This window comes from Schistocerca cancellata, chromosome 1, assembly GCF_023864275.1.
Source record: "Schistocerca cancellata isolate TAMUIC-IGC-003103 chromosome 1, iqSchCanc2.1, whole genome shotgun sequence".
In the NCBI taxonomy this organism is placed as follows: domain Eukaryota; kingdom Metazoa; phylum Arthropoda; class Insecta; order Orthoptera; family Acrididae; genus Schistocerca; species Schistocerca cancellata.
In genome coordinates this window covers 1,017,241,402-1,017,371,204 of record NC_064626.1, presented here as the reverse complement: position 1 = coordinate 1,017,371,204, position 129,803 = coordinate 1,017,241,402, and the positions used below count along the sequence as shown (strand labels likewise).

Below are 129,803 nucleotides of genomic sequence, written 5' to 3'. Positions count from 1 at the left end.
CAGGCCTCAGCAACAAGATTTTTGAGGGCAGTGAAAGAGTCAGTCGTAGCAGGGGTCCATGGAATGGGCCGTGATCCAAAAGTGTTGGTGCCTGCCAAGGCATCTGTCAGTGGAGCCTGGATCTCCACAGCGATAATATTTAACCGTCCCCAGAAAGCGCCAGAGCTCTTTGAATGACGAAGGTCTGGGTAGGTTTAGTATTGTTTGTACTTTCTCAGGAGGCGGTGAAATGCTGTTGGCAGAGACCCGAAAATCAAGAAAAGTGAAAGCAGGTTGATGTAGCTGCAATTTGTCCTGGTTGGTCTTGATGCCTGCTGCTGTGAGAGTGTTCATAACAGTTTGCACATGTCAAATGTTGTCCTTGATGGAGGAGCTGAACACAAGAATATCATAAAGATATGCAAAGCAGAATTTTAGGTCGAATAGCACTTTGTTGATCAAGTTGCGTTTGTTAGACTGAAGGGCATGAATCGAAACTGAAATAACCTGATCGGGGTGGCGATTGCTGTCTTCTTGATGTCTTCAGGTGCCATGGGGATCTGGTGGTAGGGCCGTTTGCAATCAATGACAGAGAACGTGGTCGCACCTGCGAGGGAACTGGTAAAGTCGGCAATGTTGGGTATGGGGTAGGTGTCCATAATTGTTCATGCATTTAGTCGACGGTAGTCTCAGCACATGCACCAGGACCTGTCTTTCTTGGGTGTCATATGTATGGGCATAGACCAGCTACTGGCAGAGGATTCAATGACGCCGGAGCTTAGTAGTTCAGAAATCTGATTTTTAAGGTCGGAGATGCGCTCGGGACTAAGTCAATGTGGTTTACTGGAGATCAGGGGACCTGTCGTGAGGCGAAGCTTGTCATCCATGCCGTTGGTGATGACGGAAATGTTGTCGGCGGCACGGGAGGCGGTTTGTTTACAATGTACGGCGGGCGGGGCAGGTGAGGCATGGTCGTGGTGTTTGGAGCCACTCGGCAGATCCGACAGGAGCCGAGGCGGCAAAGTGTCCCAGGAGTCAACATGACAAGATGGCCGCCGGCCAGAAGCATTGGCACTGTGGTCGGGTGAGCTTGGTAGAGCCCGTAAGCCATTAGTGAGTCCATTGTCTGAGGGTGCGGCCTGTGGCAGCACGGTCACGCGTGAAACGATTGGCGCGAGTGCACTGTTTCTGTTGTCAGTGGTGGCAGCGCGCAGTAGCCGAAGTTGCATAGTTTGAGGTGCTGTCCACGCAGGGCGGGGTAGGAGCCGTCAGTTCTGGAACATGTGATGCTTGTCATGCATGCGCACTTGTGTCCGGCCGAGTGTCAAACGTTGCCATGTTAGGAGGGTGTGGCCCTGCGGAACTATCAGTACACGTTATGGCAGTCTTGATAGCACAATTGCGAGGGGTAGTGGGAGGTAAACACACGGAGGCTCGATTGCTGGGATTGCAAGCAGATTCAGCGCAATTACTGACCTTGCTTTGTCCTTGCTGTAGTGTCTCTAATTCCTTTGCTGCTTCGGAGAGCTGGAGCTGGAGGGAGAGCTCAAAGTTTTCCTTGCGTAGGCGAGTGACATGTTCAAGCTCGACAAGGCACTTGTGCATGGTTTCTTGTAACGTCGTTGACAGAGACGAGCATGTATGGATAAGATGAGCCCGGACCAATGTGTCATGTGGGGGGTTGCTTGACGGAGCACAGGGGAAGTGAGTCTTGGACGGATGATGAAACACGGTGGTTCGCACTAGGTCCGGTGAAAGTTTGTGGTGTTGCAAGAAGTCAATGTGTAGTATAGGTTCATCAATTTCTGACACTAAAAAAGTTCACTCGAGTTTGTAGTTTGTGGAGAGTGAGACGACGTGGAAAGTTGAACCCGAGCATTGTAGTTCAGTTGAATTCACGGCTTGCAGTGAAGTATGATGAGGGCAGATGTTCGATGACGCTAAGGACGTAGGCAGCAGCAAAACATTGGCGCCTGTGTCCACTAGGTAAAGGTAACCCGACGAAATGTCTTTAATGTAAAGTCGTCCGCAATTATCCAGTCATTCCCAGACAGAAAGGAGCAGGGGGGGGGGGGGGGGGGAGAGGGGGCTGCCTGTCATGTTGTGCACAGGAGGCGACACCCGGACCTACCTGCGATTGGCGTTTGGAAAGTAGCAGGGTGGTCTGCAGTTCCGTGCCGCCTCACCAAACCATGTGTGGAAGTAACAGTATGGGGCTGCAGATTCCTCGACTTGCACCGTAGGGTGGTGGGGTTTCGGGTTCCGCTGGATGGGTCAGGAGTCCACTACACCCAGCAGTCGGCTACACGGGTAGCAGGGGTTGTGTGGCGTGGACTGGGCGGTTTTTTTTGGTTAGATGGCCTCGGGCAAGTACAGAAAGGGCAACAGCCTCAAAGGGTGCGAAGCAAAGTCAGGACATGTGGGGACCAAGCAGCAATCGGTACTGTAATTGTAAACTGTCAAAGTTGTGTTGGTAAAGTTCCAGAACTTCAAGTGCTGATAGATAGCATGAAGGCTGAAATCGTTATAGGTACGGAAAGCTGGTTGAAGCCAGGGCTGAATTCTGCTGAAATTTTTACAAAGGCACAGGCAGTGTTTAGTAAGTATAGATTGCATGCAACCGGTGGTCGCATGTTTGTCGCTGTTAGTAGTAGTTTATCCTGTAGTGAAATAGAAGTGGATAGTTCCTGTGAATTATTATGGGTGGAGGTTACACTCAACAACCAAGCTAGGTTAATAATAGGCTCCTTTTACCGACCTCCCGACTCAGCAGCATTAGTGGCAGAACAACTGAGAGAAAATCTGGGATACATTTCACATAATTCCCTCAGCATATTATAGTCTTAGGTGGAGATTTCAGTTTACCGGATATAGACTGGGACACTCAGATGTTTAGGACAGGTGGTAGGGACAGAGCATCGAGTGACATTATACTGAGTGCACTATCTGAAAATTACCTCGAGCAATTAAACAGAGAACCGACTCATGGAGATAACATGTTGGACCTACTGATAACAGACAGACCCAAACTTTTCGACTGTGTAAGCGCAGAACAGGGAATCAGTGATCATAAGGCCGTTGCAGCATCCCTGAATATGGAAGTAAATAGGAATATAAAAAAAGGGAGGAAGGTTTATCTGTTTAGCAAGAGTAATAGGAGGCAAATTTCAGACTACCTAACAGATCAAAACGAAAATTTCTGTTCCAACACTGACAATGTTGAGCGTTTATGGAAAAAGTTCAAGGCAATCATAAAATGCGTTTTAGACAGGTATGTGCCAAGTAAAACTGTGGGGGATGGGTAAAACCCACCGTGGTTCAACAACAAAGTTAGGAAACTACTGCAAAAGCAAAGAGAGCTTCACTGCAAGTTTAAACGCAGCCAAAACCTCTCAGACAAACAGAAGCTAAACGATGTCAAAGTTAGCATAAGGAGGGCTAGGCGTGAAGCGTTCAGTGAATTCGAAAGTAAAATTCTATGTACTGACTTGACAGAAAATCCTAGGAAGTTCTGGTCTTACATTAAATCAGTAAGTGGATCGCAACAGCATATCAAGGCACTCTGGGATAATAATGGCATTGAAACAGAGGATGACACGCGTAAAGCTGAAATACTAAACACCTTTTTCCTAAGCTGTTTCACAGAGGAAGAGCACACTGCAGTTCCTTCTCTAAATCCTCGCATGGACGAAAAAATGGCTGACATTGAAATAAGTGTCCAAGGAATAGAAAAGCAACTGAAATCACTCGACAGAGGAAAGTCCACTGGACCTGACGGGATACCAATTCGATTCTACACAGAGTACGCAAAAGAACTTGCCCCCCTCCTAACAGCCATGTACCGCAAGTCTCTAGAGGAACGGAAGGTTCCAAATGATTGGAAAAGAGCACAGGTAGTCCCAGTTTTCAAGAAGGGTCGTCAAGCAGATGCGCAAAACTATAGGCCTATGTCCCTGACATCGATCTGTTGTAGAATTTTAGAACATGATTTTTGCTCGCGTATCATGTCATTTCTGGAAACCCAGAATCTACTCTGTAGGAATCAACATGGATTCCGGAAACAGCAATCGTGTGAGACCCAACTCGCTTTATTTGTTCATGAGACCCAGAAAATATTAGATACAGGCTCCCAGGTAGATGCCATTTTCATTGACTTCCGGAAGGTGTTTGATACAGTTCCACACTGTTGCCTTATAAACAAAGTAAGAGCCTACGGAATATCAGACCAGCTGTGTGGCTGGATTGAAGAGTTTTTAGCAAACAGAACACAGCATGTTGATCTCAATGGAGAGACGTCTACAGACGTTAAAGTAACCTCCCCACGGGGGAGTGTTATGGGACCATTGCTTTTTATATAAATGACCTAGTAGATAGTGTTGGAAGTTCCATGTGGCTTTTGGCGGATGATGCTGTAGTATACAGAGAAGATGCAGCGTTCGAAAATTGCAGCGAAATGCAGGAAGATCTGCAGATGATAAGCACTCGGAGCAGGGAGTGGCAACTGACCCTTAACATAGACAAATGTAATGTATTGCGAATAGACAAATGTAATGTATTGCGAATACATAGAAAGAAGGATCCTTTATTGTATGATTATATGATAGCGGAACAAACACTGATAGCAGTTACTTCTGTAAAATATCTGGGAGTATAAGTACGGAATGAATTGTTGGTAAGGCGGATGCCAGGTTGAGATTCATTGGGAGAGTCCTTAGCAAATGTAGTCCGTCAACAAAGGAGGAGGCTTACAAAACACTTGTTTGGCCTATACTTGAGTATTGCTCATTAGTGTGGGATCCATACCAGGTTGGGATGACAGAGGAGATAGAGAAGATCCAAATAAGAGCGGCACGTTTCGTCACAGGGTTACTTGAAAGCGTGATAGCATTACGGAGATGTTTAGCAAACTCAAGTGGCAGACACTTCAAGAGAGGCGCTCTGCATCGCGGTGTAGCTTGCTGTCCAGGTTTCGAGAGGGTGCGTTTCTGGATGAGGTATCAAATATATTGCTACCTGCCAACCATACGTGAGTGGTACAGGAAAGGGAGGTAATGACAGTGGCCTGTAAAGTGCCCTCTGCCACACCCCATTGGGAGTATAATTGTAGATGTAGATGTAGATGTAGTGCGGTTGCATTTTCTGCGGAAAGTTCATTGCCAGGGGCGGTGGCTGAGGTTCGGTGCCCGCAGAAGTTTCGGTTGCAGGAGGGGGCGTGATCATGGGCGGAGCCGGTGACGTCCCAGTTGCTTGTTTACAGCGTCCCGGAGCGAGCTGAACGGTTGGCACAGTATGGCCCCGGCCGCAGGGTGATGAGCCTGAACCTTAGACTTGTCAGGTACGCAACGGCTGGCGAAATAGAGCAGTGATGCATCATGCAGCTTGTCAGCAATTATCATTCTTTGCTCGACAGGTTCAGGAGACCTTTTAGCCAGAGCAAAGCGGATGTAAGGAGATAGTTTACCTGACCAGATGGCGAGGAGAGCTGTGTCAGAGAATAGATCGGCACTGACCAGGGCACATAGCCGTCTCCAGAGCTGGGAAGGTTTGTCGTTGCCTGGTTGCTCGATGTGGAGCACTTACCGTATTGCTGCCTCAGTTGAGCATGCAAGCCGACGTAGAACTGTCTTTTTGGCTAGAGTGTACTGGGTAGATGAGTCCGGGGCATCGACCAGGTCAGCAGTCAAGTCCTCCTGGTCATGTGGTCATGCAAGTGCGTGATGAGGCACAGAAATGTGGTTGACTCGTCGAGTTTGTAATGGTCAAACACTTCATCCACAATTTTGAACAACGTTGTTGCTCTGTCGGGATTAAACGGCGGCAGAGTTGGTAAGCATTGTAGAATGTTCGGAAGAACAGGTTGAGTTGAGTTCATCGAGGCACTGCCTGAATTGACCTGTTATTGCTGTAGTATTCCAGGAGATTGTGTCGATTGTGGTTTCGGAAGCTCAACATATTGCAGGTGTGTTCGGATTGACGCGTTGCGGAAGACCAACACGGATGAGACACCGAGATGTGCCGAGAATGGTAGCAGAAGCTCGAGTGGAGCCAGCGCGGGTACGACAGGTGAGAAAAAGTTCAAAGTTTGAGAATGCGTGTTAGTCCATGGAAAGCTCGATGTATGATCAGAGCCGGGGCCACCTGTGTTGCAGGGAGGCTGCGGAGGTGCAGGCTGTCCAGAAGCTCAGTGTGGGAAATGATGTCGAACGTGGGACGGAATGTGTGAATGTTCACTGTTCATAGTCACTCCACTCAAAACGGTGTGCAGATAAGGTGAATGTCGTGGCACAAAACACTGAGGCATAGCAGTGAGACGGACGCGGGGGTCAGGCACAGATAACAAGTATTGTTCCTGTTGCAGGCCGAGGCATCAAAATAGGAAGGCATGTGCTGATGCTGAACCGAGGCAGGTGTGGGCGTGGTCGAATGCTGAGGAGGTTGACCTGTGAATGAAGCAGTTCCAGCCACATGGCAGGTATCCGCGTGGTACTGCACGGATTGCGGAGTGGCAAATCATTGTCGTGGCGGTAGTAGGTTGTCCGATGAAGCATTTGCAGAAATCAGCATTGGTCCCGCACTGCACGGAGATCTGTAAGAGGTAACGGCACAATCGATGAGGGAGGGCACATGTGGCGGGAACAAAGGCATTTGATAGCCGGAGTCATGCGCACTCCTAACCTCACTTATTGTTTTAGGCTCGAAAACGTCCGCCGAAATCAGCAGAATCATCGAGTGAGAGGCATCGTATTGCAGTCCTGTCGGGTCTACATCACCCGCAACAAGATGCATGTCGATCACAAAATCCGGCGTTAGGTGCTGGGCCGAAGTCATTGTTCAAATGCTTGTCGATATAATACACGCGAAAATAACCAATGCGGAGGTCGCGGACACAATAAAACGGTGAAAACGGAAGACGTTACAACTCGGGGTCACCAGTGAGTGGTGTGTTTGGGTTGGTTTCACCAAAAATCACACCCCTTTAGCAGTAGTTCATTTATTAGCCTTAACACATACAAGGATCACAAAGAACTGAACTGAACATGGCAGAATAGCCAAAGATAATACTTAGAGTTCAAAGATGAATGCATATCGATGTTGGTGTCGATTTCATCGGTGCCACAAACACTAATAACTTCACTAACAGCCATGTAAGATTGTAAGTTAGTTATTAGCAAAATATTCAACTGAGCCACAATATAAATTATTATGAGATTATTTCAGAGTAGTGGAATAAAGTCCAAGCTGCACTTAGATGAATAATACTCATTTCTATAATCAAAGTTCAGTACAGGTTGTGGACACCCCAAGTTCGCTGTACACTGGACACAGAGTAAACAGCTGCAGTATTGTGGAGTCCACAGTACAGGTGAGTCAGATAACAGGATCTGAGGAGAAGACCGCCACCATGTAGCATTGTATTTGCCCACTGGGAAAGCTTGTGTCAGTGGCCTGCGATATCGGCTAAGTTCCCACACCAGGTGCCCTTGCTGGACATGAGCAATGTTAGACATGATGATATGTCCTTATCACCCATTTTCACATCTGGCAGGATAACTAAAAACACTTCCTTCATAGAGGAATTCTGTGAAATAAACACATTTCATCAGCTCCAAGAAGCTCAAATATAATGCTGCAACAAAAACTGTAAATTTTTTGCTCTATCTTAGGAAAAATTCAGGAAATGCTACTGAATGGCCAAGGGACTTGTTATGAAGCAAGCTGGGATCTTTTTACTTCCTCTCGTTTTGTCATCTGTCTCCATAAATTCATTTTGTTTTCATTTTTGCCTAATTACCTTTAACATGCATGAATATAATCTGTATTTCCATAAAAAGAAAAGTTTGCCCCTCAGTCTTAAGAAATATAGCACCAGATTTAATTTTGTGCTTTGTTTTGTGTATGTAATTAATTTCCTATTTTATTTTGACTACTCCTAGTTAATATTTTTTGCTACAGATCATTATAGTGTGAAATCAGTAAGTGTTTTGTGATGTAGATTCAATTGTTGACTTATAAACAAATATAAATTGTGTACCAATTATAAACATTGGGAAGAAGAACTACTCGGGTTCTTTAAGTATTTATTTGGCTCTATTCGAAAACATGTTAACAAAGCCAGCCCTTAATTAATTCCAAAATAATTATAAGGTTTGTCAAAAGCATCGTTTGTATAACTATATCTGTTAATTTCATTATTTAAACAAATAATTCGGCCTAGCCTTTGTGGTAGAAGAAACTGTTAAAAAGGAAGAATTTTTCCATGTATTCAGTTAATTGAATGAGGTATGTTTTAATTGTAATTTCTGTACTTAAACACTAAACAGGGTATAGTTTCAGTGCTTATTATTGTGAAGATATATAAAGGCCCTATTTTTGGACCCAATACAGTCAGTCGACGGCCGATTTTCAGACAGGAAGTCTGTATAAGTTATAGTAATGCATCAACTGAACAGTGGAATTAGTCTGACATAAATAGGCTGTGTGTTAAAACAATGACAGTGTGTGTTCAATTTATTTGAGAAGTAGTGAACTTTGTGGTTAGGTATTTACTGCTCATAGATGGTCAACAGCAAACTGTTGTAACAGTATGCTGATGTTCGCCTGCAAATTATTAATGAGGCTTTTCAAAAGTGAACTGGCCATATAACTGTGTAATATTTGGGGTTGTGAACTGAAAGTAAAGAGCTGTGAAACGCAACTGTGCAACTATCGGCTACAGCATTTACAGCAGTCAGTGTTGAACTTCCACCCCCCCCCCCCCCTCCCTTTTTCAGCCAGTATAACAATGCAGTACATCAACACCAAGGACTATCGGACTATCAACAAAGAAACAAAGCAGGTGAACATCACAGGCTCCTCTCCCACTCTTGCTTTTTGCCAAACTTATAACCCAGGTACTTAAGCCAAGAATTTTGATCTATGTTAGATACAAAGTTCCATCATCGCAATCGATGGGAGCTGCTGAAGAAGGTCTTGTGGCTTCACTTAGTTCCAGTTTAGGTAGTGAGGTTTAGCCAAGACCAAAACAAGCCAATGACAGGTGATACCCCTCAGGTGCTTTCCAGTTAACACCACTTAGGAGACACATGTAGTTTATGGAACACTATGGATTCATCAAGGTTTATCTCTCAAATAATATGAACAAACAAATGGTGTAGCACTGGTGTCTTCAGTCACATCAACAGAAGAAAAGTTCTTCATAGAATCATTCTACAAATTCACATTTCATCTGGTCACAGAGAGTAAAACAACTCTGTAACCTTCAAAGATACCTCTTTTATGAACATAGAAAAACTGAAATGCTCATTTATATAGTACTGCAGATACTAAACCTGGACACAGAGTCTGATAGTTGCATGCCATATCCAAGCACCACACAAAATAAAATCTGCACTACATTAACTGATCACAATAGCTCAATTGATACCATACTGCTGGGAACTTGAAGACAGACCTGCCAGTGGTAAAAACTCATTCCAGTGAGAGGAACACACACCAATTTCTGACAGCTTGGAATAATATTGCAAGAGTTCAAGAAATTGAGTAGTTGTATGTCGGTCTTCTGTACAAAGGATCATCATAAAGTTTTAATTATCAACTTAAAAAAATGAAGTTACATAATTAATTTTCTTTTGTTTGAAATGTAGGACTATTAGACTGCACTCATTTTTTGCAAAACTGGCAGTAACGCCATCTTTCATGTGTATGTCTAAAATCGACTAGTTGACACGAGCCATGATAACAATTATAACCTACTCCTTAGCTCGCTATTGGCAATAAATGGCCAGTGGAATGACAGCACTTGCAAACTGCCTTATTAGGTGTGATGGTTAAAAGTGTGGTAGTCACTCAAAAGTTACAGAAAGCAAACACCTCTCAGATACAATTTGGTATGCCTAAGTGTGGTTAAGTTGTAGCTGTGGTTTAACAATTACAATAAATTTAAATCAATGAAGTTCTTGAACTCTTTCCTCATTAGTCAGATCATCTGATTAGCATGCAGCATTTTTTGTGTCTATCATGTGAGAATAGCAGATACTAAGCTAAATGTCACATTCTTAAAGGAATTTTACTGAATATAAAAATTGAGATTCATTACAATTTTCATCATTTCATTCTGCCTTATTTTCAGTTGGACCTCAAAATCAGAAACTAATTATTAGGAAAATAAAATACATTTTTTGTAATTCTTCCCATATTCATACTTTTTTTACATCCCGAGAAAATATTTATGTATTATAAGATTTAGTAACAGTTGTTGGAATTAGATGACAGTCATTGAAAAAGAAGTTACTTTTTCATTAGAAAGTGAAGCAGTCTATGCATTTTTTAAATGAGGAACTTATACCCACTCTTTTACTAACAAATCATTGTTTATTTTAACCACAATGACATCAGAGTTGACTGTACAGTACATCAATAAACAAACATGAAAGAACACAAGTTTTACGGAATTAATATATTCACAAACAGTTCACTGACTGCAGTCATAATTAAGTGACAAAGGTCAAGAATGACTGTTGACTAACCTTTAGTATGTTTACCAGGTAATTAATGTCATCAAGTGAAGTTATACACTCCTGGAAATTGAAATAAGAACACCGTGAATTCATTGTCCCAGGAAGGGGAAACTTTATTGACACATTCCTGGGGTCAGATACATCACATTGGGCGCTAATGACCATAGAAGTTTTGCGCCCTAAAACCACAAACCAAAAAAAAAAAAAAAAAAAGATACATCACATGATCACACTGACAGAACCACAGGCACATAGACACAGGCAACAGAGCATGCACAATGTCGGCACTAATACAGTGTATATCCACCTTTCGCAGCAATGCAGGCTGCTATTCTCCCATGGAGACGATCGTAGAGATGCTGGATGTAGTCCTATGGAACGGCTTGCCATGCCATTTCCACCTGGCGCCTCAGTTGGACCAGCGTTCGTGCTGGACGTGCAGACCGCGTGAGACGACGCTTCATCCAGTCCCAAACATGCTCAATGGGGAACAGATCCGGAGATCTTGCTGGCCAGGGTAGTTGACTTACACCTTCTAGAGCACGTTGGGTGGCACGGGATACATGCGGATGTGCATTGTCCTGTTGGAACAGCAAGTTCCCTTGCCGGTCTAGGAATGGTAGAACGATGGGTTCGATGACAGTTTGGATGTACCGTGCACTATTCAGTGTCCCCTCGACGATCACCAGTGGTGTACGGCCAGTGTAGGAGATCGCTCCCCACACCATGATGCCGGGTGTTGGTCCTGTGTGCCTTGGTCGTATGCAGTCCTGATTGTGGCGCTCACCTGCACGGCGCCAAACACGCATACAACCATCATTGGCACCAAGGCAGAAGCGACTCTCATCGCTGAAGACGACACGTCTCCATTCGTCCCTCCATTCACGCCTGTCGCGTCACCACTGGAGGCGGGCTGCACGATGTTGGGGCGTGAGCGGAAGACAGCCTAACGGTGTGCGGGACCATAGCCCAGCTTCATGGAGACGGTTGCGAATGGTCCTCGCCGATACCCCAGGAGCAACAGTGTCCCTAATTTGTTGGGAAGTGGCGGTGCGGTCCCCTACGGCACTGCGTAGGATCCTACGGTCTTGGCGTGCATCCGTGCGTCGCTGCGGTCCGGTCCCAGGTCGATGGGCACGTGCACCTTCCGCCGACCACTGGCGACAACATCGATGTACTGTGGAGATCTCACGCCCCACGTGTTGAGCAATTCGGCGGTACGTCCACCCGGCCTCCCGCATGTCCACTATACGCCCTCGCTCAAAGTCCGTCAACTGCACATACGGTTCACGTCCACACTGTCGCGGCATGCTACCAGTGTTAAAGACTGCGATGGAGCTCCGTATACCACGGCAAACTGGCTGACACTGACGGCGGCGGTGCACAAATGCTGCGCAGCTAGCGCCATTCGACGGCCAACACCGCGGTTCCTGGTGTGTTCGCTGTGCCGTGCGTGTGATCATTGCTTGTACAGCCCTCTCGCAGTGTCCGGAGCAAGTATGGTGGGTCTGACACACCGGTGTCAATGTGTTCTTTTTTCCATTTCCAGGAGTGTATATGCACAGGTATTTTTTAGTTAAATACAAATAGTTTTAAGACATTTACAAATTGATGATAATCATTACATAATTAACATTTGAGTATATCTCATTACGCATCTAGACAATTAAGCATGAATAAATACACCATCTCTTCCATTATGTAACTGCATATTGATTACAGAAGTACACACACTTTCTTCCAATTTCACGTTATATTATGGTAAATTTACATGTTTCATATATGAACAAGCATATTATGATCACACATGTGATTTGAATGATGATGATTACACACATGATTTGAACAAGTACACAAATATGATATTCTTATTTCCTAGTAATTAAGCATTTTTCCTTGTTATACATGTCTTTCATGTTACTTTGAAGATGTTCTTCCACTGAATAACATGCCTTATTTTTAAACCATACCTCTATTACAACATTAAATTTACTTAGAATTAGGATTTTTACAGCAGGGGGCAGTTTATTATACATCTTCAGACTCAGTTTCTTGTGGCTGTTATGTATCACTGACTGTATTGAAAATTGTACAACTAGCATGCAGTTTTTTCTGGTACTGTGTGAATGTACATTCATTCTTGGGGTAAATTTTTGTATATTTCCTTTGACATATATTAAGGAATTGTACATGTAATAACAGTTATAGAGACTCGAGAGTATCATTACACTGAGTCGACTAAAATGCTTCTTACAGTATTCTCTCAGACACAGTCACTGAATACATCTGGTTACTTTTTCTGCCATCTGAAAATACATTTTGTGTCTAGTGAACTTCCATGATAACAGTACTCAATACTGCAGCAGTGACTGAAAGAATGGTAGTAATAAAGAACCAGTAAATTTCTGTCAATAGAATATCATTGTTTATGTAGTAGAAAAATCATAAATGGAAGTTTACCAGTCAAATATTTTATAAGCTTACTCCATTAGTTGCTAGATTAGATTAGATTAGTACTTGTTCCATAGATCATGAATACAACCCTTTGTAATGATGTGGAACATGTCAGGTTAATAAAAGGTGTCTATACAACATATTACATTACACAAAATATTATATGACACTTATTTTTTTTTTTTTTTTTTGAGGTTGGGGAAATTACCCACTTACTATATCCAAAAAGTCATCTAATGAGTAGGAGGAGTTGCCATTAAGAAATTCCTTTAATTTCCTTTTAAATGCTATATGGCTATCTGTCAGACTTTTGATGTTATTAGGTAAGTGACCAAAGACTTTTGTGGCAGCATAATTTACCCCCTTCTGAGCCAAAGTTAGATTTAACCTTGAGTAGTGAAGACAATCCTTTCTCCTAGTGTTGTAGCCATGTACACTGCTATTACTTTTGATTCGGATTGTTAATAACAAATTTCATAAGTGAATAAATATATTGTGAGGCTACAACGAATATCTCTAGCTCTTTAAATAAGTGTCTGCAGGATGATCTTGGTCTGTTACGAGGCCCAACATTTTGACACTTTGATTCTCTTCTTTTGATGTCTTTAGGTTAAAATAAACATCCCTTTTTATGTTTTTTATACATAACTAGTTAGCTTTACATCATTGGCTACTTTTTTCAAATAGTTTCTTATATCTGTCCATTCACTACCTGCATATTCTCACTGGATGAAATCATCTTCACATCATCAGCATATAGAATATTTTTGCAGCCATATAGTTTGAGAAGTCGTGAACATAGACAATATAGAGGAATGGTCCTGTCAAAGGATGTAACAACAACAACTGCCACACAGCGACAAATTACCAGCCCCAAGATATCAATCTCTCGAGAGACAAGTTTTTCCTAAAACATGTCACTACCGGCACAGTACACAAGGCAATTATGAGAATCTATTCCAAGGCAGTAGGAAATGATGGAGTGAGCATTGGCATGATTAAGAACGTCATAAACACTATTACTCCAGTTATCACAGACATCTTCAACCTGCCTCTTGTCAGTACATATCCTACTGAGTGGAAGCAAAGTTTAATTCAACCTATACCCAAGACTGACAACCCTAAGTCACCAGGTGACTACAGGCCGATCAGCATACTACCTGCAATATCTAAAGCCCTAGAATACATCGTCCATGAACAGCTGACGGATTACGTCAAAACTCATAACATCCTGTAACCTCCCCCTCACTTACCGACCTTAATGACAGTGAAAGATGAAACCGCGTGTACCTAATGGGAGTTTTGGAAAAGCAATCGTCACCGAAGTTAAGCTGTCGGTAAAGAGGGAGGAAAGGGTTACATCTAAATGAAAGGAAATGTGCTAATGAAACTGGTGGAAATTAATTTTGAAAAGGGGTAAAGTTAATAAAGAAAGTAAATGTGCAGCCGTTACGTTAACAATTAACCAGCGGTAATTAGGTATTTGAGATTTGGGGGAAATCACAGTCGCCAGTCCTAAGGACAATTACTATAGTAACTGAAAAAGAAAGGTTATTACACATATAATTAGCACTAGAAGCGTGGCAACTGAAGGTTGACACGTGTAGTGTGAAAACTGAAAGTTTGTCAGAAGTAATAAATTTCGCTACACCCTGACTTAATTTAGCAAAGAATTAATAAAACCGGAAAATCGAAAGTTAATTTAGTGACTGAAGTTAATAGTGAGCTTTCTTTCTGAAGCACATCGAAATTCAGTAAAACACGGTTAGTCTTGGACTACCTCAACAATCATTTCAAAAACTACTTGAATCTACGCAATTTAGAAATAAGAGATTTAACTTTGAACTTGAATTAAATGATTCTGAACAATTAACAATAGTAAAATTTAGTACGTACCAAGCTGAGCTGCAGTCACAGGTAAGCTAAAATATGGTAACAAAACTCGCACTCTTAATTTGTGCTTGTGTAATCTGAATATTGTAGCCAGCTAACTGAACTTTGAAATTAAAGCAGCGAAAACGAGTTAGCTATATTACTTTAATGCTGGTGTTTGAATTTCAACGACACTCGGGTTCATTTCGGAAAAGGAAGGGACTCTGCTTGGTAATGCAATTGGGACAATGAGCAACAAAAGTTCATGCTAAGTTGCTGTAGTTATATTGACGAAAATGGAACAGTTTGAAAAGCTGAGGTCTGCCATACAGTTCTAAAACTTTACTTGCTTCCAGTCTTCCTTGTTGGTTGATTGAAGGTTTGCAGCCGTCGATCGAGGAGGTGGCGACAGTCACTCATTGTCGGCCGTCGCTGTTGCAGAAGCTGGATGTTGGCGCGCCTTCTTCTCGACACGGTCACCAGACGAAACGGGCTCTTGATGTGCGCTAGTTAATGTTTCCCGTCCGCGACACCATGTCAGAAACTATCATCGCAAGTCGAGCGCAATTACATGCTGCCAAACCCCGAAAGCGCGGCAACTCGCGGGAGCGTCACACAACACACCTGCTCCACTCGCTACTCCCGCCACACTCCTTCTGCTCAGCCCGCACTCCACGCGGCAGAGTTCACACACAGGCGTCTAAAGCTAGCGAAATGAGGGATGCTCAACTACCGGACCTACCGATAGATGGCTCTAGCGCGTGCCGGTCAAGAGATCATCGTATCATTGAGTGTCCGCCATATTTGAATTTGACAAATAGCGAAGTGTCAAAACACGGATGAAAATGTTTTTCGTTCTGCGCCCTCATAAGTATTTTATATTGGATGTTCTAGATATCTACACATCAACATAATGAAGTGTTTCTAATCCAGCGAGAAAAAACAGTGACAGTTCTGCTATGAAATTGCTAAATTCGAGTGTGTTTTGAAAGTTTGACAAGCTGACCTATAAATTGTTTACTATTAATTTTACGAGTGCTTTACTTATTTGCGCGTTTTAAAACACTGTTTAAGATTCAATGGAGGTCAACAAATTACCTTACTTGCCAAAGCTTTTAACTACAGGTATAATTCGGAAAGTCAAGTGTGGAAAACAGTGACGACGTCTCTTGAAAAAAAGTTGACATCGTTTGCTTAGGGGTATCTTTACTGACAACAGAAATTACAACTGAACTATTAAAGTATTACTTACGTATAAACGAAAAAAAATAATTTTTTTCTTTATCTGAAGTGATGCATTACCGATCTGCATATATGCTGACACTGTAATTGCAACATGCACTTACGAATTTGGCTCTCTCTTTGATCAGAAATTTAAATGCCATGATTTTATTAACGCCTGTACATGACACGGTGTATTTTAACTGACTGATAAGGTAGAAGCACCAGTTTTTAACAGTGCTTCAGTCTTTGATACGAGACAAGAAATACATTTAAATGAGAGAAACACAAAGGCCAACGTTAAGGCTCCTCTTAAATGCATGACTCGTATCATTTGGAAGTTAAGTCTAGTAATAATATATTGGACTGATCCATGATGTAGGAAGTGAAGGAACTTGTTGAAAATAACCTCGATCACAGCTGTTAATTTTAAGGCTGGGGTGTCTTAAAACTGTAATTTTCCAGTCTGACATCCAAACAAGGACTGGTACCATGGTTTTATTTTAAAATTGAATACAAAACATGTCAGTGAGCAAAATTAATTACACTTTGAATTACAACCATGGAATTTTATTTCTGTGAATGTTGGTTCCAGTCTTTGACATGTTGTCAATCACTGGAATGACTGGTTGTCAGTACGGCCCAAGCAAAAAACCAACCTGGAAGTGAAAGCTGCAGAAGCTGGCCAGACAGACACCCCAATGGCTGCTACAATCTGTGTGAGACAAGGGTGACATTATATTGCAAATTTAGTGTAAAAAGTTCCATATTGTCTGAATTTGTCCTATACTGACAGGACATTCTAGTCCAGTCGATTTTCTTATCTGCAAAAGTACACTAGCCAATACCAGTGGCACAAAGGTAGTGCCACATTACAAACTATTCGGTAACAACAGAATTATTGGTGAACAGTGTACAGTAAATAATATGTAATAATCTGAGAAATTCAAAATTGGTTTGAAGAAATAGAACAGTATTTGGAAAGAGAGTAACATTTTGAAAATAACAAATGACACAAGTAGAGTTTTCAGTTTTTGTGAAAGCTCGCTTAATTTTTTTTTCTCCCCCTCTCTCTCCTCCATTATCAAGGGAAAAATGTGATAACATAAAAGTGCAAGAAAGTTGTGTACAATGTTGGAAATGATGAAAAAGAAAATCTCACTATGCTTCCTCCTCCATGTGAAGAGTATTCCTGTAATAATAGCTAATAGCATACCAAGAACATGAGGGTGTCACAGTGGAGATTTGTTTTCTGGCACAGACATCTGATACAACTATTCCACAGCAAAATATACTTTCAATAGGTGTGGTACTAGTGCACTCCCATAGGATAACAGCATATTATGTCCTCCAGGAATCACATTGGGTACACCACATACAGCATAAACTGTACAGCAACTACAATGCTTTGTGAGCAAGTAATAACAGTCAGTATCTTTAATTTTAACGTAACTCTTAACTCCCATACTTACCTGCTTATAGGTGTGCTTGTACTACAGGTTATTGGTAAAGCAAATACTAATTGAATAGGTCTTCACACTTTTAATACTTAGCAGAAATTCTGAAAAAAGTAAATTGTTTTATTACTTTATCACCTCTATGGCAAATGAAGAGGTACTGACTGGTTCTTTGAACATTTAATAGAAGCCTTCGTTTTACCTGCAATTGATAAAGAGCCATTCCAAGTTCTGTACAGAACAATCTCTCCCATTTTTCATGAGGTTTGTTATTCTGTATACTAATATTTCTTCTTCTAAATGGTAAATAATGCATTCAGACAGTGTTGGTATTAAAGGTAATTCATGAAATGAATTATATTTAAAACAGAAAATTAAAGGTTCCACATGCCACATGAAAAGTACCATGCTACACACATGTATGTACAGATTCCAAAATGTCTGTGAATTTGAGTTACAAACTTTTTTAAATAGAAATATGAAGATCACAATACTTTGGGTCTGCAATAACACAAACGTAAAATACTTTAGTTCCCTATGGGAAGCTTTGTTCTTTACGTGACTCGTGCAACTGCTTTCACTCTTAATGGAAAACTAAATGGTTTATTTTAAAGTTAACTAGCAAAAAGTGTAACCATTTTTGCACAATTTCTGTGAAGTAAGATTCCTTAATGTTATTTCCTTCCTTTGTCATCATAACTTGATAATTTCAGTTTTGTATGGGACATATGAACTAACAAAATGAAATGCTTTTATTACTATGAGCAAACAAAATCTTTTTAACTTGTATGCAGTTCAAATCAGCAAAAAGTGTAACTGTATAATTAAGGTAAATGTTTATGAAAATTAGGCATGTAACATGAATACTGAAATTTCCTAGATTTCAAAGTGTACCTGTAATCACTGTATTTTGTACTTTGTAGTGCTAGAAAGATATTTGCATTCCCCCCTCCCTTCCTCAACACAGCAAAATATAATAGAAAGACATCCTAGCAGAATAAAGACAAAATTCAGAAAATTAGGTTCTAAAGTAATAAGAATGCTCACGATCAATTGGAACATTGTGTTCGTTCTAGGAAGTATTAAAACAAGAATTAACAGAGTAACAATTTTATTGCTCTTATGTTGCAGAGTATCCACAAACATTACTGTTTGAAACATAGGGCCACTGCATACTCCATTAGATTACACCCATCCTGTGATTAAACTGTTTTCTTAAAGTGAAAAATTCAAATTGACATAGCTATTGAGGGAAACATTTTGTCACACTTAAAGCCATCTGTCAAATAAGTCTCAGAACATTTTTTTTTTCATTAATTTCACACAAATCACCTGTTTTTAATGCAAGTGCATATTTTGTAACACCAAACATCTTAATATAAGCTTGTATAATAAACAATTATAATTTTGTTACAATATCTACACAGGACATAGAGTTAATTTTACTTCAATGTGATTCATCTTTTGAAGTTCATCATTACACAACAACAAATCTATGGACAAAATAGTTCTAAAAAATCTGTCAAAATGTCACACCCATCTGCATGGAATGTCCCATTACATATTATTTTCCAATTTTAGCACTATACATGATTAAACAATATGAGTTTATTTAAATTCTGCCTTATACTTGATTTGTTGTTTAAAATTTTCTCAGCTGCTTTTTTTTCCATATGTTTTTAAGCGTATGCAGGAGTGTAGGGATGCAATCTTACAAACAAGTTGAGTCTGATGTAAGTCCTCAATCCGAATTTCATAATGGTAATCACGACGAAGAGCAGGAAATGGGTAATCTACAAATTTATTTTTAACACAATGCAGAATCTTGGCCTGTACATATTTCTGTCGCATATCCCCAGCAATCAGAAACATCTGAAACAGTTTGAGTATTCTACAACAGAGTACACACAGTCACTTGTTTTAACCAGTTTTCCCCGGTTAACAAAATTTACAAATGCATTTTTATTCGCCATATTGGGAAAAGCATAGAGAGAATCACATTCTAATGCAGATTTAACTACTGGTGGCTTCAGTATGTGAAGACAGTCTTTGCATGTGATCTCCCTTGAAAGGTGCAATGACACATACCCTGCAATATAATACAGTATGTTTTGCTTGTAAAATGAGAACTTAATCATCAACTTATCATCAAGAAGTGCACACCACTTCTCTACTTCATTTTCTGCAGCACTTTCATCACTTTATACTACATGCTTTCTTGCATGAAAATCATAAACAGGTGGCAAACAACACACATTAAAATTTGAGCAATTCCCATTCATTGCAGTGACACTGTTACCCAAGAGCAACTTTCTCATGGCACATTTGAACTGGTATGCATTTGTATTGTTCCAAACACCTCTGGACCGAATGCAGGAAAAAAAAGCTCTATGTGGTCTTGTGACAGTTTATATGTTAGAAAATACTTCAGAGGAGATTCAACACAAAGCATACTTGCCAGAGCTATGTGCCTGACTGATTGCATATTGAAAATTATCCCAAAAGCAAAAGTATTTCTTGCATGGAGCAGCAACGGATCACCAATGGTTTTTAAGCTTTTGACATAATTTTCAGTGTGTGTGAAAATAGCAAGCCTATAAGATTTGTTGTCATCCCTCAGGGGGTTCTTATACCCTTTACCTAATGGATTTCTGGAGTTCAGAAATCAAAAATCCTATCAATATTATACAAGAATTCCACTGTTGCTTCACTTCCTTTAAAATTTGGATCACCAACCCTCCTCAAAAACTTTATACTATCTGCCACACTAGAACTCAAAGTCTGTGGAGCTAATGAACCAGTCATTTTTCTATTTACATAACTTATATGTTGTCCTGATAGTTTGTTGGCAAATGTCATACCTTCATCTTGTTGTACCAGGTTCAATTGCTGAATGAAATGCCATCTAATAATGCCAGTTGGAGAGTCAATAGCAGATACTTCTGCTAGAGCATTTCTGACAAACTTAATCATATGACACATGTCCAAGATATAGTAAACATTGTATTTTTCCACAGGATGAGGAAAGTAGCTTTTAAAATCACCCTTGGAAAAATTTAAAGTACAGCCAAGTGAACGTAAAGTGCTTATATTTACCTTGCAGCCATCACATGTAACACACCAAACCCTAATGCCAGAACTACGCAGCCTCTCTAAAGCAGATTTTATCAATGTGGCCTGATTATTTGCCTGTACACTGTTGATAAAGAAATATGCAATTGGGCATTTAAATTTGCCTTTAATAGAGACAAGCATGAAAACCAGAGCCTAAGATGCCTCTATTACTTCCTTTGACTGAGGCACTTCCCTACCAAAGTCTAAAAAACCTGTGTATTGCTTAGTTCCTTGGTCCCAAAGTACTTGCTTCCTAATTGCCATACTGTCTACAATTAGACATGAATCGCTGAACTGATCCCTTACAATTGGGTTCAAATCAATGTACTTAAAAACATCTTTTAAGAAGCCAGGTTCACAGTCTACACTTGCCACCCATTTGGAAATTAATGATTTATGGGGCAGAGGCATTAATTTTTGCAGGTATTCATATGCTTCTGGTGAATAAAAGTACACAGTCATCGGAAACATTTTCACATTTGTTGTGTATCTATTAGCCTTTGACGAGAGAGAGTTGTTCACTAAATTGCACACTAATTCCACTTGTGTTCCTTTCTGATGATTGAGGAAGTTACGTAACTTCTCAGGAAGATGCCCCTTCTCCTTCAATGAACTTATGTCATCTTTGGAAAACACTTTCTTCTCTCTTCTTCGAAGTTTTTCACGGGCGCACTTCAGTTTACGTTTTAATTCGTGCACAATGTCTGAGAAAAAATTGCAAATTTCGGTCGCCTTGTCTTCCATTTCTACTTTCGACTGTATACCACAATCAATTACTTAAGAACCAACTGCACTCTGAAATAAACAAATAATTTCGTTATATATGATTGAAATAACTCAAGGCTTGATGAAAAAATATTATAAGAAAACTTTGGGGATGTGAAAACATCCTTATACTAACGTTTTCGACACAATTCGCAGCTTCTGCATTGGATAAATGGGACATGCTTTCCACAGAAGAATTCTCATTGACAACATTCTCCACGCAATCAGTAGCTTCTGCAGTGGGCAAATCGAGCACGGATTCCAGGACAGAACGCTAGAAACAAAAATATGGACCTGTATTACAACACTGTTTAGACCTATGTAGCCCATTTGTGTCCGTACGAAATAAATTCACAAAAGTCAAAAAGCACACACATAGCAAGGAAATTCATTAGCTACCTCAAATGGAGAAGCATCGTTGTCACTCAAAATCCTAACATGTCGTCGTGGCTGTTTATTTGGTGGCATCAAATGTGCCGGAAAGTCAAAAACTGATGGCACTGCTTCGAGTCTGAAACGTTTCTTCCATGTTCCAGGGCTCACTACGTAATCATCTTGCCGGAAAAGGTTTCTGCAAAGAAAACTGCAAGACGTAGGATTAAAATCTTTCCACTTCACGGAAGTAATCCACTTCTTTAGCGGCTCTGGGTGCTTAAGAGGAAACCTGTTCAAATACATCGAATTAGCAAACGCACTAGGTCTGTATTGTTATCGTATTGTATCGGTAGTCCTATTACATATGAAATGGTAAGTCACTTTCCTAACTCCATCGCTTCGTACAATTGAAAGCGGAACAAGAAATCACCATTTCGATAATCCTTAATTCCTTATACACCGTACAGACCGAGAGAAACTTCTTGACAAATTCGAATATGGCGGGCAATACAGACGACAGTAATCAGCTGGTAGAGCCATCTATCGGTAGGTCCGGTAGTTGAGCATCCCTCATTTCGCTAGCTTTAGACGCCTGTAGTTCACACTACCAAAGATCCTACACACTTTGATTCTTCACACGATCTATCGACGTAATCGTTCGATAGCAGTTTTCCCTAGGCAAGACCCAGCGTAAAAATACAAATAATATTTACGAAACAAACCAATTATACATCGACATAAATGTATAAATCTATATATACAAACAGTAAAACAATTACAATATATAAAGAGACAGAAATGTCATATCTTGAGGTAACAAAACAAGGAAAAAATTACAGTACAATAGATGGAAATAGGAGGATATGCATTTCCGGCGTTACAATCCACGACAAATATCAGTCAGGCTTTCGAAAGCACCATAGTACAGCAACTGCATTAATCAAAGTAACTGATGACATTAAACATGCTATGGACAGACGTGAAGCTACCATCCTAACACTGCTTGACTTTAGCAAGGCTTTTGATACAGTTGACTTTGATATATTACTAATTAAAATGAAGCAGCTGAATTTCTCAAACAGCGCAATACACTGGTTCGACAGCTACCTCAAAAACAGAAGTCAACAAGTCATTTGTGGGTTGGAAAAGTCCTCATGGAAAAACGTGCACTCTGGAGTTCCCCAAGGCTCCGTCCTTGGTCCATTACTCTTCTCACTGTACATTAATGATATTTCTTCAGTGATTCACTCCTGCAACTACCATCTATATGCCGACGACATCCAACTGTACATAAGTGCAAGCCCCAAGAACATTGCTGACGCAGTAGCGAGTATGAACGCAGATCTTTGCTCTGTTTCTTGATGGGCACAGAACCTAGGTCTGAAACTAAACCCCAAGAAATCCCAGGTCATACTTATATCTCATCCAAAGTTAATCAGTCGGTACTTTCGCGAAACAGTCCCTCAAATACTCCTCAATGGTACCCAACTACCATACCAAAAAACAGTAAAAGACCTTGGAATAATCTTGGATGAACACCTAAACTGGGAAGAACAAACAGTCACAGCTTGCTGGAAATCGCTCTCCTCCCTATATGCAATTCAAAAATTTAGAAAAATATTTCCAACCCATGTTAAACAAAAATTAGTCCAAACACTAGTCTTGCCTAATCTTTACTACTGTGATGTAGTTCAACACGGCACAAATAGTGAAAATTCGAGATGCCTCGAGCTAGTGATGAATGCTTTCGTTAGATACGTATCCAATATACGGTTGTATGATCATATCAGTCCTTCATACTCCCAGCTAGGTTGGATACGCCCACATAAGGCACGTGATCTCCACACGATGTGCTTACTTCATCGATTTCTTAGCCACTGGTGCCCCCAATACTTATCTTCTCACATTAAACACCTATCATAATTCCACAACTGCAATACCAGATCGGATACGTCTAGCATCTTGGCTGTACCTTTACATAACACAAAATCTTTCTCCGTGTCATTCTCCATCTCAGCCATACGACTATGGAACGCGCTCCCCTGTGATCTGAGTCTTATCCAGAACCACTCAACATTCAAGATGGAACTCAAGACTTACATATTAGGGACGGTATAGCCACCATTGTTGTGCCCCTCTCGTCTTTTTCTTTCTCCTCTCCATCATAGCTTCGAATTTTACCATTCTATTTCTCTTCCTCTAACCTATCTACCTCTTCTATATCTCTTTCACCCCATTCTATCATCTTATGTCTCTGCTTGATGAGAATAACTCACAAGCTGCAAGAATATAACGAGAAAATTCCCAACTAGCAATAGGACTGACATTCATAAAAGAAAAATATGTTTACTTTCATATACATAGTCATTATTATTATTATTATTGTTATTATTATTATTCTTGATTGTTATAATTATCATTGTACTACTTTTATAATCTCTATTTTTTTTTCTTTAACATTAATACTGTATAACATGTTATATGTCCTTAATGTTCTGTAGATACTGAAAGTTGTTGAATCTGAGTATGCCTGGTTAGGTGTAAGAGAGGGCCTGAAGGCCCTAATCTTGCCAGGTAAAATAAATGCATAAATAAATAAATAAATAAAAATTTTATTTACAACACAGAGCAGGGGCATTCTGATTTTCTTAATTATACATTTTACAAAATAGTTACTGAAACCATAGTACTCAAGTGTTCAAGAGTTGTTCAGCTTGTATACAGATTTAGTAATGTTTGTGGCAATAATTCTTCTCCAAGTGAATCTTTCATTTCTTTTACTCCATAATTGCAAAGGGAAGGGCTCAAGCATCAGATGTATCGTTACTTTGTGATACAAGGGAATGTGCAGAGTTTACAAAATATTTGTTGAGAGTGTTAACTGGGAGAGTGATTTCTTCCTTTCCCACACTTATTTTACTTTTTGCTACATTCCTGGCTGCTTTACAGTTTTTTTTAGTATTTAAAATGTTTACATACATGATTCACTTAAAAATGCTGATGATTTTACTTTGAATGTGTCACTCAGTGCAGTGACTGATGGGGCCGACCATAAAGGCATTTCCCATTTACAATTGCTTCCATCAGACGCCACGGTAAATGTCAACTTAGTTTGTGCAGATATTACATGATTTCTGTGCAAGTATCAGTGATCTGGCCTCGTAACATCAACCAAAATGGACTTGATGTGCTGGTACTGCAGATGGCAGAAAGCAAGGGGAAACTACAACCGTAATTTTTCCCAAGGGCATGCAGCTCTACTGTGTGATTAAATGATGATGGCTTCCTTCTGGGAAAAATACTCCTGAGGTAAAATAGTCCCCCAGGCCGGGACTACATAGGAGGATGTCATCATCAGGAGAAACGAAACTGACATTCTACAGGTAAGTTAGAAAATTTAAAAAGGGACATGGGTAGATTGAAGATAGATATAGTGGGAATTAGTGAAGTTTGGTGGCAGGAGGAACAGGACTTCTGGTCAGGTGGATACAAGGTTATACATACAACATCAAATAGGGGCAATGCAGGAGTAGATTTAATAATGAATAAGAAAATGAGAATGCAGGTAAGCTACTATGAACAGCATAGTAAACAAATTACTGCAGCCCAGACAAAAATGAAGCCCACACCCACCACAATAGTTCAAATCTATACCAACTAATTCCATATATGATGAAGAGACTGAAGAACTGTATGTTGAGATAAAAAAAAAATATTAAGTTGTTTAAAAGAGATGAAAATTTAATTCTGATGGGGGACTGGAATTCAATAGCAGGAAAAGGAAGAGAAGGAAATATAGTAGGTGAATATGGAATGGGGAAAGGAATGAAAGAGGAAGCCACCTGGTAGAAGTTTATACAGGGCGTAATTTAATCATCGTTATAACTTGGTTTAAGAATCCTGAAAGAAGGATGTGTACGTGGAAGGGATCTGCAGACACTGGAAGGATTCGTATTGATTATGTAATGATTAGACAGAGGTTCAGAACTAGATTTTAAACTGAAGGACATTTCTAGGGACAGATGTCAGCTCTAACCAGAATTTTTTGGTTATGAGCTGTAGAGTAAAATTGAAGAAGATGCAAAAAGGTAGAAATTCGAGGAGCTGGGACATGGATAAGTTGAAAGAATGAGAGGTTGTTGAGAGTTTCAGAGAAAGCATTAGGCAACGATTGACTAGATCAGGGTAAAGGAATACAGTAGAAGATGAATGGGTAGACTTGTGACAGGAAATAGTGAAGGCAGTGGAGGATCAAATACGTAAATGGACATAGCCTAGTAGGGATTCTTGGATATCAGAGGAGATACTGAATTTAATTAATGAAGGGAGAAACTATAAGAATGCAGCATACGAATCGGGTGAAATGGAATATAAACAAACAAAAAAAATTAGACTTACAGGAAGTGGAAAAAGGCCAAGCAGGAAAGGGTAGAGAACAAATGTAAGAATTTAGAAGAGTATTTTACTACAGGGAAAGATTGATCCTGCCTACAAGAAAATTGAATAGGCCCTGGGAGAAAAGAGAAGCAGCTGTATGAATATCAAGAGCTGAGATGCAAAAACCAATATGAAGCAAAGAAGAAAAAACTGAAAGGTGGAAGGAGTATATAGAGAGTATGTGGAAGGGAGCTGAACTTATACACAATGTAATGGAAAGGGAAGAGGGCACAGTTGAAGGTAAGACAGGAGATATGATGCTGTGAGAAGAATCTGATAGAGAAATGAAAGATCTACATCAAAACAAGACCCCTGGAGTAGACGACATTCCATCAGAACTAATGGCAGCCTTGAGAGAGCCAGCCATAACATACCTATTTCATCAGGTGTGCAAGATGTACGAGACAGGTGAAATACCCTCAGACTTCAAGAAAAATGTAATAATTCCAATTCCAAAGAAAACAGATGCTGACAGATTCCCAAAATAACATTAATAAGTCATGGATGCAAAATACTAAAACGAATACTTCACAGAAGAATGGAAAACTGGTAGAGGCCAACCTCAGGGAAGATCAGTTTGGATTCCAAAGAAATGTAGGAACAAGTGCGGAAGTATTTACCCTCTGGCTTCTTTTGGAAGATAGGTTAGGGAAAGGCAAAAACTATATTTACAGCATCTGTAGACTTGGAGAAAGTTTTTGAGAATGTTCACTGGAATATTCTCTTTGAAAGTCTGAAGATAGCAGGGATAAAATACAGGGAGCAAAAGGCTATTTACACCCTGTACAAAAACCATATGGCAGTTATAATAGTCAAGAGGCATGAAAGGGAAGCAGTAGTTGAGAAAGGAAGATAAGGCTGTAACCTATTCCCGATGTTATTCAATCTGTACCCTGAGCAAGTAGTAAAGGAAACAAAAGAAAAATTTGGAGTAGGAATTAAAGTTCATGGAGAAGAAATAAAATCTGTGAGGTTTTCAAATGACATTGTAATACTGTTAGACAAAACAAAGACTTGGAAGAGCAGTTGAACAGAATAGCCAGTGTCTTGAAAGAAAGATATAAGATGAATGTCAACAAAAGCAAAACAAGGATAATGTAATGTAGTTGAATTAAATCAGGAGACTCTAAGGGAATCAGATGAGGAAATGAGATGCTTAAAGTAGTAGATGAGTTTTGCTATTTGGGCAACAAAATAACTGATGATGCCCAAAGCAGAGAGGATATAAAATGTAGACTGTCAATAGCAAGAAAGGTGTGTGTGGAACAGAGAAAGTTGTTAACACTGAATATACATTTAAGTGTTAGAAAGTCTTTTCTGAAATTATTTTTCCAAAGGGTTTAGACAAAAAGACAAAAGAAGTTTTTGAATTATGATACTACAGAAGAATGCTGAAGATTAGATGGGTAGATCGCATAACTGATGAGGAGGTACTGAATAAAATTGGAGAGACAAGAAATTTGTGACAGAATGTGACTAAAGGAAGGATCCGTTGATAGAAAACATTCAAAGACATAAAGGTATCACCAATTTAGTACTGGAGGGAGGTTTGGGGAGTACAAATCATAGAGAGAGATCAAGAGATGAATACAGTAAGCACCTTCAGAATGATGTAGATTGCAGTAGTTATTCGTAGATGTAGACACTTGTACAGGGTAGAGTAGCTTGGAGAACTGCATCAAACCAGTCTTCTGACTGAAGGCAACAACAACAACAACAACACACAACAACATTGATTATTTATTTCAGTCACAGCTGTGCCTCATTAATATCTGAAGTACCTCTGGAAGACAATACTGCCTTTCCTTGTAAAATTAGGATAATTAGGTAAACCTTTCACTCAAGCAGATCAAGTGGAAAGAAAGGATGACACATTAATGAAAATGATTTAGAAAAAATAGAGTAGTTGATGAATTAGCTTTGGGACTTACAGACAAGTGATTATGCATAACCTTAACAAAATAAGGTACATACAGTTTTTGACACTCAACTCCTTTTACAGAGCGAGGTGGCGCAGTGGTTAGCGCACTGGACCCGCATTTGGGAGGAAGACGGTTCAAACTCATCTCCTGCTATTCTGATTTACATTTTCCGTGATTTCCCTAAACCATTTCATGGAAATGGTGGGATGGTTCCTTTGAAATGGCATGGTCGATTTCCTTCCCCATCCTTCCCTAAAACGAACTTGTGCTCCATCTCTAATGACCTCGTTGTCAACAGGATGTTAAGCACCAATCTCCCCCCACTCAACCCCTTTAAAAGTGAAATTTTACTGCCCAAGGTGGTCAGATAATCAGTTAAATGGTACATTTTAAATTCTCAGAATTGAAGACAGAAGAAAATCTTTCCTGAAAATATCACTTTCACCATAACGCGCAGAAACCAAATGGTTACTGTGTGTACTACAAGAATAATCTCCATTGTCTCTGATACTGATACATGAAATCTGGTGTACTTTACATACTTTCACTCTGTTACCAGTGTATCCTGTGGCTTTTGGGACAGTTCTGTGCATTCACAAAGAATTCTCTTAGTACAGAAAAGTGCAGTTTGGAAGATATGCAAACAATTGTTCAAGAATGTGGATGCTAGCTCTGCTACCCCTGTACACATACTTCCTCAGGGGGCTCACAGTTAATAAAATGGTCATATTCTAAAGAGACTGCATGCAGTAAACACTAGGTAGAAAAATAATTTCCAATTGGATAATACTTCTTGAACCACTGAACAGAATAGTATCCACTATTTTGCACATTCTGTTTCCAATAAGCAGAACTGAGAAATTTAGTAATCGACCTTAAATTAATGAAATTTAAGTTGTTAGTCTTCCTTGTGGCACACCACTTTTGTTCTTTTACAGGAGTTCCTCACAGTAGTTTAAAGCCTGATGCAGAACAGGTTATTTATTGTATGCAGTATAACTAATCTTTTCCCAATTTTTAAATTATTTTTATACTCTTCTGTCCTGGTTTTTAAATTTTCTTATCAGTTTTATTGAATTACAGTGTGATTTCGTCCTTACCAAGTAGCTTTGGTTCAGATGTTCCGATGTAATCTTACATAAAAAATAAGATAAAAAAGAAAGTACAATGATGATAAACAAAAGTATAAGAATGCTGCCTGGAAGGCAGGTCAGGCCAAGGTGGAGGAGGAGTGATGAAAGTGTAGCACACCTTGGTCAGGCCAGCCCAACCACTAGTACCTCGTAAAGGTCTCTTGACAGCATCACAGAGTGGAAGCAGAAGGTCTCTGTTATGCTTGCTACACAGAAAAACCTCATTCTGGATGAAGACAGAAGTGCCTCCAGCAGTCATAGTTGCCAAAATTAAGAAGATTGCTATGGCAACTGTGATGTTACCCCGGCTTGTGGTGGGGTTGACTTTAATCAACACACATGTAATTCGGTATGCAACAAAAAAACATCACTATCTTTCCCCAGTAAACTCGGTTTTCCGCTAAAAATATTGCAATGAATTTCCCCGAGGTAAATTAATTTCCCATTCAAAACTTCAGGTGGTTATTGCTCTGGTGGATGTATTAGACACAAAGATAATACTATTTAGGGTAGGCTATAACAGGATGGCTGGGTGTGGGCAATAGTTCTCTGTCAAGAATGGATGCATGTGTAGTAGTAGATGATCCTGGTGAGGTTACATTAACATCCTAAATGCTGTCTGTTTACAATCGAGGGACTTCGAAAATGAAAGTGATGATAGCAAACAAGGTAAATACTCCATCACAACATCCCGTAATACAATGGCCTCTGGTTGGTGACTGTTTGTCCTGCAGCTGCTGCTGCTGCTGCTGCTCCTGTGTTGTAAGGAGCTTGTATCCTCTTGTCAAAATACTACAGCTGTGGTGGCGGCTGTGAGAAGATCTGGCTGTGTCATGGTTTAGTGTCCCAGAGTGCAGAAGTCCTCTGTTGATGCCTTGGTGAAGGCAGGGATGACTGGGCCCTTGTGTCATCCTCCCGAGATGGAGTCAAAGTGTTGAGTTGCCCAAGTACCCAGGCGACAGGCAGGTATTCAAGGCCCAGTGGCAGTAGATCCAGCTGTGTAATCAAAACAGCTCTGTTCATCACAGACTAGGCATCACATGACAGCCCCAGCTGTTCGATGATGATGATGATGATGTGTTGGTTTTGTCTGGTTTAAATGCTGCAGCCTGCAGCTGAATTTGTGGTAGCGGGTGCATATGCGTGACACACCAATCTGGGACACAGACAATGATGGCCGTCATACCTGGCAGAGGGTCAGGCTGAAGCACTGCCTGGAGACTTGAATTGTCCTGGCAGTGGTACATGTGGTATGACAACACAGGGGTGATCACTTCCACTGAGCAGTTCAGTGACCAGTGCTGGCTGGCTTTAGCTGTGGCCTGATTACTGTTCTGGCTCCATCTTCTGCTCCAAGTCTACTATGCTTTTAGTCCCTTACCATTCCTCCTTTCAACCCAGATGGGTCCAGATTTCCATTCAAAATTTTGCAGTAACATAGGCACTAACTTACTTACAAGTATGTACAATTTACATTTTTATTTCACTGAAAGTGACCCTTGCTTCTTTTTCACTATTTATACGTCTTTCGACAACACTAGCAATTGGCTTGCACACACAATGTTCATTCACAATTAATTCTATCTTTTGTCAGTCTGTCTCTCACTGGTGAGCAGCTTTTGGCTCTACTATGTGGGAGGGAGCAGGTACCAGGATGGCTTCCTTGTACAGCAATATGATTTGCTCTTATCCACTTTTCTCTATATCATTGTCTGCAAGTTTACACTACACTACCTGTTGCTAAAGAGTAGCAAGGAGAATACATATACTGTGGGCTAAACCCTTCCTTAATCTATGGACAATAAGACTGACTATGGTAGCAGAATGTTATGTGCACTGTCCTACTGTTTGGCAATACAACACTATGTGAACCCTCTGATTTTCAAGATAGTTGGTCGTGGTGTCAAGACACTGAGACTGGGGAATCTATCCAAACTCCTATATTGTAATTACTCATTTCAGTCTTTTTTAATTCTTTAATAATTCCCGTGACTCTGTGAGATTTATCCAGTGATAACACTGACCCACCTATGGACACTATATCAGCCCACCTGTGCTGCACAATAACCCTACCATTTTCCCGGCTACAGGCACTGCCTGAAGTTCTTTTCTGACTACAGGTGCTATATCGGCCTCATCTGTGTCATATGTAACAAAAATCCCTTTAACCCGCGTGGTATCAGATCTGGAAAAACATATCGTATGTCTGGGGTCTTTTGACCCCGAAGTGATTCATGCAACTTTATGGCGATACAATTTCAAATTTGTCCACAAACGGAATTATAATTGATTGAGAAACATATGCACAATGTTTATATTACAACTCCATAGTTTCTTAACATAATTAAGTTACATGTAAGTTTTAACTGTTTACTACATTTGTTTAAAAGATGAAAACAAATTTTGTTTAGTTTGCTTAGTTCCAAAAATTATTTTAACACAAAATATTAATAACCCACACACTATGTAACAATACTGTAATTGATTATTAATGTTATGTGTAATATCACTTACATGGAATTTTATTAGAAATGCACTCCTACTTGCTCTCCTTGTCATATGATCAACAATCATTACACAACACACTTATCCTAGCGTGTTCTTTACAGGCAAACTTGTGACACCAGTCACATTGTTGATTCACTTTCCTGTCCTTTGACCTTGGGCAGGACTCACACCGTTTTCTTTTCAGGTTTGGAACATCAGATTCCTGGTTATGGAGTTATTTTTCCTTCCGAAGATCTTTGAAGTCTGCAGATATTATTGCTGAACGAATGGGTTGTGTTCTGAACTGGGATGACAGGATTCGTCATTCAATTTAAGGTTTGAGTAGTTCTTTTCCTAGTTCTGAGAAGAATTCTCTTATTGAATTTTTACTTTTCATATCACGTAAAAATTTACAATACAGAACATAAGCATTGAGACAAGCTAAATCTAGTATATCAAAAAATACAGCAAGCGGCCACCTTTTTGTTCCACATTTCACTGAATACTGTCTAGCCATCTTATCAACTGTATCAACTCCTGACTTTGTTGAGTTGTAGAATATTATTATGTCAGGTTTTTTGTGCTCATGCTCACTTCATCAAATGTTTGGTGTAGAGTAGGCAACGAAGTGGCTGATTTATTTTGTGTAGGAACATACAAAGCTAAAGCAGTATTCTGTGCATACCCAAAAGTGGTCGATAATGGACGCCTCTGTTTTGACAGCAACATTTCTTTTGGTATCTCTTTTCAGTTGGCCCAAAGAGTTCCCATAAGTGTCAATTTATGAGCAAGAAGTTCTTGTCCCAAATCAAAACTTGTAAAAAAAGTTATCAGTGGTAATGTTTCTACCCCTTCCCTTCAGGTGATCAACTAAATCATGTAACATTTGTTTTTTTTTTTTATTTTATTTATTTCCCTTCATTCAGCAAATTTCCCTATCTAAACTTGTGCATTTATAACATATTGGTCTCACAATCTACAGCAGTCCACACTTTTATCCCATACTTTCCAGGTTTCGAAGAAATGTACATCTTGAATGGACACCGTCCCCTGAAAGTACACAGATACTCATCAACTGTAGTACAAGGTCCAGGGACATAAGATGAAATGCATGCATCAATGAACATTTCAAACACAGCCCTTATTGGTGCAGCTTTTGATCCAGAAGCAGCTTTTCTTTCTTCCCTTGTAAATTTATCATCGAAACAGAGGCACATCAAAATATCACGAACCTTGAAAAGTTCTTTGTGGCTAAAGAAATAGGTAAGCCATACTCTTCTGACCAAAATTCACTCAAAAGCTTCCCATGTCCCTTATGCAAGCCAGCTCTTATTAGCAGATCAAAGAATGCCTGCAGCTCTGTAGAATCAAGTTCAATTCAGTGTTCAAGAGTTAGATACAAAATTTTATTACCTTTTGCATGATTATTGGTATGTGTTACTATTCCTCTCTGCATGTGATTGGTGATAAAAAATCTAATGCAATCTGCCCTTGTCTGTAATTGTGGGGTAAGGTGATGTGGAATATAAGCAGTTTCATATATTATGTTGCTTGGAACCTACTTCCGCACATAGGATGGTACTGTATTATATGTTATTTGTCCACTTCTAGACATAAAAGTAGATGCACTTGTTACCTGAATACCATTGTTACCTTCTTCACAGTCACTCATATCTACTTCATCTTAAACTTGTTTATCTTCCTCTATCATATCTCCATCAGCATCACTGTCCTCTTCCTTTCTAAAAATTGACTCATTCTCACTGTCACTCTTTTGTAAATCTGCCAAAGCATGCTCAAGACTGTAACCCCTTGCAAAACGTATATCACCATCCTTGACAAAGAAGCTATAACACCATGTCTTCCTCCCACAAAACTCAATTCCAAACTGTGAATTTGTCATAACAATGCATGTGAAAGTATTTTCTATTAACTGTTTGCAACAATGTACAAATGAATGTCTGTTTATAAGTGTGTTGTTGCCAAGACTTATTTTCGTAACAACACTGAAAAGCACATATTATATACCTTGGGTATTTTCTGACCCACTGCAAAAATTTTAAATTGTTGTACTACAGACTGTGATATAATAATAAATATTTTACCCAGTTACAATAAAATCTCTGTGAATAGCGTACCTGGAGGATGAGTAGTCTACACCCACATTAAAATGTTTATTTGTAGTTAAACAAGCCTTGGGCGTCTAAAAAGACCCCACATATTACACAAGGGTTAGTTCCTTTACTTTCACATGTTTTCCAACATCTAACTGATTTTCCTGCTATGTCACTACCTGTCTTAGCAAACTAAGTAGTATCTTCCTTGGGGGTCACATTATAGCAGATTATATCTCCTGATATTCTACACTCAGGCTTTACCTTACATCCTACATGATGCCTATCTTTAATTACTGATATACGTTTTATGCCTACCCTATCATCCTTAACTCATCCTAAAAAAGCTACTCTGTAGAATTCATTTATACAGTGAAAACATTATGCCTATTCTGGCTTATTCTTAAGAAATTATTGAAGTTTTTGGGGTCCTCAGGGTTTCCCATGCCCGAGCCAAGCATCCACTCGGCATTGGCTGGTATAATGCCCTTTCCATTGACATACCCAATAAACTACAGGAAGTGACTCAGTGCATGCACTGAAATACCCAGTTAACTGCACTGCACGCATGTTGCAGGAGTTTATGGTTTGGCCCTCAGTGTATTGCTGAACAATACAGTGGTATCCCACCCCGACATTATAGGAGAAGTAGAAGAAGGTCAAACTGAAGGGTGAAGGGAACCCCATGAGTGAATATTAAAGTCCTGGTTGCTACTTGCATACCTTGCTTGCTCCAGACGATTCTTCAGGACTCTGCCTTCCATCCACTCACTCCCCTTTCAGAAAAGTGCTGCAATGGAACCAGGGAACTGGCTACTGACTTCTGGTTGTCCACTTTCATCTTCAGGAGCCCTTCTGACACCAATTATAGTAGGAGGCTGGGATGGCTGTGCCCTTGAGTCATACACCCAAGACAGTGGCAAAGAGCTGAGTTGCCCATGTGTCTAGATGCTCAGGTGACAGGCAGGGATTCGAGGCACGGCAGCACAAGCATCCCACTTCTGACACCAATTATAATGGGATGACAGGAAAGCTGGGTGTGGGCAATGGTTCTCTGACAACATGGATGCAGGTGCAGCAGTAGAAGGTCCTTGTGAGGTTACAATAACTTCTTTGACTTCTTTATTGCTGTTTGAGCACAATCATGGGACTTGGAAACTGTAAGTGGTGATGGTTAGTGAGGTGAATACTCCATCACAATGTCTCCCAGTACGATGGACTCTGGTGGATTATCCTGTGCCTCTTTGCCACTGTGTTACGAGAAGCTCGTTTCCCCTGGTCAAAGCATGGGCAACCTGGTAGCAGTGGCTGAATGTAAATGTGGCTGCATCACACTGCAATTTTCAAGGGTGCAAAGATCCTCAGTTGATGCCTCGGCTAAGACAGGTAGGGCAGGGTCCTTGCTTTGTACGCCCAAGGTAGTACCAAAGTCCTGAGTTGCCCAAGCATCAGTGTGCTCAGGTGACAGGCAGCAATTTGAGGCCCAGTGGTGGTAGATATGGATGCATCATAGGTGTGGCACTGTCTGTCACAGATTAAGCATGACATAACTGCCCCAGATGCTCAATGGCAATGCACTGGTTCAGCTGGGATTAAATGCTGCAGCTCCCTGGTGACACCATGGAAGTCATTGTGTATGTATGTCACACTGAATGATCTGGAACACAGGCAATACACAGGTGTCATAACTGGCAGCAGATTGGGCTGTAGTACTTCCAGGAGATTTAGCCTTGCAGTGGTGCTTGTGGTCTGACAATACAGGTGTAGTTGCTTCCACTGATCAGGCAGTTCAACTCCCTGTGCCGGATGACTCTGGCTGTGGCCTGATTACCCTATTGGCTCTATCTTCTGCTCCAAGTTCTGCTACACTTTATAGTCCCTTATAGGGCATAAAGACTGTTATAACACTAAAACAGTGTGAAACTAGAACACTGAAAGATACAACTGGTTAGAGATTTATATTTCAGGAATTTGTAAGACATAACTACCAGAATAAGGATATTTTTTGAATAGGAACTGTAATATCATCCATACTGGGTCTGTAAATAGTAGAACAGGAGTGGAAATAACAGTGAACGTAAAAATAAGCAAGACTGTAAAGGGTTATCTGCAGCATAAAGAAAGAACATTGATGCTAAAACAGAACAGCTACCTAACATAAAGTATGACATATTTTGTGCAGTTGGTGTTCCTCAGATTGTAAGTACTTGAAAAGAAGACCAGCCACTGAGAAACTGCAATATGATTTTCAACAATGAAAAACCCAGGATGGAGCGTAACAATATAATGAAAGAGAAAGTTGCTACTCACCATATAGCGGAGGATGTAATGTGAGAAAAGTGTGAACTGGGTTTCACAGTATCGATGTTTTCAGAATCGTCATTCTGTTCCAGATACTTCACTGGGTTTGAGCTCAGAATATGTTCTAAGGTTCTACAATAAGTTGATTGTCAAGATATTCAAAGTACTTTTGTGGATCAGTTCTATGACCCGTACTTTCTTCCTATTATTAAGCAAAGTTTTTTGTGTGAGGGATCTATGATGGATTATAGTGAACAGAGGGGCTATCTCAGCTATGAATTGGGTATGGAGTCAGACAGGGATTCCAGCAGGCACTGATGCTGAGTTCAGTTTTAATGATTCAGCTGTTTCTCAGCACCACCAACACGAATATCTATTTCACTCATATTTTCATTGGTGGAAGAATTAAGTTGCACCAGTAACTCACTCCTGGGTTTTCCTTTGTAAAGGAATATTTTAAAACAGAGTTAAACATTTCTGGCTTTGCTTTGATGCTCTCAACTTCAGTTTCAGTCTCACACATGAATCACTGGACACTAACATTTGTGCCGCTATCAGCCTTTACCAGAATTTCTTTGGGTTTTGTGAAAGATCGTTTGACAGTATTCTGCTACAGTAGTCATTGAAGGCTTCATGCATTGCTCTTTTGGCTGCCAAACTTGTTTCATTCAGCATCTCTATAACTACAGCCCTGTGCTTTGTTTTATACCTATTATGCAGTAGTCTCTGTTTAAACTGTACTTTGTCTTAAACTAAGCTCTTAATGACTGCTGGAAACCTGTTGAAATATGCGTTGCCAAATATTGGACCTTTTGGACCAAAGTAAGTGATTTTAAGTCTGTATGTAAATTGTTTTTATTCTTAGTATTGATGTTATGCACTGAGCTGTTGGTTGGAAAAAAGACATACAAAATTCATTAAGGAATACAGATAGTGAGAATCCATAGTCAGTACAGCTACTTCTTTGAACAGGTTTCAGCATGCTGTTCTTGAATTTACACCATACGAGTCTTATTACATGCTACTGCTCTCTAAAAACTTTCTCTCGGCTAGTGGAGTTACCACAGAATGCGATACCGTATGACATAATAGAGTAAAAGTAAAATAAGTATGGCAGTTTTTATTTTATTTTATATCTTCATTGTCAAACATTTCAAGAAAACCTGATGGACTTGAGCAGTCAGGTTTGAAAAAGGACGGATGTGGTGAGATTTATGGCAGAGTGTGAGAGGTAAGTTGGAGAAGGGAAGGGGACAAAAAGTTAACATGATATTTGGTCTCATATTACAAAATTACAGAAAAGTAAAGGAGATTTATAAAAGGGCAATGCTTAATGCCAAGACAAAAGTATATGCTCTGGATTCAGTTGATACTTTTGGTTTCTAGTACCTGTTTTAAACAAAGAAACCAGATGACATGACTATTCATGCCAGGTAGATTTGTTAAGCAGTTGCATTGGGAAGTGTGATTGCAGTCAACATCACCAACTCCATTACCTGACAGGATAAACATTCAGTTTTTCTTTTTCTATCAGTCTTAGTGTGCTTCAGTGCATCTCCTGTTACACAAAGGCTACTTCCATGCTGAAACAGAGACTAGAAAAGATTCTGTTTACTTCATAGTCAGAATCAAAACAGCAACTTAGAAGGCTCCTTTTCTGCAAATTAAGTGTTACGTTAAGTGTAGATGGTTACGGTAGGCCTACTAGAAAAAATATTTCTTAGCTTGATAATGTTTAAACTGCAGTATAATTAACTGAAATTAATGAGGCAAAATTCATCCCACTCATTTCTCACTAGAAAGTATCTCATTATTTTTAGTGTGTTTTTAACAACACTCTGCTGGCCGCTTGACAGAAGAAACGATATTTCACATGTGTGGTGCTACAACTGTAACAGGCTGGTATGTTCAACATATGGATGTTGACAGGTGATCGTATATTTTAATTCTGTTGAATCTGTGTCATTGTAGGGGCAGAAAGCAAAAAAATAGCTGGACGTAGGGACCGGCTCTCTAGTAGACTTTAAAATTATTCTGCTTCCACCACATAACAACACTGATCTTCGAACTAGGCCTACCTTTGTTTTAAGGACTGCCAAGAAACGTTAGTATCCAATAGTAGAAACACAATCGGCTGTAATCATGTGTGTTTTAAGGCAGTGCATATATTTCTGTGTGTTTGTACACATTTTGTGTTTAACAGCTGTATCTGATACCGAAAATGATGTAGGACAAATCAAGTAAACATGTACTATCCAAATGCTACTATTAATCGAACAGTGAAGCAAACGTTATGGTTACAAATGATAATTAAACAAAAGCAGAATTATGCTCGAAGTTACTACTAATTTCGTGCAAAATACACTTTTGGAATAGCAATCAGCTAAAAATGAAACAGGGCGCGGGTGACTAGCAGTTGTGCAACCATCGAAGTATTTGGCCTTATATTAAATACGTAACACCATTTATCGTTCATGACGCGCACTTTCCCAAAGGCCTCCCAGCTTTCGTCAGTGATATTTTATGATTATGAATCTTTACAGACTAGTTGACATATGCGTGACAAGGCACTTTCACACTTTGGTATCTTTGCCCTCAGGAATATCTTTGACTGAATATGTAAACATAACGCTTAGTGTCAAATATAGAATTAAATAATCAATGTAGCTGCTCTTAAAAAGAAACCAATACCTAAATTCATAACATTTTAATTTGTTTTCTATTTTTTTATGAAATACAGTCCAATTATAAATAAACAAGTTCCCGTTTCTGTTTTGCACGTTACTCCACTGACTACGTAGTCATACTTGGGTTTATATACACGCGGGCGGGAATAGTGTTTATATTATCGTGGGGCTGCCCGGTTCGAGAGGAGCAAGCTACAGCCAACACTAAGCGAAATGTCGCGCGATCCCGCAACAGACCAACTGGTGAACTACAAGAAGGGCATCAAGGTTTGTCATCTTGCATCCATTTGGAAATGAGATTCACTACTTTCGTGAAACCGTTGATTTTAGTTTGGGTCTGTAAAATATATTGATGCTTTTTTGTGTTATAGGACACCTATTAAAGTATAAGCTAATAACAGTAGCTCGTAAGGCATAGCAGTTATCATTGGTCTATAGAATTTAAGTTTGGTGTACTCGTATACGTAATAAATCAAAGAAGACTTGCGGCATTTCGCACCCGCTGCCTTTCCGGAAGTGCACAACTGCGTTTTGAATGTGTTTGGGTGGTCATTGCGATCAAGAGCACATTCATTTTCGGCTTCAGAACTGGATTCCGCATAAAAATTTATTTTGCGGAGCTACTTTACTAGCAATTTATTCTTTCTTTTTTCTGAACATCGGAGACACTGCTAATTTGTAGCAATTTTTTGTTATACGAATTACCTTTGTCTTCTGCGTCAACTATTTTTTTATTTTTTATTGAAAACAGCTTCTGACAATGGCATTGGTGCAGAGAATTTATTTCCTAATTTTAATTGTATCCCATAAAAGTAAATCTGAAACTGTGTTGGCAATGAACTCTACAGCAGACAGAGACGCTAAAGCATCTGGACTACTGCGTCTACCCCGTTCTTGTCGAGTCTGAGTTTATGAAATATTATTCTGTTGCACAAACATATGATTTAACACTTCTAATTTTCGTAGACGTAATAATGTTGTAGTGTTGTCCTCAGTAAAATTATATATACGGCTCTAAGCACTATAGGACTTAACATCTGAGGTCATCAGTTCCCTACTCTTAGAACTACTTAAACCTAATTAACCAAAGGACATCACACACATCCATGCCCGAGGCAGCATTCGAACCTGCAACCTTAGCAGCAGCGCGGTTCCGGACCTTAAGCGCCTAGAACCGCTCGGTCACAACAGCCGGCTCAGTAGTCTTGATGAATTTTCAGCCTAGGGCAAAGAATGAGAGTTAACTCAAAACTCAGAGAAATGTAAAGTTGGGACGTCATTAAAAGTAAAATGTACATGACATTTAGTTATAGACAAAGCGGTAGCTGGGGGGAAACATGCTGTACAAATTCCCGCGAATAACGATATGTTGATAAATTACAGTGGTACTGTGGACAGATTTCTACCAAGAATAAAGGAAGTAGCCAACTTCGGTTCATTGGAAGGATACGGCGAAGGTTATTTAAACAGTTCTTATGTGTTTCATTTCAACTCGAGTACTTGCAGCCCATCAACTTACCCCCACAGCGAATGTCAAGCGTTACAATATGTCAGCGGTATACATAATTTCACTCGGAAGAGTGTCGCAGTTATGGTGCAGTGTCAGAGCTGACACCTCAATAGGAAGACTGGAATATCTGGTGGAAAATTTACGTAGAAATTTTGAAGTACTACAAACGCCAGCCTTTCTAGTTTATAGTGAAACAGAGGAATAGGTGAAAAGTGGAAATGAAAACTTCATATTTTGATTGCACCAGTTTTGAGTCGTTAGCAGAACTAAATAATTATTGTGCCCGAAGTGATATTAGTTTAATGTCGTGGTCGTTAGGGTATGACGACGAAGGGAATCTCACCACCAGCGTTAAACAACTTTCGAACGCTACCCGAGATCTACATCCAAAATCACAAAATATCAATGGAGGGTATTCAAATATCGCCCCTGCTGCTGGCTTCACGAGCTATATAAATGTCTTATTTCTCTGCGTTTCATACAGAATTATAGCGTTCCAAAAGTGGAAATCTACTTCAGTAAAATATTTAACTCTTTTCGTTAAATTCAAAAACATATCTGCCACTCAGTGTTCTTCCATAATGGAATTAAACATGACTGGAAGTGCTTTTATTCTCATATGGGACGTTCCCTCCACTCTTTGGGAGACATTATGAAGTCGAGCCATTTCTCGGTGACGTTTCCTCTACGCACAAAAAGACATCTTGTAAAGGAAACGCCTGTGAATTAAATTTAAAAAGAAAATAACTTGATAAATTGAACTCTTCCTCAGAGTGGAAATATAGAGCTTAAGTTAGCTAATTATCATGATTTAATTAGTGAATATTTAAAGGCGATACAGCGTATTTGTCTTCTCGTCGTGATCACTGAATTAAATGTAACAGATACAGAACTTTTATCAGTAATAAAGAGCAAAATCTTGCTTTATCATATTAAAGTCATTTCAATACATTATTCCCATAAGCGCAGTATTATTTGAAAGCTTGTATATAGCGATCTGTGCTGCAGTGTAGACACACTGATTTGGCACGGCCATTACAAAACGCGCGCTACTTTTGAATTTCGTCAGCTGTGAAGATATCGGCTTAGTCGTTCTGAGGGCAATTGTTACCAAAAGGGAGATTTCCTCCTTTTCCTGGACGAAGACCCTCCTGCCGACAGCAACGGGAAGGTACAAGTGTCGGAAGGTAAGTTAGATGTTAACATCTATTTAAGAGGTAAATAACTACGGTTAAATTGACAATTTTACTTAATTTGCTGAAGTCCCACGTAACTGGGTTCACTCGTGCCAGCACGGTAAATGACTGTTTGTACGGCTCGCAGAAATATCAGAAAAGCCTGTGTTCTAAATCAGAGGGCGTACTATTTTCTTGGAGATTGATATCACATTGGATTTTCCTAAGAGCAGATTCATAATACTTTAAAGCCAAGAAAAATACGCCGAACACTCTAATCCAAGCAGCAATTATCTATAGTTCAAAGGTTCCACGGAGTGACTGGAAGGACAAACAATTACGTAACGTATGATCGTTCTCTTAGGAGAGTTGGTAAATTGGAAAATTACGAAAATGTTTCTCTTCACAAATGAGATGTAAAGTCATCAGCTTCCTAAGTAATGCATGAAAAGTTAGCGTTTATTTAAATCCATACTAGAATTGTTATTTATCTGTTCTCTATCAAGGTGCCATGATTTTCTGTGAATAAACCTCTATGTAATTTTAATGGAATAAAATAAATTATCGTTTAATAAAAGTCCAGATCAGTGGAAAACTTATTTAAAACATTTCTGTATGTATGCCACCCTTTAGGAGACTACGGTTAGTAAGAGAAGATCGAAGTGTATGAAACGTAGTTGTGTGAAAATGTGATGGACGCGGCAACGTATGCTTTAGAGTGCATGACTGAATGGCTTTACTATTGACGATGCTGAGAACAGATATTTGTAGTATGCAGCTACTTAATAACGTATAATATAGGAATTTTGCCAACGGTAGGCAAAACCAAAGTGATAAGATTATAAATACCTGCTCTGTACAATTCCCTCGATAATTATTTTTTTTATGAAAGGCAGGGAACGTTATTACTGCATGGACAACGTAATGTACCTTGGCAGAAAAACATTTTCCTAATAAATGGTGAGAATAAACCGTAGTAGTGCGGTACCTATTCTACGATAAAACATAACTATTGTTGATACACTTGTTTTTATAATATAGTTCCACAGCCATAGGCTCTGATCATATGTGTGAATGATGTATGTGAAGAGCGTCAAACATTTTTTTCGTATGAAGCTGCAGCGTCTATACGTACTGGGCGTGTGGCCTTGAGATTTTAGTCGAAAGCATCCCTATAACTCCCGTGAAAAAATGTCCCGCAATCTTATAGTTATTGAAATCCTTAACACTGCCACGACTTAGACGTTGACCACGGCGCTAGAATCGTATAGAAGTCGATAAAGCCTCCGCGCAAGCGTAAAATACCTATGAACTTACAGGGAAATCGATAGAAGAAATAGGACATTGATCTCGCAAAACGTCCAGTGAAAGTGGAGAACCGGCACAAGCACAACTTCATGCCTTCGTACGGACCGTGAGATAAGAACACGCTTCTTCACGTACCGTACAGCAATTTTCGTTGAATAAACATAGGTGTATTACACATCTTGTGTAAAAGAGTGCTCGTTCATAACGTAGACATGCTTGATAGGCTCACTGCTCGTACTCGATACACTACAGTGAGGAACGACAAGAAGACTTTCAATATTCTTATAAACCGCCGCACTAAAACTATCACAAAGATAGTCCCTCCCCTGGAAACTTAAGCAATTGTCACTGTGGTTCTTGGTTTAGACCTGCATTCGGTCATTTGGAAATAATTTACATCATCGTACTGAGAAGACGCCCTGCTTAGAACAGATATTGCCAACAGCATGACAACAGAACGTGTACGGACAACACTCGACGATATGTGAATAAAAATGCTTCGGTTTTTTCGACAGTTTTGATCTGGTTTCCAATTCATTGCGATGTTAGATAACTTGGAATTATTATTATTATTATTATTAGGACTGCAACCTTTGCAGCAGGCTTGATACACTAACTATACCCTTTTTACCTGACCTGTTGAAAACCCTGATTTTTGTATGGCGGTAATTTGTTCTACAGAATTCATCTTGGATGGTACGAGTGGTCTGTAAGTATGGACCACTGTGAACGTAGCAAGAAACATTGCAGATATGTCTGAGCTGCGAACGTTGCTGCTATTTGAAGACGTGACGTAGTGTTGAGTGCACACATCCCAATAGCTCTTAATGATAAAGCACACACGCAGCTCTCCAACTTAAACAGAAAGCATTCCATACATCAGGTCATGGAAAAGGGAGAGCAATTTGTTGAAAGTGCACCGAGGAGAAAGTCATGTAACATGTTGGCGGTACAAATAGATTTTTGGCGTGAAACTATTTATCTACCACCTCTTCCGCTACCACCATCACCACCGCTCTTATAATTAAGAACATGAACTGTATCCTTCTGGCGATCAAAACTGTGTAGGTTACAATGACACAAAGTAGACGATATTTAAAAGGTAATACTCTCTTCTCTACAATATAAACACAGGGTGGCGCAGAAAAGACAGCCTTTGAAATATTTAATAAAAATAGAAAAAACAAAACATTTTGTTGATGGCTATTGAACCACTACAGCTTGCCTTTTGAAAGACAGTAATGAAAATTATCAATGTTTGAAAATTACATCCTGTACCTGCCGATCTCCTGTACGTACGCATTCTTACAAACTGCTGTTTAGGTTCCCCACCGTGCAGCAACATCTCAGCTGGGATACCACGAATTTCGTATTTAATTCTTTCAGTTCACCCCGTGTTCTTAGGCGAGTCGTGCAGTAACAATAATTCTGGTTATTTACGTAACCTGCGAGATGAAAATGGACATCATCTAACATCCACAGCTTGTCCAGAAATCCACTGTTCTCGTTTGGCTGTCATTATTAGCCGACAGAATTCTGCTCACAGCTGGCAATCTTTCTGCTTCATGCACTATCTGTAGCTTGTACGGATGAAAGTTTAAATCAAAATGGAGAATTCGGCGAACACTCTGTCGGGAATCAGTGCCCGCAGAGGATTGCTTACAAAATGAACTCCGTGGGGTTCGTTAAGACTGAAACGCGTACGTCTTCCGTATTCTGTGGAATACGAGCATTTCTCAGTCGTAGAGTCGGTTCATTAAAAAAAAAAAAAAAAAAAAAATCGAGTATCTTCCAAATTTTAAAGTTTTTGGCGCGTTTTGAGTGAACACGACCATGACGATCAAATTTGAAGAAAGCTCGGAACTCCCTCTGCAGTTTCCAAACTCATTGTTTTTGCAAAACAGTTTTATGGTATAAAAAAAAAACTGAGTTTCACTGTTCCATGATTACTATATGACGAGATTGTTACAGCTCAGTGCTCCTGCTCCCCAGTGCCGCCCACTGTATATGGCTGCTCTGTGTCACCCTGTATAATGACCATCGATAATACGACGACGCTGGACCTACCGGGAAAAACTTGACACCAGTTTCGAGCGCTGTTGGTCTCCCGTTTGTGTGTATGGCTTTTCACTTTCGAATCTAGAAGTATATGATATTAGCTACCCGTGTGAAGATTAGCCTGATAATTTCTGTTGTAGGGGAAAACATTGATTGCGTGTTTTTGCATTTTAGGTAAAAGTAAGCACTAACGTTAAAAATAAAAATACTATGAACAAAGTCACACAACATGAAACCTTTAATACTTGTAGGTAATCGACGTTTTAAAAAAAGTCCTATTGCTAGCTTTTCTTCCTAACGGATTGTAAATAGTATATAAAAGAAAGGATGAGCATAATACTATAAAATTACTTCTATAATAAAAGAAATGCGTTTATGTTTAAACACGCCATCAAAATCCCTGAAAAAATACCTCGAATTTTGTTGATGGGAATCGTGGTCCCTCTAAATTGTAACGATGTGAAGTATTATTGCTCGTAGAATATGATATTTGATTCATACGTATTAAAGACTGAACTGAACAGTTACGACTGAGTGTTCCCACCATAATATATATTTTCAGTTTGACAGCTTCAACTACGTTCCTCATTAGCGCGATGCTGAATACTGGTGTATCGTAAACAAATTTGACCGTAGGACATAAGTTGCCAAAGATGATTTACATCTGAAAATACCTTCGTATTTGCAAACATTTCAAAACGCTGGATAAGTGATACTTTTATTATATATTTACTGCCATTTATGGTGATTATTGTCCATATGAATCTAGGATGGATCTGTTTCACGTTGTATCTAGCAAATAAAGTTATTATGGCGGTGTTTTAAGACCACAAACTGCCTAGAGAAACACTGAGGAAGGCGAATAACTTAATCGAAGGGGTGAGAGTAATGTAGTTTTTCAATAAATCACGCTTATTCCTTACTACTTTAGGCACAGAAAAGTGGATACCGGTGTGATCTTCTAGCTTTTTAAGATGTCACCAGAACTGTGCGTTATCACGTACTGATTCTGCTCACTTTGATTTTAGCGCGACTGATGACTTTCTTCGCGACAGAGGCCAAAAGGGCAGCCGCTGTCCTAAGCAAGGATAGGCGGTCGCCTTGATTACAATTATCGATGTCGCCAGAGTTGTTGCGCACATAGGTTATGCAACTGTGACCCTCTTTATCACTTAACGTGACCTAAATTTTAAAGATTCAAAATATTTTTTGCACATTCCCAGCTTTTACCCCGTCATTACGTGCGAGAAAATCAACTTTGAAATTTTCCGAGCATCTTTAACCCTTTCAGACACACCGGCTACAATAGTGTCCATTAATATATGCTGTGCTTCAGCTACTAGTCTTTCCTCAATGGGAACCTCACGTACACATTTGTAGATGTTCATTCTTTTTCGCCATGCACGAGAGCTGCTACCTGTTGGGCATCACTATAATGATGTCAAGTGAATGCAGCTTGTGACCACTGAATACGCAGAGGTAGTCAGTTAGTTGTTTCCCTCTGTATGATTTAATATTGTTACTTAGCGTGGCAATTACTGAAGGTTAAGTTTACTTATTACAAAAATGGTTCAAATGGCTCTAAGCACTATGGGACTTAACTTCTGAGGTCATCAGTCCCCTAGACTTCGAAACTACTTAAACCTAAGTAACCTAAGGACGTCACACACATCAATGCCTGAGGCAGGATTCGAACCTGCGACCGTAGCAGCAGCGCGGTTCCGAACTGAAGTGCCTAGAACCGCTCGGCCACAGCGGCTGGCACTTATAACAACATCGAATATTTAAAAATACACTCCTGGAAATGGAAAAAAGAACACATTGACACCGGTGTGTCAGACCCACCATACTTGCTCCGGACACTGCGAGAGGGCTGTACAAGCAATGATCACACGCACGGCACAGCGGACACACCAGGAACCGCGGTGTTGGCCGTCGAATGGCGCTAGCTGCGCAGCATTTGTGCAACGCCGCCGTCAGTGTCAGCCAGTTTGCCGTGGCATACGGAGCTCCATCGCAGTGTTTAACACTGGTAGCATGCCGCGACAGCGTGGACGTGAACCGTATGTGCAGTTGACGGACTTTGAGCGAGGGCGTATAGTGGGCATGCGGGAGGCCGGGTGGACGTACCGCCGAATTGCTCAACACGTGGGGCGTGAGGTCTCCACAGTACATCGATGTTGTCGCCAGTGGTCGGCGGAAGGTGCACGTGCCCGTCGACCTGGGACCGGACCGCAGCGACGCACGGATGCACGCCAAGACCGTAGGATCCTACGCAGTGCCGTAGGGGACCGCACCGCCACTTCCCAGCAAATTAGGGACACTGTTGCTCCTGGGGTATCGGCGAGGACCATTCGCAACCGTCTCCATGAAGCTGGGCTACGGTCCCGCACACCGTTAGGCCGTCTTCCGCTCACGCCCCAACATCGTGCAGCCCGCCTCCAGTGGTGTCGCGACAGGCGTGAATGGAGGGACGAATGGAGACGTGTCGTCTTCAGCGATGAGAGTCGCTTCTGCCTTGGTGCCAGTGATGGTCGTATGCGTGTTTGGCGCCGTGCAGGTGAGCGCCACAATCAGGACTGCATACGACCGAGGCACACAGGGCCAACACCCGGCATCATGGTGTGGGGAGCGATCTCCTACACTGGCCGTACACCACTGGTGATCGTCGAGGGGACACTGAATAGTGCACGGTACATCCAAACCGTCATCGAACCCATCGTTCTACCATTCCTAGACCGGCAAGGGAACTTGCTGTTCCAACAGGACAATGCACGTCCGCATGTATCCCGTGCCACCCAACGTGCTCTAGAAGGTGTAAGTCAACTACCCTGGCCAGCAAGATCTCCGGATCTGTCCCCCATTGAGCATGTTTGGGAGTGGATGAAGCGTCGTCTCACGCGGTCTGCACGTCCAACACGAACGCTGGTCCAACTGAGGCGCCAGGTGGAAATGGCATGGCAAGCCGTTCCACAGGACTACATCCAGCATCTCTACGATCGTCTCCATGGGAGAATAGCAGCCTACATTGCTGCGAAAGGTGGATATACACTGTACTAGTGCCGACATTGTGCATGCTCTGTTGCCTGTGTCTATGTGCCTGTGGTTCTGTCAGTGTGATCATGTGATGTATCTGACCCCAGGAATGTGTCAATAAAGTTTCCCCTTCCTGGGACAATGAATTCACGGTGTTCTTATTTCAATTTCCAGGAGTGTAGTTTCTTCCAATAGATGGAAGCCAAGTGTACGAAGTATGTTTTGGGAAGGGGTTCTTATGTTTGAATAAATCTGTCATATGAAATTATTAAATTACCTAAGAGCATTAGAGCATAACGAAAAGGTCTTTCTCCAGAAGAAGGTCTGAAAGGATTAATATACTAAAGTAAGGTCGATTTTTCGACAAGCTGCGTTCTTCTGTGCTAGATGTGGAGGCGGCGGCTGCATACGATTCTTGGGGATTCAAACTAAAGTACATGGTCTACAAACATTTCCACGAAGCGTAAAATACGTGAAGATGGAAAAAGTATGGGTAGCAATCGAGACTCGTATCGCAGAACCGTGCAGTTTTTTCGTCGCTCAGTTTGAATACTTAAGGCATTTCATTATAATATGCTAATTAGCACATAGTCTGCCATTTTTTATGAAAAATGCACGTCGTCTTATTTCTAATTACACATCGCACACAAAATTCAGTTTTCATTGCAAATATGTCCTTAATTACCGATCTTTTATAAAAGTTGTTACTGGCGATTGTTTACATTTAAATTGTTTTTCCTCTTCACGGAAATGCTCGCAGCATATGCATCTTTGCTTAAAAATTTGCCGTGGTCGCGCTGACCACATTGCAGCTGAGCATTCTGCCACACAGCCATGCGCCCCATCAAAAAAAGTCCTTGCTCTGTTATATTAAAGACACTCGGAAAACTTCAATGATGACTTTATCGAAAATTTTTGAGAACTGAAGAGAAATCTTGACTGCCGTGTGGTATCCTTCAGATTGACACAATTCTGACTATAGCGTTATTCTCAGTGAGAAAATTTATTTCCTTTGACTACGCATAATGCAACATACTATGCCATCTTACACTACCTAAAAAAAGTGTTTGAACCTAGCACATTTGGGAAATGTATGAATAGTCATATTTTTTAGGGTAGTCGTTATTTATGAGTACAGTGATTTATAACTATGATCCTATTTTCCATTGGATGGGTAAATGCAAATGAAATGATACATATTTGAGGATTTCACGACGTGATTGAGAATAGAAGTTGTGAGAATCCAAGTCTTTATTATTGGGCCTGACGGAAAACAGACTACCGGTCGCTGCACACGAGGGTAACGAAAAGTGCGGCGGCTGCTGTATTTGGGAGGTTGAAATTTCACTTATTATAATAGTGCTGGTTCATCTGAATAGTTAAATGTAAAGTAAATGAGTTGATTCAAAGAGACGTGACCCCATGCAGCAGTGCATCATCGTGAACTGAATTTATTTGGAGAATGACTAGTATTATCTACAACTTATTGAATACGGTTGGTTCATTATAATGCCGCAGTTCTTTGCCAGGTGTGGTCCTGTCGCTTTCTTTCGACCTCTGAATTGGTTCATATGAAGCCACGAAAGCCGCAATATTGAATGTAGAAGTACATTAAGTAGACTTTCGTGAGCCCGCGGTAACTCAAGACTGTTCCCGCCCGAAATGTTTTACAACAATGATTGTTTTTTCCCAGTTGGAAGAACGAAGCGATTGAGCAGCAACTGTTGGTTCCGACACGATCCAAGAAATTCAGAAAGTAATGAACTCTATCATTTATGTAGAATTCAAATATGCCAAACTCAGGAACGAACAACGAAACACACACAAAATGGGACAACCAGCGACTCAAGATCTTCGCGACTTAGAAACCTCGAGATTATAAAACAAAGCAGCTTGGCAGCATTCGGAATGGAGAGTTGAAGACTAAAAAGATGAAATTTAGCTCTAGGACTCACCTTTCGTACTCGTTAGACCTCAGTTCCTGCGACCTACACTTCTTCCCACACTTAAAATAGGGTCATAAGCGCATTATTGCGTTAGGTATGGAAGCTAGTCTGGAATGTCTCAATCGACGAATCGAAACAATGGTATGCCATTAGTCTAAATAAAAATTTAATAATAAATGGTGAGTCCGTTGGAAGCTGAATGTATGGCCCTGGAGCTCAAGAAATGGTCGTTATGACCGTTTCATTTTATTGAAAAGTAAGTTTGCTTTCGTGAACTGCGATTCACTGAAGTTATTAATCGTGCGTTCTGTGAGTACACCATCGCCCCCATACCCACCCCCTTCTTTCCTCTCCTCCAAATCTCCCCCCCCCCCCCCCCCCCCCCCGCCTCCCTCATCCGTCCATGGCACTGTTTAAACTTCGGCCTATTAAGCTCAATTACGTCTCAAAATGGAGGCTGCTGACGTGTCTTCCCTTGTTGCTTTCAATCCATTAGCCTAACGCTGGTAATTTTAATTAGTAGCTAACCATTGTTTAATTACTCCTTTGAATAATCTGAATAAAACTAGTAGTAAATGAAGCTGTTAATGTTTGACGAGAGAGAGAGATTATGGCGTTGCACCTTTACCAGTACCAAGGCGATTTGCATTCGAATCCACGCCCAACTACACGAACTCTGACTAGTTTTCTCAGTTTCATGGTGGAGTCTGGAGAAAATGACCTCTTAGTCATTATGACGCCACTATCGAATTAATATATTTTCTGTCTCTGTAAACTATCGGTATGTAGTATAAATCAATTAAAGGACTCGTTAATTTCCGCTCGTCACCGTTTCTGGCGTCTCCTAGATGTCGTACAAAATTGTTCATGATCGCATAGAAATAAAGGGTGATTCCGCAATGAAGTTAAAACTTTTCAGGGATAATGGAGATTGATACATTTATCAATCTGAGATGAGGAACCTTAGTCCAGAAACGACAATCGAAAGTTACAATCAGAAATCTTCCCGATACTCTGACAGTGGAATACATGTACCGGTACTGTTGTTGCTAAGATTTTAGGGTAGGTAACTTTCAGCTATGGTAGTATGGACAAAAACAAGAAATAAATTCTAGTAAAAGTGCGTATCGTACTTGCTGTTGGCAGTTTTTCATCTTCGATACCAAGAAACAAATCCCTTCTATTGAACAAGTGCCCAAAGCATGTATTGTCTGCATTTCAGGGCACATATTTACTAGACTTTTTTTTCTTGTTTTCGTCCATACTATGACCCCTGAAAGTTGCCTACCCTACAGTCTTAGAAACAATAGTACCGGTACACGTATTCCAGTGTCGAAGGTATCCCGGACCAGGGTCTCTTACCTCAAATTGACAAGTGTACCCTTCTCAATCATCCCTGAAAGTTTGGAACATAAAATGAAATCGCTCTGTATATCGTATAGTTGTCTCGGACTGCTGTATACTTCTAGGCGATGGCGGAAGAGACTTGCTCTCACGAGCATGGGACTCGACCTTGTCTGACCGGTTTCACGTCACATTCTTCTAGCGGCATCTTGATCCACAGTCCTCGTCCGGCGCCTGTTATGCAATGTGTACGCTGGTTAGAAAAGAATGCACCAGGAGCAAAAGTTAAGAGGTGGATGTGTGCATTTCACAATGCATTCTAGTGTCTGTTTTCAAATGAGTGTTAGCCCTGCAGAGTGCTGTAATTAAAGGTAGTAAAGCAAAATTATAACTGCTGAAGTGTTTTAAAATGTTCTTTTACAACGGAAAATGGAAGAGTACTGACCACTTAAACTCTCCCACCACTGGACAGAGGACCGAAAAAGATAGTTTTAGTGGTGTTGGGAAATATCTGGAAACTCTAAAATTAAACAAGGCCCCAGATGCCGATGGAATCAGTGTCACATTTTATACAGAGTCTACAGGTGAACTAATCTTCCCAGGTTACCGTAATATATCGCAAATCACGCGAACAAAAAAAGTCAGGTTATAGGAAGAAAGCACAGGGCAGGCCCATCTACAAGAAGCGTAGCGGATGTAAATCAAAGAAATCCCGTCCAAAATTATTGCTATACATGTACAGGGTGTTCCAGGGGGAGAGGTCAGTTTTCAGAGATGTGACGGGAACGATCATTCGAAGCCAAAATGTCTAATAAAAATGGCTCTAAAATACATAGCTTAAGAGCTACGAACATTTCTTCAGTAGAAGAGACTGGTTTCACAGTAGCGAAGATTGAGTGCTCATAGTTCTTAAGGTATACATTTTAGAGCCCAAGTTTACTATATTTCCGATTCGAATGTTAGTTCCCGTCAAATCTCTGAATACTGATCATTCCTGCTGAGACCCTGCCTTGTAGAATCTTGCAACGTATTCTGAGTTCTAAGGTAATGAAGTATGGCTTCCTCCTTGCCAACCAGCATGGGTTCCGAAAACATCGTGCTTTTCTCAAATGACGTCCAGGAACTCGTGGACCTAGGCAGTCAGATAAGTGCAATATTTCTTGAATTCCGAATAACATTTGACGCATTAGAACACCAACGCTTATTAATGAAGGGACTATCGCATGGCGTACAAAAAGACTTCGTAGCTGGATTGAATATTTATTTTAGGGAACACACAGTCTCTAATTGTGGATAAGAAGCCATCGACTGAAGTAGAAGTAACTTCAGCAGTGTCCCAGGGAAAAATCTTGTTGGTGCCTAATCTTAATCACCTGTCAATGTTAATAGTAACCTCACACTTTTTTCATCTGATGTAGTTATCGATAATAAAGTAATGCATAAAAAACATTCAGCAGAAATATTCAGGCTGATGTTGTTCACATTTTAAAGTTGTGCAGAGATTGGCGACTTGCTTTAAATTTTCAGACGTGTAAATCGCGCATTTCACAAAACGCGGAAACGTAGCTTCCGTGACTACAACGTGAGTCACAATTCGAACCAATTAACTCCTACAAATAGCTGGCTGTATCATTTTGAGGAGATGTGAAGCAGAATGGTCACACTCTTTCAATCATAGGTAAAGCAGTTAGTAGTATTTGGTTCATTGGTAGGATATTGGCAATGGAGCTGGTCTGCAAAGGAGGCTGCTTACAACACACATGTCCCATATTAGAATATTGGCAATAACAGACAGGCAGCACGAATGATCATAGGTTTGTGTGTCTCACACATCACGTAAATTCTGAAGAGGAAAAGAAAAAAAAAAGATTGGCAGTTGCTTAAAGGTAAAAAAACTAATCAACCGGCGAAAGCTTATTACATAATTTTTCAAAAACCAATGTTAAGAAACCCTGGAAGATACTACATATCGCTCACACAGGACGAAACAAAATTATAAATATATTAACAACAGATTGACGTAAACGCTTGCTGTTAATAATTTCTTATACTGGACTAGTTTCGGGCATTGCTTACCATCGCAGGCACCTTACACTTAATGTGTTCCAGCATATGCCAGTGACGACATTTCGTAATAATAGCCGTGTAACAATACGAATATGATTTTTGTATGTATATTGGTGCAATCAATATGCGAATAGAACTGGAAGAAACCGTAATCTGTGGTACAATGTGAAGTACTCTTTGCAGTATGCTTCATTGATTTGCATCGTATGGGTGCAGCTGTAAATCAGTACTTTCTAGCCTTTTTGCTGTTTTCATAATATATGGAAGGAACTATGGAAAAGATTCCTCACCTTGTCGTGACCTGTTGAACGAGGTTCCTGGCCTTTAAAAGTATAATATAATCAGCTCGGAGATCTGTAAGAGCATCGCAGAATTTTCTCAGGTAAGATCTTTTTGAATGCGATACCTTCTTCAATTTTGTAAACTAATTAAAATGTCAGTCTGCAATCAGTCCAGGTGCAAATCGGCTTTTCCACATGTGAAGAAGGCATTAAGGTTTAGTAAAAATGGCTTGACCAGGTGGGAAAATGAATTCAAACCGTTTAAAGAGTTGCATAACAAAGTGACACTCGTCTTGGAAGCCACGAGCTGAGAATAAAATGTCTCTTAACAATATTTCTGCTTGAGACGACAGACTATTGTTAACCAGGCTTCATCTGCTGAAAAAAAGCTGTGTGCTTCTTGCCAGGAAGCACAAAGCACAAACTGGAACAGAAAAAGCAAAATATCCCAGATACCACAGAACTTACAGAAGTTTTTATAAGAAAAATTAAATCGAAAAATTGTGGAATATCTAAAGGACTCAAACTTATCATATTTGTATCAGTTTCTAACTGTCTGTCAAGTGTATAGCAGAAAAAATTTGGCACCTGCATCAAATAATGATGGTAGTCAGATTGTCAGATAATGCACAACTATTAGGTCATTAACTTAGGTGTAGTTAGTTCAATAGAGGCTTTTCGATCTAGATTACTTCCTCTCCCGTCTTGTCCACGTTCCAATACGCTTAAGAATAAAAGTTAGACAGTGACCCTGTAACGTTTAAAACGAAATAGTAACTCTTAACTCAAATGGTACCTTTGTCTGGTCACCAGTTGTGAAACAAACTCTCTCTTGTCCGTAAATAGAGAAATTATTAGGAGAAGGGCTTAGAACGAGTCGTGCTACGCGTAATGTAAAAGCGACCAGTGCAACCTTTCTGGCAGGCTCAAAATTTACGTGATTAGCACTTCGGAATTTTTGGTTTTAATCAGATGGTGAATTGTCGTAACGGGTATATGACAGGATGTTGAGATGGCTGTAGCCATACAGATTCTCCCATATAGTAATACTGCGTTTAACAATCGTCAATTAAAAACAGCACAATTTGCACTTAAGCAGCACTGTACTCGCACGTTGTTACGCCACAATCCGACTCAGCACGCTAAGGCGTTTTGCGTCAAGGCTTATTTACTGTATGCATAATTAAGTATTTCCCTTGTGAGCGTTTTGTACATCAACCCTTTGTAGCTTAACTTGACACAGTGTGCCAGTATGTACAGCTTAAAAACCTTGACTTTACACACACCTCTATTAGAAGAAAGACTTTTTTCCAATTAGTTTTAATACGTTGTTTCACCAGTAATATTAAATAAAAATGGCGATGGTGTCGAAAGGCAAAACGTAATCACGGACAAGGCCACGCTTAGAAACTGCTGTAGTTGCAAAGTACTTGCATTATTGTCATTTTACGATTCGGGTATGTTCCATCCTTCTTGCTGTTCCGTATCGCCATTACCTCTACACCACTATTTTTCTACGCTGTTATTTACACTGCCGTTTTACTTACACTGTTTTTTTTCTCTGCCTGCTTTTTTGTGTCTACTGATTTGGCAGCTGTTCTTGTCCTCAGGCACGTTATCAACTTTTAGCAGTTTAGAAATACATATAATTTCAAAACAATAGTAACCAATATTTAACCTCCATCATCTAGCATTTGACGTCATTTGCACGCTACGTATCAGCTTCTCGTTTAAAAAAAAATAAAATAAAATAAATTAGAAAGGGTTTGGGTGTTCTGTCACGTTTTTATAAGTTTTGGTGTGACAACTGTTAAAAAATCTGTTCTTTCGTCACAGCTCAATGGATAAGGTTGTCTGAATTTTTTATTACTTGAATGATTGTTAACCAACAGCAACGCCACAAACAGACGTATATATCTTTTTCCTTTCTGTAATTAGTGTAATTTGAATATTTAAACTGGTTAATTTTTATTTGGTCTGCCTCCGTAGCTGATGGGTCAGTGTACATGGCTGCCATGCGGAGGACCCGGGTTAGATTCCCGGTACAACCAAGGATCTCTCAATGGTGGGAGGAGTGGCCTGGGATGCACTCAGCCTCGTGATGCCAATTAAGGAGCTACTCGATTGTGAGGTAGCGGCTCCAGGGTCGCGCCATCGGCAATGGCCGAGAGAACTGTGTACCGCGTGCGGATGACCCCACGTGGCAGATAATGATTACACGGTGGCCGCCCGACATCGCGTGGTCCTCAGGGCATGATCGTGGGGTTTCACTTTCAATGCCTGATTTCAGGCTTTTCGACTGCGATCAGAGGAGAACTGTGAGATTGCTAGTAACTTTTCTTCTAACTCGTAATAGTTACAGGCAAGGATAGGTCGTTAATAATCAGTCAGCATATTTCACTACTCTAAATATTTTTAATATAACTGAATTTCAATATAGCCATTGCGTTCTCTTTATATAATGAAGATATGCTTTGCCTTGATATACTTCACAGGGAATTACAGGATAAATAAATAGCCTACTTCAACACCAAATATTAGGTTGGTTCAAAATGGTTCAAATGGCTCTGAGCACTATAGGACTTAATTTCTGAGATCATCAGTCCCCTAGAAATCAGAACTACATAAACCTAGCTAACCTAAGGATACCACACACATCCATGCCAGAGGCAGGATTCGAACCTGCGACCGTAGCGGTCGCGCGGTTCCAGACTGTAGCGCCTACAACCGCTCGGCCACACCGGCCGACTATTAGGTTGATGCAAAGTTCGTAGCGTTTTTGTTTTGCATGTTGGTATTCCGGTTGCTGTGGGTATATTTATCGGCTGTCATTTTTTATTTGTAGTTCACTATCGCTGTTTGAGTTTACACATTGTCTTTTTATCACTTGGAGATATTGAGTGGAATTGTGTGTGCTAGAAAATGGAGAGCCAAGTGGGGAAGTCAGAACATGTCCGACATACTCTACTGTTGGGATTCAGTAGAGCGGAGGCAGCAGCGGAGCTAGCCAGAAAATTTGCACTCTGTACGGCGATGATGCAACTGGACAGAGCACGAGAAGAAAATGACTTTCTTGTTCTAAGGACATTGTTTTAACGTTAGTGACTCTCCATGTTCAGGAACACCGTTAGGATGGCGTCAGTCGGTTCGTCAGTCGTGCTTGAGTAGCTCAGATGGTAAAGCACTTGCCCTGGAATGGCAAAGGTCCCGAGTTTGAGTCTCGGTCCGGCACACAGTTTTAATCTGCCAGGAAGTTTCATATCAGCGCACACTCGGCTGCAGAGTGAAAATCTCATTCTGCAAACATAATGTTATTAAAAGTATTAAGTAACAGAGCTCTTGGCAGTTTCTCCCAGGCGCTGGTTGCCGGCTACTTCATCGGAGTGACCTGCCGTGCCACCTGCCTCGACCGCAGATAAGCACCAGGCCGCTTTGTCACGAACTCGTGCGCTCCACAGGAAACAAAAAATACACATTCAGAACTAAGGATTGTCATTCATCTGACGTCGCTTAGGCAGGAAATGCCGTCTTTGTTACAGAGAAATTCTGAAAAACTACAGTTTGTTACTATAATTCTTACCGTTTTCCTGAGAAGCAAGCAAGTTTCTAGTACATATTGGGGTGACTCAGAAGCCCCTACCTATGGGTTTTATGCAACCAGCAATGCCTTCAAACACCACGGCAGGATTTTCATATTGCCTCGCTCAATATATGCAATCTACTAGTTCTGCAGAAAAATTGAGCAGGGCTGTTTGTAGGAAATCTAACTTAGTTTAATTTTGTACTGGGACTAGTTTTCGTAGAGGCCGTAGTTTTCGAATTATTAAAGAAAAAAGTACATAAATGACCTAAGAATGCGTTTCTCCTGAATAACTCTAAAACTATGGCCTCTAGCAAAAAAGCATTGTAGCACAAAATTTAAGTACATCAAATTTCCAACAAAAAGTCCCATTTATTTTTTTCTGTGGAACTAATAGTTTGCGTGTAGCGAGTGAAAGAATATGAAAATCTTACAGATGGTTTTTGAAGGTGTTGTCGGTTACTTAAAACCCACAGGTAGGGGCAGCTGGATCACTATGTACACTGCGAAGTGGAAGCATAAATTCGTATCGGAAATTCGATCTCTTATCTTTGGTCGACTAGTCATAAGCTCCTCGCTAATATCGGAATGCAGAACAGAAAGTAAAGTCCAAAGAGTGCGTACTTTGTCTTCTTCTGCAACGCAGTGGATGTATCCATAGAAATTAATTTACTCCGCATGTTTTTTGGTAATTCAGTTATAAGATAGTTGTCCACGGTTTCTTTCTGTCGTTCTAATACTTGCATGTTTTTGATCTTTAGTACAGACAGGAGCTATGAGGAATTCCATTCTCCATAGCAATGCAGGATGAAACGGCCCCCTTCGCCTTAGGAAAAAAGAACTCATCAGGTGACTAATCCAGTTACTGCCTTTACTGGTTTAAAAAATCTGATGCTGCTGTGTGAGCTGTTGCGTTGCTGGACAGGATATGACGGCTTTACTCTGACTTTGAACGCTACAAAGTTCAAGAGGCAATGACTAAGGGCAACCGGTATTACGCACTGTACAACAGTGAGCATCTAGCGAAACAGTGGACAGGTGTGACGTGTTGATAAAATGAGATCAAGAAAGTTATTTTTTTCTCTATAAAGGGATAGGTATTAAACGGCGGATTTTCGTTAGATTCCGTAACATTTCGTAGGCCTTCCGTCGTGGGTAGAAATCGTGTAATTTTTTTACTAAAACGGCAAGCAGTACTTCAGTGAGTTACTTCTATCTGAGATTACGTAAAGTCACAGATAAGAGGTACATCTCTGCGTTCCCTCTTATGTTTTCCCTTCCGCGGAGGAAGACGGTATGTATTCAATTTTTGATAGCAGAGTTCTATTCTGCCATTAGGAAGAAGCGCACTCGGTCTGCAGTCGCCATAGTATCGAACTTCAGAATTCTGTGGACCTAGTTGTTATTAATCGTGATTGATTAAATTAACGATGAAGTTCTGGAGTGATAAAAAGTTAGGTCGCAAACTCATACGCTGATGTGAGTTTTGGAAAACAATAAAAAGGATGTACAGTTTTTTATTGTTTGACAAATGATACTACTCCCATTTAAAATTGTTCTCAGATCATGCCTCACCTTCTCAGTTCAAATTTTTTAAGATCTGCCCCACATTTGTCTATCCTTGAGTGCGTGGGTCGAAAACTATTTTACAAGAAGCAGGGATAGATCATATAGTTATTAGTCCATTGTGGTATATTATAAGCGTCTCTGTAGTCGTTATGTTGTATGGTCATTTAGTGTTCTCCATAGAAATTTCCAAAGACGGATTACTCATCTCCCTGGTCTTTAGAATTTTAAATTCAGTGTAGAACTATACCTGCACGACATCCCGAAGAAAGATGATGATTGAGGGGGGGGGGGGGGGAGTGAGGAGGAGGAGGAGGAAGTCTTTGTCTGCGAAATTCGCGATACCCGTTGGACTGTCGTTCTGGAGGGTACAGATGGTCCAAAGAATGTTATAGCACGATGGTTCTGTTCTACATTAAGGTATTTTTTTTTATAAGTGTGCAAAATTATGGCACGAAAGCCACTCCGCAGAATACCACCCCAAAAAGTGACTCCTCCATTCATTCAACGTCCCAAGATGTCATACAGTGTCTCGGATAATTATGAACGATTTTTTCTCATATCCTAACAATCGTATTATAGGGCCTTCAATATTACTGTTTCTAAAAATATTTTTGACATAACGTTCGTCTCATAAGGGAATTTAGTCATGTACAGGCTTTACGTAGAGAGCCACAGGTTTGCGAACGGCGAATGCTACAGGCACATTCTTCCCAAGTTGTTTGTTGGTTCTCAGTGGAAGGCTATTGGAAAAGTTTCTTACTTCACTCGCTATAGCGTTTGGTAATCGGTATTGCTAATTGATCCTGTGGATAGCTTTCTGACATGGATGAAAATGCTCTTCGGATGTAAGCCTACATCGGTGCTCCTGCTCGCGTTATCACAAATGAGTTTGGCTTACGTGAGTACCTAATACGAGATAGGCAAGTTTCAAAATGCTCATTACGTAAATCGCTATTCATTGCTGATATCACAGGGCACTTTAGCAAGCTTCTGCATCTGGGACATGTGGAAAAATTCTATTCTGTAATGAGTTCAGTACCTGTTCAGTACCTACTCATTAGTTGCGCGATCTACCTGTATAATCTTCAGCATTCTTCTGTAGCACCACATTTCGAAAGCTTCTATTCTCTTCTTGTCTAAACTATTATCTACCATGGTTCACATACATACAGAGCTACACTCCATACGAATACTTCTAGAAAAGACTTCCTGACACTTAAATCTATACTCGATGTTAACAAATTTCTCTTCTTCAGAAACGCTTTTCTTGAAATCGTCAGTCTACATTTTATATCCTCTCTACTTCGACCATCGTAGGTTATTTTGCTCCCCAAATAGCAAAACTCATTTACTACTTTAAGCGTCTAATTTCCTAATCTAATTCCGTCAGCATCACCCGATTCAATTCGACCACATTCCATTATCCTCGTTTTGCTTTTGTTGAGGTATATCTTGTATCCTCCTTTCAAGACACAGTACATTCTGTTCAGCTGCTCTTCCAGGTCCTTTTCTGTGTCTGACAGAATTACAACGTCATCAGCAAACCTCAAAATTTTTATTTCTTCGCAGTGGCTTTTAATTCCTATGAATAACATTGGGGATAGGCAACAACCCTGTCTCACTCCCTTCCCAATCACTGCTTCCCTTTCACGCCCCTCGACTCTGCCATCTGGTTTCTGTACAAATTGTAAATAGCTTTTCGCCCCCTGTACTTTACTCCTGCCACTTTCAGAACTTGAAAGAGTATTCCAGTCAACATTGTCAAAAACTTTCTCTAAGTCTACAAATATTAGAAATGTAGGTTTGCCTTTTCTTAATCTATCTTCTAAAATAAGTCGTAGGGTCAGTATTGCCTCAAGTGTTCAAACATTTCTCCGGAATCCAAACTGATCATCCCCGAGGTCGGCTTCTACCAGTTTTTACATTCGTATATAAAGAATTCGTGTTAGTATTTTGCAGCCGTGACTTAGGATACTGATAGTACTGTAATTTTCACACCTGTCAACACTTGCTTTCGTTGGGATTGGAATTATTATATTCTGTCTGAGGGAATTTCGCCTGTCTCTTACATCTTGTTCACCAGATGGTTGACGTTTCTCAGGGCTGGCTCTCTAAAGGCTATCAATAGTTATAATGGAATGTTGTCATATATAACATATAAAGAAACTGTACAATATTTTTGTGCCGACTGTTTATAAAAATCCATAGCTTCCAGGGCATATTGACGCAGTTGGCCACGAAAACTCGGAAAGCTATTTTGCTAACTGTACAGTAAGTTCTCTGTTTGTTGCTACTTAAATCTCTCTAGATGCACTAATAAATGCACGTTGGCTGTACATTAAAAACTTTAATAGTAGGTGATGATGTACTGATGAGCATCTGTAAATGGTGGTTCCTTTTCCATAATCCAAACCCAGTAAAATCTGTTTTATTATATGAACAGGAGCATGAAATAACTGCATAGATTACTGGAACAGAGACTTAGCATCACTGATCCAATAAATATTCGGCGCTTTGGAGATTCTTGTGCCTCTTTCCATGTCGTGCTTACATGCACGCATTCTGCAGAGCAGACTAAGATTCATTGTAAAGTCAGTGTTTGTAGAATGGTTTGAGTCAGCCCGGAATTACTCATTAAGCTTGCGATTTGCAAACACCTAATGCACGTGTCAGCTTGTACTCGACAGTGAAATCAGCAAAAGTGTGCGCGCTACTCTGCGTGACTTAACTGCTTCAGAAATTGCTCGTAGTAGTTGCACAAGTACCGAAGATACTTGAAGGTCTATAGATTAATGTTCATTGTTCACATCTCAGCTAGCTGTTGAATCACTTTGTCATTTTAAATACTTGTCAAACCATTTATATCCAAGAGAAGTGTGATCACTAGCAAATATATCATATAACTTTGCAGTGTCTGCAGGAGTTCTTCAGCCTTAGAAAGTGACATCTTTTCAGTCGAATCTTCGTTTTGAGATATGCCGAAGGTCCCACAGTGCTTAGCCTTCCTTGGGAAAGAACAATTCGGTACCGGAACTATATGCTCTAAGATAGTTTCGATGAAGGGACAGACTTTCACCGATCTTGTCTTTGACGGATGGTTCGGAGAGCGCATGTCCTAATTAAGGTAGGCGTTCTGTTTAACTCCGCCAGTTAACTAAAAGAAGAGGAAAAGAAAGTGGCTGAATTTGTTTGACCGTTCCCCTGAAATGAAGGAAACAGCCATTGTCCACTTTTTGGTAGGTTTTAGCATTGCTAAAGGCGCATATTCACTTTCAGTGTCCACGTTTCGTAAACCTATCACTATTTGCACTATTTTTATACCGAAAGTGACAGGTATTATTACCGTCAGAATGGGGAGCACGATTTCTGTGTCTCGTCTATACTCGAGCAACATATTAAGAAAGTTTTTTTTAGTAGGACTCATTCCTTTGTCCGGTAGTTTCCCTGTATGTTCTTTTGTCGGTTTGTGGTGCCCATAAGTGAGAATGATTCCTCACTTTAATGTGGTATTAGCAAAACAATGCGAACTGAAGAACAGATAGATCAGAGTTTACATGTGTATCTAAAGAAACACCAGCCTGACTCCACATTCTTTTCATACTGTAGCTTCTCTTCAGTGACCAATGTAGGAACTGGTAGTCCTCGACAGGTTAGTACCCAGGGAAGTGCAGGGGAAGGCAGCTGTTGGCCTCCCCCACCACTCTCCCACCTCTCTCACAGAAAATAATTTCTTCGCAATCTCTCCGTACTGAAGAGACGTTAGGAGTTCGGTGTCAATTAAAAAAGCCAGGACACGTGTAGTGGATACTGACTACTTTCAAAGTACACAAACAGCCATCTGTCACGAAATCTCAAAACTACTGTATTTAACCGTTCACCGTTACTCTCCCTGCAACTGAAAATTCCAGGTGGTTGGTTGCTCTAAATGCTTCCAGTTGCGGTGTACCTTAAATTCAGGATCTCTTTTGTTTCGTTTCTAGCGAATCTCTAAAACAAATTATATTAAAATGTGAATATATAAATTATTCACTTACCTGACAGCAAAAGATGTACAAAATTTATACAAAATGTTCTCAGTTAACTACTCAAGTATTACATACCGGTCATAAAGTGATAGCACTGATATATATGTAATATGTAGTAGTATTAATAAATAAAGCTTAAAGTACTTTTATTTTGTGAGAAATAGTGCCTCGTTTTTCCCCTCCTTCCATGAAACTAACGAGTTGCAGTTACCTAACTCAGATCCTTAGTATGCACTTAGTTCTCGAGACTCCATCCTTGAGGACAGGTAGCCTTCCTCCACCGCAAACTTTTTATCGCGAAGAACGCCTCTGCCGTCAGCCCTCCAAAACTATGGTACTATTTAGAATTAGCAATTGCAGCCATTTCGCATTCCATCTTGCTAATCGATCAGCAATTACTGTAAAGCTATGTAACTCTAGGCTTTGGTGTCTTATTTAGGCATAGCAGAGTATGAACAAAATCGTACGGTGACATTAATTTTGTGCTGTCATCGTGTTTCTGGTAATACTCACATGATCAGAACTAGTCTTTGTTGTTAATGTAGCGAGCAATGCTCGTGGGAACATTAATTAATGATTTTCGAAGAAATCGAAGGAAAAAATAGTATTTCCTCAGTTGGCATACATCCTGAACACGAAGTAACGAATGAAGTCAGATGTGGTTAAGTACAGAGCTTAAAATGTCCAGAAGAGCCGTTGACTGAATCTTCGTGTAGACGCAGGAAAGCTTAAAATAATTGTACTTGAACAATGTTGTCGTGTTACTTAGTGCAAAACATCGGGTTTCAAAACGGGTCAACAGCGCGGGCGTGTGAGTGTGTGTTTTGCGGGGATGTGAGAAGATCCATATTTCACAAGACGATGTTAGTGTTTAATTTATTAACCAAACAGTACCAGCTGTATTTCTTTCAGATAAGCGGGGCTTCTAGGAGCAAAGGCGATACCTGCAACATACTGATTTATTTTCACTGTTTGCTGTGGCGGTGCTCAGAGGATGAACTGCAACGTGTTTTGCTCGTCATCTGCGACTAGCCACGAGTCATCTTCTAGCTGACTTGGCTCGTGTGAAACCAATCGTGACAAGCAAAGTTAAAGCTGATGTAACGCCTCCACCTCCGCAGCCCATGTCATTCAGTTGAGAGATGTTAGCGTCAGATATTCTCGGTACGAACAGGGAAAATATTATATACTGGTTAGTGAGCGCAAGGTACAGATTAGTAAAATGAATGAGAATTTTTAGCTCACGCTATTTCCGGTCGCGTTACTTGATTGCGTTATTCTAGTCCAGCGATAGAAACCTTGTATCTACAGCCCCATTAGTGAGCCTTACAGCTTTGACCGTGGGCGGTAAGCCGTAGGGGTTTTCAAAACATTTTCATTAATTTTTCATAAATTGTTACATTAATTATTTGGTAATTAATAATTATTATATGCCTTAACTTCCTGTAACTCTACTTTATAAATTTTATAAAGTAAGGCTACTTCCCTAATTTATAAATCACCGTTACTGTGAAACCGGTGGATAGCTAGAAAATTTTGCATAATAGAGATACAAAAGTGGGCGGTTGGTAAAAAAGTTTGACTACCCCTTTTCTTGTCGGTGAACGTCGCTGAACAACGGAAGACTTCGCTATATATGGACGTATTCGTTATGGGTAGCCAGCACAAACAAACTATTAAGTTATAGTCCAAGATTGCGTAGAAAACCATTATGGTTCTTAGCCGCCCATAGCGTCTAGCTGTAGTTTGGAAAAAAGAGAAAATGAGGTACGTTCGTAAGTAGCGATTAGTAGTGGTAAGAAGAGGTGGAGGGATGGGCGTTAGTCACCATTTAATGCGGGATAACTGTGGAGATTAGAAAACCTAGGCATGGAGCGAAATGAAGCAATAAATTTAAGTTCTGTTCTTCTCCTTGCGAAATTAAGTGATTGAAGCAGGTTTCGCCGCACTACATTACTCCATAGATACTGAATGTTAAGCAATTTTGTAGTGTTTAGTGTTACAGTAAAAATACAAATGACGCCCAGGATAGTTTGATGTGCTGAATGCGACTGTTACCCACGATTGTTACCTATAGGAACAATTCAGCCAATAGCAGATTAAATGACAGCGAAATTTTGATTTGTTGCCGTCAATACTAATTCTTACGCGTATTACTAGTCTGGCGCCAGCAAACTGGAAAGCGTCGCTCGAACTTGTGAGATTTATTTTTCTCTCTTTAGAATCTTTCCGGAAATGAATGCATGGGTTGCTCGCTTTGGCACTGGACTGGACTTCACAAAGAATGAAACAGTTCATTTTGTGCATTCCTATATTACGTTATCAGCAAAACAGCTTCATTTGGTGCACCCTAATAGTACATTTTGCAGATTAAATTTGTGTCAAAATCTGACTTTACTTAGACGACTTTGAATAATTTATTCTAAAAAGAATATCTAGTTAGATGTTTGTAAGACTTCAATTTGTTGCAGAGAATGGCAACTAGTTTCAAATGTATACATGTAACTAAACGTGGTAGTAGTATTAATGGATTAAGCAGTACCACCTGCAGTCAGTTCCGTCATACGCAGATAATACATAATTTCACCTAGGATTAATTGTGAATGAAAAAAGTTGTATGTTTCTATCCATTATGAGATATGCCTATATCAAGTCACACTAGCGCACTTACCGCATGCAAAGGAGGGTGGCGTAAATGGTCAAAGGTCTGTGCGATTCGCGCGTATAACCGAAAGGCTAAAAAAAAAAAAAAACAAAAAACTGAATTGGCGGACTCGAAACGAATAACACAAAATCACCTAAGTCTCTTAGGAATTTCAAAAATAAATTGGTAACGGACGAAGCGTTTTAACTGCACAGCCTTGCGCGGTGGGTGTGGAAATAGCGAATCGTATTGGGAATGCGGGTGGGGGGAGGAGGGGAGGTAGGGAAGAAAGTTGACAGACTAGAAAACTTCGCTGCATCTTAATTTCCTCCATTACGGAACAGCATGCATGTCTGAAGCAACATCGCATCGTTCTTCTTCATGACACAGGGACTGCTATTTCTTGTTTACTCGCCAAAACCAGGCGCTCGATTCTCAATAAATACGTCCTTCCTGGACGGGGATGTACGTAATGTAATAGTGCAGGCTGAACGAATACGTATGGAAGTTTGGGTCTGGCCGTGATTCGTGCACGGATAGCCGAAGCGGTTAAGGCGACCACTCGCGTAGGGCAGAGAATCAGTGTTAGTCCTGGTCCAGTACAGATTTCTAGTCCTCATTCAAATATACTGTCAATGGTTCTTCATATTCGCGACTACGAATACATTCCCTGTATTCCTCGACTTACTTTAATATAATTGCAGTTAGTACAAAGATTTTTCTTGGAGGACTGTACTGGATATTTCGTAGTAGAATGTACAGTTTCTTAAGAAATAAGAATGCAGTCAAAGCGAATGCTCGGTGCATGGTGGCGACTATAAACATAAAAAAACGTTGGTGCTAAATCTTCTCTACAAGCAAACTCACCCAACAAATTAGCCCCTTTTAAAGAGCAGACTGGTCGCTTTGTAGCACTGTAGACGGTAGATGATGTAAAACTGACACAAGGAGGTCATGTGACCCTTTACCTCTGACACTTCATATCAGTGAAGTGGCGTGTACTGTTTGTACCAATCGGTTTTATAGAATCAACAGAGCGCAGCGGATCCACTTGGAGACAAGACAGAACGACAGAAAGGAACTTTGGTGTTTGGACATATTCAAGACGACATCGTGAATGAATTTGCCTAGTTTGTTGGTGTATCGGTGTGGAGTGTCCGACATGTGTACACGGAATGGTGTACCACTTGCAGCCGTGGAACACAGAGTAAGAGTAGTGGTCGTAAAAAGATCCTAACCGACAGGAGCCAGAGAAGAGTGTTAAGTATCGGCTGTGACGGTAGGTTTCAAACCCGACAGGAACTGCCGCTGTCAGTGAATTCAGTTCCATCTGAACAACTTCCCAAGCGAACATTGCGAAGAGAACTGCATGCAATGAACATCTGGAGTCTGATACTTCGCAAAAGGTCATTTTTGACAGTGGAACATATAGCTGCACTTGTTAACCGGGCCAAGCATTACAGAAACTGGACACTACCTGTTGGAGGCATGTAATGCATTCCGACGAGTCATGGTTTTGGCTCTTTTCAGACTCGAGGCGCAGGCTCAGAGGCGCTTATCCTGCGGTGTGTGGACAGTGCAGTCCCATGTTCCGTGATGTTTTGGGGGTGTTTTTTCGTACCTTAACATGGGCCCGTTCGTTCAGGCTGCGGACGTGAACAAGACAGTTCGTCAACGTTCACAGTGAACATGTTGTAGAAGAAAGCACATCTCCGTGGTGAATATGATATGGACGCTCCCGTCTTCCAGGGTAACAGCTGTACGTTCCTTGTTTGACAACTATTGAAGGACCCTGTCGCACATAGACTGGCGCCCTGAATCACCCGACCTTAAGCTCACTGGAAGTTTCTGGAACTATTTGGAACAGTGGTTGAGCTAAGAGATGTGTGAGAGAAGTAATGAGACTGACAACACTGTGAGCGATGTGGCAACCTGTGTTGTTCTACTTTGTAGACCGGTGTGTTCATCCCTTCCAGACGCTCAGTCAGAGTTTAAGCTCTACACAGCCATCACCTGATTTTTGAGAGACATTTTTTTATGAAAATGCGACAACGGAACTTAGAGCAACGATGTGCCATCAAGTTTTGTGTTAAATTTAAGGAATCCGCGAGTGTTAGCTTTGAAAACTTACACAGGCTTATGGGGAACATTACTTATCAAGGGCACAAACTTTTCTCTGGCACACATTATTTTCCGAAGGCTGAGAACACATTGAAAATGAACCTCGCTCAAGGAGACCTTCATGTTCAGAAACTGACGAAAACATCGAACGTGTGCGTGGTCTCGTGGGATCAGAGCGACGTTTAGCAATGATGATGAGTAGCTTGTCACACACTTTCACCATACATCCGATTTTGATCGGAGATCTGCTCATGCGAAAGGTTTATGCCTAGATGGTGCCGTAAAACGTCACAACTGATCAGGACAATCGAAGAAACGTATGCGTTACTTTGAGAAAATTCCTAATTACCGCGAATGGTTTAACCGTGTGAACACAGGTGATGAATCTTGGATGTTTTAGCACGATCGTAAGACAAAGCGGCAAAGCGAGAAGTGGCACACTGAGACATTTCCTCGACCGAAAAAACTTTAATGAGTAAATCAAAGGTAAAAAGAATGCTGATTTGTTTTTTTGACAGTAAGGTTATCGTGTAAATAACTTTTTCCTCCAGATAAACTATCAACTAAGTGCTTTACAAGGATGTCTTTGAAAGGCTCAAGGAACGTTTAAATAGTGAGACCGGACATTTCAGACAGCGGATGCTGCATCATAACAACGCCCCATGTCACGCGCCCATTTCCATCACGGATCTTTTGACCTCAAAAGGCATTCCTGTTGTTCCACAGTCCCCCTATTCATTTGATTTGAGTTCCACTGACGTTTTTTTTCCAAAATTGAAAAATGTAAAAGTATGTCGTTTTGGGTCTGGAGAACTTTAAAAAAAAAAGTGACGTATGTTAAAGGCCCCTACCAGTTGAAGCCTTTCAGTGCTGCTGGTGCTGCTACCAAGAAGGGGAACGACTCAGCCGGTGTATAATTCCTGAAGGGAACTACTTTGAAGGGTAAAATAATGTTGTCTGAAAAGAGAAAAACAAATCAAAAATGGCTCTGAGCACTATGGGACTTAACATCTATGGTCATCAGTCCCCTAGAACTTAGAACTACTTAAACCTAACTAACCTAAGGACAGCACACAACACCCAGCCATCACGAGGCAGAGAAAATCCCTGACCCCGCCGGGAATCGAACCCGGGAACCCGGGCGTGGGAAGCGAGAACGCTACCGCACGACCACGAGATGCGGGCGAAAAGAGAAAAACCTTGGGTATAAAAAGTCTCATTACTTCTGCGTACACGTCATTTAGCAGTCAACAAATCTAAAACTTGGTAGCGTAGGAGATCTAATCATAGCGACTTCAGCTGATGTGGCCTACGTGTGATGGCCGAGCGGTTCTAGGCGCTTCAGTCTGGAACCGCACACCGCTACGGTCGCAGGTTCGAATCCTGCATCGGGCATGGATGTTTGTGATGTCCTTAGGTTAGTTAGGTTTAAGTAGTTCTAAGTTCTAGGGGACTGATGACCATAGATGTTAAGTCCCATAGTGCTCAGAGCCATTTGAACCAACCTACGTGAAGAAAAGTCTTGACTATCTTCTTCGCCGAATTACTGCTATTATAAAGGCTAGTGGCATGGTACTGTCGTGACCACGGTTTCTTTTTTCCCGATGAGTCTATTAGGGAAGCACGCAGGTAATTGGAACAGTGATAGTCCTGGAGGGCGTCCTGTTTGTAAGGAAGAACAAAGAAATTCTTCGCAGTTAACGACGCCGCTCCTTCGAAGGCCTCAACTGTGATAATGAGCATTGGGGCGACAGAAACTGGGCTACCCACACGAGAACCATTATCATACGTTACGTAACGTCAGCCTGTCACAGCATTCAGTTCATGTCTACCAACGTCGTTAGAAAAGTTGTGAACTAACGAGATTAGAAGTAATGCGAAACGTACCTGTAAACGCTCATAGGGACTTGCTATGTACACGAGTGAGGCCTTGTTGGGATCGTGAGTACGAGGAGGCACGCGTCGAGCGTGCGTGGCTTAGCGACTAGACGTTGCTGGCAAGGACGGCAGGTCATCGTGACGCAGGGGTTACTGCGCCACCGCCCCCCACCGGCGGCGACGCAGCTGTTTACACTCTGCGTAGCCGGCCGCTCACAACAGACTCACAGAGGAGTCACTCACTACCAGACTCAGCGTTTTTTCTCGACACTCTCTCGGCTCCCATTTCCCACTTAAATAGTGAAGTAAAAATAACAACCAGTGTACAAGCTAGCATGCAACTTGTTCTTCAGCTATCGCAAAGACAACAAGCACAATTTATGCAACAAAGGAAAAACTGGAAAAGCGTTTACTACGTAATTCCACTAGATTAAAAACAGGTTTCTTTACAAGCAAGACGTTGTTTCACAATATATCCTACCCTTGCTGCTGTATTTCTATTTTGCTTTCGAGCTTTATCCCCGGTAGCTATTAATATCTCGACCAACTCTAATATGTGGTTGTAAGGATAAGAGAGTTTGATAGTCTTACATTTGAACCCGATTATGGGGTTTGCGGATTGTGTGTGTATTGTCTGGTGAGTTTTTCCAAAGGAAAAAAAAAAGCCTCAAGTATTCGGTGGTGGTTGAAACGAATATTTTCGTTTACAATACACTATTATGTACGATTATGTGTCTCGTGTATAATATCTGGGATACGATGCGAGCTTCCACACCAACCCGTCGGACGTCCTTGAACTATTTTCCGTTCCGTTCTTTCCCTCTTCACATAAATGTAGGAACATTTCGCTTTTAAATGTCCTTGGAAGAGTTCATGCCTATATGTTTGTCAAGCCTAAAGTTTCCTTGAGAGCTAATAGTCGATAATTTACAACCCGTTGTTTCTGGAGTGTAACGCACAGGTGGGCTTTCAAACGTAACATGTTTTGCAAGTAAATAGCAGTGTCCGGTAAAAAAAAGTGAATTTTGGATTATCATTGTTTTTAGGTTGTCTTGTACCTTCGTGTGCGCGCCAACTAGAGCTTGCTGGACCATCCTATTGACAAGACTGGAAACAATGTTAATAGATGTAAATTTGTGCTCATTACGAGACACACAGTTTTAGTAATTTCTGGTGACATGTGAACAAATGAAGTAAATTTACGCCGGGTTAGGGGTGGGTTTCATTGAAACTGACGTTGAGCTTACTTCTACAAGTTCCAAATTATTGATCTGAAGGTGTCAGTAGCCAAAACGTAGTTATATAATGAGCAGTCGAACGAAAACAAGTGATTGGGGGGGGGGGGGGGGAGGAGGAGAGGAAAGTAACTGAACTGCTCACTATTTCAAAAGTAATCGCCGTAATTGTTAACACATATAGCCCTTTGTGAGACCAGACAGTCAATACCTTTATTGAAAAATGTTTTGCATCTGCCTAAAGAACCAGGATTGTACCCAATTAAATCGACGGCCACTAATGTCTTTCTGACTCCCGAAATATGTATACCGTACGTAAAGACATCGGGACGATATGGAAAATGTGTAAGGATTTCCAAGCGAAACTACTGCAGCGGAGTACACACAACAGGAACGCCATCTCCTCTCGACTTCCTGGAACACAGCGTCACAATTCACGGTATGTGGGCGCTTTGCAGAAATTGAAGCGCACAATCAAGTCCAATCGCCGAGGAATGTTGATGGAATGATGAGGCATCATTCTGTTGCAGAGTAATGCACATCCTCCATACAGTTCCGATCTCCATCTTTTTGGAGTCCCGAAGAAAGACATGCGTAGCCGTCGATTCACTTCGAACGAAGAGGTGCACACCTGGGTACAAGTATAGTAACCGCAAACATTTTTCCATGAAGGCACTAAAAAAGCTGTCTTGTTTCACACTGGGATAAATGTATTAACTGTAGTGGCGATTCCTTTTGAAATGTTAGACGGTTTACTTACTGTTTTCCTTTGACTGGCCCTTACGATCAAATATATTAAGCGGTCTAAAAGGCTTTTGTTACAAAAATTTTGATTACACTAGTACCGCCTGCACTCGTAGAAGCATCTGGGAGTAACATTTTGGTGAGATAAGGGGCTGGGTTATCTCAGACTCAGTTGCAGACGGTAGTGTACTGCGAAACTGCTGTGAGCCTACAAAATGTCATTTACGAAACGGTTCGACAGACCACGCTGGAATTCTGCTAAAGTGGGTGGGCTTATTTAGCGAACGAGAGTGACAGAAAATTCGCAGACTGAACATCTTGCCAAAATCTTTTTAGTTCATTCAAAGAAATGGATGGCAGTATGAAAATTAGATACTTTTATACATTCCCGTGAAGTTTGTGAGACAGGGGGGAAGATTGCCCTGATCACTCATATAGAGGGATGTAGTCAGTTATTCTCACACACCAGCAGTGAAAGGAACACGAAGAAACCTTAATGTGGAAAACAATCAACGATAGGCATATTATTCGCAGAGTTTAGAAGTAGCTGTACACGAATTCGAAATACATGATGCGCAATATGCTCTAGACAGCTTTGCTACATTTTCTTCACGTTTTGAGACAAATCCTCGCGACTGCAGAAGGTTGTGCACAATGTTACATTTTCCGTTTGTCCTGAGCACACCTCCGAAGCACGGCGTTGGTCGTATCACCAGTCACGCACCGTGCTTGGTCGGACAATATAGACTCTGGAACCGAAGTTATCTCCGTGCATCCGTTTACATCTGCGTCGCATTACTGAACGACGCTGAAATGCGTCGCCATTTATCAGTGTGGCTACTACAAACTGGGTTTTAAGCGGCGTGCAACCAAATACCAAGGAGGTAAATTATAAATCAAAACTAACATACAATTGCACAAGATACGTCATATAGATTTTTGCAGTCGGCATTCATTAATTCAGTTTGGATTGCTATGATACAGAATGTTTCAAAACATTCATCCGATTTCACAAAACTAGTGTTATACTTAAAAGAAAATAGAAACTTTAGGTGAATTTGAGCTTACGCATAGGACTAAACAGGTTTTATTCGCAAGAGCCATCAGATTTTACGAGGATATATCTTTTGCATGCTTTCATGCATGAATGTACATTGTTGCACGTTTTTCAATTTAGTCAGTTTTATTTTATCTTTTCTGAAAGTTCAGGGTCATGAAGTTACGCGAAAGAAAAAAACTCACATCAGCATTTCACTTTATGAAAAAAGGACGACAAAAGACATAACTCTATAAACGTTTCTGTAAAACCAAAAAAAATTCAGCACTGCAGCACACCCCGTAAGTCATTTTTAATGAAAGTGAACAAATAACTGCAGCTCCAAGGCGGTTTGTTATAAAGGAACACGCCATGCGGAAACTCCGCTTCATCGGTCTAGTAAACGTAGCAATGAAATCTGTATGTGAAAAATGGATTTTATTTCAGCACTTTGCTTCAAGTCGACTGATTTCTCCAGCGCAAGATTTCAGGACAGTGCAAACCAAAGGAAGGTTTGCCGATTGACAACGTAAAAGAGCGTAAAAAAAAAAAAAAAAAAAAAAAGCGAGCAAGATGACGCAGTGGTTAACACACTGGACTAACATCCAGGACTACGACTATTCATATCCACGTCCGGCCATCCAGATTTAGGTTTACCTTGATTTCCCTAAATAGATCCAAGCAAATGCCGGATAGTTCCTTTGAAAGAGCACGGCCAATATCCTTCCATATCCTTGATCAGTCCAAGCTTGTGCCCCGTCTCTAATGAGCTCGATGTCGACGGAACGTTAAAACCTAGTCTTCCTTCCTTTCTTCCTTCTAAGAGTGTGACGACAAAAAATGTACTGTCAACAGTGTAAACACATTTGTCAATTTTTCTAACTCGTGTTTGAGACGCTCTAGATCTAGAAAAGGCATGAAGAGTTTTCTAGAAAGATGGATCATGAGTTTAAATGTTTTTTAATTAGCTAGTTATCACGAAAGTCCACACGAGTACAAAGTTCCTCGTTATCACATATCGACTTTGTTTGTCGCTTACAGTGCCTGCTATCTTTAGGAGATGAAGGCCAATGACGTGTCAAATATGTCAGGTGAACGTTTCCTATAATTGGATGAATGATAAATTATTTAATGTGTTACTTAAAGGAAGACGAACAGTTCTAAAACTCTAATATCTGAAACGGCTCTTTTTACAGAATAAACATTTTAAAATATGCTGAAGCAGACTTGTTAATCATTAAAGCTGAAATTAATTAGAGCGGATTTGTAAAAGCTTCCACGTAAGTGGATGAGCAAAAATATTTTGTAGCAAGATATTGTTTTCTTACTTTCGTGTTGATATATGGTACTGAAACGCAGACACTTTCTTCGAGGCTGTCTGTTGTAGAATCGTACACAAGCTGTAGGTTTCACCGAAACTCCTTGAACCACTTTCTCCTTGGAACGTACGCGCCTGTAGGGGCGCTACAGGCATGTGAAAGAGTTCTGCAGCGCAGCAAGTTTACTGCGGGTAATTCACTACCCCACATAACTGTGATCAAGAGTATTACATTTCAAAATATGAAGTGCGCAAATCCGTGGAGATTATTGGGGTATTACCATAATCTATCCGCTTGCAAAATTGGTACACACATATATTAAAAGTACAATTATCGTAACGGTTGCAGAGATTCGCTGCATGTTTTCCTGCGTAAGGAACGCGGGAAGAAATGGCCGTGTGTCCCTGTGCACATGCTGTAATTATTTTTATTTGCTATTATTAAAAAAGGGGCCTGGTTTTGCTACATTAACAGCCACACCACCTCAAACATACAAGCCTACTATGATTCATTCTTTGTCACAGTTGTATAGTTTGCATTTTGCACTCTATAGATGTTCTGTAAGTACCCTTCTGACTGACTGCACGACACGCTATTCAGCGTTCACCACGCAAAGGAAGCAGCTACTCGGGTTGCAAGAGTACTTGAGGGGGGGGGGGAGGGGAGGATATGAGGATTTTTTAGACTAGGCGGTAGTTTGACGGACGAACTCAAATTAACAATCGCCTGTCGATGCGCAGCAAGGAAAGTCAAACAGCGTTCAGAGTAAAGACAGTTAGACTGACAAAATTTTATCAGTAAATTGTCGAAGTATTCGTAACAAAGTTCCCAAATTACTGGGCTCCAGGAAATTTCTCGAGCTCAAATTGTACTCGGGACCGAGAGCTGGCAGAGACCTGAAGTGGAAAGCTCTGAGATTTTTAGCGAGTTATGCTGCGTGTATCAGAAAGCCAGATTAGAGCCATAGGACGGGGTGTTCATCGCAGTTCACAAAAACATCCTCTATTGAGGTCGAAGTTGCGTGTGACAGTTACCTCGTCGCGTATAACAGGTCTAGATGAAACAAAGTTAATTGCTGGATGCTTTTACGGCCATCCGATTCTGCTGTTACAGTTCTAGAGTAAATCAAAGAAAGTCTGCGGCCAGTGACGCGTAAATATCTAGTTCGTGTAATACTAGTTGGAGGAGACTTTAATCTACAGAGTATGGACTGGAATGTGTATGGATTCGTTGCTGGGGGTAGAGACAGATCATCCGAAGCACTTTCGAATAAAATTTTCTGAGAACTGTCTTAGGCAGCTAGTTCGGCACCCCATACGGAATGGAAATATAGTAGTAATAAATCAGTGTGAAAGGCTAGGGGAGTGTTTCTGCTAGAAAGAGCAGATAAGCGATTGTTAGGGAACTGACACCACATAGTTCCAGTAAGATGGACATGAGGAATTATGGGCAAAGTTAAAACAAAATTATAAATGGTGGTCTAGAGAATTGTGCCTAGTAAGTAGATTAAGGATGGAAAAGACTGCCCATGGTTTAATGACGAGAGCTAGAAACCTGTGTGGAAGCAGAGGCTGTTGGATTCTTGGTTCGAAAGAGAATGCGCAAATGAAACGCAAAGGGTGTTGGACATTCATGTGTATGTGAAAAGATCAGTGCACGAAGCATACAACTACTACCAATGTCCTACATTTTTACATAGGACCGGAATTTTCTCCGGTTCCCTGCCAGACCTTTTGCTAAGTGTGTCTAAGGCTTCCATCCAATCACTTGTTGGCCAGTGTGGTGAGGCAGTTGAAGATAGCAAAACAAAAGACGAAGTCTTAAATTTCACGGCCAAGAAATCGTTCGCACAGGAGAACCGTACAAACATGCTGTCGTTTGACCACAGAACAGATTTCCGTATGGACGACATAGTAATAAGCATCCCTGGCGTAGAGAAACAACTGAAAAATTTGAAAGCAAATACACGACCGTCTCCAGATGGAATTCCAATTCACTTTTACAAAGAGTAGGCCTGCTCTACAGCATTGGCCCCTTACCTAAGCTCGTATTTATTGCGAATCTCTCGCCCAGCGCAAAGTACCAAGCGACGGGAAACAGGCGCAGGACTCCCGTGTGTAAGTAGGGTAAAAACAACGGACCCGCAGTATTAGAGACAAATACCCCTTACTTTGGTTTCCTGCAGAATCCTTGAACACATTCTTAGTTCGAATATAATAAATTTTCTTGAGACTGAGAAGCTTATGTCCACGAATCGGCATGGTTTTAGAAAACATCGCTCGTGCAAACCTCAGCTTGCCCTTTTACCACATGATGTACTGCGAACTATGTATGATGGGCAACATGCAGATTCCATATTTCTATATTTCCGAAAAGCTTCTTACAGGACGCCCCATTGCAGGGGTGTCAAAGAAGGTACGAGTACGAGCATATGGAACAGGTTCACAGATATGTGAGTTGCTCGAAGACTTTATAAGTTAGAGACAAGGGTATTACCAGGAGTTTCCCAGGAAAGTGTGATAGGACCGCTGTTGTCCTCTACACACACAAATCATTTGGCAGACAGGGTGGGCAGTAATCTACGGTTATTTGCTGATAATGCTGTGGTATACGGTAGAGTGTCAAAGTTGAGTGACTGCAAGAGGGTACGAGATGAGTTAGACAAAATTTCTATTGGTGTGATGAATGGCGGCTAGTTCTAAAGGTAGAAAAAATGCAAGTTAATGTGGATGAGTACGAAAAAAAAGTGTAATGTTCGGATACAGAATTGTGTCTTTCTTGACACAGCCATGTAGTTTATGTATATATGGGTGTAACGTTGCAAGGCGATATGAAATGGAGCGAACATGTGAGGATTGTGGTTGGTCGGGCGAATGGTTGACATCGATTTATTGGGAGAATTCTAGGAAAGTGTGGTTCATCTGCAAAGGGGGCAGCATATATTAGGCTAGTGCGACCTACTCCTGAGTACTGCTCGAATGTTTTGAATCCGTACCTGGTCGGATTAAAGGAAGACATCGAAGCTATTCAGAAGCGAGCTGCTTTTTTTACTGGTAGGTTCGAACAACACGCAGGCGTTACGAAAATGCTTCGGGGACTCAAATGGGAAAACCTGAAGGCAAGGAGACATTCTTTTCGAGTAACACTCTTGAGAAAATTTAGAGAACCGGCATTTGAAGCTGACTGCAGAACGATTCTATTGCCTCCAACATACATTGCGCGCAAGTACCACGAAAACAAGATAAGAGAAATTACGGCTCATACAGAGGCATATAGACAATAGTTTTTCCACTCGTTCGATCTGCGAGTTGAACAATGAAGGCAATGACTAACATTTGTGTGGGGTACACTCCGCCACGCACCGTAAGGTGAATTTCCGAGTATAGATTTAGATAAAGTCAGGTTAGCCGGCGGGCCAAGAGAACATCGCAAAATAATCTTCACCACTATGCCCAATCCAGTAATGCTGAAGTTTGTCGTTTCGGTACAGGCGAACGTGAATGCTCCAACTTCCTTGTTGGAAGATGAAATTCTCGGAATCAATAGTCAGTTGTGGAAACAAAAACAGCTGCAACGATCAAGATAAGAGGTATCCATCACAGTACTCTCACAGAAGAAAAATGGCTCGTACAGCTTCGTCTGTGACGTGGCACAAAAAACATTAGCCTTTGGCGAATCTCGTTCATTCGCTAGTTTTCCAGGAAGACTTCTGTGAAGTTTGCAGGTAGGAGATGAAGTATCAATGAGTCACTATTGGACTCGGCCAGCTTATACAAATACCTGGGTGTAACAGTCTGTAGGGATATGAAATAGAATGAGCAAGTAGCCACAGTTGTGGGTGACTCCAGTTTCTTGGTAGAATACTGGGGAATTAATCAGTCTACAATGGAGATTGCTTACAAATCACTCATATGACCAGTTCTAGAATATTGCTCAAGTGTGTGGAACACATGACAGATACGGCTTACGGGGATATTGGACGTATCCAGAGAAGGGCAGCACGAATTGTCGCAGGTTTGTTTAATCGGTGGGAGAGTGTCACATAGGTACTGAAGGAACTGAACTGGAAGATTGTAAGTAAATGTAAACTATCCCGAGAAAGTCTACTAACCAAATTTAAAGATTCTGCTTTAAATGATTACTCTAAAAATATACTAAAACTTCCTACGTATCGCTCACATAGGGATTGTGAGGATATGATTAGAGTAATTACTGCACGCTCAGAGGCATTCAAATAATCATTCATCCTGCGCTGGTCCATACATGAATGAATGGAACGTGAAGAAACCCTAATAACTAGTACAAAGAGACATAACCTGTGCAATGCTCCTCACGGTGGTTGGCAGAGTATATATTTAGATGTACTGACGAAGGTAAAGCTGTGAGGACGAGTCGTCAGTCGTGCTTGGGTAGCTGTTTGTAGAGCACTTGCCTCCAGGAGGCAAAGGTCCCGGTTCGAGTCCGGGTACGGCACACAGTATTCATCTGTCAGAAAGTTTCACTCAAACATTTTGTCGCTTTCTCGCAATTTTTATCGTCAGTATTATTTATCAATATTGTCAGTATACATACGCAAATCATTTTAAGACTATTTGTCAAATTAAAACTGTTAATTCTTAGGTAAATAAGATGTAAAAAAGGAATTGTGTGAAATCCCGGTCCGATGTAAGGGAGGTCCTGATGATGGTAATCGGATAAAGTTAGATAAATAAGATATATATTTGTACATGTAATGCACTGGGAAATATAGAACTCTGAATGGGAAGAAATCATTTATAATGGTCTTGTTTTTTGAAACGGCATCCTCTTCGCCGTAGTTTGGAAACATGAAAGTGTCGTAACGAAATGACGTCTCTACGTTTACGGCAAAACGATGAGTTTCACAGAAACCGATTAGCTCGCGTCATCATCCAAGCAGACCTCAGAATCGTGGCCACCGACGCCTCTACCACTTCCTCATCATACGTAATTAATGTCCAGTTCGAGCTTTGCGATAAAATGTTTTTGATGCGTCGCAGTCATACGTATTTTGTTACTCGTTTGTTTTTCATTCTGAGAATGAAACTTTAAATCCTCTCGTTAAACCTAATTATTAGAACTTTACTTTGCATCAGTATGTCAGGCGCTTCAGTTTCCACTCTGCAGAGTTTTCAGCACATCTGCGCTAGTGTTCGTGGCTCGCTTCTATACGTGGCCATAAATACGTTATTTCTGAGGCGTGAATGCTGTGTACTCTACTGATTAAAGACGACGCACTTGAGTGATAAAAGCGTCTGCCCTAGAAGTAGTTGCAGTTCATCAGCGTCTTACCATCCTGTTAATCTTTTCAGTGACTTTATTTGCCTTTATGAGTGTAGTTTTTATTAACGTACATTGCTGCTTGGAAGTACTGTGGCACGTATCGTTGCATTTGTAATTCACGTAACTATAAACCGAAGTAAACATTGGTTTAACGTTCTGTGAGACATGCACTTGGCAATTGTCCGCGTTAAATCCTGTTGACGCTCTCTCCGAAGGAGCACTCTTCTCAACATCCGAGAGGATGTTATCTCGTATAGATCAGATGTGATACGTGATAAGATACGAAACCTACTTAAAATGAGAGCAAGTAAAGAGCCAGATTGTTACTTAGAAAATATAGTGACAACGCTTCACGAATACTTAAAAGTTTTAAAGTTCCCGTGTCGATACTACTGATGGAGAATCGATGAAGCATTGCGGAACTAACGTGTATAGTTCCAATAACATTACGTGGGTCACCGTGAAATATGAGAAAGCGTGTGGTAGATCGTAGAGATCGTTTCTGAACATCTTGGTTATTTGCAAAGATATGCCTTGTTCATTACAAAATAGAACAAGTTGGCTGAAGTGTCGAATTCGTAAACGGTGAGCACAGATGCTGCCCAGTACTAAAGGGTTCGAGGCGGTTACTTCCTTCCTTGCTTCCTTCCTCCGTCAGCAAGCTTATTAAAAGAAAGAATGTAAAAAAGAAAAAACTAGAAAGATGGAAGCAAATGCATAATGTGCTCAGGCATGTATGCGTAGCGTTGGGACAGGGAAGTTGATAATGAATGATAAAGAAAAATTGATTTAGCAGCACATCAAAGAACTATTTTCTCATTGTTTGTTCGGCTTTATCCACATTTGGTGAACTGAAGAAAAAAGGGAACCTATGGATTGCCGCCCTTTCATGATATAATAATAGCTTTTGTGTCTTCATAATCTGTTTCATAGTTTATTTTGTTTTCATTACTTAATTGCAAAGGTTGCATGAGGATCTCATATTTTTTTTCCAAAAGTGTGCTTCCACAAGGGACCAAATATTGGAAAACAAAACTATGTTTGAGGATTTACGATACCTTGACAAAGAAAAAGGCTATACTGTATACGAAGAAGAAAGTAAACAGATAAATGTTTTTCATGAAAATAAAATAATTTTCCGTGTTATTTGGCACTTAGAAAGAAACCTTAGCGCAAAAGAAAAATGAAAAGCTGCTGAGTACCTTTAAAGTGTTATTTGCTGTTTGGATGTACATATTTTCCCAAGTAAATTAGTGTTAATGTTTTTAAATGTCCTTCATTTCTTAGTAGTGTGGAGAATTTGGCGTACGACCTTTATCAAGAGCATCCGTTTGGAATTTCGCTTTGGTCATTAATAAACTCTATTGTCATTGCTAGTTTCTTAATTCCGTCACCATATTTCATAATTTCGTAAGAGTGATGGGGTCCCTCATAACCTTACTTTCTGCGTTCGCATGCCAGACGGTACAGCAGATAGCTCTTCCAACAAGCGCAGTTTTGCTGCCGACGTGTCAACAAAAAAGACCACTCGTAGCAGGCGAGAGTAGGTGCAGGAAAATACGCCAGGGACGCTGCAGTAGACTCTCACTCACTTGCCACGAGTAGTCAGATTGATGCAAGGTACATGGATTAGAGATTGATGCAAGAAATTCGCTGGTCGGGTGAACATATGCAAGCGCCATTGTCAAGGCTGGATGTCAGAGTATATGGTGGCGGCAATTTCGTGGGTGTCTGATGCGTGGCATACACCATCTTAAAGGTCGTACAGGCACTGCAATTTTTATGTGCCACCGTATCAAGGGTATACTTCAAATATGTCGACTCGAAGAGAAACTGCTGCCGCAAGAGTCGACTGCCGCAGGCAACCACCTGTTGAATAGAGGGATTGTCTCCGATCATTGCCGATTTTAATAGCTGATATATGGGCCACAGTGCAATAAATCACCCGCAATTCCAGTGGCGGCCACCAACTGGTGAGCAACTGTAGGATTCAAAGTCATCACCTGGCGCTAGGATACAAAAGTAAAAACCCACAAGTATAGAGGAAAGCTGTGTAAAGTGGCTATCCAGGGGAAAAAGTTGTTTTTCTCTAACATCATGTCACTTTAAAGCATATGCAATACATCTGTACAAACTATAAAAATTGTGTTATTGTAAAACTATTGTATTATTATACATATCCTCCTCCTGTAGCTGGGAAAAGATCTTATGTGAAAGAATTGAAAATGGTCACTTTACCCAGTAGGTATTGGAAAATGGCCAGAGCCAGTAAAAGGAAAAATAGGACTCACATGTAACGGAATCTGGTTTTGTAAGGTTTATGTATGATGCCTCTTCCTAAACTCTTTCACAATCTTTACATGCCATATTCTTCTCTTTTTGTTGAATGACTGTGGTGAATTATTCCGCTCAACAGGCTGCATCGCCAAGTGGCGTAAATCAGTTACTAATATGTCGTAATATCAGTTTCACGTCAAAACTATGGTTAAGGAGTTGGTCGAATACACGTCTGATGTTCCCAAAAATCTTCTTGTCTATAGTATCATCGCGGTTTCTTTTCTAAGAATTCTTATTTGAAGGATTTTTTTGGGACAGTGAATAGTTTGGTTGCTGTAGCAAACGACATCTTTTTACAGCATGCAATGCGTGTTGGATAGCTCGGAAGCCCGATGATTGTTGTAATGATTTTCTTAAAAAATTTTATTGCATCTGCATACACCTATAATAAGAGCATAGCTTTTCATCAAATTGTTAATACTCAAATGATTTGGTATGTTGTATTATGAAATACACATGTCGTAGCAATTCCTTTGTCTTGCACAAAGTATATGTTCCTTCAAAGTGGTCACCATGAAACTACTAGCCACTGTGCCCGATTAGACGCCATTACGTTAAATGTTCTCTGAATACGAAATTATATAATCTAGGCAATTCATCAGGATGTAGTTTCGAAGGCTAAAAATGTTTTACCAATATTCTAGAATTAGCGGTCACTATGTACGCAAATGAATTTGTCACCTGTCTTATATCAGATGTAAAGAAAACAAAATATTTCACTGCAAAGGAGCACGCGCAACTTCCGCCATGAAACTCGCTGACAGCCAAAGAAAACTCTGAAATTTTTAAAAGTTCAACACTTGGCTGCGGTAATCTGAGACTAAAACGAAGTGGCCATTATAGCCGTCCTTAAGTCCTTAACCTATAGCAAGATGCTTCTGGTCCCAGGGGAACACAGTTTAGCACGGGCGGAACTGAGTTGCCGTGTTTATATGGTACACGTCCACGGCAAGGTTCGATGCCTCAAAACTGAGGTGATGCACCCTACTTCTTAAACAGCACATTTTAGGCAGCTGGTAGAGATATTATCGTGTAGGGTTTGTTTGCACTGGGTGAAATGTAAAAAGTACGCCCAACAGGATCCTGCTCCCGACCTAATACTTTACACATCCCGAATTTTCGCAATAGTTTGAAGAACATTCCACTGAAAGTTCTAGCCTCCTCATGAATACTGAAGACAATTCAAAGTCTATCCCGATACTAAAAACACTGGCTTATCGGTAATAAACAGATTAATTACAACCTCCTTCCACGTGATTCTACAGTAAGACACATGCAGTGTTTAAGTTATACTGAACTGTGGATGGCTTGGAAGGCACTGGTGTCCATCGCCTCTTTGCTTTCTTCAGTCAGTAGAAGAAACACGCTTACTGAAGCATAAAGCGACCAGCTAAATGATTCTAATATGCTCAAAAATGTACTGACGTACGAGAGTTTTTGAAATTTTTATTCTCTGTATCTACTACTTATCTCATAATTGTCTACATTCCTAAGCCTAAAAGACGGCTGAACATGCTATAATAAAATCAAGATGGTTTTAAATGTTAATAACCGTGAATAGGGAGAGAATATTGCCTGATAACTAAATTTTTTTTTTTTTTTTTTTTTTGCGACTTTGTCTCGTAAATAAGCAAAGTTCAGCTAGCAACCTTGACTGAAGGGGACGAGATAACTGTATCAAACAGCGAAGACAAGTTGCTAATCTTCAGCTGAGAAAGATACGGGCCCGCTAATGTACTCAAACAAGTGATAGCATTTAATGAAAATTCGTCGTTAAAACTAAATGCTCCGAATTTACGTATGCAACTTGTTATTTCTCTTCGGCATAAAGATCGCTCAGATATGTTGAATAAACTGCCAACACTTGCCAAGAGTATAATTAGGTCTGTAGTTTTCCTTAAGATTTCAAACACGTCACTTAAATTGATTACCATTGATACCTCGCGCTTTCGACACCTTCATTTAATTTTTCAAGTTGGGCACTGTTCTTGGGAAATTCAACTTTGCCGCCTGTCGTACTTTCGCTGTACAGCGATGAAATAGACCAGTAGTTTAAATGGTTTTCGACCTGACATTTCAAGACGAAGTGCACAGATCCTGGTTATGCAATTTCGGTGTTTGCAGTAACAATAGAGCATACACTTGGGGACTAAAATTCCCATCGAATATGTATTCTCCAGAATAATTTGTAAAGTGTCATTTGAGTTTGCCAGTCTTGTCAAACTGCTCACTGCTCCTGGGAAAAAAAAAAAACAAAATACAAAAAAACAAAACTCTCTGCACGAAGGCTGCATGAGAATGAATCGATGAGTAATGTTTTCCCTATTCATAAAATGCAATGTTTTAGTAAGAGTGGTAGTACAGAGCGTAGCTGGGAGAATGCCTTATTAAAATAAGGCATGCTTAAAACACACATCCAGTTCGGAAATTTGTGCATCTACATCCGTATTGTGCAAACCACTGTGAACTGCATAGCGGAGTATGCTTCCCATAGTGTCACGCATCAGGATTTCTTCCACTAATATAAGCGGAAGGAGAGCGAGGAAAATGCTTAAATGTCCGTGGGTGGGCTGCAATTAATCTAGCCTCGTCTGGGTGGAACCGAAGTCTTCAGTTTTATACTCGCTGCTTCATGCGGGTGTGCTAACACCACTAGAATTCACGCGCAGGTCTGAACTTATAGTAACACCGTGTAATGGCTACGGTAAATAGAAGCAAGCGTTCGGAATTTGCAAAGGCATTTAGAGCCCTTAATACAGACATGCGGAAGCTTAAAGGTGCGAGAGCGAAATAAGCTGCTGCGGTATCATCTGAAGGGTTTCTCTCTCTCCCTTATCCTAGAGTAGTAAGACTAGGCGCTGTTTGAGAACCGGCGTATTGTAGATGGACGGAAACTTTTCTTTAGTCGGAAGCAGAGGACTGGAGGTATTTTTGGTTCCTTTCTGTGACTGTTCCAGAAAAACCATGAATGCCTCACATCAGTATTTCCTAACCCTAGGGGTATTACCCACTGAAGAGTAAACTGAAATTTACTGAGGGGTGGAAACTAGAAAGGTCTGATTGTGTTTGTCATGAAACTTAAGTTATTTTTAAAGGATTATTACTACTGTAATATTGATTATATAACTTGTTAATATTTACTTTTCTCTCAAATACCATTAACGACACTCTGCGGTGGAGATTACTGACTCCTCACATAGTGTATACAAACTGTGTACCATATTTTGATGGTAAAAGTGAGACATATGCACAACAAACGCAAAATATCTCCTGAAAATGCCTTGTTTGGTGGTAGATAGTTCCAGCAATACATCATAAATTGCTTCATTACTCACTCCGAAACAGAAAATGGATCTAATTGACAGCACAACACAACAGTAAGGGCTAATATAGTGTTGTACACAATACTGTTTTTATGAAAGTGGTCTGACGCGAAGCGTTGAGAGCCTGAAATTTACCATTTCCAGTTCAGAAGTAAGGAATCCAGCAATCAAGTGATTTACAAAAAGTATGATGCACACATTTAACGCGGTTGATTTTAAAATGGGAGCGCAGGATGTAGGTGAAGCAAGTGTCGCTAGAGAGAGAAGCACGTTTTGTAACACGTCTCAACCCTCGTTGTGGATAGATTTTTTATTCTAACCTCCCTGCTCCCACACACTGTCAGATTACAACGTACGGAAGGAAATGTGGAATTCATCACATATATAACATTTTTTTTACTATGATAGCAATGAAAATAGACAACGAACTAAAGGGCTTTTGACCATGATTTAATATATGTACGGACTGAGAACCACTCAAATTAAAAAAAGAAAAGTGATTAGACATAAGCAAGACCAATTCTCATTGGCTCATTATTTCGTTGGGTAATAAAATAAATGTCATTCACCCTTCATCATATCAAAAATGTTTTCACGGAAAATTCTTTTTCATTCTATAAGTTTATAGACCCCAAACATGGGGGGGGGGGGGGGATGGGGAGGGGGGGGAGGGGGAGAAGGAATACTCGCTAATATCTGACTGCACTTAAGGATAACGGTGTAAGAAAAGTTGGTAGACACAGCCTTACAGCAATGTTCCTGCATTGGACAAAGACTGAATTTAATTCAGTTTTCAGGCCAGTTGTAGGAAGTATTGGAAAAGGCAAATGGTATGTTCGCTCCTCATCTGTTTATCTGTTTGTACTTAAAGTTCCCTGGCCATTTAGCTGATACCATTTCGTTTGAACATATTTCCATATAAACTGTTTGAGACTATCTCAGACCCATATTTGCCACTTGTTTCGCTTAATTTCCGTATGAATTATAAAATACCAACTCCCAACTACAGCAGCAGGAAGCACTGCACATTGATCCACCACTGCCTGTGAGGTACGAGAAGTTTTATTAAAACCTGGGCTCTGGTAGTGCATTTCACTCCCGCACTGTTCGTAGAGAGGCGTTCTGCTGTGTCATTGCGAAACAGAACAACAGCAGCAGCGCCTAATCAGAGGATCATGGAACGGAATGCTCACATTGGGTCTACCAAGATTATGAAATTGACTGGTCGCTACGGAATGCGTGGAGCTCAACACGGACGAAAGTGCATCACGTGGAATGACGCAATCGGAGGAATCCTCGGATATGGCAAAAAAGCCAGGCGACGTTACTTGCAGCAGTGCATTGTTTTTCGCTGTTAAATGGATGGCGCTCTGTGTGTAATTCTATTGTCGTCGCTGAACTGCCGTTGCGGTTTCAGTTTAGTCACTCCATTCGTTAGTTTGCTTCTGATCAAGTACGCAGGCCATTGAATCTACTTGTTGTTGTTATTGTTGTTGGGGTCTTCAATCCTGAGACTGGTTTGATGCAGCTCTCCTTGCTACTCTATCCTGTGCAAGCTTCTTCATCTTCCAGTACCTACTGTAGCCTACATCCTTCTGAATCCGGTTAGTGTATTCATCTCTTGGTCTCCGTCTACGATTTTTACCCTCCACGCTGCCCTCCAATACTAAATTGGTGATCCCTTGATGCCTCAGAACATGTCCTACCAACCGGACCCTTCTTCTTGTCAAGTTGTGCCACAAACTCCTCTTCTCCCCAATTCTATTCAATACCTCCTCATTAGTTATGTGATCTACCCATCTAATCTCCAGCATTCTTCTGTAGCACCACATTTCGAAAGCTTCTATTCTCTTCTTGTCTAAACTAGTTACCGTCCATGTTTAACTTCCATACATGGCTACACTCCATACAAATACTCTCAGAAACGACTTCCTGACATTTAAATCCATACTCGATGTTAACAAATTTCTCTTCTTCAGAAACGCTTTCCTTGCCATTGCCAGCCTACATTTTATATCCTCTCTATTTCGACCATCATCAGTTATTTTGCTCCCCAAATAGCAAAACTCCTTTACTACTATAACTATCTCATTTCCTAATCTAATTCCCTCAGTATCACCAGAGTTAACTCGACTAAATTTTATTATCATCGTTTTGCTTTTGTTGATCTTTATCTTATATCCTCCTTTCAAGACACTAGTTATTCGGTGTTAATTGGATTAGGCAATAAAACTTTGTGCTCTGCGTAATCCATTTTCTCAAGCTGTTCTTATTCATAATGAAAGACATTTCAGCGTGATGCAATGTTCGTCCGCTACAGTTAACAGTAGTTTAGATAGTAAGACCTTAGAATGTCTTCAGAACCTGAATGTTTGAATGGCGGTGAATGTAGGGCAAACTGCACACTGAAGGCAGTTCGCCTTGAAAGCAGCAGTGAAAGAGTTCGGCGACCTCGCTCTCAATATGCACTTGCAATGCGGCCAATCAATCTGATACTGTATACAAGCCTTTTCCTAAAGGTCGTATGTGCAAATAACTTGAAACTAAACCGATTCAGATTACTAGAAGTAAGAAAGGGAACGGTGTTCGTCCAGTGGGAAATTGACTTGCCACTGGTAGTGTGTAGTAATGTTTATCTAAATCTACATCACCAGAAACCACTATTTGCGATGCCCTTCTGATGATCCTCAAATTAGTCACTTGCGAAGCCACAGCAATGCATAAAAATTCTTATAGACTGTTTGTAATGCAGAAAGCTTGTAATTATTCCACTTGTCGTTCTATATTTGTGCCCAGATTAACAGCATTTTATTCCACTTGGCACTATGGTATTGTTATATGAATTAGCGTATTGGCTGCCTACACCAGTGGTTCTCAAACTTGTTTGGCGACGGAACCCCATTTGAGATACTAATTTTACGGAACCCTAAAATAAACAAAACCTAGTTATATTTTCATTCATTATTTATAATCATTCAATTAAAATCGTGCAAAAACAGATACATTATACACTACTGACTTCTAAAACAATATCCAAAGCGACACACAGTAATATAGTGCGGACACAATATCCTTGCAGTCGGCCTTGACCATAAACAAATAAGAGGGTGAGAGGAGCAGTGCGGGGAAATACGCTTCGCCCCTCTCTCGAAGAACTGCTATCCTACATCCGCCTTCTGTGCTTTCACGAAAGCAGAACTGACATAACGGTCATATTTCAAGATTAGAAAAACTAAAAACAAGAAATCCACAACTAAAGCAAACAAACTGGAATACACAGAGCATCTGGTAGTGTTACAGCGCAATAGATTGATGCAGTTGGCACTTGGCAGTGTTAGTTCAGGCCCGACCTCTACCTGCATCTTTTGCAACCATAGTTCAAAACACCCCCTCCCCCCCCCCCCCTCCCCCCGCTGAAACAGCCACTATATAGTGTCCGCATTTTACAATACGCAAGTAGCCCTGTATTGGTTTCCACTGTAAATTGATAAAATTGTTTCCATTTAATGGGAGGTATGAAAGTTTTTAATTATTTTTGACCACTGTTTGTCAGGCTTAATAGTGCTGAAGGCGCATATCAGATTCAGCATCCAGTCTATTACGGTATTTTGATTCTGTTGCTGCATGTAATTCAGTTTCGTACAAGTATGTTGTTATGAACGGGGTGGCAAAAGTTACAGCATGTGTGGCATCACACAAATCACAAATCCTGCACAAAAATATCATAAAGGGCCCTTGTTTTGAATAATGGATCCGTGCTTGAATCGGATGTATCTATAAAGGATACATAGGTTTCGTTTAACATATTTTCTGGCGTTTGTAAATTCTGTAGGAAAGGATTCTGCACCGTTCTGGTCTTCAGGAAAATCGGTCTCATAAAATGCGCGCATATCTTGGGGAACAGTAGACCAATTCTTCAGATATTTAATTTGGTAATTCTGCTGTCTTACCAGCGAAAACGTTAGTGTTACCAAGCTTTCTACTACTCTCTTGCCAACACTAACTATACAAAAAATGTATTTTTAAGGATGTTATTTTGTTATTAGTACGCATATTGAAAACTATTACTGTTTTCTTCCTACCCCCCATGAACCATGGAACTTGCCGTTGGTGGGGAGGCTTGCGTGCCTCAGCGATACACATGGCCGTACCGTAGGTGCAGCCACAACGGATGGGTATCTGTTGAGAGGCCAGACGGGCAGCAGCCTTTTCAGTAGTTGCAGGGGCAACAGTCTGGATGATTGACTGAACTGGCCTTGCAACACTAACCAAAACGGCCATGCTGTGCTGGTACTGCGAACGGCTGAAAGCAAGGGGAAATTACAGCCGTAATTTCTCCCGAGGGTATGCAGCTTTACTGTATGGTTAAATGATGGCGTCCTCTGGGGTAAAATATTCCGGAGGTAAAATAGTCCCCCATTCGGATCTCCGGGCGGGGACTATTCAAGAGGACGTCGTTATTAGGAGAAAGAAAACTGGCGTTCTACGGATCGGAGCGTGGAATGTCAGATCCCTTAATCGGGCAGATAGGTTAGAAATTTTAAAAAGGGAAATGGATAGGTTGAAGGTAGATACAGTTGGAATTAGTGAAGTTCGGTGGCAGGAGGAACGAGACTTTTGATCAGGCGAATAAGGGTTATAAATACAAAATCAAATAGGGGTAATGCAGGAGTAGGTTTAATAATGAATAAAAAAAATAGGAGTGCGGGTAAGCTACTACAAACAGCATAGTGAACGCATTATTGTGGCCAAGATAGACACGAAACCCATGCCTACTACAGTAGTGCAGGTTTATATGCCAACTAGCTCTGCAGATGATGAAGTAATTGATGAAACGTATGATGAGATAAAAGAAATTATTCAGATAGTGCAGGGAGACGAAAATTTAATAGTCATGGGTGACTGGAATTCGAGTGTAGGAAAAGGGAGAGAAGGAAACGTAGTAGGTGAATATGGATTGGGGCTAAGAAATGAAAGAGGAAGCAGCGATACAGATGGCCGTACCGTAGGTGCAACCACAACGGAGGGGTATCTATTGAGAGGCCAGAGCACAACTTAATCATAGCTAACACTTGGTTCAAGAATCATTAAAGAAGGTTGTATACATGGAAGAATCCCGGAGATACTAGGAGGTATCAGATAAATTATATAATGGGAAGACAGATTTAGGAACCAGGTTTTAAATTGTAAGAAATTTCCAGGGGCAGATGTGGACTCTGACCACAATCTATTGGTTATGAACTGTAGATTAAAACTGAAGAAACTGCAAAAAGGTGGGAATTTAAGGATATGGGACCTGGATAAACTGACTAAACCAGAGGTTGTACAGAGTTTCAGGGAGAGCATAAGGGAACAATTGACAGGAATGGGGGAAAGAAATACATTAGAAGAAGAATGGGTAGCTTTGAGGGATGAAGTAGTGAAGGCAGCGGAGGATCAAGTAGGTAAAATGAAGAGGGCTAGTAGAAATCCTTGGGTAACAGAAGAAATATTGAATTTAATTGATGAAAGGAGAAAATATAAAAATGCAGTAAATGAAGCAGGCAAAAAGGAATACAAACGTCCCAAAAATGAGATCGACAGGAAGTGCAAAATGGCTAAGCAGGGATGGCTAGAGGACAAATGTAAGGATGTAGAGGCTTATCTCACAAGGGGTAAGATAGATACAGCCTACAGGAAAATTAAAGAGACCTTTGGAGAAAAGAGAGCCACTTGTATGAATATCAAGAGCTCAGATGGAAACCCAGTTCTAAGCAAAGAAGGGAAAGCAGAACGGTGGAAGGAGTATATAGAGGGTCTATACAAGGGCGATGTACTTGAGGACAATATTATGGAAAGGGAAGAGGATGTAGATGAAGATGAAATGGGAGATACGATACTGTGTGAAGAGTTTGACAGAGCACTGAAAGACCTGAGTCGAAACAAGGCCCCGGGGGTAGACAACATTCTATTAGAACTACTGACAGCCTTGGGAGAGCCAGTCCTGGCAAAACTCTACCATCTGGTGAGCAAGATGTATGAGACAGGCGAAATACCCTAAGACTTCAAGAAGAATATAATAATTCCAATCCCAAAGAAAGCAGGTGTTGACAGATGTTTAAATTACCGAACTATCAGTTTAATAAGCCACAGCTGCAAAATACTAACACGAATTCTTTACAGACGAATGGAAAAACTGGTAGAAGCCGACCTCGGCGAAGATCAGTTTGGATTCCGCAGAAATGTTGGAACACGTGAGGCAATACTGACCCTACGACTTATCTTAGAAGCTGGATTAAGGAAAGGCAAACCTATATTTCTGGTATCTGTAGACTTATAGAAAGCTTTTGACAATGTTGAATGGAATACTCTCTTTCAAATTCAGAACGTGGCAGGGGTAAAATACAGGGAGCGAAAAGCCATTTACAATTTGTACAGAAACCAGATGGCAGTTATAACAGTCGAGGGGCATGAAAGGGAAGCAGCGGTTGAGAAGGGAGTGAGACAGGGTTGTAGCCTGTCCCCGATGTTATTCAATCTGTATATTGTGCAAGCAGTAAAGGAAACAAAAGACAATTTCGGAGTAGGTATTAAAGTCCATGGAGAAGAAATAAAAACGTTGAGGTTCGCCGATGACATTGTAATTCTGTCAGACAGCAAAGGACTTGGAAGAACTGTTGAACGGAGTGGACAGTGTCTTGAAAGGAGGATATAAGATGAACATCAACAAAAGTAAAACGAGGATAATGGAATGTAGTCGAATGAAGTCGGGTGATGCTGAGGGAATTAGATCACGAAATGTGACACTTAAAATAGTAAAGGAGTTTTGCTATTTGGGGAGCAAAATAACTGATGATGGTCGAAGTAGAGAGGATATAAAATGTAGATGGCAATGGCAAGGAAAGCGTTTCTGAAGAAAAGAAATGTGTTAACATCGGGTATAGATTCTAGTGTCAGGAAGTCGTTTCTGAAAATATTTGTATGGAGTGTAGCCATGTATGGAAGTGAAACATGGACGATAAATAGTTTGGACAAGAAGAGAATAGAAGCTTTCGAAATGTGGTGCTACAGAAGAATGCTGAAAACTAGATGGGTAGATCACATAACTAATGAGGAGGTATTGAATAGAATTGGGGAGAAGAGGAGTTTGTGGCACAACTTGACAAGAAGAAGGGATCGGTTGGTAGGACATGTTCTGAGGCATCAAGGGATCACCAATTTAGTACTGGAGGGCAGCATGGAGGGTAAAAATCGTAGAGGGAGACCAAGAGATGAATACACGAAGCAGATTCAGAAGGATGTAGGTTGCAGTAAGTACTGGGAGATGAAGAAGCTTGCACAGGATAGAGTAGCATAGAGAGCTGCATCAAACCAGTCTCAGGACTGAAGACAACAACAACAAACAACTGTTTTCTTTGTAAAGACAGATTTAATTCGCATAATTTTTCCAGATACATCTTCCAACAAAATTAGTCTGAATAACAGTCACATCGCTCAAACGGTCTTTCAATTAAAAAGAAACGTCAGTCATAAAAGCTAGTAGTTCATCTCGTAGCTCGGTTACTCATGTTAAGGTCTTAACCCGAGATAACAATCTAACCTCGGTGTGGAGCAGTAGTGTTTTATGTCTGCTCCCATGATCTTCACATAGTATTGAAAACAATCGCTGAAGAGGGCGTCACTTAACGTAACTGATTATTTTTACTGCTGGCTCAAGAAGCATCTTCTTTATCGTGAGTGCTTTTCTGTGCAGATTAAATTTCTGGAACTACAGTTTACAACTTTACTTTTTATTGGTGATACCGCCCCTGCTGTATCCAGTCATTGCCTTGGCCCCAACTGTACAAATAACGATACGATAGTTCCAACGAGGTGGTTTATTTCTGTTATGGGTAAGATGGCTAGTCCTGTAACATCAGTCGACGCTTATAATTGCAAGACGAATTTCTTGTGTTGGTGTCAAACTAGTTCTTGTTTGATAGGGCCTGCGACAGCGTTAATTCGACGCGATACAGTTTCGTTCGAAATCGGCACTATAAGATCATGATCTGCAGATTTTTCATTGAGCATACATTGTTTTTCGTCTGCCACTCATGTTTTTATGAAATTCTCAACGATAGTGTGCGCTTCACCCGCCTGGTCACTGCGATAGATGACTAAGACGAGGCGTGCTTGGTTTTTTCATTCAATTTGCGTCGCACACTTCAGTTTGCAAGTTTATTAATAATTATTTAGAACAAATAAAAATTTTTCATTCTTGGCTTTAAAGCGGGGTGTGTGGTTCGGCATATCACAGCTTGTACCATGGAACTATTCGGAAGTAGCTTGCCACATATTAATATGCAGAGATGTCAGCCGTTAGGGTCAAGAAATCCAAGACAGTAAGATTCTTAATATGTTCTTTTTTCACCTTTAATGTGTAGTTAAAACTTTGAGGTTCGCCGATGACATTGTAATTCTGTCAGAGACAGCAAAGGACTTGGAAGAGCAGTTGAACGGAATGGACAGTGTCTTGAAAGGAGGATATAAGATGAACATCAACAAAAGCAAAACGAGGATAATGGAATGTAGTCGAATTAAGTCGGGTGATGCTGAGGGAATTAGATTAGGAAATGAGACATAAGTGTCTCATTTCCTAATCTAATTCCCTCAGCAGTTTTGCTATTTAGCAGTTTTGCTATTTAGGGAGTAAAATAACCGATGATGGTCGAAGTAGAGAGGATATAAAATGTAGACTGGCAATGGCAAGGAAAGCGTTTCTCAAGAAGAGAAATTTGTTAACATCGAGTATGGATTTAGGAGTCAGGAAGTCGTTTCTGAAAGTATTTGTATGGAGTGTAGCCATGTATGGAAGTGAGACATGGACGATAACTAGTTTGGACAAGAAGAGAATAGAAGCTTTCGAAATGTGGTGCTACAGAAGAATGCTGAAGATAAGGTGGGTAGATCACGTAACTAATGAGGAGGTATTGAATAGGATTGGGGAGAAAGAAGTTTGTGGCACAACTTGACTAGAAGAAGGGATCGGTTGGTAGGACATGTTCTGAGGCATCGAGGGATCACAAATTTAGCATTGGAGGGCAGCGTGGAGGGTAAAAATCGTAGAGGGATACCAAGAGATCAATACACTAAGCAGATTCAGAAGGATGTAGGTTGCAGTAGGTACTGGGAGATGAAGAAGCTTGCACAGGATAGAGTAGCATGGAGAGCTGCATCAAACCAGTCTCAGGACTGAAGACCACAACAACAATGTGTAGTTACACCCCCCTACTCAAGTACGGCGCGTGTTTATACAGCCCCGGCCAGTGAAGCAGAGACAGCGAAGCGACAAAATCCTTTGGGGCAGTTAGAGGTGTTTGTGGATGAGGGAGAGATACAAGAAAAAGCGTATTGGAATGTTTGTGTCGTGTGTAGATGGGGCAAAGATATATGTATATAAAGAGTCATCACGGCTGTTGCCTGCCTGTACCGTCGCTTCAATCAGCGACCGCGCCGAGTGTCAACATAGTTTGCGCGAATAGTACTGAGTCTTCACATACCTACTGTTCAAAGCTAAATTCATTTGCATGTAGTTTTTGATCGTAGAATTATTGTAGATGCATTAGCTTGCTGTCTCATTTTCGCTCTGGAATAGGAATAACTTTTATAAAACCAATATTGCTGTGATAAATTAATATGAATTGTTTTTATCAGCGTGTGATGAGAGTTGATAAGCTTTGTTCTTTACATCTACTCACATTATCCGCAAGTCACCGTACGGTGCAGGATGGAGGGTAATTCATACTAGTAGTAATCATTTCCTTTACTGTTCCACTAGAAAATAACGAGGGGAAGACTGTCTAAAAGCCTCCGTACCAGCCCTAATTTCTCGCATCTTAGCTTCGTGGCCCTTACGAGAAATGTACATTGGCTGTGGTAGAATCTTTCTGCTGTCAGATTCAAATGCTAGTTCTCAAAATTTCCGCAATAGTGCCTCGCGAAAAGAGCATGGTCTTCCCTCCATTTGGTATTTAGCATTATCAATTGAAACTTCTTGTGTCTTGTTTACCTTTTTAGTCGCCCATTTCTTTTGAAAGTGCTGCCTTGCAGATCTGACTTCGTCTGTTAAATTTTGGATGTGATGTGTATACACATCATGTGTATACACTTCAAGCTCTGCTGCATTTATGAGGGTGTGCTGAAGAGTAATGCCCCAGAGTTCATGTGAAAAAGGTTTTTAAATAAAACTAACATTATTATCGTTCTACGTCTTTATTCTTAATGTCTACAACTTTACTTACCAGTATAGTCACCCTGGCGACAAACACATCTCTCCCAATGAGAGAGACCAGTTTGTTGATACCATCACTTTACTAGTAGAACGTTCGATTTTGTTGACGGAGCCACAATCTCTCCTCTGCTTGCACCACTTCATCACTATCAAATTGAAGTCCTCAAAACTATTCTTTGTTTTGGAAATGGATGAAAATGGGATGGGGGCCAAGCTGGGACTATCTGGAGGATGATAGGTGACCTGTGTTCATTGCTAGGTATCCCTTTATTTAGATATGTATGTATAACTTAAATTACAAAAATATAAGGGTGAGGGGCATTATGTAACTCTTAACCTTTTTCCTCCAAGCTGGTTTGCAGTTCCCATTTGCTCTGTGAATGGGTATTTTCAGGACAGCTTCCAGTTGCCAGGAAGTAGTCATAACAGCAGTGGTAGCCACTGTCTACTAAATGAGAGTTCATTAAAGAAGTTGCTCAGACACTACTGATTTCAAATTAAACATAATGTGATGTTATTTACTCGTGAAAAGTTAGAAAAAAAAGAAGCTTCCGTCTTTCCCACCTGTGTAGTGTTCAATGTATAAGAAAAAAAATTAGTATCAGGTGTTGCCATACAAACGTATTTAACATTGATTTAGTGTCTCATCATTTGTAATATCACTCAGGCTTGTCTGTATTTTAATAGAGTAGTTCCTTTCTAGGTTATAGAAATTTAAATATGAGCAAAACACAGGAAATAACAGTGACCATTTAATATGAAGAACTTTAATATAATTTTGGAGGGAGGAGGGGAAATGGGAGAGTCCTCTCAGAGAAGACCCTGAGCATAATAGTGTGTACTTTAGGCAGCTCTTATCGTAGAAGCAGTGAAGATTTTTATCTTCATAATTATGTCCAGGTGTTATGAAAATAAAATTTTGACTTGGCTTCCAAAGAAATAATCAGGACCGTATATTGGTTTGACCAAAGTATATATTCAGAGTTGATTTAGTTATTCACAAGTGCCATGGATCATAATTATGATTTCTTGCCATGATGTGACGTACTTCGGTTTAAAATTCTTCTTGTTCAATGTCAAACGCTGACATTGGTTTGCAGCAGTAGACTATTCCGCTCTTCTGTGTACCTCCTCCTGCATACATAAAGTATGTAGCACATCCTACATAACTCGTCAGCTGCTGTGCATATTACACCTTTGCTTATCGCCAGGGATTCCCTCCCTCAGCCGCTTCTTCTGGTATTGTTCCAATGTTATTGTTTCTTAATATTTGTCTGAGAGAAATCTGGTTTCTTGTATTCTTCTTAGCATGTCTTCACTGGCAACAATCTCTTCAGCTAAACTTATGTAGCAGCTAATTTAAAGACTTTTAGCTGTCTTCTCTTGCTGCATATTGTAAAGGGTCACACTTGTATTAAGGACACTCCAAACAAATGCTATATGAATCCTTACTTATTTCTATACTGTCGTTGCTGATGAGAAAGTTCTTTCTCAAGTGAAACACAATTTTGGCCCCCTGTATTCTGCTCACCATTTCTTTCTGGTTTCTACCTTCCAAATGGATAAATTCCTCTACCAATTCTAAATCCTCTCTTCTAACTGCCATTCTTAGAGTTTCATATTTTTGTTCAGTACTACATACCATCACTTTAGTCTTTCTTGTGCCATACTGGTTACAGAAAACTTCATTCATTGCACCAAGAATCTTATCTGGATCTTTTGTCTCCATAACCACAGCAATAGCATCTGCATATTGTAGCATGTCTGTCTTTTGTCCAGTAATGTTGATCCCAGCCTCACTTGCCACAAACTAGGTATATAGACTTTCTGGATGTAAGAATTGAATATATAGACTTTCTGGATGTAAGCATTGAATATGAGAGCAGAGACCACACATTTGTCTTGTGCTATTTCTAATTTTTGCTTCTCAGTCCATATTAAAATTCTTAATCACAGCCATTTTATTATTACAGAAGCTGTTTCTTTTTTAGACCTGCTTTCTTCAGCATTCTGAAGATATGTCGAGTAACATTATCAAATGGCTTATTGAGCTCTAAAAAGGCAACACAAGATGGTTTATTTTTTTTGTAATTGCTTTTATTATTTTTCTGTAATTGCTTTTCGATAAGAAGTATCGGTGCCAGAATTCTTCTTGTTACAAATCCTTTCCAGAGACCAAATTGAACTTTGCTAAGCTTACTCTCCTCCCTCCCACCTTCTTTTCAACTCTCCTCAGAATTACAGTCTTTAAAATTTCTGATTATGTGATAAGAGGCTTGCAGTTTGATACTGCCAACATTTTGTAGCTGCTGCCTTTTTCAGAATGGGAATCATGGTTCATTTCTGGTAGTTGGCATATCCTCTGTTGTATAAGAAGACTATTACAGTACTCTGTCGGAGAGAAAATTATGGCAATATGCTGATTTAAGTAATTTCTTAATCAGTATAAACACCTGTAACTGGAATATTCTGTTCCATCTGTGGATTTATGCTTATACATCATCTCTAATCGCTTAAGAGATTGTATTGTTGGTCATAACTATTTTTCTTTTTCTCATATCCACAGTCGGAAGAAGACCAGGGGAAAATCACAACAGGCAGTGGTAATCCTGTTGACAGCCACAAAGCCAGCTTAACAGCAGGTCCAAAAGGACCTATTCTGCTACAAGACTTTACGCTTATTGATGAACTTGCCCACTTCGATCGTGAACGCATCCCAGAAAGAGTTGTACATGCCAAGGGTGCAGGTAAAGATTTATGCAGTGATAATGTGCAATTTTGTTGTAAATAGTTGAGACAAAGAAAGATTGGGAGATGTGCAAGACTTATACATGCAGTAGTAAGTTTAACATATGCTTAAATTTATATTAAATGGTTAAACTGAAGAAACAATACATTTAATGGAAGAAGCATAGTTAATCTCCTTTGATGATTAGGTAGTATGTGCTTATCTTTTTATTTTTTATAATTGTATTTAAGAAATTATTTTGAAACACCAATAATAAACACTGCTAATGATGTATTCCTTTTCCTTTTTTCCTATGTTCAGGTGCTTTTGGGTACTTTGAAGTTACACATGATATTTCAGCTTACTGTAAGGCAAAAATATTTTCTGAAATTGGAAAGAGGACACCATTAGCTGTAAGGTTCTCCACTGTGGGAGGTGAGAGTGGGTCAGCTGATACTGTAAGGTGAGATTTTGTTTTGGTAACTGATCACTAAAATGCTAAACTAGATGAGACAGGCAATACTGCCTTTTATAATGAAGTATCAAATTAATTTTTATTAATTCCTATATTGTGATTAAGTGGTGTTGTTTAAAATACTGTTTAATATCTTTCGGATTTTCATTTTAACTCCTGAGAGTAATGAAGTGATTTAATAACCTCAAAATGTTATATTTGTACTTTTGCTGCTGTTCCTTAATGGGAAAAAAAATATATAAAAAAATTGAATACTGTTGGAAGCCTAATCTTTTGCTTGTGGAGGATAAAATTCTTAGTCTTTTTTGCTGATTTAATTTTGTGTCAATGACTCTTCATTGATTTCATCCTGATTGATCACACATTTATTTCATTAGAGTGAGTCTAACTTAACTCATAGAAAATATGTATTTTAGTAATTACGCAAATATAAATATTGAAATATTATAATTATCTGCAGGGATCCCCGTGGATTTGCAGTCAAGTTTTACACTGAAGAAGGTATTTGGGATTTGGTGGGCAACAACACTCCCATCTTCTTCATAAGAGACCCAATTTTTTTCCCAGTCTTCATACACACTCAGAAGAGGAATCCAGAAACTCATCTGAAGGTTATTATTAAAAGAATATCATCTTAATTTTTAGAGCTCTGTTATGGGAACCCTAAAGTTACACTTGGTATATAAAAATAATAGGGTGTATTTACTTGATGAAACTTTACGATCATCTTGTTTCTTAAAAACTACAAAGATAATGTTTGATACTCTCGTTCAAACTTATAAGCAAGTTATTATTGTTCAGTTGTTTGCCTCATAAAATTCTTATTAGCTTTTTTCATGTGTAAATGTTAAATTCCTATATACCAACATACGAAACTTTAATTTAAGTGGACAGCCTTTTAAAATTATCATAATATGCAGAATATTTTAATGTAATTGTATTACATCCTTGCAAATATTCTCTTACATGGCACTGGGCAGTTTCTTTGTCAAGTTACTTGTACATGAAATGCAGGACTACAGCATTTGCCAGAATTACATTTCTGAACTGATTCTCTCCTAGTGTCCCTTAACTGTACTATATCACGGTCTTCAGCTGTGTATATTTGCTCTTCTAGTAAATCCTCAAATATTTAATTCAATTATATTTTGTTCATTTCTCATTGCAAGAATCACTTTTCTTTATTTAGCAAATCTATAAGCATTTATCAAATATTTTGGTATATTTTGTATGCAAACTACACAAATAGATGTAGATGACACCCTATTTGTGTTACCAAGTATACTATATATAAAACTGATTCAGTAGTATTTCATATAAATTCTTGAATTTCAGAAAATGGAAAACTGACTTTGTTTCTAACTCTTCCAGGCAGTGTATAGGCTCTAGATTTGAAACAGGGTTCGATTATTGTTCTTTAAAGTTTCATTTCTCTCCTGTCTTCAAATCATCCACCTTGCATTCAGTTGCTATGTTTAAGTGTTTGTTGATGTAAATAATTTCTCTTACAGGATGTTGACATGTTTTGGGACTTCATAACACTTAGACCAGAGACCACCCATCAGGTAATGTTCCTCTTCTCTGACAGAGGAATCCCAGATGGATATCGCCACATGAATGGCTATGGTTCACACACGTTCAAGTTGGTCAATGCCAAGAATGAAGCTGTTTATTGCAAATTCCATTATAAGGTAATACCTGATCTTTAAATTTCAAAGTAGTACGGAAATTATATTATCTAGTTTGATAATCATATGCAACAATGTGTTTCCTTTTCCAGACGGATCAAAAAATAAAAAATCTTCCAGCAAAACAGGCTGGTGATCTATCTGGAAGTGACCCTGATTATTCAATCAGGGATCTCTACAATGCTATTGCAACAGGAAACTATCCCTCATGGACTATGTACATACAAGTCATGACGTTTAAGCAGGCTGAGAACTGGAAATTCAATCCGTTTGATCTCACTAAGGTAAGGGACCTTTTTAGCAGACAAAGAACATAAATCACAGTTGCTTTATTGTTTCACTTATTTTTAGATCTGGTTTTGTTACTCTGATTAGTTGGTTTGCCTTACTTCAAACCAAAGTTTAATGGTGTAATTTCAGGTGTTCAGGCATGTTGTTGATACAAAAACTCTTAATGGTACAAGTACTTTAGATCCATTCTATCCTTCATCATTATTACTATGTATGTGATTTTCTCATTGATATTTTGTATTCACTTTTATGAGATTATTCTCAAGTTGACAAGAAAAACTGTTTGATGTATCTTTTCATTAGTTTCTAAATTATACAGTGTTAATACCAGTACAAACTTTGCAGTACATGAAATAATATTAGAGTTTTATTTAGGTTTGGCCACACGATGAGTTTCCACTCATCCCAGTGGGTAAAATTGTGCTGAATCGCAACCCCAAAAACTATTTTGCAGAGGTGGAACAGATAGCTTTTAGTCCTGCCCATATGGTTCCAGGAATTGAGCCTAGCCCTGACAAAATGCTGCAGGTAATTTATTGCTCGAGTTGACTGTCAGTCAAGTGTTCTCTTTTGCACTTTCACATAAAATATGGTAGATGTGTTTTACCACTAATCTGGTCTTCATATTTTCAGGGAAGACTGTTTTCTTATTCTGACACTCACAGACACCGTTTGGGACCTAACTATTTGCAACTGCCTGTGAACTGTCCTTATCGCTCAAAGATTGCAAACTACCAACGTGATGGGCCACAAGCTCTTTACAATCAAGATGGTGCTCCAAACTACTTTCCAAACAGTTTTGGGGGACCCATTGAAGTTCCAAATGTTGGTCTTTCGAAGTTTACAACAGTTGGAGATGTCCAAAGGTAAAACTTGTGCAGAATTTTTGATAAGCGTATGTACTGACAAAAATTTGAATATATGCGAGCAGAGGAAAAAAATACATCCTCCCAACAGTTTCTTTGCAATCGGGTGGTTACGTGAAAGTCAGATTGCACATACTTGAGTATATTTAGATTTGTTTTGGTCTCTGATATCTAAATGGATTTTCCTCCCTTTAAAAGGAACATAATTATATGCTTATTTGAATGGCACTGTTAGCATAAAACTTGGCTTAGCATAAAACTTTATTTCCATTAATTTATTACAACATCCACAGCAAAATAATGCAATATGTAAAAAGGAAATTTAGAAGCCAATAGACAGGCCAGTCAGTGACAATCAGCAATGATTAACATTAAGTCAACTCATTTGTCAAATGTATACCCAAATGATTTCTGAAATACATAGATGAATATCAAGCTCAGTGGTTGACATTCCAGATGTCTTTAATGAAAGCCAGGAGGGGTTACCATCACTTATGATGCTTTTTCCACACTGAACACGAGTTCATTTTTTAGATACAGCCTGGTGAATCACTGAATTACTCTTTCCAGGGAGCTGTAACTGCAGATATCACTAAATCAAGAAGAAAGTTTTGTGATGTGTTTCTGCTAATGATAATTTGTATTTGTACATAAAAGATTTTCACTCTATAAAAATATAAAAAAATTGCAGGTACAACACAGATGATGATGACAATGTATCTCAACCAGCTGTCTTCTGGAAGAAGACATTAAATGAACAAGAACGCCAGCGTCTTGTTGACAACATAGTGGACCACTTGAGACATGCTGTAGGATTCATTCAGGTACAACTAATTCATCACAAATTGAATAACTTTGTGTCCTCATAAGTAGCACATTAAATACTAATAAATATTTTTAAAAAGGCTTTCTGGTTTGGAGTTTAATTCAGTTAAAACTTTTAAGCTGAGAGAGCATTTTTGAAGTACAACGTTATTCATTAGCGTTTTGTCCTAATCATTTGATGCAGTTAATGATTTACCTTTGATAACATTCTGTGGAGGAGGAGGAGGAGGAAACATCATTGAAATGTTTATACTTAAACCATAGCCTCTTAGCCTCAAAGTTTTAACTGAAATATTTATCTTGGTTTTTGTATGGAACCTTAACATTAGTCTGCAATGTATTTCAGGAACTTAAAATAATTCAGGAAAATTTTAATCCAGTTTCCTCATTATAGCTATAGTTACTTACAAAGGCCAATCAATGAGTAATATAGATGCCTCCGTAACCTATGTTGTTATTGTTACACTGTACAGAATATATTTTGTGAATGTTTTTGTGGTATCTGTGATGTGTTGGATGGCTGAGAATTGGGACTTTCACTGATGTAAAGTCCAGATGTATTCCATGTACTAACTGAAGTTTTGCTCTTTGTTTCACTTTGATCAAAGCTGGTAACACAAGATGTGTCAAATTGTTGATTCTTGATGATACAATCATCCAGAAGTTTGTCCTAGTTAATGTCCTCCTCCAAATGGCATGCATATAGTGGAGATTATTTTGTACTTTAATTATCCATTTTGTGTTTGCCAATTACTTCTCAACAAAGTCTTTCTGAACTACCTGTCCCCTCCAGAAAAAAGGGGAGCAGTTAGTTCACTGGTAAAAGGTTAAATCTCAAATGAAACTGCCAATTTCCGACACTTGAAATTGGTGAAATGAACGACTGAAATTGGTTATAGAATTTTTTTTCATAGTTTCAAAGATAAAACGTACAACAACAAAAGGCAGTTGGATTAGCACAAAGACGTAGTGGGATAGATAGTATTAGGAAACTCCAAAGTTAAATGGTGGATAACTGTCAAACTAGTGGAGAAGCGGTATTTAACACCAGTGGTCTAATCAGAAAGAAGTTAATAGCAATTGTGCTGTTTCACATAAAAATTACCACAACTATGATCATAGTAGTGTTTCTGACAAAGTAGTTTTGGTTACTAGAATTAAGACTAATGAGGCATTTGTTACACAAGGATGGCTGACTGGATTAACATGACCAAACTAACTAAACAGGAAATTATGACATGATGAGAATGTTGCATAGTTTGAGCAATGAAAAAAAACTGATATGTTGGGAACTTAGTGAACTAACTTAACTTAGTGTAACTTAGTGAAGCTAACAGTAAGTTGTAAACAAAATAACATAAATGTGAATTGAATTGTAAGGATAAAGGTTATTATTATTTTTATATACATTAGGGGATCTCACTTTGTGTTTTTCTTCATTGTCTTGACTTTGGCTTCCTTACTTCATCCTTGAAATATTGAATCTAAAGATTATGTAAGGTAGGCATTTTAAGCCTCAAAAGTTAAGTAACAGTTTTTAAGTACAGGTGAAGAAATTACACTAAGATGAAACTCGGCAAGATTGTGCAATTGGCAATACGATGTCAGGGTGGAAGTGTCCAAAATAAACAAACCCTAACTCGCAAAGTAATTATTATATAATTTATGGCTTAAATGGTGCAAAATGATATTCCACCTTTTGCTCCATATAGCCTGGAGTGTGTTTGGTGTAACTGTTGCCATAGCATCCCATATTTTGTCTTCAGGTGTTGACAGCTATCAATCTTAACCTGGTAGATGGTTTTTTTTTTCCCACATAAATCCTTAAGAAAAAATTCAATGGGATCATGTCTGGATATGTAAAAGGCCATGTAGTTGGCCCACCTCTTCCGGTCTACCTCCTGGGCATTTCGCTATTCAGAAATTCCCTACCAATAAGGTGGAAACATGGAGTTCTGTCCCACCGAAAGATAGTTCCGTGTGGTAGTTGTGGGAGGGCATGCTGTTCAGACAATCTGGGTACGAAATTCATCACTGTCAGTCGTCGTCGTCGTAGTCGTCGTCGTAGTCGTCGTCGTCGTCGTAGTCGTCGTCGTAGTCGTCGTCGTAGTCGTAGTCGTCGTCGTAGTCGTCGTCGTAGTCGTCGTAGTCGTCGTCGTAGTCGTCGTCGTAGTCGTCGTCGTAGTCGTCGTCGTAGTCGTCGTCGTAGTCGTCGTCGTAGTCGTCGTCGTAGTCGTCGTCGTAGTCGTCGTCGTAGTCGTCGTCGTAGTCGTCGTCGTAGTCGTCGTCGTCGTAGTCGTCGTCGTCGTAGTCGTCGTCGTCGTAGTCGTCGTCGTCGTAGTCGTCGTCGTCGTAGTCGTCGTCGTCGTAGTCGTCGTCGTCGTAGTCGTCGTCGTCGTAGTCGTCGTCGTCGTAGTCGTCGTCGTCGTAGTCGTCGTCGTCGTAGTCGTCGTCGTCGTAGTCGTCGTCGTCGTAGTCGTCGTCGTCGTAGTCGTCGTCGTCGTAGTCGTCGTCGTCGTAGTCGTCGTCGTCGTAGTCGTCGTCGTCGTAGTCGTCGTCGTCGTAGTCGTCGTCGTCGTAGTCGTCGTCGTCGTAGTCGTCGTCGTCGTAGTCGTCGTCGTCGTAGTCGTCGTCGTCGTAGTCGTCGTCGTCGTCGTCGTCGTCGTCGTCGTCGTAGTCGTAGTCGTCGTCGTAGTCGTAGTCGTAGTCGTCGTCGTCGTCGTCGTCGTAGTCGTCGTCGTCGTCGTAGTCGTAGTCGTCGTCGTCGTAGTCGTCGTCGTCGTCGTCGTCGTCGTCGTCGTCGTCGTCGTCGTCGTCGTCGTCGTAGTCGTAGTCGTAGTCGTAGTCGTAGTCGTAGTCGTAGTCGTAGTCGTAGTCGTAGTCGTAGTCGTAGTCGTAGTCGTAGTCGTAGTCGTAGTCGTAGTCGTAGTCGTAGTCGTAGTCGTAGTCGTAGTCGTAGTCGTAGTCGTAGTCGTAGTCGTAGTCGTAGTCGTAGTCGTAGTCGTAGTCGTAGTCTGATAACCATGTTAAATATTTAGCTAACCTAAATGTTGACTTTCATGACGTCCCCACCAGTTCATACATCACATGTCGCTTTCCACTGCCCCATATTCTACAGTTGTAAACAACTCCAGCAGTTGTGTGTCTCACCAATACTTTGTAGCATTTCTAATGTTTAGTCCATACACACAACTTTGCCAGTAGATTTTATTGTATGAATTATTTTAATCTTGTACATTTTTAGACAAAGAGTTTTGTCCAATGCATCATGCACTGTTGAACATGGAATCTGTAACTGCAAACTAGCAGCATGTACAGATTCATGTGGGCTACATTGAATCGCTTCTGTAATGCGATCAAAGTTTCCTTCAGAGGAAATGGTTTTTCAGGAGATTTTACACATAACATGCTACCTGTGGTTCTAAGTTGATTGATCCAGAATCAAATGCTTTTCATCTTGAACAACTTTCAACTGTACACCCAGTATATGACATTTACTAAGTGGTGACAGTGAATGTAGTGAAGACTCTAAAAATGAAGTTCCAATTTGAACAACAGTTTTTTTCGTATTGTTTTAAGAATGAGCCAGTTGGGGTCAATGTCTTGAAGACTTAAGTATCATTTTATGGCACACTTATTTAGAGGATTTTGATAAGAAAATCAAAACCCTGGAAGTATATGTCATAATACATGGTTTGTTTCATGATGAAACTGCTGTTTCTGAATACACAAAATATATTTTCTTGTTTCCTGCTTTCATTTGACATACTGAATAGAACAAATTTGAATGTAATCTAGTGAGGATAAATGAATGGCAAAATAAGTTCTGTAACATTTCACAGTGCTTACGCCAAACTCCATTAATATGCATTTCTTATCTTTGCAGGAGAGAGCCGTCAAAAATTTTGCAAAAGTTGATGCTGAATTTGGGAAAAGACTTCTGGAGGGTCTTCGCAAACATGGCCAAGGCAATTTCCAGGCCAATCTGTAAATAAACATAATTTGCAGTGTTAAAAGATTTGGTGTGCAGTGGTTCAGAGTATTAATACTTTGTTCAGGGGACCACAGACTGCAACTACTGGCCATTTTAGGTGTAATCATTTTTCTTTATCTAGCAAAGAATATCTACAATTGTAATTTGAATAGAGTTGTGGTTAAAAAAATTTCCATATGTAATTTGTACTTTTACACAATAAATAGGCAGTATACATTACTCAGAATGTTTTCATACATCCAAACCTACAATCTTCTTTCATAATACAAAGATCTCTTATTTGAATAACGACAATATTTACTAAGATCAGTCGCTAAATTCATATTGTTAAACTGTGCAGTTTCATACTTAATTTAGAAAGAACGACAACTCTTTCCTGAGGTGGAACAATACAGGTTATTTGTTCTGACAGTCTACAGCCAAACTTGACAAATTTGACACACCATTCGGATAACTGTTCAATAAAATAGGACAACTCACTAAGGTAAGGATGATGACTTTGTGTGCAGCCGCTCCCACTTTTGTATTCCTGCTTTCACAATACCATGTTTACCGCTTTCCATCTGACTAACATACACTCCCGGAAATGGAAAAAAGAACACATTGACACCGGTGTGTCAGACCCACCATACTTGCTCCGGACACTGCGAGAGGGCTGTACAAGCAATGATCACACGCACGGCACAGCGGACACACCAGGAACCGCGGTGTTGGCCGTCGAATGGCGCTAGCTGCGCAGCATTTGTGCACCGCCGCCGTCAGTGTCAGCCAGTTTGCCGTGGCATACGGAGCTCCATCGCAGTCTTTAACACTGGTAGCATGCCGCGACAGCGTGGACGTGAACCGTATGTGCAGTTGACGGACTTTGAGCGAGGGCGTATAGTGGGCATGCGGGAGGCCGGGTGGACGTACCGCCGAATTGCTCAACACGTGGGGCGTGAGGTTTCCACAGTACATCGATGTTGTCGCCAGTGGTCGGCGGAAGGTGCACGTGCCCGTCGACCTGGGACCGGACCGCAGCGACGCACGGATGCACGCCAAGACCGTAGGATCCTACGCAGTGCCGTAGGGGACCACACCACCACTTCCCAGCAAATTAGGGACACTGTTGCTCCTGGGGTATCAGCGAGGACCATTCGCAACAGTCTCCATGAAGCTCCCGCACACCGTTAGGCCGTCTTCCGCTCACGCCCCAACATCGTGCAGCCCGCCTCCAGTGGTGTCGCGACAGGCATGAATGGAGGGATGAATGGAGACGTGTCGTCTTCAGCGATGAGAGTCGCTTCTGCCTTGGTGCCAATGATGGTCGTATGCGTGTTTGGCGCCGTGCAGGTGAGCGCCACAATCGGGACTGCATACGACCGAGGCACACAGGGCCAACACCCGGCATCATGGTGTGGGGAGCGATCTCCTACACTGGCCGTACACCACTGGTGATCGTCGAGGGGACACTGAATAGTGCACGGTACATCCAAACCGTCATCGAACCCATCGTTCTACCATTCCTAGACCGGCAAGGGAACTTGCTGTTCCAACAGGACAATGCACGTCGGCATGTATCCCGTGCCACCCAACGTGCTCTAGAAGGTGTAAGTCAACTACCCTGGGCAGCAAGATCTCCGGATCTGTCCCCCATTGAGCATGTTTGGGACTGGATGAAGCGTCGTCTCACGCGGTCTGCACGTCCAGCACGAACGCTGGTCCAACTGAGGCGCCAGGTGGAAATGGCATGGCAAGTCGTTCCACAGGACTACATCCAGCATCTCTACGATCGTCTCCATGGGAGAATAGCAGCCTGCATTGCTGCAAAAGGTGGATATACACTGTACTAGTGCCGACATTGTGCATGCTCTGTTGCCTGTGTCTATGTGCCTGTGGTTCTGTCAGTGTGATCATGTGATGTATCTGACCCCAGGAATGTGTCAATAAAGTTTCCCCTTCCTGGGACAATGAATTCACGGTGTTCTTATTTCAATTTCCAGGAGTGTAGTTGTTTTCCTAAAACTGACACTGATAACATTACCAAGTGAGGTGACACGGCACCCAGCACACTTGACTTTCATTCAGGATGACAGCAATTCAAAATGCTGCCTGGCGATCCAGATTTATGTTTTCCATGGTTTCTCGAAATCACTTCAGGCAAATAACGAGATGGTTATTCTGAAATTCTAATTTATGCTCAACGTCTAATGACCTCATCCACAGTTACTCTAATATTCCTTTTCCCTAATAACATTGCTCATAAAGTAGTGATAAAAAGCAGGTTTTGTAAAACATGTATGCTCACTGGACATTTGTTGATTAGCAACCTTAGCACCAACAGGTTGGTGAACTAAATGTCGATGATTCTTGTAAAAGGTTTCTATTATCCCACGCGTGAGGCTATAACAGCATTATCTGTGAACAACTACTGTCATTGTCATTTATATAAGTCTGTGATGGGCAGTAATCTTCCTCCCTGTATTTTGATAAAATATGGTCTTAGCAGTAGCAAATCTGTCCGTTTAAGGGATTAACCCATCTTGTATCCACAATTATACTGTAGGTTTGTCTTCGAAAATTCATAGAACCTTTGGTACTGATTAAGATTAAAATGAGCGGAAGACATTTTTAGATTTAGAGAGAACTTTTGACTGGACTACTCTCTTTGAAATTTTGAAAGTAGCAAGGGAAAAAAGTGCAGGGAGTGAAATTTTATTTACAAGTTATACAGAAACCATAAGTTAAAAGTCAAAGGACATAGAGAAGAAGCACAAGGAATGAGATGAGGTTGTAGCTTATACCCAATGTTACTGTCTCTAAACTGAGCAATTGTTACAAGAAACCATGGAAAAAATTGGAACAGAATTGAAGTTCAGGGAGAAGAAATAAATAAATTAATTAATTTAAAAAAATACACACATTGAGGCTTGCCACAACATTGTAACTATTTTGGACACAGCAAAGGACTTTGAAGACCAGACGAGCCGAATGGCTAGTGTCTTGGAAAGAAATAATATGAACATCAACAAAAGTAAAACAGTGGTAATGAAATGTATTTGAATTAAATCAGATGATACAGAGGGAGTTAAATTACCAAATGGAACACCAAAAGAAGTAGAAGAGTTTAGCTAATTTAATGCAGACTGGAAAAGGAGGAATGTTTTAACATGTATTGTCTTGAATAATTTCAGCTGCCACCAGAACTTGGGCAATGAGATCTTCTTCTGACTGTAAAAGAGTCCCATAAAAACACTTCCTATAGCATCAAAAGAAAAAGTCATGAGGGATTAAATCTAGTGACTGGTAGCCAAGGAGGTGGTCCATCTCAATCTACTCACCTTTCCCCATGTGTTTGGTTGAGAAATTAGCAGACACTATGTGCAAAATGCATGAGACTACATGCTGATGGATTGATGGTGGAAAATATTCCAATAGCTCCAGCAGTATCTCCAGCAGGGCTCACCCGGTTAACCGTGCAGTCTAACACACTGCTTTCCAGGCAAGAAGACATGCTCGTCCCCGGCACGAATCCGCCCGGCAGATTGGTGTCAAGGTCCGGTGTGCTGGCCAGTCTGTGGATGGTTTTTAAGGTAGGTTTTCTATCTGCCTGCGAATGCGGGATGGTTTCTCTTATTACGTCTCCTTTACACTGTCAGCGATTGCTGAGCAAACACTTTCTCCACGTACACATACATCATAATTATTCTACCAGGCAAACATTGGGGTTACACTCGTCTGGTGTGAGACGTTCCCAGGGGGTCCACTGGGGGTCGAACCACAAAATAACCCTAGGTTCAGTGTGGGGCGGTGGTGGGGTGAGTGGACTGCTGTAGCCTGTTGTAAGTTGTGTACCACTGTGGGCTGCAGTGGGGATGAAGCCCCTCTGTCATTTCTAGGTCCCCAGTTCACTACAATACAATCTCTAGCAGGAATGCAGAGTATCTGGGACCTGTTAAGTGGTATGGAAGAATGTACGGCCCAATAAGATTAGCATCAATGATACCAGCCTGTAAACTGATACCAAACAGCTGGTGAAGTCTATGTGAATGTGTAGCATTTTTGGCATCTCATATGTGGTTGTTCAGACAGTGGAGGACATCCTCACTGTCATATTGGGCTTCAGCTGCAAAAGGTATGTGGTGTGGAAATTTAGAAATATTGACACAATGACGTAGAATCCACATACAGAAATCTTCCAGAGCTGTTCTGTAGATGCTGTGGGTGGAGTTTCTGGCCACACGCAACATGCCAGATACACACATGGGGGCACATCCAGAGCCTGGGAAATGTTTAAAGTACTTGTCATCTTCTTCTCTTCTACGTGAAAAAGGATGTCCTCCACAAAGCTGAGAGAACAGCTCATCAACGGAGCATCACAACTGAACCTCCTAGTTGCTGCTGTAGTTCTAATTTAATAAAAATGGTATGTTTTGGATTGAGGTGGTCTAGGAAACATTCTTGGTACATTCTGCTGTGTTGTCCAAACAAGAAACACCCAGGGCAAAAGCACCACAGGTGCAAAGATGCAAGCTGGAGCCAGTGCGATAGACTCGCCACTTGAAAGAGTTCCACCAGTGCCACAGACGGTGCTGAGGATGAAGACATCGACTTTGCCCTGCCAGCCGAGTATAATCCATCAATGACTGGATGACAATGGACAGAAGCCTACTCAGAAGATAGAAGAGCAGCTCTCATGCACTTGGTTACAGAACATCATGCAGGGCTGACTTAAAACAGGGAACGCCATTTAGTGAACTCTTAGAAGTGAACAGAAAGATGTTGCTAAATTACATTTGCTATGTACTGTGAAGGTTACCTATGACTATTTACATGTAGAGTGTGAGAGAGTGAGAACCTACTTACCTTAGTGCATAGCGTTAATGCATATATTCAAATGCTAATTTTGGGTGTTCGGTATTAGTAAAATATCTAACTACTTGCAGCCATCTCCCCTGCCCCATTCACATTCAAACATAAAAGTAACAAGAAACCTCTGGTGTCCTGAATTGATACAAAGTGCAGACATCAGAACACTGACAGTGTTTACTGGAAAAGCTGAAAAGGAACAAGAAATTTTATTAACTAGTTTTGAACTTTTGAACAGCAAGTAGAACTTTAGTACCAAATAAAGCACTACTATAGAGAAAAGGAGCTGCAGGGGCAACTGCTATTGATTGCATGGGATTCTGTTACATCAGAAGACAAATCTCAGCTATGTAACTTCATTGCAGAAGATGGTGGGAGAATGTCTTCACCACATGGATGTTTCAAAAGTTAGAGTGCAGCCCCACATTCCTGGCAAACCTACAAATATCCCACTTTTCAAGAGGGATGATTACTGGAAATGTGGAAGCAGGTAACCAGTTACTTATGAAAGAGGGATGTGTACAGACTTGTATGAATTTACATTTTATTGGCAAATTTTCATAAAGATGAAGTGAGGAAGGAACAGGTATGATTGCACAGTATAAAGATAAAAAAATATTCTGCCCTCCAAAATCACAGTGATAACACCACCATTTTTGCAAGAAGTAACTGCTTGAGGCTAATTTTACATGCACCAGCCAGTGACAGTACTTTCTTTGGAAATATAAGTCTATCAAAGATACAAATATAGTAACAAAAGTGGACAGAATTTGAGTATGTATCAAAGATGCTATAAATCAAGCCTTCCAAACTAAACGAAGTGTGATGGCGTGCAAGATTCACCTGATTTGATGAAGCTTTCAATACCCTTTCTGATCACTGCAGCAGCTGAATGGTAATAAGAAAACGAGTTCCTCCCGGCATGCGATATTGATGTATATTAGTTTCCTGGGACTTTGCAATGCCCCCTGCCCAGTGATGTACATATATAAGCTTAAAAATTGCCTTCACCAATGCAGTTGGATTTTAGATCCTGTACAACACTACAGTGAATAAAATGCAATGTTGAAAATGCATAAGAGGAAGAATTCTTTTGAAAACCATGCAAAACTGGTCCTGTCTGTATTTTAGAGCTATAAGATACAACTACTTTTCCATAAATGAAGTACACTTCTGTTGTCTATATTTACAGTGCATAGCAACTCAACAGAAAACATTCCACTGGTAGCCGAAAGCTCAATATCCTGGCTTTCCATCGGGAGTATAAAAGGTCTGCTGTAAAACATATTTCTGTCTTGACAGCTGGATATATACTATATCACCTGCTACACAACAAGTAACATTCCTCCGGTGATGGTGATGATGGTTCTGTCTAGTAGAAAACTGAAGATCATCAAAAGCTTATCTAAATCATCTACATACATATTTTGAAAAACATTTTGAAGTGCATGACAGAGGGGTACTTAGCATGGTTCACATGTTAAACTTTTTTGCCCTTCCAGTTGCACATGAAGAGTGGGAAGAATGACTGCTTAAATATCTCAGTATATGCTGTAATTAGTGTAATTTTGTTTTCACAATCCCTATGGGAGTGATACATAGGGGGAAGAAAATTCTCTCTTGATACTTCACTTAATACTGGTACTTTAAATTTTGTAAGTAGGCTTTCATGAGATAATTTGCATCTGTCTTCAAGCGCCTACCAATTCAGGGTTTTCAACATTTCTGTGGTTCCCTCCCATGAGTCAAACAAACCTGTGACCATTCACTCTGCCCTTCTTTACAAAACTAAACTCCACCTGTACAGGCGTCGGAGGCCCAACAGTACCCACTGACCATTGTATTACCCTCAGCCGACAGGCGTCACTGGATGTGGATATGGAGGGGCATGTGGTCAGCATACTGCTCTTCTGGCCCTTGTCAGTTTTCACGGTCAGATCTGCTAACTCACAATCAAGTAGCTCCTCATTTGGCTTCACAAGGGCTGAGTGCACCACACTTGCCAATAGCACTCAACAGACCCAGACAGTCACCCATGAAAGCATTAGCCAAGCCTGACAGCACTTAACTTCTGTGATCTGATGGGAACTGGTTTTACTACTGCAGCAAGGCCATTAGTCTACACTTCTTTATATAAGAGGGGCGTTTGAAAAGTCCATGCAAAGTCTGAGAGATGGCACCACCAGCCCGTATCGAGGTCATGTTTAGTTAGTAGCATCTTTGGGAAGAACGCACACCAAGTTTCAGCCATATTGGTCTATTTCTTTGTGTTTGGCATTGGTGTGAATCAAGGAAGTTAAGTGATTGTAAAAAAAATGGACAAATAAGAATTTCGTGTGGTGATTAAGCATTACTTCATGAAAGGCAAAACACCTCAGGAGACTAAAGAGAAGCTTGATAAACATTACAGTGATTCTGCACCTTCGGTTAGAACAGTTTATAAGTGGTTTCAAAATTTTTGGAGAGGCCACATGGGCACAAGTGATGCTAAACATTCTGGACGCACTGTGGAGCTTATGACTCTATAAATCATTGAAAAAATCCATGATATGGTAATGGTTGACGGAAGAGTTAAGGTTCATGAGATTGTTAGTGCTGTGGGCATCTCCAATTAATGGGTACATAATGTTTTGCATAAACATGTGGACGTGAGAAAGCTATTCGCAAGATGTGTTCCACGATTGCTCACGCTTGACCAAAAATGGAATTGTGTGAAGTGTTGCAAGGATGGTTTGCAGTTGTTCAGGAAGAATCTGCTGGACTTTAAGCATTGTTTTGTCACAGTGGATGATACATGGATACATTACTATATTCCTGAGACCAAAGAACAATGTAAACAATGGGTTACCACGGGAGAATTTGCACCAAAAAAGGTGAAGACCATTCCTTTGGCCAGAAAGGTTATGGCGAATGTCTTTTGGGATTCGCAAGGGATAATCCTCATTGACTTTCTGGAAGAGGGAAGCCTATAACAGGTGCATATTATTCATCGTTATTGGACCATTTGAAAACTGAACTGCAGGAAAAATGCCAGCAACTGGAGCGCAAAAAAGTCTTTTCAATCGCAACAATGCACCAGCACACACCTCAGCAGCTGTGGTCACAAAATTAATGGAAATAGGATTCCATCTCATTTCACATCCCCCCTATTCTCCAGACTTGGCTCCCTTGCACTTCTATTTGTTCCCCAATTTGAAGAAATGGCTGGTGGGACAAAGATTTTATTCAAACAAGGAGGTGATTGCAACAACTAATAGCTATTTTGCAGACTTGGACAATTCCTATTATTCGGAAGGGATCAACAAATTAGAACAGCATTGGACGAAGTGTATAAGTCTTAAAGGAGACTATGTCGAAAAATAAAAAAGTTTACCCCAAACACGTAAGTAGTTTTTATTTTTGCACAGACTTTTCAAATGCCCCTCGTACATGATAAATAGCCTCTGTTAGTCCAGTCTGGTATGGGTCTTATACCATGAGTAAGATTTGTGACAGAAGTGAATTGTAAGCAGCTTCCTTACTAGACTGACTGTATTTTCATAGTATCCTGCCTTACCTTCAGCCAAGCCTATGTGGTCGTGTCATATCCCTACTGATTGTTACATCCAGTTAATTGAAATAGTTGGCTTATTCTAATTATGAATAATTAATATTGTAGGCATCGGACCCTACATTTTTTTAACTTTTTGTAGGAAATTGTTTATAGCTGTCAAGTATTTGAGGAAAAGCATTTTGAGTCACTAGCACTACATATACACTTTTATCCCCAACCAGTTTCGGTTCAGCAACCATCAACACAGAGGACTATAAAAAAAAAGAAAGAGAAAAACATACTTAGTATACACAGACATGAATAAGGAAGTGCATGTGAAGAATGATTATCTGGACAGTAATCACAGAGCTGTACATCGATGGATGAAAAATACATTAAATTGAAACAAGACACAGCAGTATGCCCACTACAAACTTGCTTCATAAAACCCTTCAAAACACTATGGTCCATAAAAATACAGCAGTGTATACAAGAAGCCTTTAAGCTGTTAACAACTAGTAATTTCAGGCTTACAGAGGTATATATTGCAAATAAAGTGTCAGACTGTTTGGTAAGTGGTCTACATACAATGCTAATACACTATGTGATCAAAAGTATCCGGACACCTGACTGAAAATGATTTAAAAGTTCGTGGTGTCCTCCATCAGTAATGCTGGAATTGAATATGGTGTTGGTCCACCCTTAGCCTTGATGACAGCATCTACTCTCGCAGGCATATGTTCAATCAGGTGCCGGAAGGTTTCTTTGGGAATGGCAGCCCATTCTTCACAGAGTACTGTGCTGAGAAGAGGTATCGATGTCAGTGAGTGAGGCCTGGCACAAAGTTGGCATTCCAAACAATCCCAAAAGTAGCTCAGATGGTAGAGCACTTGCCCGCGAAAGGCAAAGGTCCCGAGTTCGAGTCTCGTTCAGGCACACAGTTTTAATCTGCCAGGAAGTTTCATATCGGCGCACATTCTGCTGCAGAGCGAAAATCTCATTCTGAATCCCAAAAGTGTTCTATAGGATTCAGGTCAGGACTTTATGCAGGCCAATCCATTACAGGGATGTTATTGTCATGTAACCACTCCACCACAAGCTGTGCATTATGAACAGGTGCTTGATCATGTTTGAAGATGCAGTCGCCATCCCTGAATTGCTCTTCAACAGTGGGAAGCAAAAAGGTGCTTAAAACATCAATGCAGGCCTGTGCTGTGATAGTTCCACAATGGGTGCAAGGCCCTTCCATGAAAAACATGACTACACCATAACAGCATCATCTCTGAATTTTACTGTTGGCACTACACACGCTGGCAGATGATGTTCACCGGGCATTCAGCATACCCACACCTTGCCATCAGATCACCACACTGTGTATCTTGATTTGTCACACCACACATTTTTCCACTGTTCACTTGTCCAACGTTTATGCTCCTTTCACCAAGTGAGGTTTCATTTGGCATTTACCGATGTCATGCGTGGCCTATGAGCAGCCACTCGACCATGAAATCCAAGTTTTCTCACCTCCTGACTGTCATAGTACTTGCAGTGGATCCTAATGCAGTTTAGAATTTCTGTGTGATGGTGTGGATAGATGTCTACATATTTCACATTATGACCCTCTTCAACTGTCAGCGGTCTCTTGTCAGTCAATAGACAAGGTTGGCCTGTACACTTTTGTGCTGTACGTGTCCCTTCACATTTCCACTTTACTATCATATTGGAAACAGTGGTCCTAGGGATGTTTAGGAGTGTGGAAATTTTGCATACAGGCGTATGACACAATTGACATCCAATCACCTGACCATGTTCGAAGACCGTGAGTTCTTCGGAGTGCCCCATTCTGCTCTCTCATGATGTCTGGTGACTACTGAGGTCACTGACATGGAGTACCTGGCAGTAGGTGATAGCAAAACACACCCAATATGAAACACACATGTTTTTAGGGGTGTCTGGATGCTTTTGATCACACAGTGTATCTATCTCCTATGGGAACTTTAACGTTATTTCCAGACACAGCCACCCTTTTTATTTATGTTCTTAAATAAGATAGACATTTTACATGAAATCTGGATTATTAGTCCTGAGATCTAGATTTGGCTAATCTGTCACACACATTTTGTTTTGGGATTTCTATATGAAGATAAACCCTTAGTTGATTACCTCTCTTTATACTCATATGTATTCCATTTATGGAATATATTTATATGTGTAAGGGTCCACGGGTTGCACGCAGCCGTACGGTACGTAACAAGCGCTCACCAGCCAACCTGTCTGGAATGCTGACAATTTGCTTGGTCAGTACACGTGCATCTGGCCGCAGTGTGATGCAGGGAGTAAGCCACTGGCCGCCGTCCGCAGCGCGCCATATTAACTAGTGTGGACTCGGGCATGAATATATCTCTTTCCTTAGTTCACCATGTAGTCTTTTGATACGACCGCAATTAGGATGTCAGACGCTGTGATGATGGGTGTGCATTGCTTGCATGTTTTATAATCAGGCTTTGTTAATAAAACTGTTTAAACTTACTTCTCATGTTCTTGTATTGCTGTACCTCAAGGACCCACCTCTTACAAACCCTGACAAATATTTCGTTTAATTATCATCTGGGGCAACAAACAACCCCCTTATATATGTAATAACTGTGATTTAAATCCTTAGTTGCCCAAGCTATTAAATTCAGAGAGAGTTTGAAGCACTCCTGAAAAGCAGTGGTGCTTGCATAATATTAAGTATGGAAAGCTGGTTAAAACCTGAAATTGATAGCAATGAGATTATTGGGGAAAATTTAAGTATATATTGAAAGGATAAAAAATGGGAAATGGAGGTGGTGTGTTTGTCACAGTAGACAAGAAAGTCAAATCCACCAAGATAGAAATTGCAGCTGCATGTGAGACTGATTGTGCGCGACTCATTATTAGGGGTGGGCATAGAATGTTAACTGGCTCTTCTCAGAAAACTGCCTAGAACTCACAGTTCAGAACCCCACTCATGATACAAATATATTGGATAGATCTGAACTCTTTGTGGATGTTCACACTGTAATCAGTGACCATAATGCATTTGTGGCAACAATGATTACCAAAGTACAAAGGACAATTAAAATGAGCAGAAAGATATTCATGTTCAGTCAACTAATTAAAAAATCAGTAGTGTCATATCTCAATGACAAACTTGAAAATTTCTGCACAGGGCAGGAACTTGTAGAGAAACTATGGCTCAAGTTTAAAGGAATGATTGACCATACACTGGGTACATGTACAAAGCAGAGGGCTGTAGACATACATGCTGAATGAAACATGTTTGGCTGTCAAGATAGCAATGTGTGAGATCTTCAGTGACAGTCATAGCACAATATTGTCAAATGATCTTTCACGAAACCCAAAGAAATTCTGGTCACATGTAAAGGCTGTTAGTGGCACCGAAGTTGATGTCCAACGAGATAGGAACTGAAATTGAGGGTAGCAAAGCAAAAGCTGTAATGTGTAACTTTGTTTTCAAATGTTCTTTTACAAAGGAAAGCCCAGGAGAACTGCCCCAATTCAATACTCGTACCACTGAAAAGATGAGTGAAATAAGTATTAGTGTTAGGGGTGTTGAGCTGAAATCATTAAAACTGAACAAAGTGCCAGGGCCTGATAGAATCCCTACCAGGTTCTACACTGAATCTGTGATTGAGTTAATTCCTCTTATCACTATAATCTATCGTAGATCCCTCGAACAAAAAACTATGCCTAGTTCTTAGAAAAAAACACAGGTCACACCTGTCTACAAGAAGGGTAGTAGATGTTATCTACAAACCTACTGTCCAATAACATTGACATCAATTTTTTGTAGAATCTTAGAACATATTCTGGCTGTGGCTGAAAGCTAAACATGAATGTTTTCAGTCATGCCTGTCTACAACTTGATGTCTCTTGGTAGGGAGGACACAACATGTTATCTTGGATGGAGAGTCATGGTTAGATGGTGGAAGTTACTTCCAGTGTGCCCCAGGGAAGTGTGTTGGGACCCTTGCTGTTCATACTGCATAGTAAAGACCTTGTAGACAATATTAATAGTGACCTCCGACTTTTTACATATGATGCAGTTATCTATAATGAAGTACTGTGTGAAAGAGGCTGCATGAATATTCAGTCAAATTGATAAGATTTCAAAGTAGTCCAAAGATTTACAACTTCTTTTAAATGTTCAAAAATGTAAAACTGTGTACTTCACAAAAAGAAGAAAATGTAATATCCTATGACCATAATATCAATTAGTCATTGTTGGAATTGGTCAACTTAGACAAACACCAGGGTGTGAAACTTTTTAGGGATATGAAATGGAATGATCACAAAGGTTCAGGCATTGGTAAAACAAATGGTTGATTTCAGTTTGTTGGTAGAATAGTGGGGAAGTGCAACCAGTCTGCAAGGAATATTGCTTACAAATCACTCATGCAACTGGTTCTAGAACATTGCTCTAGAGTGTGGGACCTGTATCAAATAGAACTAACAGGGATATTGAACATGGTTACAGGTTTGTTTGTTTGACCCACGGAAGTGTGTCACAGAGATGCTGAAAGGACTGAACTAGTAGACTTGAAGATGGACGTAAACATCCTGAGAAGGTCTATTAACAACGTTGCGAGATCTGGCTTTAAATGATGACTTTAAGAATGCACTACAACCTCCTACATATCACTCACATAGGGATCATGAGGATAAGATTGGAGTAATTACTGCACACAGAGGCATGCAGACAGTCATTTTCCCATGCTCCATACATGAAAGGAACAGGAAGAAACCCCAATAACTGGTACAATGAGATGTAGCCACTGCCCTGCACTTCACAGTGGTTTGCAGCGTACAGATGTAGATGTGGGTGCAGAACAAATGGTGCTTCTGTAAACCGCTAAGGTCTACCATAGACCACCGATTTTCTCAGTTTTCCTGGGCTGGAGGAAGTGTGTAATGTTTAAATTTTGACCTTGTTCCGATTCGTCTGATTCTGATTCTTCTGATAGATATACAGATGGTTGTTAGACCTACAGCTATCCAAAACACTTGGCCCCTTATCAATGTGATGAATAGAATCCAAGATATGACCTCCTGAAAAATCGCTTTTTTGCACACAGCATTTAAACAATTGGTACTGTACAGGTCATCCACAGGTTTTCTTTCAGACCGTCAAAATATTTAATACAAATGATGTATGGAGCATGAAACAAACTAAACAAAATATTATCCAGTGAGATACTATTGTAAAAGCTATGACATAAAGATCTGAGGAATATGACAGATGACACAGGCAACATACAAAATACTTTATGAAGAAGATACATGTAAATTAATTTTGAAAGATACTCTGGAAATTAGCTACACTTGGATGTAAATAATATATAATGCACATGCAAACAGGGGTACACAGGTAAGTACTGCATAGAGAATATGTAGGGCACATGGAAGAATGTCAATTACTTTTTAATAATGCATATGTTATAAGCAGGAGAAAAATTCACTCATCAAAATTATAACATTATAAGACAGAATTGCTGACCACTGCTTACATATCAGAAAGTGAAACACCAATAGAGTCTACTGCCAATGAACATATAACAGGGAAAGTCAAATGAAAAAACCCACCACAATGGGACCATGGAATGGTTCAATTCAAAATTAATCACCACACATGTTACGACTTTTATCTCACAGGGAAATGAGGTGATCAATTCCAGATTTGTAGAACATGGTTGGTCACTGATGGATACACAACCCTGCCCACTCTTCCACTTCCTCATCCAACTGAAACAGATGTCCATGCACTTCTATCTTCAGGTTGACAAGGGCTTGAAAATGACCCAAAGAAATACCCAGGCTGTATGGAGGTTGCTGCAGTGTTTCCCAACCAAATCACTGAAGCATAGCCTTCGTCCAGTTGTCAGTGTGGGGGCAGGCATTAACAGGCAACAGGATGTTTCCATCTGACAGCATACCTGAGTGTTTTGGCTTTATGGCACATTGCAGTTTCTGCAAAGTGTCTTCACAGCACTACTCATTGATTGTGGTTCAATGCTCAGGTAACTTGACAAGGAGGGGGCCCCTACAGTTGAAGAAAGAGGTAATCATGACTTTACCCAAGTTTGTATGAACAGTTTTGGATTTTTTTGGCGGAAGAGATGTGGGATGTTTCCACAGTTGGCTTTGCCATTTGCCCTCGGGCTGTCAAAATGCTCTCAGACAGAATCATCCCGCCCTACACTGCCAATTGGACGAAAGCTACGCTTCAGTATTTTGTTTGTTAAACAGTTCAACAATCTTGGTACAGCCAGGATCTTTCACCATGTGATTTCCACATTGTTGATGACCAGAAGAAAGATGCGTGGATGTTGGTTTCTGTCACACGAGGAAGTGCAAATGTTAGTGCAGTTGCAGATCTGTTAGCAGTTGACCGTGTTCCACCAAACAGGAATTGATTGTCTTGTCTCACAGAGGATAATGTTGGTATGTGTGTGTTGATTACTTTTGAATAGAACCATTCCAATATCCCATTGTGGTGCAGGTTCAGTTTTCATATCACTGCCCCTCATACAAATTCATAAAAGGCAGGTCACTCAAGACCCTAGGATGAGAGCAACCAAACTGTTGTGAGGAAGAGGGGATGTAAAGGTGAAATGGAGGTGGGAGAGAGGGGCATGCATCAGAGAGAGTGGGTCAAAGATAGTACAGTGGCAGGAACCATGTCAGCTTCAGTCCACAGGTGGTGATGACAGATGGATTTAGATGAAGAGAAATGAATTGACCTACTGGAACGACCAAGAGTCAACTAGCCAAATGCATGAATGGACAGACAACTGTCCACCTTGGGGGGCACCCAGTACCCAGTTGCTGAACAGTCTTCATATCATGATTCAAGTGACTAAGTGCCTGCTACAACTCATGGGCTTTCTGGATCCTCCCATGCAACAGTAGTTTCCCTGAGCCCTGGGTCAGAACTTGCTCTCCAAAACATCCGTGCATCCAAACAACCTCTTGGATGCAACTCCCAATTAGAAACTTTCCCTCTCTGTTTTCATTATCATCATCTCTTCATTATGTTTTACATATATTTTTATGTATTATGTCCCACCATTTCCTTTATTTTCATTTTGTTTTACCTTCTTTGTTCTCCCACCTCTTTTGCATTAATCCACTTTTACTTCTCATTCTGTCTTCATCTCAGCATGGAAGTGCTTACCAACATACAAGGTATCCCATGAATGATGTCCGGGAGGTGTCCGTGGGTCACGCAGCACATTGCCACTGTTTCTGCTGGTTGTCACTATGCATAGTTCTCTGACACCAGTACTTTGTGTATGGCCCCTACATGGTGTGTCTGAGTATACTGGTGTTTTCTTTTGAGTTTTTTGTCAAGTTTATTTGCTTCAAATATTGTTATTAGACATCATTATTGCAAATGCTGAGCATGGGACTTTCACTACCCGTATGTTGCTGGGTCCGGTCCTCAGACTGTCCTCAGACTGTGCGTGTCCTCTACACTGTGTCACTGAGTGTTCAAGTGTTTTATTTTGAGTTTCCTGTCGAGTTTCCACTCAGTATGGTATACAAAACAGATCAACAAGTGCAAAAAACAGACTCATATGTAGAATGTTGGTGTGAATTCATACAAAAATTTCCTGGTGTGCATGTGCCCAATGATTCAACAATACATAGATTAGTGAAGAAATTTCAAGAGACTAGATCTGTGTTACACAAACAAAGTCATAGAGAACCTAGTGTTTTAACCAAAAATAAATTAGATGAGATAGAGGAGGAGCTGGAGAAAACCTCTGTGCTGTTTGGCATTTCAGACTGGTGTTTCAAGAGCATCTGCTAACACAGCTGTGCACAAACTGAAATTGAAACCATACAAAATAATGGTAGTGCATCAACTGAGGAACTCAGATACTGTTGCTCGATGTCGTTATTGCAACTGGGTGTTAGTCTGTGCATGATGAGGAAGTTGATCCTGAGATGCTTTTTTTCTGATGAAGCATGGCTGCATTTGTCAGGGTATGTAAATCTTCAGAACAATTGACACTGGAGCTCCGAAAATCCTTATGAATTACACGAACAACCTCTGCATGATGTGAAAACAGGAGTGTGGTGTGCAATTAGTGGAAGACGGATTACTGGACCAATCTTTTTCCACAAAACAATATGTTCTGACAGGTATGTGGGCAATATACGGCATCCTTTTTTTTTAACTAACAAAAAGATGTATGGTTATTTCATGCAGGACAATGCAAGAGCACACATTGCCAATGTTTCTACAACAGCAATATGAAGTGTTTTTGATAATAGGATAGCTAACTGGCCACCTCATTCTCCAGATATAGATTTGTGTGATTTTCACCTTTGAGGAACATTAAAGGATGTGGTGTATGCAACCAATCCCCACAAGCTCAAAGAGTTGGAAGAAAGAGAGGGTTTGGCTAGTCATTTACCAGATTGGGGCAGCCTAAATTCGTTGAGTGTTTGCTATGTTCAGGAGATGTCAGGCTGCTCTTACTGCACAGGGACATCATTTTGAGCACCTACTGTAAATAAAGATAAGCTTAAGTTAATCAGATGTCAACACTGTTTATGTTAATTCAGGGGAAGCATGCACGCACCCAACTACCAGCAGATTAGTGCCCAAGAGTTGAGCATGGTAGTGGCCGTGTTACTCATGGCCCCTCCCAGACGTCTTTTGTGAGACACCCTGTACCATCTTTGATCTCCTACGATTCCAACCTTTTCTTCTTCTTTGTCTCCTCTTTTTCTCACAACAGCTGGGTTCCTCTCATTCTAAGGTGTGGGTGACCTGCCTTTTGTTACAAATATTCCCCAACTCTACTGCCTGAACAATGAACAGTTAGTTACACAAGCTAGGGTAGTGTCATGCATTTTTATATGTGTTTATCAGAAGCACTGATAATTCACCTCCTGAGGGTAAACATTGACCAACAATGCTGTTTCATAATGGTACATCATGTGACTGTTGTAGAACTATTTTTGAACATTTTTCATCAAAGAGGGGATAAAATTGATACGGTCATGACAACCAGTGAACTATCCACCCATATGAGTTTTCTCTGACCTGTGTTCTTATCTTCTTCTCCTGCCATCACTGCCAGACAATTATTAACACACAAGGCTTTACTACACAAGGTCCTGTTAGAGATGGTATCAACTTCACTGTCAGAACTTACACCGTAATGTAGAATCTGACCCACACTGCAACTATTTTTTCATATGCATTGACCTCTGTAGAGGCAAAAATCATAACAACTGTAGAAAAAAATCCTAAGATCAGCTGGGGATCATAACTTGGAACTTTGAATTTGTAGTCTGAAATCTCTTTGATGTGAATAACAATGAAGACTTTAGACAATGTGGACACGGACAAATTATATGGAAGGGAAATAAAGTTTTCTAAGGTAACACTTGCACAGTAGCCAATAAAAAGAGATGTAGGCTGACCAGTACATCAAAACAGATGAAAGTACTAAATCTGTGATGATGACATCAAAAGAATGTTACGGAATGGTTTGATAGATTTTAGCACACTGTTAAACAAATACTACAGTTTTCAATTTCAATTAGTTCCTGATGTTAACACAGTAACAGAAGTAGTATTTCACAAAAAATCCTTCATAACATTAGGTGTATGTCGAGCACCTGCAGGTAATTTTAATCTCTTCATAAACCACCTTGAAGCTGTACTGGCCCATTTAACAACTAAAAACAAAGAAATAGTGGTTGCTGGTGATTTCAATGTAGATTTTCTTGAGGACTCTCCCAATAAGAACTTATTTGAGTTAGTAATGCTATCATTCAACTTAATTCCCACTGTAATGTTCCCCATTAGGGTAGCCAATTGCTCACAAAAAGCCATTGATAATATCTTTATAGAAAAGTCCAATGAACAAAATTACTTTACAAAACAATAGTCAATGGCCTCTCAGACCATGACATGCAGTTCCTTCTGTTAAATGTTAATACTGAATAGGATATAAAATCTGTTAAATGTGAGCTCAAGAGGGTAATCAATAAGCCAAAAATTGATTATTTTAGGACACTCCTCAGAGACATTCACTGGACTGATGTTTACAGTGCTCATGGCATGAATGAAAAATATAACACTTTTCCTAGTAAAATTATTCCCTTATTTGAACACTGTTTTCCCCCAAAACTAACCAAGGTTAGAGGAAAATCTACAAAGAAGCCATAAATTACTCAAGGAATAGGAGTATCTTGTAAAACAAAAAGAAAGCTCTATCTGTCAATCTGAAACAGTTCTGACGTTGATGCTATAGCACACTACAAGAAATACTGCAAAATATTAAAGACTGTAATACAGACATCAAAGCAAATATATTACAAGGAAAAGATAGTCACATCAGATAACAAAATAAAGACAATATGTGATATAGTGAAGGAGGAGACCGGTAGAACCAGACATGAAGAGGGACAAATAGCATTAACAGTAAATGATACATTGGTGACAGATGTGCATAGTGTTGCAGAACTTTTTAACAAACGTTTTATAACTGTTACTGAAAAGATGGGGTTGTCAGGTTCTGTAGATGCTGCTGTGGAATACCTCAGACCAGACATTTCAAGTAACTTCAATAATATGAATTTGACCCTCACTACCCCAGCAGAAATAATGTCCATAATGAAATCTTTAAAACCAAAAAACATCTAGTGGGTATGGTGAAATATCAGCAAAGTTAATTAAAGAATGTGATTCTGAGTGAAGTAACATATTAAGCTATCTGTATCAGTGGAATATTTCCTGAATGGTTGAAATATGCTGAAGTTAAGCCACTGTTTAAGAAGGGAGATAAAGAAATAGCATCAAACTTCCGTTCAATTCCACTTTTGCCAGCATTTTCAAAAATTTTAGAAAAAGTACCGTAATGTACAATTGGCTTCATAACCAGCTTATCTCAAATAACATACTGTCAAAGTCACAGTTCAGATTTCTAAAGGGGTCTGATATTGAGAAGGCTATCTACACTTACAGTGAAAAAGTGCTTAATTCATTAGACAAAAAATTGCAGGCAACTGGTATATTTTGTGATCTGTCAAAGGCATTTGACTGTGTAAATCAGAATGTCCTTTTAACTAAATTAGAATATTATGGTGTAACAGGAAATGCTGCAAAATGGTTCAAGTCTTATATCTCTGGCAGGAAACAAAGGGTGTTATTAGGAAAGAGACATATATTAAGCTATCAGGCATCATCCAACTGGGAACTAATTACATGTGGGGTCCCCACAAAGTTCCATTTTAGGGCCCTTACATTTTATTGTGTATATCAATGAACTTTCACCAGTAACATTACCAGATGCCAAGTTCATTTTGTTTGCCGATGATACGAACATTGCAATAAATAGCAAATCAAGTGTAGTCTTAGAAAGATCGGCTAATAAAATATTTGTGGACATTAATCACTGGTTTCTAGCCAATTCTTTGTCATTAAACTTTGAAAAAAAAAAACACTACATGCAGTTCAGAACTTGTAAGGGGTGTCCCACGAGTATGTGCCTAACATATAATGACAAGCAAATAGAAGAAGTGGACAGGCTAAAATTTCTCAGATTACAGCTTGATAATAAATTCAACTGGGAGGAGCACACCACAGAACTACTGAAGAGTCTTAACAAATCTCTATTTGCAATGTAAATTTTGTAAGACATAGGGGATATAAAAATGAATAAGCTGGCATACTATGCTTACTTTCATTCCATAATGTCATATGGGATTATTTTTTTGGGGTAATTCATCAAGCTAAGGTAAAGTTTTCTGGGCACAAAAATGTGCAGTAAGAGTTATATGTGGTGTGAACTCAAGAACATCCTGCAGAAGCCTGTTTAGGGAACTAGGGATACTAACTACCGCTTCCCAGTATATTTATTCCTTAATGAAATTTGCCATTAAAAATATATAACTTTTTCAAACCAACATCTCAATTCATGGAATCAATACTAGAAATAGGAATAATCTTCACAAGGATTTAAAGTCACTTACTCTTGTACAAATAGGTGTGCATTTGGGAACAAAAAATGGTTCAAATGGCTCTGAGCACTATGCGACTTAACTTCTGAGGTCATCAGTCACCTAGAACTTAGAACTAATTAAACCTAACTAACCTAAGGACATCACATACATCCATGCCCGAGGCAGGATTTGAACCTGCGACCAGAGCGGTCGCTCAGCTCCAGACTGTAGCGCCTAGAACCACACGACCACACCGGCCGGCATTCGGGAACACACATTTTCAATAACTTGCCATCAGCCATAAAAAGCTTAATGAGCAATGAAATCCAGTTTAAGAGAACTCTAAAGGATTTATTGGTGGACAACTCCTTCTACACCATTTATGAATTTACCAGTACAACAAATTGATTTGTATGTGTGTGTGTGTGTGTGTGTGTGTGTGTGTGTGTGTGTGTGTGTGTGTGTGTAAAGTTCAATCTAACTTCTGCACCTTTTCAGTGCAGTAATGTGTTCATTGTAAATAAGTATTGTAGTTGTTCTATTACATGTTTATTATCTTGCAAATAAGAATTTTTTTTTAATTTTAAATTCAGTGCATTAGTGTTTGTAAAATAATTCTTTCATGTAGTGTTCATTTTAAAAAATGACGATGATTCCACTTGGGACTTGTGGAAGGTACATTAGCTTATTTGTTTCAGTTGTAAATATTTGTCATGTATTATTGTTTGTCTGACATCTGCTACTTCCTGCCCCCCTCCTCCCATGAACCATGGACCTTGCCGTTCGTGGGGAGGCTTGCGCACCTCAACGATGCAGATAGCCGTACCGTAGGTGCAATCACAACAGAGGGGTATCTGTTGAGAGGCCAGACAAACATGTGGTTCCTGAAGAGGGGCAGCAGCCTTTTCAATAGTTGCAGGGGCAACAGTCTGGATGATTGACAGATCTGGCCTTGTAACACTCACCAAAACGGCCTTGCTGTGCTGGTACAGCGAACGGCTGAAAGCAAGGGGAAACTACAGCCGTAATTTTTCCCGAGGCCATGCAGCTTTACTGATGGATAAATGATGATGGCGTCCTCTTGGATAAAATATTCCGGAGGTAAAATAGTCCCCCATTTGGATATCCGGGCAGAGACTACTCAGGAGGATGTTGTTATCAGGAAAAAGAAAACTGGCGTTCTACGGATCAGAGCATGGTATGTCAGATCCCTTAATAATCGGGCAGGTAGGTTAGAAAATTTGAAAAGGGAAATGGATAGGTTAAAGTTAGATATAGTGGGAATTAGTGAAGTTTGGTGGCAAGAGGAACAAGACCTCTGGTCGGGTGAATACAGGGTTATAAATACGAAATCAAATAGGGGTAATGAAGGAGTTGGTTTAATAATGAATAGGAAAATAGGAGTGTGGGTAAGCTACTACAAACAGCATAGTGAACGCATTATTGTGGCCAAGATGGACATGAAGCCCACGCCTACTACAGTAGTACAAGTTTATATGCCAAATAACTCTGCAGATGATGAAGTAATTGATGAAATGTATGATGAGATAAAAAGAAATTATTCAGGTAGTGAAGGGAGACGAAAATTTAATAGTCATGGGTGACTGGAATTCAAGAGTAGAAAAAGGGAGAGAAGGAAACATAGTGGGTGAATATGGATTGGGGGAGAGAAATGAAAAAGGAAGCCGTCTGGTTGAATTTTGCGCAGAGCATAACTTAATCATAGCTAACACTTGGTTCAAGAATCATAAAAGAAGGTTGTATACATGGAAGAATTCTGGAGATACTAGAAGGTATCAGATAGATTATATAATGGTAAGACAGATATTTAGGAACCAGGTTTTAAATTGTAAGACATTTCCAGGGGCAAATGTGGACTCTGACCACAATCTATTGGTTATGAACTGTAGATTAAAACTGAAGAAACTGCTAAAAGGTGGTAATTTAAGGAGATGGGACATGGATAAACTGAAAGAACCAGAGGTTGTACAGAGTTTCAGGGAGAGCATAAGGGAACAATTGACAGGAATGGGGGACAGAAATACAGTAGAAGAAGAATGGGTAGCTCTGAGGGATGAAGTAGTGAAGGCAGCAGAGGACCAAGTAGGTAAAAAGACAAGGGCTAGTAGAAATCCTTGGGTAACAGAAGAAATATTGAATTTAATTGATGAAATGAGAAAATACAAAAATGCAGTAAATGAAGCAGGCAAAAAGGAATACAAATGTCTCAAAAATGAGATCGACAGGAAGTGCAAAATGGCTAAGCAGGCATGGCTAGATCACAAATGTAAGGATGTAGAGACACATATCACTAAGGGTAAGATAGATACTGCCTACAGGAAAATTAAAGAGACCTTTGGAGAAAAGAGGATGACTTGCATGAATATCAAGAGCACAGATGGAAACCCACTCCTAAGCAAAGAAGGGAAAGCAGAAAGGTCGAAGGAGTATATAAAGGGTCTATACAACAGCGATGTTCTTGAGGACAATATTATAGAAATGGAAGAGAATGTAGATGAAGATGAAATGGGAGATATGATACTGCGTGAAGAGTTTGACAGAGCACTGAAATATCTAAGTCGAAACAAGGCCCCGGGAGTAGACAACATCCCATTAGAACTAATGACAGCCTTGGGAGAGCCAGGTGTAACAAAACTCAACCATTTAGTGAGCAAGATGTATGAGACAGGCGAAATACCCTCAGACTTCAAGAAAAATATAATAATTCCAATCCCAAAGAAAGCAGGTGTTGACAGATGTGAAAATTACCAAACTATCAGTTTAATAAGCCACGGCTGCAAAATACTAACACAAGTCCTTTACAGACGAATGGAAAAACTGGTAGAAGCCGACCTCGGGGAAGATCAGTTTGGATTCTTCAGAAATGTTGGAACACGTGAGGCAATACTGACGCTACGACTTATCTTAGAAAATAGATTAAGGAAAGGCAAACCTATGTTTCTAGCATTTGTAGACTTAGAGAAAGCTTTTGACAATGTTGACTGGAATACTCTCTTTCAAATTCTAAAGGTGGCAGGGGTAAAATACAGGGACCGAATGGCTATTTACAATTTGTACAGAAACCAGATGGCAGTTATAAGAGTCGAGGGACATGAAAGGGAAGCAGTGGTTGGGAAGGAAGTGAGACAGGGTTGTAGCCTATCCCCGATGTTATTCAATCTGTATATTGAGCAAGCAGTAATGGAAACAAAAGAAAGATTCAGAGTAGGTACACACCTGGAAATTGAAATAAGAACACCGTGAATTCATTGTCCCAGGAAGGGGAAACTTTATTGACACATTCCTGGGGTCAGATACATCACATGATCACACTGACAGAACCACAGGCACATAGACACAGGCAACAGAGCATGCACAATGTCGGCACTAGTACAGTGTATATCCACCTTTCGCAGCAATGCAGGCTGCTATTCTCCCATGGAGACGATCGTAGAGATGCTGGATGTAGTCCTGTGGAACGGCTTGCCATGCCATTTCCACCTGGCGCCTCAGTTGGACCAGCGTTCATGCTGGACGTGCAGACCGCGTGAGACGATGCTTCATCCAGTCCCAAACATGCTCAATGGGGGACAGATCCGGAGATCTTGCTGCCCAGGGTAGTT

The 129,803-nt window shown here is 40.3% G+C and overlaps 1 protein-coding gene and 2 long non-coding RNA genes across 3 annotated transcripts; 1 reads left to right on the top strand and 2 right to left on the bottom strand.

Annotated features, from left to right (window-relative positions):
• Positions 1-20,683: 20,683 nt before the first annotated feature.
• LOC126162827 (uncharacterized) lies at positions 20,684-22,022 on the bottom strand. The gene is made up of 3 exons (XR_007535119.1): positions 21,779-22,022; positions 21,516-21,653; positions 20,684-21,409 (listed from the first exon to the last, which is right to left on the bottom strand). It is a non-coding gene; the product is annotated as an uncharacterized LOC126162827 (long non-coding RNA).
• Positions 22,023-31,667: 9,645 nt separating this feature from the next.
• LOC126089235 (uncharacterized) lies at positions 31,668-69,677 on the bottom strand. Its single transcript, XR_007520573.1, has 3 exons — positions 69,387-69,677; positions 39,964-40,056; positions 31,668-32,783 (listed from the first exon to the last, which is right to left on the bottom strand). It is a non-coding gene; the product is annotated as an uncharacterized LOC126089235 (long non-coding RNA).
• On the top strand, positions 38,961-106,007 carry LOC126089219 (catalase). The gene is made up of 10 exons (XM_049906894.1): positions 38,961-39,102; positions 97,488-97,668; positions 97,971-98,112; positions 98,585-98,735; positions 99,636-99,815; positions 99,905-100,096; positions 100,479-100,631; positions 100,737-100,969; positions 101,661-101,793; positions 105,681-106,007. Exons 1-10 carry the CDS (start codon positions 39,049-39,051, stop codon positions 105,783-105,785), a joined length of 1,524 nt encoding a protein of 507 aa, XP_049762851.1. The 5' UTR covers positions 38,961-39,048; the 3' UTR covers positions 105,786-106,007.
• Positions 106,008-129,803: the final 23,796 nt, after the last annotated feature.

Coding starts and splice junctions, on each gene's coding strand:
- LOC126089219 (XM_049906894.1), top strand. CDS start 39,049: ATGTCGCGCGATCCCGCAACAGACCAACTGGTGAACTACAAGAAGGGC. Junction 39,103..97,487: donor ACTACAAGAAGGGCATCAAG/GTTTGTCATCTT, acceptor TCATATCCACAG/TCGGAAGAAGACCAGGGGAA. Junction 100,632..100,736: donor GCCCTGACAAAATGCTGCAG/GTAATTTATTGC, acceptor TCATATTTTCAG/GGAAGACTGTTTTCTTATTC.